Raw genomic sequence first — 144,179 nt, 5'->3', positions numbered from 1 at the left:
TAAATACATGTGTATATCGGTTTTAAAACATGCATGAACGGATAAAGTTATAAGCCCCAAACCTTGAACCCATTGCTCACCCCATAAAAAAGCAAGAGGTGGAATGCACGCCAAATAAAGGACAAATATGGACATTTCACGTTATGCAATTTTATTTTATTTGATGTCTTACGTCGTAATCAAAGATATTTCACTTACATGATGGTGGCTAGCATTAAAGCGGGAGGAAACTGGGTAGAGCCCGGAGGAAAACCCCGACCATCCGCAGGTTGCTGGAGGACCTTGTCACGTAGGAGCATGCATTTTGATTGGATGAGGCCAAAAAGTGACGTAAGCTTACCTCGCATGATGTAATCCACCACAACAGCTTCTTCCTCCTTGCACGCAATAGCGTCCAACGTCAGCGACGTCATATGTAGTTCCGGCATAGTAAGTCCTACAAGTAACGGGGAAAAATATGTAACTGACTGATTGACAGATTGACCCACTTGATTGATCGATTGATTGATTCATTGAATGTTTCTTTAATAGGCTGATTTAGCCAGTAGTCTTGAAGAACGCTACAAATTGAATCGAGCTTCCCCTTTAAAAGGTATCCAAGAGTCAACATAAAAGACTTTTCATTGTCATACACGTGTTGTCATACACGTGTTGTACGGAGTTATAAAATGACTTGATTTATGACATCAGTTTATTTATAATAGCATAGTTCATATCGACTTATACATAATCCTACACATGATAGCGCCTGATTGTTCCAGTTCACAGATATACTTTACGAACACAACTACATTCTCGTGCATTCATATATATCAAAAACACACGTAGCAAAAATCTCAAACAGAATACACACGAATGGGGATCGAACCAAAGAACGGGCATCTGACTTGCCCGTGAGTCATTCTGCACGTTCTGTATGCTTAGTATGCTTATCTAACACACACAGGTTTTACGCCAATGGAAATTACGCACAAAAGTTTCATGATTGCCTATACAAATATAAATGCTCCGGTATATACAGAGGTTTATATGAACTGTTTCAATTTCTGTGAATCAAGGCCCTAAGCTGGGGCACGTTGAATTAGCTTAACCTGCCTCATTGCTTGTTCTTGCAACTACTGCGTCATGATGTCATACAGCAGGGTTTACATTTACTGTTCAGTTATGTAACCGTCATCATATATCCGGTGACTGTGAATATTGATGGGCCTTTTGTCGGGATAAAATGACACAGGTTGTACAAATACCATTCTGATACATTTATTTATTTGATTGTTGCTTATAACACCATAAACTCAAGAGCCTCGTGTTTCCTATAGCGACTGAAAGGCTAGATTACACGTCTAACCGCCAGACCGTTTAAGATATCAGTGAAGTCGACCGCTTAGCTGGTCTAATGGTAAGGGCGTCCGCCTCGATATCGGGAGATAAACCTGGGCCAAAGATTTAAAAAATGGTACTTGCTGTTGCCTCGCTTTGCGCTCAGCACGGAGAGGTTATAGGAAACAGGGCTGGTTGGCCCGGTGTAGGTATAATGTGACTGGGTGGGGTGTCATGTCTAGTGTATTAATTTATTTATTTCATTTGATTAGTGTTTTATGCCGTACTCAACAATACTTCACTTATACGACGGCGGCCAGCATTATGGTGGGAGGAAACCGGGCACAGCCCACGACTATCCACAGGTTGCTGCCAGACCTTCCCACGTACGACCGGAGAGGAAGCCAGCGTGAGCTGGACTTGAAATCAAAGCGACTGCATTGGTGAGAGACTCCAGTTGCGCTATTATATCTGACGCTTCGACATGACACTTCATTGGCGGCAGCATTTTCGCGGCGATAATACGACCATTCACACCAACAGGGTAATATCACCCCCCCCCCCCCCCCACCTCCCATCCTTGCCTTGCTCCTGGTTGTTGCCATGTAAACTTTACAATAAAAATAAGAATTCTTGGGAGCGAGTTGTTACTACATTTAACAAACCTTTTTTGTTTAATTCTTCTTAAGCCATGGTGCAAGGGGCGTGTAAACTGTTACCACTTATGCATTTACATAAACAGAATAAAACCCTTACTGAGGTAAACTGACAGCCGTATTTCGCCGGTTACGTCTGACCATTTTCCAGCTATCACATTCGCTACTCATGTTTTACTATCTATGCTGTACGTGTTTAATTATATTCCAATCATTAAGTGGTGCCAATTCGGTCTCAGTGTTTATAGAGCCCTTGTGACAATAACGCTTCGACGAGACTCGTGTGCCCGCTTGAGCCCTTTAATTAACGTTCGTTGACCACTGGTCAGCCACCAGTTTGGTGTGCATATTTGTATGTCACAGAACGCAGTTAGTAACTTACCAAGGGTCCGTGGTATTACAAAATATGATGACTGTCAGTTCATCGGGAAAACCATTTGCATCCTATACCGGGACGAATTTCTCACAGGTCTGATATACAGTCGCCAGGGAGGTTCATGCACTAGCACAGTCGAAAGCGTACGTCGGAAAAAACTACAAATTCTCTATCCAGCACCGGAATTGAACTCACACCTCTTGTGCGCCTCGTGGTTGAAGTCTCGTATCTAACCTTTGGGCCACGACCAGCTCCCCAAATTATAATTATTTCACTGTACCTTCAATAACAAACACAGCTGTATCACCCACTTTTTTTAATAAGTTAATCGCAATTGACAATTAAGAACATCAATAAGCCTCATTTTACGGCCTATTATGATCTGTCGATAGTGTTTTATATATCTGGAATACGGTATTCGCCTATATACCCTATATATCAAACAATGATAATTCTTTGCTTTGTCGCGCTTATATGGACTGCACATGGTAAACAGATACAGAGAACCAGATGAAACTGCACACAAAGAGCGTACTTAAATACCACAACAACATCAACACTAAACTATACAGTGACTTAAAAAAAAATTAACAATACCGGATAAAGACAAAAATGAATTTACCGACGCCTGATGCATGGATGAGGTGTTTGCTGGTGTTCTCACAATATGTATACAGGTGTTAAAGTCTATCTAACCGCGCACCTGCTGTTCCAGGTGGATCATAAGTATCATCAACATCTTCTTCGTCGTCTTCATGGCGTTGAGTGCGTTTTTATGTATGCCGCATCTACCCGTGTTACATATATGTCTCCTACAGATGTATAATATCACCTACAAATCAGTGTCCACGACATATCTAAAATACATCCTCTATCATGCCTAATCGATCTAAAACACCGGCAGGCTGACCGAGTTTCTTTCTCTCCCCTTTCCATCTTCTTCAGAAATGTCTTGGATTGATTTCTTCCCAGTCCAGCGCCTACATTATTGGTAGCCCCATTCAGCTAATTCATTCGAAGATGTTGGCTGTAGGGCGATATCAAGAGCTTCACATCTCTGGTTTTTAGACGATCGTAAGTGATTGTCGTATATGTATGTAGATATATTTATATACTACATCTAATGCGCCTCGATAAAGCGAGACATATGGGTCTTATATACTGTGAAAATTTCAAAGCAAGACACAAAATACAAAAATATACGTTGAGTGATTTGCAGACACTACATCAACTATGTACTTTACCAAGCCACGCGCATGCGTGCTCGTACAAGCGATTAATAACGGCACAAAGCAGGCTCGTGTACGAGTGTCTCGAGTTATGCAAAACACAGAATAGACATATTAATTGATATCATACAATATAGTGCATACATAGCTTTGTGTGTTAAATTATTTATCCATTTTACTCATTAGCTAGAATAGATTCAATACTATAGATCGATACGCTTTATATAGAGGGGAGAAACAACTACATGTCTGACTAAGCTGCGACCCTGTGTCTGTTTGTTGGGCACCTGATGGAAGGCGGTACCTTACTCCTAGCAGCCAGAAGTCGAGAAATGTCAACAGTATTGTTTCAGATATGTTTCACTATGAAGCACTATGAATTTTTTTTTTAGTTCAAACTGTTTTACCGCTCAATATCCGAGGGAGTTTCGAATGAACTGACCTTACAGATTTACATTTGGCTGTAGAGCGACCTCACAGATTCACATTTGGCTGTAGAGCGACCCTACAGATTCACATTTGGCTGTAGAACGACCCTACAGATTCACATTTGGCTGTAGAGCGACCCTACAAATTCACATTTGGCTGTAGAGCGACCTTACAGATTCACATTTGGCTGTAGAGCGACTTTACAGGTTCACATTTGGCTGTAGAGTGACCTTATTGATTCACATTTGGCTGTAGAGCGACCTTACAGATTCACATTTGGCTGTAGAGCGACCTCACAGATTCACATTTGGCTGTAGAGCGACCCTACAGATTCACATTTGGCTGTAGAGCGACCTTACAGATTCACATTTGGGTGTAGAGCGACCTTACTGATTCACATTTGGCTGTAGAGCGACCTCACAGATTCACATTTGGCTGTAGAGCGACATTACTGATTCACATTTGGCTGTAGAGCAACCTTACAGATTCACATTTGGCTGTAGAGCGACCTCACAGATTCACATTTGGCTGTAGAGCGACCTTACAGATTCACATTTGGCTGTAGAGCGACCTTACAGATTCACATTTGGTGGTAGGGCTACCTTACAGATTCACATTTGGCTGTAGAGCGACCTTACAGATTCACATTTGGCTGTAGAGCGACCTTACAGATTCACTTTTCTAATCACCGAAGCTGATCTAATCAGCTGTTGCAGCCTGAAGAATAGTTGAATAGCTGGTAGACATGGTCGTAATACAATTGCTGTCAGCTTATCCATTTACCTTGCATAGCACCCTCAAAAAAGTGGCACACACTTGTGACATTGTCACACGCAGTATTAAGACTTTGATATGTATAGCGCGGTGGATTGCCTATACAAACACTCGGAAAAATAATTTGTCAATTTTAACAGAAAGTCTGTTTTAAGAGTGATGCTAGAAGGTATTCTGTTATCATAACACAATGTTGTGTCATATTCAACATAATATCCTGTTAGTTTAATAGAATCGTTGTGTTGAATGAATAGAATATGTGTGTCATATTGAGAATAATCTGCTGCAATAACAGTACGCGTTCTAGCATCACTCACACAACAGACTTTCTGTTAAATATAACATATCATCTTTTTAGAGAGTACTACCATGACTTAACCATATACAGCTCACACAACAAGAAATATTATTATACATCTGCCGACGAAAACTGTGAATTGCATTCGCTTTAAATGATAATTAAGACTTGAAAAACGAAGATCTGTATCAATAATTGACCGGTATCAGCAATATAGAAAGCTTGGGATGACGGTCAGGCATAAGGCCGTTATTTTATAAGAGATTTCTACAGTTATAGTGCATTTTCTTGTGATGCTTACATACACAATTTTATTTTTATGTTTTTTTCTTAATCCTAGCAATCTTTTCAACCAATTTAATCCAAACTTATTATTTTTTTATTACGGATTTCACGACGCACTCACAGCATTTATTTTACTTGTACAATAACATGCAATGGTGAGGTTTATGTGTGGAGAAACAACCGACCTTCGTCAGACACATAGAAAACCTCCTGACCTGAGGCCACAGCCGAATCAGAGAGAGCTGGATTTGAGCCTCAGACCTCCATGCATGACTGGTCGCCATTGGGTAGGCCAGAGCGTTACCCTATAATCAAAAGGACTCAGCGATTAAAGGGTTCCGATTTTGAACGTAGGATATACACGCATCTTTCATACTTTGTATATCTGTGCCCCCTTTCCCCACTGTCTTTTTTGTTTACCTATATAATGTCTGAATTAGTTTAGCTGACTCAATCGATTGTTACCATCTTGTAGCAGATGATCGTCCCCTGGTGGGAGGTTCGAATCCAGCCCACGGCATGCATGGACCTTTGGCCTTTGACGAAAGGCAGATCTTTACTCCCATTCTTATATCCCGGTTTCTTCCATCGGTAGATGAAAAATCCTTGAGCACGAGGATAAACGCGCAGATCAAATAAATAGGAGCATAAATAATGAATAAATAACTCACCTATGCATCAATATTTCAATCACTTAGCCATCGTAACGCGTCGCGGAGGTGTTCCCTATCTGATCCGGTAACATGATGGCACGTAACACTGTAAAACGTGACTCCGTGTGCATGGGGCTTAAGGTCGCTGTGACCAGAAATCAACTGCTCCTTACACAAAATGTCGTATAATAATAATGATTATAATAATTCTTTTATTTCAGACTCAAATCCATATATACCGTACACATTCAGAACAGTAATATACCTCTTCCCTTAACTATTTACTCTTCAGGCCATAAATCGCAAATAAACGGACTGTAAGTTAGACCAGCCATGCAACCGGCCCTAAAATGACGTCATCGCCTCGTTCTCGGTCATAATAAGCGGGCGCGGATGGCAAAAGGGAATGTCACATGCTAGAAGGAACAACCGTTAAACCTTTAAAGAAACCAAGGAATGACCTAGACGGAATCTGGATCTCACGGTTTCATGTACCTGTATATACATTTATATATAGCATTGGAAGGCGTGCACTATTTGCATGTAAAATGACACTGGCACGGTTTTTAGGGTATCAAAACATCATTATCTGATGAAAATAGAAGCTATACATAAGCACAGCGCATTTATATCGTTTTTGGTTTCTTGCTATAAATGGGTTTATTTCGGAAGCGAAATGCGACTTTCGCCACTCCATGAACAAGCAACGATCAGGCCTTATCAAATGTCATTTGACGTCACGTGACCAGCTGTAGTCAGATTGCGAACATAAAAAACACCGTACACTTATATATATTTTAAATCCTATATATTTTAAACTTCAAAAAGCAAATGTATAAACTGTGCTCTGTAAGTGATTCTTAATGCTATATACAACATAAATTTTCATCTTCAACTCTGCGTGCAGTGTAATGCGAAAACCCGCGTCTTCAGTGAGCATTGATATCACGCTCTGTCTGCTGATCAGTGTAGCCTTTCATGGACGAGGACACAAGTTCGAAACCTATGCCGATATATTTGTTTTCGACGTTTTGTCGGTAAGCTTGTATTGAGCATTTGGAGAGATGTGGCCGCAGCATCTACCACACCCAAATTTGCATATTTGTTTTAATTTAGATACGGTAATCTTAAGTACGGCGTGAATCAACAAGCGAATAGGACACAATGATAAAATAAAACAATCTCAAGATCGGAATATTATTTATCTGATTTATGTGATTGGAGGTTCACGCCGTACTCAAAGATATTTCACTTATACAACAGTGGATAGCATAGTGGTGGGGTGAAACCGGGCAGAGCCCGGGGGAAACCAATGACCATGCGCAGTTTGACGGCAGACCTTCCCATATACGACCAGAGAGTAAGCCAGCATAAACTTGACTTGAACTCACAGCGACCTCGGTCATTGTGCTGCATTAGCACGGAAACCACTGGGCCAGGGAGGCCCCTAATGAGAAAAGACAACAGGAAAACGTTAAATTTCATCCATCAAGTCATGGTCTACACGCTATCTATGTGTTAAAGGTCATTTTTATACATGTAAAGAATTCCACGGTATTGTGCTATTAGTTATTATGTAATAAAAACGGACTGGTCAAACCACATAAACATGGCAGTATACATGCACAACATCAACAATATTCAATTCACCCTGGAGTGACGTCATTAGAAATAAAATCATTTGGTAAACTTCAAGCCACGTCTGAAGCGAGAGCAGATCAATGTCGGAGATCTGTATGGAGTTCACCCCTTCCCCCCCCCCCCTTTCCCCTGCCCAAAACTCCTGTCGTGTCTTCTAAGCTGCCAACGTTAGTCTTAAGCTTTACAGCGTCTCATCTATCAGACTTATATGGCACCAATGCATACAGATGCTGTAAGTTTTAAACACAAACGTATTGCGGATTAGACAATATGCAAACTACACGCCATTAAAATAAGTAAATCGATAGTTCAGGTTGCATAAGCATACAGCAATGAGCAATGAGCACTTTAGTAATTCAAGCGGCATTATATCTTCAAGCAATGAGCACTTTAGTAATTCAAGCGGCATTATATCTTAAAGCAATGAGCACTTCGGTAATTCAAACGGCATCATAATGTAGGATGCTCTCAGTGCATCGATAATGCGAAAGGCATTATATTGTAGGATTGAGTACAGCGATAATTTAGACTTTACCATGTACAATGTATCACTAACATAGACAATGCCAAAGGGAAACCTACGCACACCCGCAAGCTGCTGACAGACCTTCTCACACTCACTGCATTGAGGTGAAAGGCCACTGAGTATAGTGCTGCGCTAGCAAGCCAACCACTCGGTCACAAAAGCTCCCAAACTGCCTTTTACTGCCCAGAGGTATAGTGTAAGCAACATTGCTTTTCACGATATATAGATGCATTGGTTACGCCGTATTATATAGCACTGTGTATGGATGTGAAAAAGTAGCCATGTGCTATAACAAGGCGGAGGGTGGGGTGGCGGGGGAGGTGGGATAACGAGCAAAACGTATGAAAAATCACAAAGCTAGTAGTCAGTATTAATTGTGCACACGCCATTATAGATATCACTTAAACAATGTGAGGCATGCAGATATGTGAACAACAATATCTATAAGATTATCTCCTATAATTATGCAAATTAGATAAGCGATAATCTGGTGCAAATCAATATCCGCACATTCTCTTAGTCTCAGACTAAATAGAAATAAAGCTGAGTTAAACTTCATTTAAACAAGATGGTTGAAACTGATATTGGAACAATGTACCTCACACTGTGAACTTTATACAGCCCTTTTTTCTGTTAACATGAACCGCTGGCGCCTCGCTAAAACTTTAAACTTCGTGGTAATGTTTTGAACTGCATGTTATGTGAACCGATGGCGTCTCACTAAAACGTTTTAACTTTCCAAGGTATACTGTTTTGAGCTACATGTTGTATAAACTGTTGGCGTCTCAATAAACTCTTTAAGTTTTATAAGGTATGAATTGCACGAGTCTCACTTAAACTTTTACACTTTGTGATATTTTTTTTTAGCTCTTACGTCTCACATAAACTTATCTTCTTTTGAATTCACTTATGTGCATGAATTGTGTGGGTCTCACTCAAACGTAAAGCTATACACATGATGGATGTTTTGAACTTTGTAAAAAAAAGTATTGGAAACTTTAAACACGTGAAACTGCAAATCAATGTCAAAAGCAGCTTACCTATTCGTGGTTTAGGAGACCTGAAACTATTGGGTCAGTGTATAAATCTGAATTAATTATTGTATCTTCTCACAGAACTGTATAAATATACATATTTATAGATATTAATACTCGGTATTTTGGGGAATTGTACGACTTAAGGTGAAAATATACCTGTGGCTAACTGTCCTGTAGAGAACAATGCATTCATTGGGACATGTCGTACAGATATAACTTGCAGTTACATGAAAAGAGTACTTGTAAACAAAGTTTATATGTACCTGAGCTATCATTATACCATCAAGCTTATATCGCGTACCTGTATTAAAACTGTTTCAAACTAATTGTCCTAGTGGTATATATGTTTGAACAAGTGTTACAACAATTAAATTTAATATTATTACCCAAATACATATGTATCAGTAATTATGCTAAAGATTAAAAGGTGATAAAAACTTACCTTGGTCGTTGCAACCCTATAAGCAGCAAAAGTATTTCCACAAGCACTCCAATATCAAAGCGAAATTCTCCGTAACCGTACTCAGTTATACATGTAGAACGACGATAAATAAATGTCCTACCGGTAGGTTAATTTGAGGTTCATTATTATAAAATCTCCAAACTTAATTGACAGGCAAGGCGATTCTTCCTCTTTTTTTTTTAAATATAGTGACGAACAGCTCCAAGGAAAACTTCCAGCTCCGTGCTGATCCGCAGGGTGAGCTTAACGTTTTTGGTATGACAGTTTACCCCTCTCGATCTTGGTTGGTGCTTTCACTCTCTCTCCTCTCTACACCCTTTTACTCTCCCTTTCTCTCTCTTTCTCCCTAACTCTCTTGTCCCCTCACCCTAAACAAGCTATCGACGTGCTCTGATAAGGGGTCGGTGTTTAACAAGCCCTGAACAACTCACCGAGTTCGAACTAGCCGCACTCAGCGTGCCCTGTGACGCGTAGCGAGCAAACAGTCGACTAATACTCGGTGATGCTTTCTCTCTCACCGATGACGGCGGGCTCTAGAGCTCAGTACAACTCGTCGCTTTCCGTTCAGTCGGTACGACGACGATCACATGACTAGAGAACAAGCACTCGCGGCAATCAGTATATAGCCGCGAGAAAGTACACACACAAAAAAAAAAGAAAAAAAAGAAGAAGATTGCGGAAATTATAATACGAGTACGGTATTTATTTATGTATCTATGTGGGCCTGTTATATAGCTTCCTACTTGTTTGTAAGAAAACATTTCTGATTTTTTTTGTGTGTGTGTTCCACTGTAATGTATATCAGCTCTGTAGGTTATATAATACGACGTAACAGGATTCACAGGCACCGCTATAGTAAAACACAATCATAGATATTATAAATAACCATAAATTTACAATAACCCACACACACACACACACTGCAGTAAGCATTATGATGAGAGACCCCCCGGCCTGGTTTTCTCTCATCATAATGCTTACTGCAGTCGTGTAAGTGAAATATTCTTGAGAACGGCATAAAACGGCAATCACATAAATTAATAACTATCATGCAATTTGTTATTTCCTGTAAATTTTTTTGTTTGTTGGTTTGAAGTTAACGTCGCTTTCTAAACTATATCAGTTATTTCATGACGTGTAAGTAATTAGTATTACATCCGTATAGTATTTCATCTTTATAGTTAGGACCTACATATCTACAGATACGTGCTATTGAAATACATATTGACATAATACATATTAATACAGACATGTCTATAGGCAGTTGCTCGTCTCATTACTGATCCTATGATATAAACTATGCTCAAACTTTTATATCGAGGTTTGTACTCTCGAACTATATTCCCCTGGTTGATCGTTAAACGTCATCTCAGAGTATGAATAAGTTTAAGGGCGGCATGGCAAAAATTTTGATATATTTATTATATAGGTTTTACGCATTCATGTCTTAGACCAATATTATAATCGGCATTTTATATGCCAATGAAATACATTATGAAATAGGTTCTGCTTGAGAAATAAACGGAAGAACAAGGTACAAGTAACACACAGCGATGTCATGCATACATTGATTGATTGGCTGATTAGGTGATAGATTTTGTCTATTAATTAGTACCTGCATGGGTTTAATTTCGCAAAGTATAATAAAAAAAAATAAAAGCAGCACAGATGCAAGTATAGACGGTGGAAGAAACACGCGTATAGGCCTTCACGTTTACATTGCTGGAGTATCCATGTGCCCTTATCGCGGCAAAGTGCAACGACAACGCGCAGGTGTCAAATATGATGCGGCTGACAAATTTACATCGGTAAATGTGGTAACCTACTGGCTAATACCTCCGTGTTAAGACAGGGCCGTGAAGTATGTAAAATGACATCGGCTAACAAGATGCCGTCTATCGGCGAAACCGACCTTGCTCTCACGCCAAACTCACGTCCGAGCGACGAAAAGTAAACATGATGGTTTGTGGTATAGGGTTTAACGCCACGTAGATACGGTCGTAGCGAGTGTGATGGGCGAAGATGCGTCCTGCCTCTATCCAGCCCAAATCGTGATCACTTTCCCAAATTTTTTGCCAAGCGGCCGAAACGCCGGTCTAGGCAGGGAGCCGAACTACGTGTCCATCCATTGCAACTGTGTTTCTTTCCCTTTTTTCCACGTCAACCGCAAGATACAGTTACAAATTTTCAACGTGGCAGTCCCTTTGATCTCGCTCAGGTGAACCAAACGGCTACCTAGAAAACATGCTAGATGAAAGGAGTTAACGACTCCTAGTTTGTTTGTTTTGGTTTTCATCATAAATATATAGCGCCACAAAAGATTTGATCCCAAAACCAGGGAAAACTATACAATATTCAATTCTATACAGAGTTACGTGTATATATAAATGTCTATACCTGTTGGATCGGAGAACGCTTTCATCGGCATCAAGTACGTCTCTAGATATGAACAACTCAAATGACATATGAAGCGGTTTTCATAAATGCCACGGTATATACATATACCACATATTTTCACTTATGCATATATTAAAGATAAATCTTTTGCACTCTATAATTGCTATTGCGCTCTATACATAAATATATAGGTAAAAAACGGAATATCACCTTATATTTTGTCCAAGGCCACAGTGTTTTTGCCAACAACATCAGCTCCGCCCCAACTCCAGGAGAAAAAAAAACACGTCACCCTCATCAAGTATCCATAAATATCCGTACCACGTTTGTCGTTATCGTAACGTGTGAGACATTTTCAATCAATCGGCCAATCATTTATATGTGACCTATTTATCTGCTACATATAAATTAACCTATATTTTTAATCTCAATGGGTATGAAATGGTTTTACAGATTGTATTGTAAATTGCACTATTATTCAGTGGAGTGAGGATTGTTATGGGTGATTGAGTGAGTGCTTGAGGTTTAACGTCGTACTTAACAAGCCGTATGACGATGAAAGAATCCTTAGAGTGCATGTAATGTGCCTCCTTGTTGCAGGGCGGATTACTACCGCTCTTTTATCTAGTGCTGCTTCACTGAGACTGCTGCTTACCGAACTAAAGTAAGTCGTTGCACTATCCCCTTCAGGCTAAACACCAAGCGAGGATGTTAAAGTCTTAAGTGTGACTCGACCTAGGATTGACCCTGGATCTATCGCTCCCGAAGAGGACGCTCTGCCAACTGTACTATCGGTGTTATCGAGTGAGGATATAGCCTAAGATGTGCAATCTGTTGGTCTTCTGGGTTTTACGATGGTGCTTTGTGCATGCGCAAAAGCATTACTGTGGTAATTACGCATAGCAATCCAAACCGTGGTCAATCCAGTTTAGACCCAATGAACACCTTTTTTTATCACATTTTATCATTGTATAGTAACGTACCAAAGCCGGACGAATAACCTCTGTCCATTACAGCGTGTACTGCCGACAAAATAGTGTTAAAAGTATTTTTTCAACTATTTAATTCCTTGTGGTTTCCACGATTTCACGCATGACATTCACAAGGAAACCTTGGAATACCAGTCATCAACTGGTGAAGTATGTTTCATATGACACAGTCAGACAGCACATGTTTATTCATTCTCATTCAAATTTATTGTAACTTTAAGCTCTTAAAACGTTTATAAAGTAGCTTCCAAATATCATCAGAAGATACATCAATGTATGTTGAATTGAATATATATATATATATATATATATATATATATATATATATATTAAGAAAGACAGACTTTATTATCAACCTGGCTGGCTTCCTCTTCGGCCGTACGTGGGAAGTTTCCCAGCAACCTGCGGATGGTTGTGGGTTTCCCCCGTGCTCTGCCCGGTTTCCTCCAACCATAATGCTGGCCGCCGTCGTATAAGTGAAATATTCTTGAGTACGGCATAAAACACCAGTCAAATAAATAAATAAATATGATCAACCAGTGGTCGTGGATTTGCCCCGTGCTCTGTCCTGAGTGAGTGAGGCGTAAAACACCAAATAAATAAATAAAAAAATAAATCAAAACCTTACTGTTTTGAGAAGACAGATGTCCATGAAACCGGTGAGAAAATTAACAATCAAATTAGCAATATTTCTCAAACAGATTTTCGAACACTTTCACCATTCAATGGAACAGACGTTATTTGTCAAAGACTATATCTCATCTACAGTCAGACACAGGCCAAACCTATTCTTGAAATAACAAAAATACCTTGCACTGAAGCGAGTATTGTTAATAAATAGTCCCGCTAGAAATATAGAGACATAAAGAGAGCGCGCGCTGTTGTGGGGAGAAGCTGACAGTAGTCATACCATGAAAAACTCGTCACGCGAGACTTGTTCCGACGTCTCGCAGTCCGCGTGACTTCGATTTAGACATCACGCTCGCTGTTAATACATATCCAGAAGTTAATGAATGCATGTAGAATATATGTCTAATCATGTATTTACATACCTGTGCTTTCTTTTCAATACATTACCAGTCTCTACCATAGTGTGAATGAAACATGGCGTGCCTGGAGTAAGAGGCCTCGTGCGAAACGCCATATTTCATGGCGGATGAGTCTCGTGTGCGAGAATTCTGGGATCTCGTGGATCTTATCTTCTCTGACTGCCGAAAAACTTTATATTAAACGGCTCGTTTTCCACTTCAAAAATGCTATTAATCTGAGGTATACTTACAACAAATTTATATTGCCGTGAGGGGAGACACACGTCAACATATGCTGTGTGCGAGTTTAATTCTCATAGGAAAACTAAATGAAATAAACAGGCCTAAAATTAGTAAAGCAGTCACCTTCACCTTATCATCTAATGTAATGCATTCACACGTGTGATGTCTAAAAACAGAGCTGCCACGATTAACACTGGATGGATTAATATGAAACAAACGTTATATACGTATTAACACAAATTCCTGAAAAGTTCAGCCTACATGGAGAGTACATGTAACTAAGAATGTTGGCAATTACAAATATCAGAGAAAAAGTTAAGACAACATGCAAACCTTGCAGTGATAACTTATGTTTCAGAGCTGGGGACGGACGGAATTGAATCTGACCACTGCCCTACTGTCAGTAATCGCGAAGCCAATTCCAAAAACGACGCATAGCACAAACCACCAAGGAACATAACGTACGAAAATATGGCGGATTCATACAAAGCGAAGTAGTCAGGAGAGTTCAATGATGTTGGAAGGGCGCAAATAATGTCCTAGGTGATTGAATGGAATCGATATTCAAATCGTGTATCATACTATAGTTATAAGTCGTCGATAGTCTAAATATCATCTACAGATTGCTACTGTTCATATATTTAGTGTGGGGATCTAACTCAAAGCAATGAAGATACGGCCACTAGCTCAAGGTTAAGCGGAATAAGAAACAGTTACGAAGCAGCGTGCATGACACAATCTGGCAAACCGGAAGTATATGTTTACGTGTGCGTTTGTGTGGACTGCGCATGGTTTACTCGAATATAATCACTTTCCGATAGAATGCACGTATGTAGGCCCCCGTATTTACAAACGCTAGTTGTACAGCTGTAATATAAGACCGGAAAGGAAACCGTTTGAAGCAAAACCGCAAGTCTATAAAATTTAAAACAAAACGTATACACCCTTAAACAGCAAGTGTTAAAATGCTACAAGATTTTTGTTATGTCCAATTTGGAACGCTTGCAACGCCTAAAAGTATTAATTTGACATAAGTTTTCAGTTTTTAAATAGTACGTTTTTGTGAAAAATTTTGATAATCAGTTCGTGTATACATTCATGAGAAAAGTCACAAACTCAACACCACTGTAATTCTAAAGCCCAACAAAGAGGCTCCAGATATTTATTAATTAATTTATTTATTTATTTGATTGGTGTTTTACGCCGTACTCTGGAATATTTCACTTATACGACGGCGGTCAGCATTATGGTGGGTGGAAACGGCTCCAGATATCAAAGCTAGCCTGCGGAAGACAGACAAGCCAATATGCCGCATTAGCTCGCCCTTCTATCACAATATATGGCTGGACAGTGAGGTCTCCTTCCATTATGTTTCGGGACTGACTGTTCTTATGTGCCCTTAGACGCTGACGCGTTAGTGCAGAGTAATGACCCAGGAGTCTCTCACCAATGCGGTCGCTGTGAGTTCAAGTCCACCTCAAGCTGGCTTCCTCTCCGGCCGTAAGTGGGAAGGTCTGTCAGAAACCTGCGGATGGTCGTGGGTTTCTCCCGGGCTTTGCCCGGTGTCCACCCACCATAATGCTGACCGCCGTCGTATAAGTGAAATATTCTTCAGTACCGCGTAAAACACCGATCAAATAAATAAATAAATAAGACGTTGAAAATCAAAGGAGAATGGTCAGAGCGGACTTCCATAGTTGGATTGTACGGAACTCCAATACTTCCCTCAGAATGAACCGTACATCACAGACCAGGAATTAAGGGGCTGTCACGCTGAGAGGGTTCAATCAACAATCGACTTCTTAATCCATAAATTTGGTTCCTTATAGCGGATTCTAAGACATCATTCCGCAAGAGCCATTCATTTTTTGCTGCATGCAGCGACTTAATGCACAGCTAGGGTGTCCGATTTTTACAACTACAATTATGCAGACCGAAATTACAGTTTTACGTCTTGTTTGATATGGAGAATTTTGGAGTTTTGTAATCATGCTACATATCGCTATGGTACTGCCATATGGCGTTTAAATCCACTCATTAATTCATTGGTTCTTTCGTTCATTTATTATTCATTTTAATCACACATGCAAGAAAAAGATGCCTCAGTTAATGAAATGTGGAGTAATTTGTAATTTGCAAAATTCAAACGTTATCTCAGAATGCCTTTGACTTCTCACATATTTTGCTCCACTCAAAAAAGATGTTTTTATCGTCAGATGTATTTATCGTGGTTATTCTGTCTGTTGTATGTGAAGAAAACAAAACTGACGAGGCCTTGGATCGAACTTGGAACCGAAAATCCGGATGACATCGTCCATATCCTGAGAAAAATGTTGACTGCTGCTATGATAAAACATACAGACGGAAGTAACAAAGAGGGTCAGTTTTTAACCACAGGAAGGAAAAACACGACAAACCACATACCTTTTCGATGTCTTCATCGGCAAGAGTGAAAAAATAATTCCTTCGTTTTTGACACCGAGCAAAAAAAGATTTTGGCGGAATTTTCAGAAATCGTCTTTTTATATGCTTGGAATCAATGTTGAAATGTTACCAAATTTTCGCACATTTTTTTTATTAACACTAGGTTCTGGAGGGTGAAATTTCAGCAATGTTGCTGCGAACGAAGCCCTGTTGCATTTTTTGGCGGCGAAACTTCAAAAGCGGATGACGAAAGCATTGTATTACGTGTTTTATATGGTGTTTCTGACGGCTTATATTGAATGTAAAGCCCTCTGTGTGTTCGTACTGCCTCTTTATACAGACCCCAGGTTAAATGTCCGTTTATTTAAAAAGAGTGTTCAACAAATGTCGATCGTCGACGTCAGAGAATCAGCAACCTTGCCCGTGAAATAAAAGAGAACTGTTTTCCTGTTTGCTTAGTCCGTCCCATTGTTTTATCCAGAGCGTCTTTGTGTGTTAGATTCGGATGTCAAGTGCAACCCGATGGGGGGCTTCGGATAGGGCCCAGAGTGCAAGACAACCACTGAGTGCAACCTGACATGACATTGCTGTGACAACCCATCACCCTCCCCCCGAATTACCAGTCTCTTTACTACCAAACCCTAGCTCAGATGCACGCATCCTTGGGTCCTTGCTTTGTTCACTGAGGCATCTCTGTTGAAATATATTTTTTTAATTTGGTGAGTAAAGCTATATGCTCAAGAATGTTTCACTTTGCCTGTGTATTCAGGTTTATGGGTGGAGGCAACTGGAGTGCATTTCTGAGTTCACCTGTACATGTAATAGCTAACTTGCACAGGTAAACCAGCATCAGTTTTCTAACCAGCTGACAAAGATAATATCTGACCAATACATGATCCGTCATGGGACACACCATGACACCCCACACAGTCACACTATATTGAATACGGGCCAACCAGTCCTGTTTCCTTGCTCTACCGCCTCAGTGTTAAGCCTCAAACAATAAGTACCATTTTCAAAGTCTCTGGGATGACCCGACCCATGTCATATGCAAACAACGCTAGTTCAAGGACAGTTTGGGGAAACTGGTCTATTAGGCCCATAGGTGGCATACAAATCAATCAATCAATCAATCAATCAATCAATCAATCAATCAATCAATCAATCAATCAATCAATCAATCAATCAATCAATCAATCAATCAATCAATCAATCAATCAATCAATCAATCAATCAATCAATCAATCAATCAATCAATCAATCAATCAATCAACCAATCAACCAATCAACCAAGAAAACAATCAGTCAATCAATCGATCTTTCAATCAATCAATCAAATTATCAATCAATCAAATTATCAATCAATCAATCAAATTGCCAATCAATCAATCAACCAACCAACCAACCAAGAAAACAATCAGTCATTCAGTCAACCAATCAATCAAATACTCAATCAGTCAGTCATGCAGTTCATCAATTAGTTAGGCAGCAGATCGGAATAAACCCATGCGATAATGCTTTACTGTAACACTCAGAGGTCTCTAAATCGAAACTGCTTGTCTTGAACCACGTGGCAAACCAAGACGCTGTTCCATGTCTAATGAACTTAGTTGCGTAGCACGACACTCGCTTTATTTATTTGTTCAGCTTATGCACTAGCGTATTGTTCTCAGAGTGGACCGTGGCCGAGTGGTCAATGCGATTGACTTCCCATTAAAAAGACACGCGAGGTTAATAAATCGGGTACTCAGCTTTCAAACGGTGAGCAACTAATGAGCTTCTTACTGATGCCTTACAATGCTCTTGCCGAAAAAAAACTCAAACGAATAAGTGGGAGATGGTTTTGAACTCATGACTTCAGGATGTGAGCTTTTAGTTTTTTCAGATAAAGAGAGTATATTACCTGCTCATTTATATGCTGGCCGTTCCTCTCCGGCCGTACGTGGGAAGGTCTGCCAGCAACCTGCGGATGGTTGTGGGTTTCCCCCGGGCTCTGCCCGGTTTCCACCCACCACAATGCTGGCCGCCGTCGTATATGTGAAATATTCTTGAGCACACCAATCAAATAAATAAATACATACTGGTTTATTGGTTGTTATATGACGGCGGTTTATGGGTGAAAAATATTGGAGTAAGCCACTGACCCTCGTCAGTTAGACGACATGCACTTTTAACTCTGAGACAGCAAGAGCAGACTAAAATTCTCGACCAGCGACTTGCACCACAAGAGGCAATGATATGATAGCAGTACGTCGGATCATCTTGTGTCCATATATAGGTCTATCTTGAACACAAAGGTTCCGATTCTAATATGCTATTCCAAACCATGACAAGTAGTTCTACAAGTCCGTCTGCCTGTCTGTCGGTCAGTGGAATAAATTTAGTGGAATAAATTTATTCCACTGGAATAGGTAATGTTGTTAAACTTGTGAAGTATATGAATGAAGGCAGACAATTTTAAATCAGGTTTTAGATTTTGAAGTTAGGTTAAACTAAAAAAAAACGCCTATGTGGAATATCGGTTAAAAGCGTATTTGCTTTATACGTCAAAACTGATTGGAATTGGCTGTGTCGTTAAACCTGTAAAGTATATATAGGCATGTATATCTTTATCTTACGTGTAGATAAACAGGAGCTGACAAATAAAGCGACGGCTGGTTCTCGTCTCATTGATTCATGAAGTATAACAATGACGCTTTGGGTGTGTATATTTCCCTCTATATAGAAAAGAACAGCCTGCAGCAAGAAGTGGTTGCTGATCTGTTGACAAACTTTGCCGAACGTGTTATGAGAAAGAATGAGAGGAGAGTGCGGGAGGAGGGAAGAGGGGTGGGTGAGGAATAGGCAATGAACTTGGGTTTCTGTGGCCAAAGAGAAGGGCCAAGCAAATCCAATGTTTGCTTTTTCCACTGAACTTAGAAACCGAGAAATGTTGTAGAACGGACTGGTTGACCCGAGTTTTGCTGCTGCAGCAGATGCTCGCCCAGGGTGACAAGATTTAATCTGCGATTTCGATCACACGTACAAGTTAAGATTTTTAGTGCGGATTGATCCGTCTGTGTGTGTGCTGGGATCAGTAGTGACGGTACAAGGGTTCCGAGGTGGACTCTAACGCTGCCTAACCTAAACATTGCACTCTGTGAAGAATGTCCTGGGGTATGATTGGAGGAAGAGGACACCGAGGATCGAGGGGGGAGTGTAAGGTTATTATGGGGGTGCCAATAGATAAAGGTGGGACAGACGAACAGGGAAAACGCTTAGTGTTGCCAAACCATAGCCTTCCCGAAAAGTTTCTTTTTCTTTTGCTACCGGTATCCCGACTTTTTATTGAATTACAACATTATTGTTGACAAAGGCTATGTTTTCGAAGGTTTTGCTGCTGAAGATAAAAGCAGACGCACCGTGCTGCCGTTAGTGTATAGTGACACATTCGAGGTGACATCCCGTGTAGCTCTGGTGCAAGATGTGCATGTGCGGATGCCATTTACCTCGTCGAGAGCAACAATAGGGCTGTTCGACAACCATAGGTGCCAATACCACCATTAGTAAATCGTAAAAACGAACTATCAAACATCAAATCAGAAGTGATGTACAATACATATCATTTGGAAATATAATTTTCAATGTAGCCACAAAATCATGTTTGTATTAGTCTTTAATAAAAAGATCTTTTCAAAAAAAAAAAAAAAAAGAAAAAGCTAGTCTCAATATGGGATTCCTCTGATTGAGTAACCCCACGGCTTTTGTGTAAATGGGCTAAAACTAACAACCATATGAAAAAGATTCCGTGGGGATTTATGTTATGCTTAAGGGCTCCAATGTACGAATATGTATGCACATCTAGTGTCTTCCACTTGGCACTTCAGAGGCGGCATGGACTCGCTCTGTCACAAAGACACAGTAGGACTATATGTACACAACCCAATGACATAAAACAACAAGCATGTCTACATACATACCTACAGACATACGAATAAATTCCCGCGGTGAGTAATTGCTATAAAATCCAATTCTCCAAGTCGAATTACTAAGCGAATTACTTTCATAACATTTTTAGTTAGTTAAAACAGCCATCGACCGTATACAACGGGGCCTAGCAGGACTCCAGAGATCACTGCAGCACTGTAGGATCGCGTAGGCAATTATTTCGGTCAAAGCTAAAAACTAAAGTTTAACACATAAGAAGTCAGGGATGCAATGGCTATCTTATGAATTTAATCAGCCATTGCAATTGTTACGAATATCTGGACATAGTAGAGAGCGAATAAAACTGCACGATAATATTGGTTACGTAACATTGTTAGACAGCTTTTCAATATCTCTACATCGTCTTCTATTTATATACAAAAGAGCCTTGAGTACAGAGCGCTTAAGTATGGATATTCTTTACCAAAGGATTTATTCGTGAAGGAATCTGGAGTGATAATCAATGATAACTGAAAGTGACAGCCTGGTAGAAAGTCCCCGGATGAGACAGATCTCGTTGCCATGGCGACAGGACCCGCTCCCATCCAGGGAGGTCTGACTGGAAGGATTTACTCCGTGTACCGAGTCACCTCAGACTTTGCACTGCGGCGAAAGGCCGAAAGCGCTTTGCTACAGGAACGACGGGCGATTACTTCCCAGTCAGGGAGAATTATCTGCTTTTGAAAGCAACTTTCGACCGCGTGAGAATAGACAAACGAGAATATCGCGAGATTACGTACAATCGGAAGATTACGAGAATATGGCGAGATTAAAAGTACTGGAACGTAGAATTTTTTCTCTTTTGAACCATGTGCAAAGGTAGCAACGACATGATTTTCGTAATACAAAATATACTGGTGTCGTAACACAGTGGTAAGAGTGCCATATAAATCACATTGGGAGTGGGTCGTGTCCGAGTTCAACCACTTGTCTTTCAAGTTTTCCAGTATGACGTTCATATCTGTAAAAGTCACGTATGGGAAAGTTCGTTTGTATATAAACATGTCTAAATACACCATTTGTATAAGCGAAAACTTCTTCATTATGGCGTTAAACATCAATCAAACAGTCAGAGAAAGTCACTCAGTCAATCATAAAGCATGACTCATCTTTAAAGATACCGGGTAACACATCAAAACAAAAACACGTCATCATCAGTGAATCCTTCAAGTATGCATTGACAGCCATCAAATGATCGGCCCGAGCGCGTAAATGAAACAGCTGTTCACACAGTTCATCACTTTAAAAAAAAATATTACAACAGGGACAGGAACTATTTTATGGCCGAACGTATTTCTAGTGATCAAGATGGTTCTTCCATAGTTGCACTAAAATCATATGCATTTGCATTAATAGTATTTCGGCAAAAAGATGGCGGGAACGTCGAGAGAAAAAATTCCTGTGTTTATAAGACTGCGTACATAGCGAAGCTCATTACAAACAAAGACTGATTTAGTTGTACAATTGAATAATCCACGCTTCAGCGAATGTGAAGAGACCGAGTCTGTAATCGTGTTCAGGCTGATCTTAATATAGCACCCCGATTTACCCGCCGCCATTGTTCACTGCAGTGTTATACCATCTGGTCTTTGTGACGGATTCCATGATATATCTGCACTCTTTTTTCCCCTCCTCTCTCTCTCGTCGTTTCTGGCTAGACTTCTGTTTTTCATGCGTTCAAATAAACAGATATTTCGTTTCTTTCTCTTGTTTCTTTTTGTTTGCCTTTTTCTTAATTGTTCTCCAGGGTAATTATGACGCATATCAAGACATCCCACTCTTCTAGAGTACAGACTGAACCAAGCTTTCCCACCTTTGTTTTCAGTTTAAAATTATCCCAGCATTATTGGTTGAAAAAGGGACTTGTGTGCAGAAAATTGAGGAGTAAAAATCAGCCCCGAACTTTTTAGTATAGATATCTCTGTATGTAGATATGGTTTGCTTGAGGTTTTATGTCGTACTCAACAATTTTTCAGAACTTTTTAATTAATGTTGTGGAACCTTCGTTCAGCAGATATGGAAAATGTCATAATTTCGATTCGATGTTATCTTAAAGAAAGAGCGCCATCAGCAAGGACTTCAGCGTAATAATCAAACTTGGTTTTTAATTTAGGTACGTGACAATTACGGTTTCTATCATGGAGTCGGACTAAATTAAAACTTAAAGTAGGTTTTTAGCGCTCAGTCCAAATGTTGCATGTTTCATGCAAAAAACCCCACAAAAATGTTAAATGATAATAAAACTATACAATGCCACAAATTCATTAACAAACGGTTTTCTATTCTTTACTTTTTAATTGAAAAACGATATTCTTTTATTAATTTTATACTTTTTACGATTCAGAGATTAATTGGGATTTGAGGTATTCATTTATTTGCTTTTGCTCCATGATTTCCTCAACACATTCTCACGGCAGATCACTACTGCCCTTTATCAGTGAGATCGCAGTTTCGAATCCAGCTCTCGCTTTTTCGACAGCGAAATCGAAGCCGTGGTTCCCGCGATAGCTCTGCCAGGTTTCCTCCACTGAAAATCCCGACTACTGTAGCATCAGTGATATAACACGGTAAATGATATGTTTATATTTATGATATAAACCTTAGGCAAAGTTACATATTTTGTCCGAATCTGAGAGTTCTCAGATCAAAGTTGATCTTGGAAAGGCGTTTAGATAGGTATGCTGATGTCTTAAACAAAAAATGTAAATTTCAACACTAGAAATAAAATTTTATGACATATATTTGCCTGTGAAAATGCTTTTTTCTTCGGGGCGAAATTTTGTCATTAATAGTTGTCTTCATTACGACCTAAAACACCGATCAGTGATTCAATAACCAAATAAACACTTAAAACGTCGCCTTATGATCACTTTTTCAGAAGGTGCGGTACAAAGCCGAGGCCTACTACCCCACTGGTCACGAGCTCGAGGATTTCCATTAGAGGTCATTATATGAGCCAGCCTGAAATTCATTCAACGTGGACACTGCATACTCGTCGTGTTGAATAATTTGTATAGCCAAAAGTATGGAATCTATGCGCCAAAACAGACATTCGTATACCAGCCGTCAACCATAAGGCCGTCCCAAGTCAATAATCGCAAGATTCCCAAAGCGACGTATACCACAAACCACCAAAGAACTAAAAAAGTATAGAAAGTACGAACATCTCACGAAATCATACAAAGTAGTCAACAGTTTTCAATGATGTTGGAAAGGCGCAAAGTATGTTCTAGGCCACTGAGTGAAATCAGTACTCAAATCGTGTACCATGCTAGAACATCAGTTGTCCATAACAAAATATGTATGTCAGTTGGGCTTTGACTGTAACTGTTCATATATCCAACGAGACGATCTTATTCAACATGGTGAATATACTCTCTCTAGCCCCGGGTTAAGCAGAATTTAGACACAAATTATGAGGCAGAACGCAAGAGATTCTGGACGCTCTGTCCATATTTACTCATTGTAAAATTTAAGAAACTTGAAATGAAGGTGTTTGATGGAATAAACCTGACAAACTACTTTTTGCTTTCTGCTTTTGACGTTTTTTATCAAATATTTGCTCGTTGGGTCGACAAAAGTTTTTGAGCAACAATTTCACGTCAAACATTTGTTTGTTGCGTTCGGAACAGTTTTTGATCAACATTTTCAAGTCAAATATTTGTTTGTTGCGTCGACAGCAATTTTGGAGAGACAATTTTACGCCAAATATTTGGCTGTTGTTTGTCGGCAACAATTTTTTGATCAACAATTTCAATCAATTTCACGTCAAATATTTGTTTGTTGCGTTGGGAACAGTTTTCGAACATCAGTTAGCACTTGTACAATGCCAACTGCAAAACTCTCACGCATGCCCATTGAGACGTGTTAGCGTTCACACGTCTAACACGTGATGGATTCATCAGCTTACACGTCATCAAGGAGACTAGTTGTGATCAGATCGGAAAAATTAGTCGGCGGTTCGCGGTAGGCGGTATTCGATTCAAAGTGAAAACTCTTATCCTTTGAAATATACAGTAACCATTTTACACTATGTACATCTGTTTTGATCCTCTTTCCTCTGACACCAAAGCTGACACCATCCGACTCCAGGGAGCGCTACAATCGAATCGGCGTGGAATTGCCTACTTGCCCGCACACACAATTCTGAATGGTCTAGAACAACCGAATTCACACAATATACCAAAACTTTGGTGAAAGACGGTCAAAATGTGTGTATATTATGTACGTTTGGTTGTTCTAGGCCGTTGACTATTGCCTGTGTCAGCCATTAGGCGATTCGACGGCGATTCGATTGCAGCGCCCTCTGTAGTCAGATAGTGTACACTTTGGTGTTGTGTGAAAGAGGATCAATAGTGATGTATATTTTGGTAATTAGTTGATTAGTGGTACCAACTTTGGTGTCAGGTGAAACAGGATGAGTAGAGATGTATCTTGTGTAAGTTTGGTTGCTTTAGGTTATATACTATTGCCTGTCTGACCCCAAAGGCGATTCGAAGGCGATTCTATTGTAGCACCCCCTAAGTTCAGATGATATCAACTTTCGCGTAATGTGAGAGAGAACCAGAAGTGCTGCATGTTGTGTGAATTTGGGTGCTCTAGACCGTTCAGTATTGCGTATGTAGGCCAGTAGGCGATTCGACTTCGATTCGATTGTAGCGCCCTCTGGAGTCAAATGGTGGCAACTTTGGTGTCATGGACAGGGGATCAAAAGAGATGTACATTGTGTAAATTTGGTTACTGTATATTTCAAAGGATAAGAGATATTTGAATGTTAAAGTTTGAAAAAGTACTGACACATCACATACCGCCTAGCGCAAGCTGCCGACAAACTTTTCTGATCCGATGTGGTCTGATTAGCTTAATTGTCCTGAAAAACACCCTGTATCTTGTAAGTAAGAGCTGCTCCACGTTCAAAAACGATCTCTATACGTTTGAACTTCCTCGTAAATAAAACAGTTATTGTGAGCTCAATCCTTGAAAAACGATCTTTATGACTTTTTGGGCAAACAGAAAAATGTGCATGTTGGTGTGTCTGGATTTTTGTCTGTATATAGTTTTAGGTTTACTTCAAGCGAGACGTTGTAACACGAATTTACTTTATAACGAAACCAGCCCATTAAATGTCCTTCGATCCGATTGGTGAAAAAAGCTATACTGTCTCCCTTTTGATTTTACTTAGGTTGTTTTCTTCACGATATGATCAATTATTTATTATACCACGTCTGTAATAACATTACTTTTATGATATAATGTCATGGTACTTTTTTTGTAACGTCGAATGGCGATGTATGTAACCTTGTTAAGGAATGAAGTATGTCCGCCTATTGCATTACAGTTCTGTAGCTCACAAAGGAATGGCTTCAAACAGTATTTCATCTGCGTTGCCGAATTTGGATAAATTTCGCTATAAACTCATTAATTCTCACGATATAGTTAGGCATTGTCTTTTTGTTCGACAAGGAGTACCCAGTTTTGTTGAAAAAAACTTCAGCATTCTACAAAAAGAGTTTTCTTTTCCTTATGGGATTGCATTTCAAGGATCTTCCCCAGAACACGGTCGTTTGTTCATATTTTATTTTCAGCCATTATTTTTTCTTCTCCAGAACAGAATGCACTGTGTTCACCCACACATTGTGTTTGATGTGGTTAAGTTAGACAGAGATTAGGATCATCTGAAATGGCCTTTTCGTATCTGCCTTTATTTCTGCTTAATTGTCTGCATATAACAATCATTGTTATCTACTGTCGTTAAAAGGTTTAGCTGAGGCTGCCTGACTAAAAGATAGGCAGGAATCTTCACTGCCGAATATGTGATGTAATTAACGACCGATAGATGGCGCTGGCAGATAACGCGCATAACGAGACAATGCGATATTGTGTTTTGAAAGGCGATAAAAAACACTGATATGTTCAGAATGTACCGTTTGCATCTAGTCACGCCCGAAAGGTGACACAAAACGCGTGTTTGGACAAATTTTCGTCTGCTCTCGCGGTAATCGAGCGCGTGCTGTTATCACATGACGTGATGTGCTGATACGATTCGTCTAGTTGTCTTCAGATGTGTGATGGTGAAGTGCAGATATAGGACCTATATACATTAATCAAAATTTGCATGTCACACACAACCTTTTTAAAAAAGAATTCGGGATATCACCGATATTTAGTACATACACGTGCATATACAGAAGTCGGCTGAATCAAATACATGGTTAAACAAACGCAATAATTCCCTGGGCACATACCTTAGCACAGATAAAAATCAGGCTGGTATGTTTTTACGTCATGAAGGTTACGCCTCGCACGTATTACAAATTTTTTCGTAACACTTAGAGAATTAATATTTGCATATATAACTGATTGGTTGATGAATTGATCAGGTTACCTTTACATGATGTACATTCCTATGTATAACGGGCTGCGAGAAACATGGCTTATTATCAATATTTGAAGAAAATGAAAAAAAAAAAACATACTGGCTAACTTGCCTTTAAAGACTATTGAACAAATTGATGGGGTTTTTTTTCTGCCATATAGTCTGGTTTCTATACTCATGAAAGGATGAGAAAGGACAGAGTGGTTGAGATGATTGCCTTACAATCTCTACGGAATAAATCAGGTACGGGTTCAATGCAGGCCTTGGATAGGGATTTTGTATATCACTGATCCGGTAACAATAAGAAGTGGACGACGCTGGTGTGGCAGTGTGCCAAGTTTTACATTCGTTCAAGACCACTTGTAAATTTCGTCAGTAAATTTATAACGGTCGGTTGTTCATACTTCAGGCACCGCAATTTTTTTCACCCACAAAACTGCCCGCATTCAGTGCAGTATGTATGATTTTATAAAGCGGTATCGTGTGTGGAATTCCTCCCCGGAAAAAAATTTTTTTTAAAATTTGCATGATGCCCGTGTGTTGCTTTCATCTACTGCACCGAGAAGGTCAATATACAACACTTTCTTGTCATAAAGAAGCAGTAAATCTCAAAATTAGAGTTTAGTTTTCTTAGTTTAAACTCTCACTTAGACTAAGTTAGTGAAATACCTGGATCACATCAATCACTAAATATTCAGTGGTTTTAATATTTTTGAATTGAATTTTTTGTAGGGATTACGCCATGCATGTTCTAAATAAATCTAAATATTTTGACTTGATATGACTTTCGTAGAAACAGATGGTTTGGACAGACGAATCTCATTAGTCAGATCCAGCTACTTCAGATCCTAACTAGATCTGAAATAGCTCCAGTAACACTCAGATTTAGCTGTCTCTCTATACTGACTTGTCACTAACTAGATCTGAAGTAGCTCCAGTAACACTCAGATTTAGCTGTCTCAATATACTGACTTGTCACTAACTAGATCTGAAGTAGCTCCAGTAACACTCAGATTTAGCTGTCTCTCTGTACTGACTTGTTACTAACTAGGCCTGGGTGACACCAATCTCACTGGTCAATTTTAGCTGTCTCTCTGTACTGATTTTTTACTAAAAAGGCCTGGGTGACACCAATCTCACTGGTCAGATTTAGCTGTCTCTCTGTACTGACTTGTTACTAACTAGGCCTGGGTGACACCAATCTCACTGGTCAGGTTTAGCTGTCTCTCTGTACTGACTTGTTACTAACTAGGCCTGGGTGACACCAATCTCACTAGTCAGATTTAGCTGTCTCTCTGTACTGACTTGTTACTAACTAGGCCTGGGTGACACCAATCCCACTAGTCAGATATTGCAACAAACCATTTTGGTAGGTGCTATTAATATAACCAAAGAAAAGGCATTTAACGTGCTGAGACTACCTGTTTTTTCAGATCTAGCGACAAGTCAGTACATCGAGCTGCCATTCTGACTTTACTGAGGTTGGGGAAAAATCCACAGAATTCACTTCATTCACTAATTGAATTTAATTATTGGGGTTAAACGTTGGTCTTGCCACAGCTCATCATCCCTTGACCAAGGAGGTCGCAAATTCGAATCCACTTCTCGCTAGCCACCAGAATTGTTTTAGCTTGGCGTTTAACATCTATGAAATAAACCAAATGAAGAGAATGTTCACTATAGTTTTTTTTAAATATTTATAATCATATATGTATTTTTATTTATTTCATCCATATTTTAGGTCAGACTGAAACATTTCACAAAACCGTAAATAGTGCCAAGTTTAGTTGTAGAAAGCAACGATATAGACGTGTAGTTGGTGGTGTGAGACTAAAAGTGGGGTTGGGGTTGGGGGTGGGGGGTACATGGTAACTTTTTTTCTTGCCCAAAAATATTGTTTACCATTCTCGTGATAGAATAGAAAGAAAACAAAGGATGACATTACAATGGGTGGAACTTTGATTACATAGACATCACAAAAACATGGGAATGAAAATTCCTCATCAGCTTTTCTCACGTTAAACAAAAACAACGTTCTTATTTTTTTTTATTTGTCCCTTTTGAGATTGCACACATACTTTTCATTATACATTTAAATGTGTTCTTTAATTCGTTGGTCCATCGGTCACCACTTTCACACCAGATTTGAGCATGGTTAAATTTTTGTCACGACCCGATACTGCAATAAAACGAGTTTTCGCCTCTCGCAACAATCTTCATTCTTTTGTTGATTTACGTCTACCTTTTATACTCCAGTTTTCACTTTTTCTGTGATTTTGACTCATTTGTTTTACGCTGTTCTTTTCATCGCCTGGGCTATATGTAAAGATATATATAGTAACAACTTCATTAGCAGTTATTAGTTAGATACACTTTCTTTGTCTTTAGAATGTTGTTTCACTTTTTCTTTTCTTTCAGCATGACTTGACAGTCTCGTCAGTCATGACAGCAACTGGTTACTTTTTTGCCATTTTAAAAAAACTTGATCTTATAATACGAGTTGAGCGACACGTGGAATAACAAGACTGTAATGACCCCGAGGGGTAGTCAAAGTGTTTAATGTTACAATACGGCGAACCCCTTTGATACATATCTCCCTGATAAACCAAAATAGACCTAAAACAATGGAATGCAAATTGAATAGGGTAATTACTGTTTGATGCATATAGGCCTACTGTGGATCTTTCTCTGTAAAACCAGTCCGCCCCGTAGCGGCTGTATTCTGTTGTTTTCTTAGGACTTTGACCCCCATCACCACCCTCTGGCCAACACGTGGTCCCTTCTACCCTACCCAAAATTTTAATACATTTTAAATAACCGAAGTTTGCGTAACGATGCATCTAACCACACGACGGTCACGTGACTAACGCAATCTTTTTGAAATCATGCATTAGCAATGAATCTAGCCTATTCTTTAATAATGTTTTGATAAATGTTTTCTTGAATATTGAAAGATGTCACCTGGTTTTACACCTGTAATGACAGTCATATATATGCATATGCAGACTATACTTGTTCCACGACAGGTAAAAATACTGCTCTTTTGTTTACAGTATCGAATGTCATCGAGTTACGGACGCTAAGTTTAGTTGTATACGTTATTTATCTACATATTTGATTGTGGTTTCGCGCTCTACACAGTAATATTGCATTGAGGTGAGAACCGGGAAGGCAGAGTCCGGGGGAAACACACGATCATCCGCAGGTTGCCGGAAGACCTTCCCACTTTGGCCTAGAGAGGGAGAGGAAGTCAACATGAGCTGGAGGCGTACACGATCAAATTGAAAACTGGCTTTTGGGTCATTGTGCCATGCTAGTACCACTACCCCACGGAGGCCTGTTAACTTATATATGATATACAGTTGGTCTACATTTGATTGGTACTTGGACTTTCACAGATATTAACAGGCTGTGATAAAACGTACGGTGAAACTTGTACATTTTCCAAATCACGTTAGTTACGTAACCACACAACTGGGACAGTAAATAAATGAACCAGTCAGAAGAGAGGTGTTCATTCACAGAATAAACGGGTCAGAGCCCGGGGGAAACCCACAACTATCCGCTGGCCGCTGCAGACCTTCCCACGTAAGGACTGAGGTTTCTTACAATACTTAACGTCTAACCACACCATATAACAATTCCGCATTCTGTGACTTTTCGGGACAGTCTTGCTGACGTCAGGGGTCCACAATAAATTTGCTATTCAATTTGTAAGAATTTATTTCCTTTCACACTGTGATCAACACTTCTAGTGAGCATTTTTTTCCAATTTCGTCTTATTCTCTATATCTTATAATTCTCTTGATAGATACCCTCTAAACACACGAGAGACAAACACAGTTCGTTTTTAACTCGCTGTGGGAACGCGGGAAACCGTTTTTCTCATAAACCGACAATATTAGCTTGTGTAGCTTAGTCAAATTTCTTTACGCTAAATGAATCTTAATCTTTTTCAAACGTTATCTTCTACATCAGTGATTATTTAAGACTATTCTAGCGATCTTCGCCCAACGGATAAAGCTAAAACAAAAGTGACACAAAGGAATGGGATGGTCTCCTCATAGGTACACAATACAAGGAGACGTACACGCTAATCTCTTTTAATGTGTTTTGCACACACACCTCGCCAAATTAACACTTGAAAATGCATTCCCGCGTATAGTTTATAGGCTATCTATCTTTTGCGTATTCAATTCAAACTTAATTTTTTCCTGTAAATTAAATTAAAACAGAGGGATGTTATTGATGATTAATCAGTATATATCAGATGTTAGATATCAACAAATTTGTTTTCGACATTATCTCGGTTTATACTAAACACAGCTAAACAATGAAAGGCTCAATATAAGCGTTATCAAACAGTTATTACATACAGTATATATAACACTACCGGGAATAAAGATTCATCTGGTTATCTTCAAAGACAAAATCTCTTTGTATTTCTCGTATACATGTATAAACCATAATGCAAAACAACTCTCATGTGTTAATGTAGGGCGCCCCACCTGTGCTTTTTAAAAATATCATTTTTTTAAACAGTGAACAAGTGAACAGCTAAAGAAATGTAACCGAAATAAATCGTGCACTTTGGCTGTTTAATTTGACACTGTTGTCGTCAGAAATTCACAAAAAGGTGAGCAGGGTGCCCTACAGGGATGCACATGGCTTGCTTTTTGTCATAGTTTGTGTCATTAAGTTTAAAGTTTACAAAGTTCTACATGTTCTCGTCCATGCCATCGTCTTACGAAAAAAGTGCCATATAATTAGAAAGGATTTAATTAGTGCATTGTCTTTATATAGTCTGTATACTCTATGTGTTCTGGGGAGAATTTTGATGGACTGGTTGCTGTGGGGCAAAGGGACAAGATACAGTCAGATACAAATATGAATATTTTCTGACAAACGCCACATCATGATACCCTTAAAAGAACACTGCGTTAACATTACGTATGTATATCTTCGTTTACAATTTCACTACTACAACTGACCGGCCCAGACAGCACAGTTGGTAGAGCGTCCGCTCCGGGAACGATAGATCGAGGGTCACAACTAAGACCTTAAAAGAGGAAGGTGTAACTTCCTCATTTGGAGTTACTTGCCTTCGGCAAGGCGTCTCAGTGAAGCAGCACTAGATAAAAGAGGGGTAGTAATCCGCCCTACAACAAGGAGGCACGTTACATGTACTTTAAGGATTCCTTCGTCGTCATATGACGATGTTAAGTACGACGTTAAACTCCAATCACTCACTTACTTACTCACTCACTGAATACTACAATAAAAAATTAAATACAACGACATTATATATCGCTTTTAGTGTCCATAAGGAGCTATTATCGTTGTGTCCATTTTTGTTGTAAGGCAGCCTCATACAGCCACCCCTAATTTATATTATTTCTGATCTGACTCACTTATACGATACCGGATATGTATGGATGACTGCTTGTACGGTATTGATGTATTTTCCCGCGCAATGGCGATATCCTGTCCAAGGGAAATGACCGTTGTTTGCTTGAAATGTAATATGTTGCCAGTTTGCTAAGAAAATGTCATGCAAAATGCAGGTATATACAAATGTATGCATGCTCGGCATCAGGTCGTTCTTAACAATTTTTCAGTCATATAACAAAGGGTAGTCATTAGGTGTGTGTACACATAATGTGCCTTCTTGAGGCAGGACGAGCCTGTGCATGCTGCCGCCATTGGAGTATCATGCCTAGGACACTAGACGTGACACTCCACCCAGTCACATTATTATGATACCGTGCCAACCAGTTATTCGTTCTGTTGTTTTGTCTCTGTGTCAGTACGATGGTAAAATTTTTGACACTATGTATCTCCTAACATGGGTTATTCAGGTAACGTGGGGTCTGTGTGCAAGGCAGCATCGATTTAATCTCTTAATTGTAACAGAAAGTTGTTAAGAATGTATTCTGTTATTATAACACGATATTGTTTTATATTCAACATCACATTTTGTTAAGCTAATAAGGTTGTTATGTTGAATTAATGCAATGTGTATGTTATATTTAACAGAATAATCTGTTGCAATAACAGAATACATTCTAGTGTCACTCAGACAACAGACTTTCTGTCAAAATTAACAGATTAATTTTTTTCCAGCGAGTCAAGTGTCGTAATGATTCACTTAAAATGTATGAAACTTGCCGAATGATGTGTGACTGCCATGAATTACAGCGCTTTCACATGAATACAGTCCGGTCATGTGCATGAACGTAAAATTCCGGTCATGCGCATCTGTATAGCAATCTCGCGTGTGACGAATCTGTGTGTTTTGGTTTACTGTCATCGTGATTTTCTTTCGTTCTGTAGTATGTTAAACCAAAAAATAGATTTAAAGGCATGAAAGCTCGTAAAAAGCATAGAAAACCTGTGCTAATTAAGCTGAAAATATGTTCTGTGGTAGCCTAATTAGGTTGACAAGTAAAACTTTTGTCACCTGTATTTGACCATATTTGACCATAAAATTCAACACCAAAACACCAACATTTTAGTGGCAGATGTAATAGAATACAGTAGGGCTGAAACTTACTTGTTCACCCAATCATGCTAATATATCGCCCAACACCTATAACGGATCGAATTAGGCAAAATGAGTAACATCTTGTCAGGGACGAAATTTGAGGTCAAAAACACTACTTGACCCCTATGTGGTATGAAAAAAACCCTTAAACAACGAAGGCATCAAAACGACTGAACCGAAAAATATACGCCACAATATATTACTGCCAACTGAATGCATATCGATGATTGCGTTCACAAAGACGTACTCTCTGCTTCTACTGAAAAAACAAAATGGTAACAACATCACGTGACCAAAAAATGGCGCCTCGTCTGGAAGATTTCGTGACATGATTTCCTGGAAGGGTGAAGTGAGTTTGCCGGGTCAAACCAATGGTTTATTCTTCGTATGTTTTTTTCTGGATATATAAGTCGCCACAATAAATATTCATAAGTAGGTCAAATCATGGCTTATAGTAATGTCTACCCAGACGGTATACCGATGTTCTGGCATATTTTATCTTGATTAATTACGATGGTCAACCCCCCCCCCCACCCATCCCCCACTCCAATCCCTCAAAAAATAAAAAAAATGTAAATGGAAAAGGGAACAATGTTTATTTGTCGAAGTCTATTAGCCCGTGAGCAGTGAGGTCGCAGGTTCGAATCCAGCTCTTCGATTTAAGTCAGAAGGCTTCTTAGGTACTTTATGAAGGGAGGTAGTATACGGCGTTTAACACTCACGAATTTAATAAATAAATAAATAAATCACCTGTATTTACAAGGGAAGCATAAATAAGCACAATCTTTCTTACAAAGATTACGGATGAGCTGATGAATAAAGAAACTGTTCTACAGCTATCTGTATGCATGGGCCTGAAGAACAAGAAACAAGAATTACCCGATTAACTATTTTGTGAAAACTCTTGTATCCATCCTACAACCTCCCTCTTCCCCAGCACACACACAAGCTCATCGGTGACTAATGGCATCATGTTCTTTGTGCTGTCTCACTGACACCAAAACTGACAGCCCGTGCACTCGGATAATTACGACCGCGCGCTGATGACTCAGTTGATAGAGCGTCCACTACGGGGGCGGAAGATTCAGGATCAACGCTGAGTCGGGTCACACCTAAGACTTTATAGCCATAAAGTATGGCTTTGGTGGGCTTACTTGCCTTCGGTAAGACGTCTCAGTGAGGCAGCACTAGATATAAAAGCGATGGAAGTCCATCCTGAAGGAAGTAGGCACATTACATGCAGACTCTTTGAAAAATCGTTCAGTGCGACGTTGAAACCCCAATCACGCACTCACCCTAATAATTTCGGGAGCGGATTTGTGTTTTATCTAGTGTTGCTTCAGTGAGACGACTTACCGAAAGCAAGTAAGTCTTTGATGGCCCCACCTGAGCCATCATAATGATACCGGTCAACCAGTCGTTGCACCATCCTTCTTTATGTTCCTTTTATCTTCCTTAACGCCAAGCGAGGAAACTACGACTTCCTCTTTTAAGGTTTTAGGTGTAGCCCGACCCAGGATTGAGCCTGGATCTACCGCCTCCCGAAGAGGACGCTCTACCAAATGAGAAAAGGATCTTTGGCTTCTCCTCTCTAAAAACAATTCATTTCATGAAACTTTTTTAAAAATATATTGTATAATATATTTATATTTTTGAATCCCTTTGTACATGTCTATACTGCAACTGGATCGAGGAAGGTACGCCGACACCGTTTTGGTTTTGTCCTGTACAGTTTACGAAAACGTTCTTAGAACTATTTTTTACCGCAAAGTCTCTTGTTTTACAGGAAGAATCACAATTTTATGCATAATTAGATAAACAATCCCTCTATACCTGTTATATACCTCCACTGAAGAAACATTTTATATTAGACCGTATTTTTATACTACAGTTAAACCGAGTTGATATGGTAATTTCAAAGAATCAAACAAAACAACACTTATTGACATTTGTTATGATTTATACAAGCTGATGTAGGGCTGTGTCTGTGTCCAACACCCCAGTTGTATTTCTTGTAATCTAGGCGTCAAAACACACATTCATCTACCAGCCGTCAACCCAAAATGGACGTTCCAGGTTCATAATCGCAATGCAAATTCCAAAAACGACGCACGGCTACAAACTATCCAAAAGCTTAGAAAGCATATGAAGTATGGAATTAAGATGGATTCATACAAAGGGAAACGGTCAACAGTTTTTACTGATGTTGGAAAGACGCAAATAACGTTTCTTGGCGAATGAATGAAAAAAGTATTGAAATTGTGTTCCCAGCCAGCTTATAAAGAAAATCATGTCATGCACATCATCATGATTAGTTTGGCCGAAAATATTAATACTGCTGCAGTTATCTTGTGTGTGTTTGTCAATTTTGTCAGATTTGCATCGGCCCTTCCTCCATTGTAAATTCTACTCGGTCCTTTTTAAGCGTCGTTTTTTCCGTGAAAAGAAATAGATTTAGGCACCGGATTAATTCATTACAGAATCTCCGAACTGCTAACCGTGAGTAAAAATAAATAAAACGCATAATATACATCGTAAATAACATTGCAAGTGTTTAGCTACATAGACGGTTTTACTGGTTATGCGTGAGACCGTTTGCCGACCATCGCACGGTCGTCGCTGCTCTGCTTTTACCTTACATGCTATAGTTTTTTACATTGTATTCCTGCATAAACTGATATTCTGCTGGATGACTTAGCATCCCCGACACCTGGTTCCTTTGCACTGTTTTTATTCTAATGTTTATTACATGCGATGGTAACGCAGTATTTTGAGTACTTCTAGGCCCGTGATGTCTAATAAATTTGCAATTAACAATGAGTTGCTATTAAGTACTTACACGAACATTTACAATAACAGCCTAACTCAGCTAAATTGACAAGAGGCCACATTTCACCAGTTACGTGTGACCATTAGCCACCTATCACATTGCCGTCGCTGCTCTGATGTTACTCTTCATGCCGTCACCTTTATATTTACCTGTAATAAAGAAGGGGACAGCAAGCAGATTCTACATGATCACGAAAAACGCCTCGCCTTAGACAACCATAGAAAAAGACTATTTGCTTCAAGACCTATTTTGAAACCAAGTCGTTTAAATCTGTGCAAGAGAAAGTTTGAAGATCGTTCATTTTTTAATCTTCAACAAAAGGGTGACATCAGGAACGTAAGAGGTCTTGGTTTTACTCCTATTACATGGAATATTCTTGAGTATATACGGCGTTAAACTAAAAGTAAGAAAAATACATGAAATAAACATGTCCAAGCTGGTGAGCAGTAACTCGATACGCAGGTTTAAGCAATGCGCAGTATAAAGGAACGGGTCGTGGCGGACAGATTAAGGTGCTTATCTCTTAATCCCTAGGACACACGAAATGTAGGTTCAGGCCAGATTTGTGGATTCCTCTGGTCGCACTGATATATTTTATTTATTTATTTATTTATTTGATTGGTGTTTTACGCCGTACTCAAGAATATTTCACTTATACAGCGGCCAGCATTATGGAAACCAGGTTGCTGGAAGACCTTCCCACGTGCGGCCGGAGAGGAAGCCAGCACGAGCTTCACTTGAACTCACGACGACCACACTGGGTCATTCCACGGAGGTCCCTAGCTCTGATATATACATGTATTGAGGCCTTGATGACAACGACGGTTGTGTGATCAACTGCGCAGTCCAGTGTTCTTTGAAGACCATTTGTCCTCGACCAGTATAGTGTACATGTCTGTACGCCACTCATGGAAAAGTTCGGTAATAACTTGCCAAAGGTTGATGGTTTACCACGTGTTCCCTAAGGTAGGCATAAATTTGATCCTCAGGGTAGACGTGAAAAAATTTGATTATCGCATTAAATAGCAATCAAATAAATAAGTAAATCTCACGAGCGCTAATCATTGTTGGCACTAGAGACAAATTCTAATGAGTTTATTTATTTATGAGGAAACCACTCAGATCCCGAACGTAAACCCGGAGAACGGTGCTTAGCCCAGGAGAAACCGTGCAAATCCAGACAGACAACATGCAGATCACAGTAGTACAGAAAAGGTTGCAATACTCAGAGGAAACAGTGAAGAGCCCAGTGGAAAATCTTGCACAGGCTGGTATAAAAATAACTCCCCGACGTATTTTGTTATTTAGTACGTACAAAATGATGATAGTAGATATTTTCATTTATTTATTTTTTATTTGAATGTTGTTTAACATCATACTCAAGAAGAATATTTCACTTAGACGATGGCTGTCAATTTTATGGACGGAGTACATCGGGATGCCCGGGCGTAAAACACGGGTCCTTTCTCAGCTTTTGTGTCAGGGTTTGAAACTCACTCAGGAAATGTTGCTACAAATCTCACCTTCACACATTTTTTGTCCAGAAAGATATGAACAAAGTGTAGAAGGTGTAAAAACTGTGATGTTTGCCAGGAGTGTAAATGATACACGTTTATACCGGAATATACGTGTTAATTTGATGCCTCCCCCCACTTTATATTGAGCAAGATGGAATGTCCGCACCTCCGACTTATCATCCATATCACAAATAAAAGTATTTATTTATTTATTTATTTATTTATTGGTGCCTTACGCCGTACTAAAGAATATTTCACATATACGACGACCGGCATTATGATGGGAGGAAACCTGGGGAAACTCACTGTCATCCAGAGGTTGCTGTCAGACCTCACATACGTGTCAGAAAGGAAGCCAACATTAGCGGGATTTGAATTCACAGCGACCACACTAGTGAGAGGCTTCTGTGTTTATTATAGTAAATGTGACATGTTAACATAGTAAAGACTTTCGTCGCTTTGCGTGCGACGCGTGTATCTAACAGATATGTACTTACACGTATTCACTGGAAGGCTACGATTTATTTATTTTATTTATTTATTTGATTGGTGTTTTACGCCGTGCTCAAGAATATTTCACTTATACGACGGTGGCCAGCATTATGGTGGGTGGAAACCGGGCACAGCCCAAGGGAAACCCACGACCATCCGCAGGTTGCTGTAAGACCTACCCACGTACGACCGGAGAGGAAGCCAGCATGAGCTGGACTTGAACTCACAGCGACCGCACTGGTGAGAGGCTCCTGGGTCATTACGCTGCGCTAGCGCGCTAACCAACTGGAAATCTACGAGCACATTTCATTGCTTATATTGTCAGAAAGGCTATATAAGGGTAATTTTAATATACTAAAAATAGACAAAAAAGTGTTTTAAATTCATACAAATATATTATGAATAAAGTCATTTTTTGTATATGCAAACCGACATTGCAACCAATTGTCTCGTGCGAAAAATTTATTATTCTATATTTTATTGCCTTTACAGGGTTGCCTGTTTTTTTTTTTCATGTTCACTAATATATACTGCAGTTCGCCATTTTGCTTTGACGGTGGGGGAAGACTCGGATACTTGTGTTTGTCATTTGCAGATGGGCAAATACTTATGGTTTCCTTTGACAATGCTTTGTCTGCGACATCTTCAGTCAATATTATGCCGAGTGGTTGGCTAATTCATCACAGTACAATTGCAGTGTGTCTGTTTTCTCACACCCTCCCCATCAATTGATCTGGCTGACCGAGATTCCGTTTTTGAGGTCACATCACACAGGTGACTGACCGCATTAAGATAAAAGAGAAAAAACAAAATGGCGGGGCCTTCTTCCAGATAAACCCGTGACCACGTGTCCAACATCTTTGGCACATGAAAGTTTCTTGTGCTGAATGAATTTATTTATTATGTACTCATTTATATAAATTGGTAACTCGACCTTCGCTGTGCTAGTATTGGTAACAAATTGGAGAACGGCCAATAACTTTATAGTCAGGGATTCTACTGACGTTTGATTATTATTTATTTTAATGATTACTATTTTTTCTACCAACAAATATACTTTAAAATCATCTGGTGTTTTGTAGAGACTTTGGAAAGAACAAAATTTTAGTGTTAAAATAACTCTAAAGTTTGCAAAAGTTATAATGCGGGCAACTTTATAATTTTTAGAGCTTTACCGCCAATTTTGAACGTAACGCGTTCTGTGACCAGGCAGTTATTTTGTGAAAGGTAATTAAAGGTTATTCTAAACTAATAAAATCTTGACAAAGGGAAATCCAGCTATTAAGTGACAAGAATTTTCCAAATCTGTTACTTTTTCTAGCAAAGTCCTATAGTTCTCGAGAGATTTCCTCAGAAGACAAATACGGTATCGCTTATTGTTTTGTAAAGTTATAAATGAAAAACACAAATTTGACACTTTAATTTACTATAACTTTACACACACTATAGTAGACGAAAAAATATGAATGTACAATACAATTTCCATAGAAATGCAGTTAGCGCCACCTGATGATGGACGTCATTTGCAGCAGAGTTTATAACTAGTAGAATTGATTCCGTCGCGGGTGATTGGAGGTAGAATAATTGCTGTTTCAGTGTTCCACGTTGTACTTCGCTTGTAATCTGCTTGTCTGTTAAGTTCGCTAAAGTACAATCAGCGACTATATCTGTATAGATTTTACTTCAGTCCTATAAAGCAACACCTGTCTAAGACATACCTTAGGGAAATGTCCATGAACCTCAAATGGATTCACAACTAGATGCTTTTATCTATCCTCCTGTCATTAAGATGACACCAAGAAAGGAAGGAATGTTTATCTGTCCTTCGATTTATCGCCACGAAAGTTCATCCATAATATCCGATATGGATATTATGCGAAGTATAGGCATCTACATGTGTCGAAACAGACATTCACCAATATGGACGTTCGAGGTCAATTGTCGCAAGGCCAATTCCCAAAACAGCGTTTAACACAAACCAAATTAGTACGAAATTATGCTGGAATCATGTAAATAGAAGCAGTCAACAGTTTTCAGTGATGTTGGAAAGACGCACGAAATGTTCTAGGTAAATGAATGAAGTTAATATCCAACGCGTGTACCATTCTATGTTATATAACTTGTCGATAATAAAATATGTAGCTCAGTTGTGCTTTGCTTGCAATAATATGGTATTTACCCTGTGTGACAAATATGCGTTATTTTTGTCGAAGACATATGGTATTCAACGTACGCTATGCTGCTACACAGGCGTCGTCACCGGCCTATTGCCACCAATGCCCACCAGCAAAATTCTCTGTCCAAGGCCGGGCTCGAACCACCATCTCGTGTGTCCAGGCGATTGAAAGGCAAGCACTTCCTAGAGTTATTATCTTAAATATCATGTACGAATTTCACGCACTGAAAACACAGCAAGCCATCTTTGACCCATCTGAAAATATCATCACGAAACGGTTTATAAGGCCTAACTGACCCTAAGCTGATTCCAACTGACCCTAAGCTGATTCCAACTGACCCTTAGCTGATTCCAACTGGCCCTAAGCTGATTCCAACTGGCCCTAAGCTGATTCCAACTGGCCCTAAGCTGATTCCAACTGGCCCTAAGCTGATTCCAACTGGCCCTAAGCTGATTCCAACTGACCCTAAGCTGATTCCAACTGACCCTAAGCTGATTCCAACTGGCCCTAAGCTGATTCCAACTGACCTAAGCTGATTCCAACTGACCCTAAGCTGATTCCAACTGGCCCTAAGCTGATTCCAACTGACCTTAAGCTGATTCCAACTGACCCTAAGCTGATTCCAACTGACCCTAAGCTGATTAAAACTGACCCTAAGCTGATTCCAACTGGCCCTAAGCTGATTAAAACTGACCCTAAGCTGATTCCAACTGGCCCTAAGCTGATTCCAACTGACCCTAAGCTGATTCCAACTGACCCTAAGCTGATTCCAACTGACCCTAAGCTGATTAAAACTGACCCTAAGCTGATTAAAACTGACCTTAAGCTGATTCCAACTAGCCCTAGGCTGAATAAAACTGACCCTTAAGCTGGCCCTAAGCTAACCTTAACCTAACTTTAAGCTAACCTTAGCCTAACCCTAAGATAACCATACCCTAACCATAGCCTAACCTTAACCTAGCCCTAAGCTAACATTAACCTAACCATAACCTCACCTTAACCTAGACCTAAGCTGACCTTAAACTAACACTAAGCTAACCTTAAGCTAGCTCTAAGCTAACCTTAACCTAACCATAAGCTAACCTTAACCTAACCCTAAGCTAACCATAACCTAACCCTAAGCTAATCTTAACCTAACCCTAAGGTGACCTTAACCTAACATTAAGCTAACCCTAAGCTAACCAAAACCTAACCATAACCTAACCTTAACCTAGCCCTAAGCTAACCTTAACCTAGCCCTAAGCTGACCGTAACCTAGCCCTAAGCTCACCTTAACCTAACCCTAAGCTAACCATAACCATAACCTAAACTTAACCTAGCCCTAAGCTGACCTTAACCTAACCCCAAGCTAACCTTAACCTAACCCTAAGCTAACCTTAACCTAGTCCTAAGCTGACCGTAACCTAGCCCTAAGCTAACCTTAACCTAACCATAAGCTAACCATAACCTAACCTTAACCTAGCCCTAAGCTGACCGTAACCTAGCCCTAAGCTAACCTTAACCTAACCCTAAGCTAACCATAACCATAACCTAACCTTAACCTAACCCTAAGCTATCCTTAACCTAACCCTAAGCTAACCATAACCATAACCTAAACTTAACCTAGCCCTAAGCTGACCTTAACCTAATCCTAAGCTAACCTTAACCTAACCCTAAGCTATCCTTAAGCTAGCCCTAAGCTAACCTTAACCTAGTCCTAGGCTAACCTTAGCTTAGCCCTAAGCTAACCCAGCTAATCGTAAGCTCTCAGCTAACACTTACCTAACCACAGGCAATCGTAAGCTAACAATAAGCTAACCTAACTAGCTAATCCTAAAGCAACGCTAAGCTAATATAGCTAACTGTAAGTTAACCTAAGTCAATCTAGTTAACCTCAAGTTAAATCTAAGCTAACCCTAAGCCAGTCCAAATCAAACCTAATCTTCAGGCAACCCTGACACTAAGCTAACCATAAGCCAGCCCTAAGCCAGCCCTAAATAAACCCAGTCTTCAGCTAACCCCTTAACGCTAAACTAACCCTAGCTAACTCCAAGATAACACTATCTAATCCTAAACTCTCCGTAAACTAACCCTAGGTAACCATATGGTAAACTTTAGCTAACTCTAGGCTAACCTAATTAATCTTAAGCTAATCCTAACTAAACATAAACTAACCTAGCTAACCCTAAGCTATCCCTAACTAACCCTTAGTGAACACAGGCCTAACTAATCTTAAAGAAAAGGACTAAAAATCAAAGTACATGTGGGCGTCACTAAATAGACCACTTAAAATTGTGCAAAGATATATATTCATTTATCAGAGTTTAGAAACTCTGACATCACAGGAAGTTGTTCCTACTCCAATCACGCCACTGAATGTTGAAATAACTCTTTTTACCCATGAGTTAAAGATTACTGATAAAGATTCCCCAAAATCCCTTCCTTCTGGTGAACATCAGGGAAAAATGTGATATGACGTCAGAGTTTCTAGATACCGTCAGATAAAAAAATCTGAATAAATAAATAAAAATATTTTTACGAATATTTTCAGTTTTCAGTTATTTGAACGATGAGCCTTACTTAACATTTTAGTTTTAAATTACGTAAAGTAATCCAAAGTTAACCCTAAAGTAACATAAAGCTATCTCTAACCAGTCCTGAGCTAACCTTATCTAACCATAAGCTAACAGCTTTTTCTAATGTAATCCTAAGCTAATGGAATGCAGCTTTCGACCATGAAAAATCTAGGTCCATTGCAATGCGTCAAACATTACGTTTTAGGATTCCTTGTGTAATCTTAAAGGTATCTCTCCACGATTTTGGTTAATGAAGATAGAGCTAAAACCACAGTTTTGTATATACAAAACACGATAAGTTAAAGTTTATTTATTTATTTAATTGGTTTCATTTAATTTTACGCCGTACTCAAGAATATTTGACTTCGATAAATTAAAGAGATAAGTTAAAACCATAAAGTGGGACGCAAATATACATATGTTCCTCCCGGGCTTACGTGTGAAAAAAAGGTAATTAAATAACTTTACTTGATAAGTTTTAAAGTGAATTAATTAAAGCCGTTTAATTATAACTGAAGTGAAAAATTGTTTAAAATACTTTCAATAGTTCACTGAAAAATAGTGCACAACGCCTTTTCCTGAGTGGCGAATCAACGGGCTGTTAAAAATAACACTGAAAACGATCTCGAATAAGATTAAAGAGAATTTGCACTGAGAGCATTCTGCTTTCTGGTGTTCTCTATACAGGTTAAAGCACCTAATAATTACAATTAAGATGTGGTGAGCGATACCCAGATTCGCGGTCAAAATTTGAAAAAAGATAAAACAGGGTGACACATTGATATGTCTCTCACACATATTGCCTCACGCGGTTTCCATGATAACACGGGATTGTTCGAGATCGCCGCTAGATGGCGAGATAATGCTAAGCGACGATAACGAAATAAACTGTGTGATTAACAGGAAGAATGCAGCCAAACTAAAAATATATGTTGTATTGGATGTACACACATATAGACCGCCTTCGTAACCCGGACAATTATGTATGCATCGTTGATTTCGTGCTATTTTCGGCAATAATTAAACAAACTGGGGGCTATTTTTAATCACACACAAGAGCATATTAAGAATTGTTGTTGTTTGACATGAAACGATATGTTTCGTGTACCTATAGCTATATTCAGAAAATGATCTTAATACATGCATATTCAGTACCATGCGTATACATTTATAAATGTCTTATTAATGCTTAATATAAAAGACAACAGTAAAGAAAGCTAAACCAGAGCAGTGACGAAAGTTTGAAAGTTGGCAAAAACTCACACATAATCGGTGAAAGATCGCCTCTTGTCAATTTACTAGACGGTTTTGACATTTTTTGGCCTTTTTGTATCAGTACAAGTTGTTTCACCTATGAACTGTTTTGGTGAATATTGTAATATTGTTTCACTTCATGGGTTATGTTTTCAAATTTCATTGCGCACTTCTCATAGTACTTTTAAACTTTATTGTGCACTATTACCTACATAATTTTTCAACAACGTGTGGCGATAGGAAATGCTTTTCGAAAGGAAAAAGCATTCTGGTATTAAAGAATATTCCCTGTGTTCGCATTTCTTTTAATGGAAATCATGCAACCATAGACACGGTACATTAAAAGGAGCACAAAATTTACAGATAATTGTTTTCTTTATATTTACTTTTCAAAAACAACAATTGCCAAAATCCTCGGACACGTCCCACTCCTCTACTCAGCCACCGGCCGCTCTATCACTCGGCCACGGCCCCCTCCACCAGGCCACGGCCCTCTCCACCAGGCCACGGCCCGCTCCACCGCTCGACCATGGCCCGCTCCATCATTCGGCCACGGCTCGCTCCACCACTCGCTCACGGTTTGCTCCACAACTCGGCCACAGCCCTCTCCCAGCGCACACTCTGCTACGAGGCCTATATGGCCTCAAATATGTTTCGTGATTGTCATTACATGCAAGCCTGATTTTAGCATTTAAATCATTTCGTGTAAGAATTTTACACCTAGTCAAGCGAATATATACCTGGGATTAATAAATGCCGAGCTTAATATGATTTTGATTGGTGTTTTACGAGCTTAATATGAAGGTGTGTGGTTTCTGAGGAAACTCACAATGAGCCCTGTATAGCTAATCTATAAGAAAAGATACAATGTTGACTAAAGGATGAAGAGAGCCCATCAAGGGCGATAACCACGAAACTTCCATTTATTTGATTCTAAGTTGAGGCCATATTCAATTATATTTAGTTTAAACGATTATCTTGTAAATTTAGAGTCGAACAGCCAAAAAGTTTTAATGGGAAATCGAACATGAGACTCTGAAGTTGCAAGGTCAAGTCAAGCTAATGGCAACTGTTATAGTAGCAAAGTACTTTTGGGAGTTGGCCTTACCACTATTGACCTGGAACGTACATCTTGGTTGACGACTGGTCTGTTTCCCAGGCATATATACTCATGATATACTTTAAAGAATTTTTTTTCTTTTGATTGGTGTTTTACGCCGTGCTCAAGAATATTTTACTTATATGACGGCGGTCAGAATTATAGTGGGTGGAAACCAGGCAGAGCCCGGGGGAAACTCACGACCATCCGCAGGTTGCTGGAAAATCTTCCCACCTACGGACGGAGAGGAAGCCACCACGAACTGGACTTGAACTCACAGCGACTGCATTGGTGAGAGATTCAAAAATGAGGATTGCTTGCAAGATACATAGAAAGTGGGCGAACTGTATGTACTTGTATATCACTAGTGAAGCACATGTACCTAAATATTCGAGAATATCGTTGGAAATAAATATCAGCGAAAATGATCAGAATTATCAAAGGAAGAAAGGCTTCCCTTGTATGACTGCCAAATACAGCTTATAAATGAAATTTAGCCCGAATAAAATAACAACAAATATCTATTGTAAAATATATATTACATGTACATATATATGAGCAGAGTGAAAAGTTTATATAGAAAGGGAGCTTGAAGAGGTCGCGGGTTCAAATCCAACTCCCACTAGTTCGGCTTTGTTGGCTACTTGGCGAAAGCAGGAGGTTTATCCACCGTCGCATACGCTAAGGAAAAAAAATCCCAGCGAAAAAATCCCATTCGAAAGGAGCCAAATGGACGAGTTCACGCCAATCAGAATGGTACAGGGGAAGTAACTCTCTAAGGTTTGTTCCAGTTTCAGAATGTACTGCTGCGGTGTGTTTCAGCATCTCCGTAGGATTTTCTTCGATGTGGGCATATAAAAACAAATCGTTATTATGAAGCACAATGCTTAGTTCATCAAATACCGGTCAATTCTGTTTTCCCTTTTTTTTTACGATAAAATTTTAGTGCTGTCTGTTTGCTCTCTATAGTTGCATGGTCGGGTCCGTGTTATGATCGGGGTATATGGGGTTCAATCCCGAGTGGTGCGCCATATCTAAGACTTCAAAACTGGCAAATATAGGTTGTTTAGTTGATTTGCACTGAGAATAAGACATTATTATTGATGGGCTCTATATAAGCTGACTCTCTAAGTCAACAACCTAACTATTTCATAGGTCTAAAAAATGGATGGATTTCCGGTAGTGGAAACAAAATATAAAATGGAAGAACATGTCTTGCATTTCTCAAAATGTCCACATCCGTACACATTAAGGCCTACCGTGCTAGTTGTCGATAATTAAAAATGTCCATCTCAGTTGCTCTTTGATTGAAGAAGCTTATATGGGTAGTGGGGAAGAGAAGGGGTAAAATTTGTAATTTGTGAGAACACCTTTATACACAAAGTTGATAAATTTTCTCTCCAAATTCTACACAGTTGTTACTGAAAAGAAATGAACAACGAGGCATAGCATGAGCCGTAACCCCTATATGAAATGGATCCGAAGAAGGCTGTTTTGCCTTTGATGTTAATGTAGCGATGACCAGTTTTAGTAAAAGAGCGAAACAATTAATGATGTAATTATATAATTATGTAAAAAATAGTAGTACAGAGAGAAGGGAAAGCCCAAGGGGATATGTCCTTTTTTCGTACAAGTTTGTTTGAGCCTCTAGTTCCTTAGTGAGAAGTCTTAAATTCCTAAGAATCCGCACTCAGTTGACACCTGAATTGACACCTGCCCCCTTGAACGAATATTAAGTCAAAATTTCAAATCACTTTAGAGGTGTTATTTTTTATGTAACAATGTCCAACTATACCTTGAAAATGTAAATTCTTGGTAAGCTGTTATAAAACAAATTTCAGGTAAAATATCGAAAAGGAAAATACCAAATTTAATTGAAATGTTGATTTAAGTCTGAGATCGCTTCGTGATCAAGGGGCCAGTACTTTTCAAAGACAATATACTTTTTGTAACGCCTCCAATGAGATAGTTCATACAAGCTTGGGGGTGCATTGTGTTGACCCTGCATATAACTTCCCTTCCCTATAACTTCGCACAAAGCGAGGGATTTATGCGTTTTTGGAATCCAGTAAAGTTTAGGAGTCTCTTCTACAGGCATTTTTTTACTTCGAAAGGTCGCATAAATATGCTGTTAAACCTTTCTCACATCAAACGTTAAATAAGCCATCATAACATAAAAACGTTCCATTATATTAGTTATAATGACTTTACAACTGACAAAAGTGAAGGCTGATATATCTGTTCTGGCTATTTCTTATACAAGACCTAAAGCAGGCGTCTCTTTGTTCAAATTGTCTTTTCTGTAGCCGTCTTTTCATTGGACGGTGCTAGAGACACAGGTGTCACGGCTGAAATCAACATCTGATTCCCAGGTAAATACTATCCGCTGAGCAAGAGAGATACAGACTAAACCAACTTAATGAAGACGTATCGGTTCTTGTATAAGGCGCCGCTTATCATGCTGACGTGTTACTTTTGATGAACTTATAAGACACTGGTTCAGCTTGAATTATTGCTGAATATTTCCTCACTACATTGCTTATTATTCGCGTGTTACAAAGATGCCCTAGTGTATCGTGTGACTCGTTATGGTAAGCGACGTTTTCTGACGCCTCACCTGCTTCACCGTGTTTTGGAGGAACGTATGACACTTCTCGAATTTCTTAATGTCATAAACGTTCTGCTCCCAAAATCTCCAACGTTTGTGCACTGGTATTCCAAACAACAAAAATAGTTGTCTAGCATTTTTGACGGTACAACAGGTTACATTTTTCACAGATAAGATGGTACAACAGGTAGCATGTTTGACAGATCCGACGGTACAACAGGTAACATTTTTGACAGATCAGATGGTACAACAGGTAACATTTGTGACGAGTTGAGGGCAGGTGTATGTTTCGAGAAGGTTATGTGCTTAGATGTTTTTTGGTGTGAAAGGCGAATGTCAGTAGTATTCTTGCTGGTAAACCAATAGATACTTGTTTAAATACTTGTTTCATTATTTATTCTTGAGTACGGCGTACTCAAGAATATTTCACTTATACGACGGCAGGCAGCATTATGGTGGTAGGAAACTGGGCAGAGCCCGGAGGAAACCCACGACCATCCGCAGGTTGCTGGAGACCTTCCTATTTGTTTCATTATTGCCCAGGGAACTCTATCGCCCGTACTATGCAATCCACGACTTACTTGGTAAGCTACTGACTTCACGAACGGCCACCATCATGGTGGCAATAAACACCGTCAAATGGGTATTCGGACAACTAGGAGTTCAGAAAACAGGGTATTCGGTATATTAAATATGCATATTCGTACAACTAGGTATTCGAACAACTGGAGATTCGTTCAACTGGATATTCGTACAACTAGGTATTCGAACAACTAGAGATTCGTTCAACTGGATATTCGGACAACTAGGTATTTAATCAACTGGATACTCGGGCATCTAGGTATTCGGACAACTGAATATTCGGGAAACTTAGTATCGGATAACTGAGTATTTAAATGACAGGGTATTTGGTACATTAAATAACTGGGAATTTGAATATCTGTATTTGCACAAAGGGGTACTCGTTCTTCTGGTTATTCCCTCGACTGAATATTCAGACAACTGGGAATTTGGACAAGAAGATATTTGGTCGTATAGGTGTTTGGGCAACGAGAGCGTAAAACACCAATCCAAAAATGGGACAAATGGGTGTTCGGACGATAGAACATTCGAACAAATGAGCAATTGGGTATTTGGGCGATTGAATATTCTTGCAATTGGGTATTCGGTGTTTGGGTGTTCTGGCTATTGAGTATTTAGGAATTTGGGTGTTCGGACCATTGTGTTTTCGGGTAAAGGGGTATTCGGGCAATTCAGTATTCGGGCTTAAATTTTCTGGCTTAAATGAATGCACAACAAGGGATTATTTGTGAAAGTCATCGTACGTAAAAGATGACGGAAAATGAAAAGAAACCACACAGAAAGTCTTACAGCAACAGATAATGTCGATCGCCACAGCTGAATGCGACCAAGAATAACGGTAATACGTCAACGTCACAAGACACCTGTCTGAAAGGTATGGCATGAAATCGACGTCTGTCGGAGATAGACTGCTACGTACACCGTCCGAGAGGTGTCGGAAAATGTGAAACGATCACGCACCTGTGTAATGGATGGAGGTGATGCGGTCGATAATGAGACACCGTGGCACGCACATGCAATGAAGAAAACTGATACCAGCGGCATGATCAAACAAAAGAAATGTTAAATGGTGGTTTGTGCCTGAGATTTGATTCTACTCACGCCACCATACACGAAATGTGTTATTCAACTGATTGACTTAACACGCATTTCTGCTCGAGGATGTCCCACTGATGTGAATCAGGTGTTGACATAAAAGACACCGTCAACGAAGTGTGCCAGTTCACATTCCGCAATTTAAAGCTTGCATACTTTTTCGAGAACTTCTTCCTTTTTTTTTCTACATACGTTTTCTTCTCTGTTTTCCAGGAATGTTGTGTGAGGAACTGTCAATCGAAAAGATTAGGTTCTAGTTTGGCTGCAATATTACCGAAGTGGCGGTCAGCCAAATCATTCAATCATTCGTTCTCATGGACAAATATAGAAAATCTTGTGAAGGCGATGTACTTATTTTATTCTATTTTCAATTTTTTTAAAACATTTTGTTTAACGACCTATTCAAGAATGTTTTACTTATGCGATGGCAGTCAGCTTTATGGATGGAGGGAATATGCGTGGGGTGGGGTGGGGGGCGTCCGTGGCTCAGTTGTTTAGCCCAGCGTAATGATCCAGGAGTCTCTCACCACTGCGGTCGCAATGAGTTTAAGTCCAGCTCATGCTGGCTTCCTCTCCGGCCGTACGTTGGAAGGTCTGACAGCAACCCGCGGATGGTCGCGGCCATGCCCTGTTTCCTCCCTCCATAATGTTGGCAGCCGTCGTATAAGTGAAATTTTCTTGAGTACGGCGTAAGATACCAATCAAATAAATAAATAAATATGAGTGGCCGGGATGAGCTACAGACTGGACATTAAAATATGCCTGGTGCTGACTGAATTTTAAGGTTTAAAGGAAATCTAAATGCTGACAAAAATTTACCCGAAATACAAATGTTGTGCCTAGAAATCATTTAAAAAAACTCCGCCCTGAACATTTGTTTGGGACCTGAACATTCAGGTTAAAATCAAGTTTGAAAATTCAGTTCAAGAAAAACAAATCCTCAAAGGTTTTGTGCAGTCAGGCGAAATCGTTATATAATATCGTTATATTGTTCAGGAATTTTCAACCTTATTCACACATTTTTACCTGGGTCCATCATGGGCATCCACAAATTACAAATGTTCACATTTCATCGGGAATATCATCGATAAAATTCTTCTAAATCTTTGGTATAGGCATGGTTTAAGAATCGAGGCAGATGAACATGCCGATCATTGGAACGTCTTCATGGCGTTGGTGAATATCACCACCAGCTGAATGGCTATGCGAATGATTGGTGTCTTTTGCTATTTGTGAAAGAACTGATGTTTCCTTAAATAGTTCCTCCAGAGTACATGTCATTGTAGAATACCTTGATGTTGCGGCGAAAATTGTATTGATACCAAAGCTCCTCCACAAGAACCTGATATTAATAATTCTTGTAGACAAATATAGTATTATTGGGAACTTTGTCGGCTGGAACAATAACGTATTTTCTCTGAAGGTCATCAATGGGGTCTACTTTCCGAACGGTATAGGATCCTTCAGAACTTGTTTGGCTGTCCCATTATAATTATGTACAATATTAAGGTTACCAGCTATGACGTGTTTACATAGGTGGTAAGTATAGTTCGACTATGAGTCCAACAGAAATTTTTAATTTGTTTGACAAATTTTGCATTTCTAATGTCGAACTAATCGTTCTGTGACTTCAGTCAGTCCATTTTATATAGTGTCAAAAGAACCGAAATAACCTGTCAGTAATACAGTCAACAGTTTATGTATTCATTTGACCCTTGCTTAACGCCATAGCCAAGAATTGTTTCACTTATACAATGAGCGTCGGTTTAATAAGTGGAGGAAACTGGAATGCTCGGTATAAACCACCGACTTCTGCCAAGTTCATGACGAGCTTCTCCAAATGTGGCGTATACAGATATGCAGAATTAAGAAATCGGTGGAAGCTTTTTCTACTGGACTTCATTTAAGACAGCACAAATAAGTGAGAGGAATGTGCCGTTTATTGTAATCAAGGCCCCGAGATCAATGGAGCCAGAGAAATTTATTTACTTATTTATTTATTTATTTATTTATTTATTTATTTGATTGGTGTTTTACGCCGTACAGTAGAATATTTCACTAATACCACATGGTGGGACGAAACCGGGGACGAAACCGGGCCATCCGTAGTTTGCTGACAGACCTTCTCACGTACGGCCGGAGAGGAAGCCAGCATGAGCTGGACGTGAACTCACAGTCGCCGCATTAGTGAGAGGCTTTTGATCATTGCGCCGCACTGGGACGTTAACCACCTCGGCCACGGAGACCCAAAGGCAGGGATATGTTGCAAATTTACCAGTGGAAGTGGAATTGAATGCAGATTGTCTTCGCACAAGATTTACGAATAATAATAGTTTAAACTGCATGATTTAAACTGATTTATCAACACGGATAAATGATCCATCGATATTTTTTTCCTTTTAGAATGAATGTATGTAGGCCTGTTATGTATCTGTTCATTTTGGTTCCTTGATGAAGTCGAGTTCACAGTTTACACATGAGGATGAAATAAAATTACGGTAAGTAGAAGATAACTTACGAACGTATATTGATATATGTGCTGTAGACAAAAGTCGTTTTAATACATGCTGCAAAAACATACAGGACGAAACAAAGGCAAGAATTCATTTCATTTTACATACATATGTTTTTTTTCAAATTAAAACACGCCCGTATACAATAAAACTTACCTTGACCGTTGATAGGATCCCAAGGCCTTGGTCCCAGTAATTGTTGTAGTACCTTCATGTTGCAACGATTGGAACGTCACTGCAAACAACCCCCTAGAGCACGTCAAACAATGTTACACATTCGTGCAAACTATTACTCTCACAGCACGCGGATTTATTCCAACTGCAAATTAATTTTACACCAATCGACTAACAGGGCCTGTTTCAAATCGTGGATCATGACGGCTCCCTCTCAGGTCGCACGTGGAAAGTTCTGACAGCAACCTCCGGATGGTCGTTCGTTTCCCCTGAGCTCTGCCCGCCGTCGTATTAGTGAAATATTCTTGAGTACGGTGTAAAAAACCATTGAAATAAATACTTCAGCACCTGGTCAACATACACACCGTTAAAGCTGTGTGGTGTCTCGCACAGGGTATTTAACTGTTAGACGTAAGAAGCGCCGCCTATCCAGCAATTGGAGAAAGTAAAAGTTATTGTCCTTTACTGAACGGTCAGCTAATCAGGTTTCACATAACAAAGCAACATTTGTCACATACTTAATCGACTTACCATCTAGAATACGCCAAAAGTTTCAAAAATCAGCCGCCTACTCCTTGGTCGCAACTAATCTACACGAAGATGGCAAAACGGCTGTCGTGAACTAGAAAGTGCATACCGTGTTAAAATTAGCGAAATTAACAAAATCCTTTCGTGGTATAAGCATTGCCTTCTTGAGTTTTTGTTTTGCCATTGACAAGCCTCAGGGGAGTGGACGTATTGGTATGACGAGCAAATTTTTTGGGCGCCGAGATGTGATCGCCTTATCACCAGACTTGTTATCAATGCATTGTATACAGACCTGTGAACTTTAATGGCAGACTTCGCATGCCTTTCATTAGGTTTTTCAATGAAACAAATTATCCAACTCATCTACTGAAAGATTGTGCCGAATTCGGCGTGTACCGGTGAATATATGCGAAAGAAAAATATGCAGGCCTACACCAAGTCCATGAAATCCAGAATCAGAGACATGCATTTTGCATCGCCAATATTCGTCATTCAACGCTGATGCAAAAAGAAATTATCCAGAGCGAAGCCTAACCACGTATTCTTCAGATCCACATATACAGACTTTACAGTTTCAAAACAATGTACACTGTTGTAACTTAATCGTTGTGAAATAAACCATAGGCCGTAAGTTTGCTTAACAAGACTTGGTTCGAATGTACTACTAAAAGCCGATTCTCGATTAAAGACATTAATGACTATTGCCTATCTATCGTCGATTAAGTCGATTTTAGGATAGGTAATATTCTGATCTCGTGGCATACTGCCACTCCTTCAAGTTTACGTGCATGATTGCAATCAAGTTCTTCGGTCCCATACAAACCTGTTTACAAATCAACGAATCTTTTAGCACTGAGGCCACCTTTCAATGAAAGTCATTCACCCTATAAACTTATTTGAACAACCGAACTCAAATTCCAACTACAACATTTCGCCGTAGTTTCATTAGACCTCTATCACGTGAAAACAGCCTCTGTTGTAACGTTGTTGACATTTTGAACAAATTGTGTGTTCTGCCATCTGTATACACGATGACTTGTATCCTGTTGTAAACTTGGCTTCAACACGAATATAGTTAAAGACAGCAACGCTCGGGCAGAAATGAGTGACAACGCCTGATTTGTGGGCGTTTAGACTTCTAGTACGGAGCAATTTCCCTAATTTTGCACCATATCTTTCTTACAACATGCAGTTTTTGGAAGGACTTCACCAGCTGCTAAGATATCTTTAGCACAAGAAAAGGCAGTCTCATTTCTCCACGTAAGACTCTGTTAGAAATGGGGCAGAATTAAAGCCGACGCACTACCTTTCGCGTATGAAGTCTGCATTGAGCACAACACAAGGAAAGTATCCGTCACAAGAGCATCCGTCACAGGCTGCTAGACAGATAACGGCAGCAGCAATACTTTGCGTGGCTGACATCGAGTCTGAAACGCACTCAAGTCACACCTGAGCCGATCAAAGGTAACCGATCACACGTAACTGGAGACTGAAAGGTACAGGTGGGCATGCTGAAACCTTCCCACTGAATAATGTGATTGATCTGGTGAGCGAGTGATGGATTGGTCACCTGAACGTGGTGGAATTCGAGCGGCAAAGTCAGAGCTATAGGACACGGTTCGGATTCAACATTCATAAAGGTGATTCTAACATCGTGACAACGGAATGGAGAACTCGTAAACATTTCTTCCCGTCTGTAGCAAAGGATTGTTTTGCTCTGTCCTCTCGCAGCTGGTTGAACACTGGCGGTTAGATCTAGAGACGCTTACCATTCAACGACACACGTGTGGCTGTTCGTTGAAGACTACATGTCTTCCACCAATATAGTATGCATATCTGTACGGCGCACGTGACAAAGCTCGTCAATAACTTGCCAATCGTCAGTAGTGTACCCCGGGCACTCCTGTTTTCTCCGCCCATGAAAGTGAGCGCCATCGAAAAAGTGAAAAGTACTTTAACCCGCTGTTATAAGCAACAATGAGATAAATGAATTAGTACGTCATAATTTTAATAGTAATTATATAGACCAGTGTCTAATAAATCACAATTAGTATCACTGTAATTTGTTTGACCTAATTCTGATTAAACCATGGTGGCTGGAGGGGTATAAGTTGCTACTATTTAAGCATTTACATGAACAGTTAGAATAAAACCCTTAACGGAATTTTTCATAAATAAATTTTTACTCCTTACATACTATCTCCCAGCAGCTACGAGCCATTGGCGCATCAATGCTCGACGCAGGTATGGGGCAGCATTTTTGAAAATCATTAATAAAGAATTCACCATCCTTTCTTCAATGTACCCTTAGAAATGCACGTGCGGCAAAAATGAACGATATATCAGTGAAGGTGAGTGTTATTTACACGAAGTAGTTCAAACATGGCGCTGACAAGTAGTTTGAGGACGGCATAGCCGATCGTTTCTTGCACGTGATAGAGTGACCTTACCGGTTGACCTCTGAAAGAAATCCACCAATTACAAAATGGATCCTTTGTATTTTAAAACCGATATCTCGACGGTGGAGTGACGAAGGAAGCTGGAACATTTGTATTTTGGAATGCATGTAACACTCATTAAAACAACAATTAATACAACAACAGCATGCCATTGACAAGAGTGAACTTGGATGGCCTGTTCGATGTTTGACTTGCACGTGAAATGGCTCCTCAGTGTTGAACAGCTGACTGTTGTTCGCTTTTTAACGATTTCTCTATCAGACTTTCCGCTTTCCCCATATGCCAAGAAAAGCGAGCAAAACTATCAGTAACAGACGTGATTTTCTCACAAGTGATAAGGTATTGTGATGTTATCAAAAGTAAACCACATACTTCATATCGTCCACCACACTCCGCTCAGCGCAAGTGCCACAATATCTACACTCGAATTACATCACTGCCTCCATTAGACAATTTTATACAGAAATCTTAAACCTCAAGATCGCTGGGGTCAAGGTCGGAAAATAACAGCAACAACAACAAAAATCGTTCTAAACCAGTGTATGTACTAATTCGTGATATATATATATATATATATATATATATATATATATATATATATATATATATATATATATATATATATATATATATAGGTATGTATTCTTTTCTCTTTAAAATGTGCACAAAACAAGATTAAGGCGGACATCTGAAACGTTTTTATGTGTATGTGTTGATTATACAGCCTGAATGAAGACATTGTCACACGCGGTCAATAGGTCAAACTTTTGTCGCTGTGAGGAGTACGATTTTCTGGTGAGAGGTTGATTTTTTTTTTCCCTTTGTGTGGAGTATTAATTCAGGCTTACAGACGTGATTATGAGGTTCAAGTTGTTGGCGGTGATTGCCATCTGGCAAACTGGTAAGTATACTCACGATCAAAATAATAATAAAATAGTAATAATAAGTCTTTATTTCAGACTGTGTAGTCCAGATCACAAATTAATCGAAGAAATGAATAAAATAAAATAAAAAAGACACTAACAAACATAAAGAGATTAAGGTTTAATTATTTGCTTATTTGATTGGTGTTTTACGCCAAACTCAAGAATATTTCACTTATACGACGACATTATGGCTGGAGGAAATCAGGAAGAGCTCGGGGGAAACCCACGACCATTCGCAGTTTGCTGCCAGACTTTCGCATGCACAGCATGAGCTGGACTTCAGAGGTTGACATATATTACATGTACAAATGCACAGTATGGAATTGCCAAGGAACTGTACGTCTTAAATTTGGTCACTTTATCTTAAATGAGCATTTTACCTATATACTTGATAATGATAATGCTCACCTAAACTTACAGGCCTATTTCTGGGGATATGAATTCTGTTAATTTGCTAATTACCTTTTGATATGATAACTGCAGTCAGCACTGAAAATACACGGAAGGTTTGAACAGTCGAATTTACGATGTATAATTTCTTTTGCTCGTCAAAAGGGATAAGATAAAATAATGAATTAATTGGGTACAGGCGCCAAGTTAAGGCCGGTATTTTTCTAGCAGAATTTACCGTGTATATACAGTTTGTTTTGACTGAGTCGTCTACAGTTTCACGTTATTTGAGACCCATTTTATATGACAGTCGTAACTTCCCTCTGGTGTGACGTCACAACGTCAACACACAATGAATGCATTTGTCAACGTGGTGACATGCGCTTCACGCAACGTTACGGAGCAGCTTTTAAATCGGGACCCTGCTGTCTGGTGAACAGTATGGTAGCGACACCGTGTTCTTGGGACGTGGGTGACAATATGTGATAAATAGCGCTCCGTTTGTCTTTTGGCACAGTCTAGCGTTGATTCTTGACCACATCCAGCAAACCTCTTCCACCAATATGGCGTGCAAGTCTGTGGGAAAGTTCGTCAGTAACTTGCCGAAGGTGCAAAGGTTTTCTTCGGAAAGTCAGGTTACTTCGATCAATAAATGTGACCGCCATCGTATAAGTGAAAAAGTTTTGAGTACTGCGTTAAAAAGCTATCCCGAAAATAAATAAAATGTAAACCTCGTGAAACACTCTTGGTCATGGGAACATTTTACTGCATCCTTACTTTTCAAAATGGCTTGGGCTTCCAATTATGGGGTTGCAAAAATCATTTATTTTTACATTATTGCATATATTAAACGGAATGCAAAACAAACTAAACTCTTGTAGAGTAACTATAGCATAAAACGTTCTTGTTCATTTTGCATTTTTATATATGTTTCCAGGGTTTTCACTGGCTCAGTTATACTGCCCGGATTGTAAGACGCACGAGGGTTTGCTGGAATGTCACCCGGGTCCTCATTCAATCTGCAATGCAAACGAGGTATGCGTTGTAATACAATCAAGAGTGTATTATTCTCACGAAAGCCAGATAAAGGTACCGCACTTTCTTTCTATTGTGACAGTCGTATGTGTGAAAAGTATTGAGTATGGCGTTAAACAACAATCAAATAAATAAAAACACTTACGATGCGCATGTGCACAACGGTAGTTACGCCGGGCAAAAAGTTCAATCCAAAACAGACAAAATTCTGACAAATGTTAACTAGTGGCAAAACACTAGCGTAGAAAATTATAGTGTATCAAAAAACCGATAACATCTTTGTGGCAGTATTATCCAATCATTGCCCCTTCACTTGTAATAGTTACAATAATTTGTAATAAGCTGTAAAAAAAAGTTAGAATACCTTATTCCACTTCCATTTTCTTTTTTTCTGTGGCTTTAAGGTTTGCCAGATACACGCACACGAAGATCCGCATGGCATTGCCATGGAAACCGCTTGCCGACCAGCAGAGGTAAGGTTCATTTTGTGCACAAGGCCAAATATGACTTGAAGTATTGATGAAACAAACGGATTTCTTTATTTGGTTTATGACAAACTCTAACGTGTAAGTTATACAAGTTGGATTTTCAGTTTTCATCTTAGAGGGATAATAAACCGAACACTTTTTAGCAGCCAACTAAGCAGTCATTGAACTTGTCCAATGAAATAGGCTGCGTGATTTCGTCTAACATGAGTTTGACCCTAAAATATTGGGTGGAAAAGCACACTATTCCTTTGTGTGGTGTTTCATAACCCACGCAGTAAACAGCTTTCAACTTGAAATAATCGAAAGCGCGGTCATGTTATTATTTTTAACCAATCAGTGGTGAGTGATTTCTGTAACCCATCGTGTTTATGGTTTCTTTAATATGGCGGATCCCATGGCCTCGTAGGAATTTCAGGTTAAAGGTTGATTTGTAGAGTTACCAGTGCACGTCAGAACAAAATGGCTTTGAAAATTACTGTTGTGTTATTTGTTGTCTTTTCTTTAAATATTTCGCACATGACAATGTTGCACATTTAACCTGATTCTGAAAGTTCAGTTCCAATGATCTTTGATATATGTTTTGTGGCGTGTTTGGAAAGTAGGATGACATTCTACTGCAAAAATACTAACATCAAATGTAATATGTTATTCCATTTACTTGTCTGTAAAAATACGCTTCACTGGGCGACGTTTTGCTCATTTGCTTTCCACAGTCTCTGTTTTATTTTCATTTAAACTGTTCTCAGCATTGTCACCGTGACGAGCTCCACGATCCTATTCGCTGTGCCCTGGGCCTTCCTGGTCCAGGACCTGGTTGCGTCTGGTGCTGTGATGACGTCACCTGTGTCGACAAATACCACTACCTCCTATTCCCAGGTAATTTGTATGACGTCATCAAATTTCCGAGAATACCTTGCGCAAAAACGTGATGCCATCCTCCTCGCCCCTTCATTTTTCGTCCAGCACAGTAACAGTAGTTTATATTCACCAGTATTTATTTATATGACATGTGCTTAACACCATGCCGAAGACCTTTTCACATATGCCTTTTGCGTGTGGCCTTTTCTCTTCCTTTGGGAATGACCGCCTCGAAGTCGGGCGACATGAGATCAAACCCCAGCCGAGTCATACCATAGACTTTAAAAATGGTACTTCTTGCTGCCTTAATTGGCGTCCATCACATACAAGATTGTGCAAAGAAACAAGACTGACTGGCTGGTGTCAGTTTAATGTGACTCGGTGGGGTGTCATGTCTGGTGTCTGTTGTGTTATACTTCAGTGGCAGTATCACGTCGGCAGCATGGGCTCGCCCTGCCATAAGAATACACAATATGCAAACACACGATGAATTCTCGTACCTCGTCGTCAAATGACTGAAAAACTGTTAAATACGATGTAAAACTCCAAGCATACTACCCCCCCCCCCCTTCCCGCCCCTCCCCCCTCCACACACACATACATAGATGCATACATACATTCCTTCGGAAATGGTTCTGGTGATTAATGAATTAGAACCGGTTGTTGGAACATTGTCTTATGATCACCGCAGTTAATATCAAAGTTAAACTGACGCTTAACGCTTTCTGAAGGGAGGTAAATCTTACGGCGCAATGCGACAATGGATGAAGGTAATTTGTCCATGTAAGGGGTCAAGCAAAGGAAGCCTTAAGTAGTTCAAGCCCAAGCTCTTGTCATTTTATGAGCTAATTAGTAAGGTAATGTAATGTATTGGGAGAGAATATATTAGACACGATTAGCTTATGTCTGTAATAGGTACCTCGGTAATATCTAATTTTACGTAACTACGCAAGACTATAAAGGCCCAGTACTACTCAGTGCTTGGCATCCTTGAACGTTCTATAATGCACAGGTGGATGGTTCGTTTGCTCGTTTTAGCATTAGGTTCAGCTCGGAATTCAGTGTTTTCTTCCACTTTTCATCAGAATCACTAGAATCTGCGACACACATGAGCTGCTTGATAACTTGAATCACTTAGGGAGGCCACACTTCTTTGATGTCTAATTTGCTTCCCACAAGAAATAAGTATGTAGCACTTACCGTTATCGTGGTTCAGACCAAAAGGTTAGACGCAGTTAACATCCCTGCATTTGTTTTTAGTTTGTCCTGGTGCTAGGGGTCGTATAAGTTGCTACTTTTTAAAAAATTTACATAAATATGTGTAGTAAAACCCAAACTGACGCCCATGGACAAGAGACCCGATTTCACTGGCAACGTGTGATCATTTCTTGCCTTTCACACTGGAGTCACTGTTTTTGTACATAAGGTGTTCTCTATTAGTGACGCCGCAGTCACAATTTAGTGTAAAGAAGATCATCTTCAATTTGGAGCGCAAACCATCCTACTATCATCGCCATTAATTATCAGCAAGCACTGATACACTAACATCAGTCATCATCGTCGTCGTCGTCATCGTCATCGTCATCATCATCATCATCATCATTTTTATTAGGAGCTAGAAACACTTGTCTTTCACTCGTCTTTTAACACCGGCTTTGGACAGGGAATTTGTAGGCTTCTCTGCTCATCTTTACTGATGACGCACGTGTGGCCGTTTGCTGGTCAAACCATCGTCATACGTGGGAAAGCTCATGGGTAACTTGCCAAAGATCGGTGGTTTCCCCCAGGCACTCCAGTTTCCTCCAAACATAAGTGAAAACGTCATGATTACGGTGATAAACACTAATCAAATAAATGGTCGCAGTCATATGAGTCAAAAAAGCTTGATTTTGGCAGTGTACAATAATGAAATTAAATAGATAATTTTTTAAGTTTATCTATTTGTCGTCATCATTATTATTATCATCATCACTTTCATCGTCATTTATCTCTCACTTCAGGCCAGTTCACCACCCAAAAGCCAACAACAGCTGCGTCATTGACGACGCACGCTTCCATGTCAACGGTGGCACCGGTGATCGAGTCCAACTGCTATCTGTGTGAGGGGGCCACAGCTGTGGCCGAATGCCTGGCTCACCCCCATGACTGTGAACTGACACAGGAGGTGCGTACGCTAAATGCTATAGTTTCTTATATAAACTAAATGATACTACAAATGTCACGGTGGACTGTGTCATAAAGTGTTGATAATGATTTAAAGGAAAACAGAAGAAGAAGAAGAAAACGATGGATTATACGTAAAGGTCAAAAATGCGCCGGAGCATCAGAAACAAAACACAATCGGCAACAACAAAGTCTTTCTGTCATATAGCCCTTCGTCAATGCTAAAGAAAAATGTTTCCAAATCTGATGACATGTATGTAAAATAAAATAAATAGGGAAGGTCTAACAGCAACCTAAGTTGTACCTTGTGTTTTCCCTGAGATCTGTCCGGTTTCCACCCACAAAAATGCCAATCGCCGCCGTATGAGTGAAATATTCTTGAGTAACGGCTAAAACACCAACCAAATGATTAAATAAGTACATGCCCTTGAACTGTATCTAATACCGCTTAATCTGGGGCTAGGGTCCGTAAAGGCAGCCATGCTTATTGTATCTGCATGATGCCTTTATGAACAGTTGCAATCAAAGCACGACTGAGATACTTGTTTAATTGCTATTTGACCTGGAACTCATTCATGGACTACGAATTTGAGCTTTGATATGAAATTCTTGCCTGGAATATCCACTGTCTGCCGGGCATTATTGCAAACTGATGACCGCTTCTCTCTTGTGTGTTACCGGCTTTATTTCTTATTTGTATGATTTCTTACATACCTCTGTCTTTGCGAGCTAGTGTTAAACGTTGTTTTGGAAATGGATCTTGAGATTATCGACTTGGAACGCCCTTTACGGACTACGAATGGTATATGAATGTCGGACATGACGCTTATATTTGGTCCTCCATGTATAAGTGTTAAGCCATATGACCTTCCTTCCATATAAGGTCATGTCTAAGTCTTTTCTAAATAATGGAAAAAATTAAACTCTCAAAACATATTGACTCTTCTGCAAAGAATGACAAACTAAACATGTATACGACACTGAGGAAATATTTTACAGCCCATGTTTTAACATTCTATATTCACTATTAGAAGGTGCTAACATACCTCAAATCTTAATCATAACCTCACAATATGGCGACCTCGAGAATTCTTTTTTCTGTCTTTGGAGACTTGTAATTTCTTAACAAATAAAAATCAAAAAATCTAATATTGTTTCTGTTCATTACACTACAAGCAGTAGATTTTCATTTGAAATATAACTGATCGGTGATCATTCTTTTCCTCTGAGCATTGGTTTCTCAGCATCTTGGGGTAGGGCAATGATAAAATTTTGCCTTGTGATCTCTCCTCAATGGTGCACAAGGAAGGAAATTGATCTTCATTTTTTTTATAACTTTGAATGTCGGCAGGTGTGCATGGTTTTCTATAATAAAGGGCGGATAACCTCGTTTTGCAGATCCGATGAGGTAAGAACTGAAAAGCGCGGTCACTAACGAAGAGAACTGCCGAGGAAAAACGACAAATCAGTGAAATATTAACTCTGTTCACTTTGTGATTCTATGGCATGGCTGGAAGAATACTTATCCATATGTGGAGTTTTGTGCTTCTTCAAAAAGTTAGTTTGTTTGGTGTGAAAATCATATTTGTTAATGAGGTAGATTCACTCTTTGTAGACTTGTATTTACATGTCCGTTCCATCAGTATGGAGAGAATTCTGCTATTTTTTTTTACTACTTTTTAAGTATTTACATGAACAGTTAGAATAAAACCCAAACTGAGGTGAAATCTCAGGAGGCAGGTAATACGTGTGACCATTTGCCAGCTATCGTATTATATTCACGTTGTGAAGCGGGATTTTAATTTAATTTGACGATGCGATTTGTCTGATCAACAGATCGATCTCGATTAATCAAACAAAAAAAAACGATGTGAATACAAAAATAAAATGTATGAATGGGGCCTAATATAGAGAGTAGCGCTTTTCCTACATTTTAATTCGACTAATCTAATTCGACGACTAGATATTACAAATCAAACCGTATGAACTGTATCAGTTTTGTTTTCTCGGTGTCGTCAGTTCTGCAGGTCCGTGGTCCATGATAACAACACGATGGACTGCTACGAAGGGACCCTTTTGAACTCTGACGTGTGTGCTTTCTGCTGTGAGGCCCCGGGGTGCATGGAGAAAGTGGTCATTCCCAAACTGCCCAGTGAGTAAAACTATACATCTTAAATGAATTTGGGGACGGTGCTATTTAATCAGGACAGGGTTTCGTTAAAGGAGAAGAAAATTTAAATATCAATCAATATGTACCTCAAGTTGATAAATTATAAATAAAGTCAGCGCCAACATCCGCTGTAGGCGAGTCCATATTGCCTAAGAACTAGTCCTAAAGTCTTCTGTGTTAGGAGAAGAATTGCCGTGGGAAACCGCCGAAGTGCAGTTCGCACATTTCCGGTAGAACTCTTCTTCCCAGAAGGTAGCGAACAGCACAGTTCGTTTTCCGCTTGACGATCGGAAAACCGGAATGTTGGACGTATGTTCCGAGTTTGCACGAACAAGCCGGCAGTTTTAACGACTCTCATTGGCGGAGAAGCAACACACTCCCGGCATAAATTATAGGGTGTTAAAGATAGGGATTTAGCGATTTATGCCAGCTTTGCCGTTTTCAGGCTTTACGTGTATGGCGAGGAAAATTCGCAAATTATGAGTTTTCTTCCCCTTTAAAGGCGAAAAATCAAAACAAAGTACGAAGTATATTTTAGATGAAAGGCCATCAAGAAGCGTCTACGAAAATTGTTTCTATTTGTTCTATTTATTTATTCCTGATCAGTGGTATAACATCAGATAGGTTTCCGCCACATAATACACAAACTGCTTTCAAAATTTATACACAAATAGTGCTATAAATGCATTCGCCAAAAAAAAAGCTTTGAACAAAGTTTGTGAAGTAAAAAATACAGATGTGGCGTCATTGATATACTATCCAAAAAAAGAAACGCATAGGTGTTTTGTTTTATTTTAAAATGAAATAAATACATTTTGTCTTAATTTCATGGGCAAAATGTGTTTTAATATTGTTAATAGTCACAGTTAGCACACATTTTATTCCTCAAAACATTTCTTGGTTGAAAATGTTGAGTTTGGAGGCCGTTTTTGGAAGAAGTAAAAAATACAGCACCACACTGCATCACGTGCAGTCTTACACGCCGAACTTACGCATGGAAAGCATGCAATGTGTGAATATAAAACCACAACTTCGGGCCGGAAATCGGCGTCTTCCAAGTGGTGTTTTCAAGCTGATTCAACATGCCACGTCTTGACACTGTCACAAGAAATATTGCCATTGGAAGATTTCAAGCTGGAGAGTCCCAATCGTCCATTTCTAGGCGTCTACACGTCAGCCAGAGCACGATTTCACGGCTTGCTGCCCGCTACAACAATACTGGGACAACAAATGACCGTCGGCGTTCAAGTCGACCACGTGTCACTACAGCAGCCCAAGATCGCTACATAAGTGTCCTCCATTTGCGTGACCGTTGTGCTACAGCTGAAAGCACAGCAGCCAGCATACCGGGACTGAGGAGGATATCAGGTCAGACAGTGCGGAACAGGCTGAGGGAACATGGACTGAGAGCCAGGAGGCCCTATGTTGGGATCGTGCTGCGTCCTCACCATCGCGCCAATCGCCTCCGATGGTGTAACAACGTGACTGCATGGAATCTACGCAACTGGCGACGCATTTGGTTCAGTGATGAGTCCAGATTCCTATTCCAGAGACGTGATGGTAGAAACCGGGTTTACAGACGTGCTCACGAACGTTATGCCCCTAACTGCGTACGCCAAGTGGACAGATTTGGTGGAGGGAGTGTCATGATGTGGGCAGCAATATCGTATACTGGTCGTACAAATCTTGTCCACGTTCAGGGAAATCTTACGGCCGTACGCTACCGAGACACCATCCTGCAGCCACACCTCTTACCTGTCATTGACGTTCAGCGGGAGTTGTTCCAGCAGGACAACGCCAGACCGCACACGGCACGTGTCACAAGGGACTTCCTCGCCGAAAACAATATAAATGTGCTACCCTGGCCGTCCCGTTCCCCGGATCTTAACCCAATTGAGCATCTGTGGGATGAACTTGATCGACGTCTACGCCAAAGTCAACCTCAACCTCAAACGCTTCAAGAGCAAGTTGCATGTTTGCAGGAGGAGTGGCAGAACATTCCCCAGGCCTCTATCCAGCGTCTCATCCAGTCCATGACAAGGCGTGTCAGAACTGTTATTCGTGCCCGTGGTGGTCACTACAGATACTGACATTCCACTCAAGTGGGAGACTCATTGTGAGTGTCTTACCTCAAGTTGATGGCCTTGTTGTCTAGATATGGACCCTTCCTTAATCTGTGAAAAAACATATGTGCAGAATAGCAATTCTTATTTAGTTATGCATAATTGAAAAGACTGCATCACCTCCCACAAAAAATCGGGTTATGCGTTTCTTTTTTTGGATAGTATATATACAGGGTCTCAACTGACCATCGAACAACTTGGTGCTTTAAAAGCGCTTTATTTGGTTGGGAAAACTCCCCCAAAATAAATTCAACAATCTTTCAAGAGCATGTTTTAATGGTTTTCTATCTGACATATGGCTGATTGTGGTGTTTTATTTTCGTTTAAAGCTGACATAAACAATGTAACAAAGTTAGCGCCCCTGAGAGCGCTGTGCAAACTTCTGCACAAAACTATTTTCACTTACTTTTTAAAAATGCTGATGCGCAATAAAATTTAAAAAAGAATATAATGGAGTGTCCTTCTCGAACCTCAACTAAGTGTTTTTGTTTTTTGTCACATAAGAATTTCCCCTGTTTTGTTTAGGGAATATTTTGAAAATACTTTTAGGCTTTCAAGCTGTTCATTTCAGCTAAAAAGAAAACAATTTCAACAAGCCGGTGGATTTGCTTTAACAGGTAACATGCTTGATATGACGACCCCAACCTCTATGCCCCTAACTACCCTACCAGCACTTCCGGTGTCCACTACCCCACATCCTCTGGGGCCGGGCGGGGAGATCAATTGTCACGTGTGCGAAGACGCTCATCACATAGATGACTGTCTGAGACATCCGACATATTGCCATCTGGACAGGAATGAGGTGAGTTTTCATACAAATCTGGGTCGCGTTTCAAGCGTGAGTCTGCAAAGTTGATAATCTTGGCATTTGTCACGTGTTATACTTGGTACCCTGACCTCACGCCCTCTGGAAACGTGGATTGATCCAAGACCTGGTGGGCTTGGTGTATAGGCCATGGTGCTGGCGAGCGTGTACGTTACTATTCTCAGAATTTACAAATTTCATAAACATTTAGAACAAAAACCCTATTAAACTGAGGTAAATTGAGTACAGACCGGATTTCACCGGTTACATGGGACTTTTCCCAAAGTATCACACTGTCCCTTGTTGCTCTGGATTTACTCTCCAAGCTAGGGTCTTTTGTATGGTACATAAATAGGAATTCTCTTGGTGGAACTCGTTGAGTCCATTTGCATTGTTTTCATGTGAATTTCATGTGAACAACATACGATGACAACACGTCAATGTGAGTAATTCTGGACCAGCGACGTCTAACAAATTACGAGTCCTGCGGGGCTTGCAGAGTACGGGGGAAAGGGGAGGGGGCGTCTGCGTGGTCTGAGGGACCTGCTTGAGCAGCAGTGACCCAGGAAATGTACGTATGTCCTGATCATAGACGTGTATAGACGTACAGCATAGAGAGTAAAACCAGAGCAGCGACGACAGCGTGATAGACGCACAGCATAGAGAGTAAGACCAGAGCAGCAACGACAGTGTGGTAGACGTACAGCATAGAGAGTAAAGCCCGAGCAGCGACGACAGTGTGATAGACGTACAGCATAGGGAGTAAAATCTAGAGCAGAGACGACAGTGTGATAGTTGGAAAATGGTCACAAGTAACCGGTGAAATACGTCCTCTTGTCAATTTACCTTATTTAGGGTTTCGTTTTAACTGTACATGTAAAGGTATAAATACTAGCACTTTGCACGCCCCCCTAGCACCATGGCTCCAGCAGAATTAGGTAAAAAAAAATATTCAGTGATGATACTTGCAATTCATTAGTCATCATTTGTCTTGAATTATTCAAATTGCTGTGTTGTCATCACATTTAACATACAATCACTTCAAGACACTAGCCGAAACTATGACTTCAATATCCGGAATTACTTTTAGCCAGTGTTAGATTTGCTTTTAAAATACAATATTTAAACATTTGGTTGCTTATTAAATTGTCAACTGTTGTTTTTCCGAGAATCTGAGAGTATTTGCTGTGAAGTTGTCTATCCGGGTTGTAGACAAATGATTGTCTAACATATTGTCTACAATACAATAGTCTACATGAACACTGAGTCATCTCCCTTGTAGATTTGCATGGTAGAGTACGATCCGCATGGTCACGTGCACTCGAGATGTGAGCGAGATCGACGCGTAAGTTAAATTATTACACAAAAAGTAGCTACCCTCAGATTTATCTAGCTTTATTCTTCGATCCATTGAGTTAAAGCTGCATTTTCTGGTCCCCTTTGGTTCGTGTTGGACACCTCTGTGATAAAGATGTCGTCATGAACAACTGTGACTTCATGTAGTTTTCATTAGACAAGTTTTACTGGATATGGAATTAAGATAGGCTGGCTGGATACAGGTCTGAACATATGTCAATCAATGTCTACAGCGAGTTCGTCGACTGACGTGCTCTCACTGCACGTGAAGCCTTGGTTACAATAAATGGTGATTGTACGTCACATGTGGGAGAAGTCCCTCAGTAACTTAAAGCTTCAGTCGACTGCACCGGGCACTCCGGTTTCCTTTATCTATAAATCTGAAAATGAAAAATTTTTTAGTACGGCATTAAGCAGTAATCAGTCAATTGATAGAACAATAAATAGATCGTTCAGTCAGTCATCATAAAATATTGACTAAGCACGTTAATGACATGGTATGACTCAATAGATCGGTAAATGTGCAAGTTCTGTAAAAAAGACGTTGCTACCAAGAACAGAAAGTTATGTCCTGACGACCATCCACCATTTGTTGAAAAGGGAACATTCCAGGTTCTACAGCTTGCAGTGTCATCCAGGCTTTAGTGAGGAGTTTTGAGTTAGAACTCTTTTATAGTTACTGGTAAGAAAGTTGTACTGGTCTATGTGACCTCTTAGTAATGTCAGGCAACTATTTTGATTTCATATTACTATAAAATCGATTCACAAAAACATATTTAGGGTAGACGAACGATGGAGTAATTGAGCAGCTGAATGTTTGTGTAATTAACAAAGGACATGGTACAGAAAGGCGGGGAATCGGCCCCAGTGCAAGAAACTGTGTAAAATAAAGAAGCGAACTAACTATATCGGTGAGTGACAGTCACTGGTGCACTCGTAAGGCTACTTCTTTTTTCAGTTCTGTTTTACTCTTCTTTCATTACTAAGTAACCATTTCATTTATGGCCACATGACTTTTATGGGTGCTTCAGCCAAGATTTACACTTGGATATGGAATTTACAGAATGGTCCTCCCTTTTTAGAATTCGCTTTCTTCTCGATTCTCCGCCTTACTGTGCCAGGTCCTTTATGAAACAAACAGGTGTCATTTATACCTCTGGAACACGGTAAGACAGCTGACTGGTAAATTATAATCCCCAAAAAGCCTGCCCAACATTTTTGACAAGTCACATGATACAGGAGGGCTCTTTTTTACCTTTAGTCTTAAAAGAGTTCGAACTCAAAACTCCCATATTCCACCTTTGGACATGCTCTGCAGGCATGTTATGGTGAAAGGGAAGAGAGTCGTAATATTTGATGCTCTCATATCCAGACCTGGAGTCAGTAGTGCTGCTCTGATATCCAGACCTGGAATCAGTAGTGCTGCTCTGCTATTCAGACCTGGAGTCAGTAGTGCTGCTCTGATATCCAGACCCGGAATCAGTAGTGCTGCTCTGATATCCAGGCCCGGAGTCAGTAGTGCTGCTCTGATATCCAGCCCCGGAATCAGTAGTGCTGCTCTGCTATCCATACCTGGAGTCAGTAGTGGTGGTCTGCTATCCAGATCCGGAGTCAGTAGTACTGCTCTGATATCCAGACCTGGAGTCAGTAGTGCTGCTCTGATATCCAGACCTGGAGTCAATAGTGCTGCTCTGATATCCAGACCTGGAGGCAGTAGTGCTGCTCTGATATCCAAAACCTGAGTCAGTAGTGCTGCTCTGATATCCAGACCTTGGAGTCAGTAGTGTTCCTCTGATATCCAGAACTGGAATCAGTAGTGCTGGAATGATCATGGTCATGTGTTACTCAGTTACAGGATCGAAAATTCCTCTTTTTAACTTTTTGACATTTTGATTAGCCGAAATATTAGGGGAACTGAGACTGAGGAAACCAACATTGCCAGTAATAAAATATGTATCTCAGTTGCTCTTTGATTGGCGATGAATTGGCGATGAATTGGCCACCCATAGCCCTGGTAAGCGGAATTAGACACAATCATGAAGCAGAATGCCAGTTTCCACATTAACTTACAAGAGAATTATACTCATTGTAAAACTTGAGAAACTAGAGTTTTTGCAGTAATAACTTGTGACTAGTCACTCATTCGCATTCAGGCTTGATCAATCAATCAATCAAACCGTTAATCAGTCAATCTGTATTTGTAGGTATGTTTAGACCGAGAACTGAACAACCATCTGTCGTGTTTGTTTGTTACGGAGCACCCAGAAGGTCCGCATCAAGGACCCCCGGGCCCCCCTGGCCCCGAAGGCGCATGCGTTTTTTGCTGTGAAACAACTGACTGTTTCCATCAATCCTTAGCGCCTGTGATCATTGGACGTTGAGAGTAATCTCCCTTGTATCTATACGCGTTATACTAATAGTATGAGAATGCTGGGCTGGATTCCAATACACGTGAATGAAAACGTGCACATTTTTTTATAAATATATGAGCCAACCGTGTTGTACTTCTAACGATTTCTGTACTAGAGATATTTAAAAGACTCTGGTTTAACACTGGATAAAGGAACTTCAAAAAAAAAAGAAAATAAAGCAAATCATTTAAAATATTGTTTGTTTGTTTTATTATTTTCAAATTTTGTATTTAGCTTTTAAGATGCGCTTATTGGCAAGTTGTAGGTTCATTCCGTAAAACGAATTCTCGTTCCAGTCACAAATTGGATTACATAATTTTATAGCGTTCGGAACCTATGCGTCAAAACAGGCATTCGTATATCAGCCTTCAACCAAGATGGACCTTCCAGGTCAATAATCGCAAGGTCAATTCCGAAAAAGACGTATAACACAAACCACCAAAGAACTAAGAAAGTATATAACGTATGAAAACATGACGGAATTATGCCAAGAGAAGCAGTCAACATTTTTCAATCATTTTGGAAAGACACAAGTAATGTTCTAGGCGACTGAGTGAAATCAGCATTCAAATCGTGTACCATGCTAGATTATCAATTGTCGATACCAAAATATGTATCTCAGTTGCGCTTTGATTGCAACTGTTCATATACCCGAGGCGGCGGGCTAATTCAACACGATGAACATACGACCCCTAGCTCGGGTTAAGCGGAATTAGAAACAATCATGAAGCTAAGCCCCAGAATCCTGTACTTGAAACTTAGTTTATGCCTTGGTTAATTCTGCCAAGTGTGTAGGGTTTTTTCACTGATAAAGAAAACTTGATTTTAATCATTAAAAAGCTTGACAAGTGTGAAAACCTCTGCGTCTTAAAAGCTGGGTTAAATGATAAAGATCGAAATTAGCTGAATTGATTTCCCAAAAAGTTAAAATAAAAAGTTTAATATACAAATCAGTAAAACTGTCAAAGCTTAATTATATACAATTTCAACCTTTTATACAGAGATCATGTAACTGTAGCAAATTAATTAACCCTGTGCCAGCAGGCATGCTGACTGAAGACATATGATCCTGAATCTGAAGTCTCCTTCATTCCTGTTCTTGACAGCGCCTGAAAATTCTTCACAAGAATGGTATAACCTGGATGCCATTATAGTGCATAGTAATGCTCTCGCAGTATCGCGCGAGATCTGAACCGGCTACCTGATATATATGATTCAATCGTTATATACTGGTTGTGACAAATTTAAGACTTAACCCCACCCCAGGGGTGCAGATTTATGGATAGATAGCCAAAGGGTTGCGGGTGGAAATGATCAGGTACTGTATGCGAAAAGGTGACGGGCTTGATTGAAAAAAGCAGCCGCTTGTTTCGTGTCTGGTGTAATCTCGAAACGCCGTCATGTGAGGTGAGATTTACTGAGATCTTAATGTGATAAAGCATGTCGATCTCAAATCACAGACTCGTATTATGGAAATCTGGGATCGGTTTTATTGCCAATGCTAAAACGATTAACTTTGTATACTTTTGACAGTCATTCGTTTTAGGATTTCCAAACACCTAAAATTTCACTTTGTAAGGCCATCGTTTGACAGAAAATACTGAAAGAATTAAAATTGAAAATTCGTTTATAAGTTTACTGAAAATAATAACGATGACCAGGAGATTTATTGGGATTCTTGACGATTTGTTTTGATAATCACAATGAGGACGTTGTCTTCCAGCCGATGACAACCTAGTAGCCGACAAATAGATTGTCATTGTAAAAAAATCGGATAATGTTTCTGATAAATGATAAATTTCTGTGAAAAGACTAATTAGAATGAAGTAGGCCTACTTTTCAGCAGAAAGACCATTAAACACTGTCCGGGAGAAATTGCTCGATTTTGTTTTTGACTATTTGTAGATATGATTAAAATAAGTGAGAAACTTGGGAAAAGTTCGTCTGATGTATACCTCATTCTACTATTTTCTTCGCCTACATGAGGGAAATTGTTCAACAGTACACTCGATGAAAAAAAAACCTTTAACATCTGGCACATGTGTCTATTAATTCATTCACCCCAACGCGTGTGCCTGGAAAGCCCTGGTCAGGGGGAGATAAGCATGTAGCGCCCGTATCACTGGCACATGTTGCGTCAATCTTGTATCACGGCGGACTGTATCTCTTTTCAATCTCAGTTCTGTTGATATCTTTGAGCACACGTGTGTGTCTGGGAAAGGTTTTGCAGCATCTGTTTTTCTCAAGATGTCTAGATTTTTTGAAGGTGGTTATCGAGAGTTATTTATAGCGCTAATCTTCGTTAGTTTGCATTTCAAAGTGTTTATATATACAGTGCATATATGCAGACCTAAAAGTATGCATGATAATTAGATGAGAAACATGTTTGTTTTTACCACACAGTTTTCCTAAAATTTTCGGTAAATGATTCCATTTAGTGATTTGGCTGATAGACTGATTGGCTCAATTACTAGTTGATTGACTGACTAACTGACTGACTGACTGACTGACTGTCTGTCTGACTTACTGGATGGCTGGCCCACTGACCGACTGATTAACTCACTGACTGACTAAATGGCTCACTGACTGACTGACTGTGTGGCTGGCTGGCTCACTGACTCACTGACTTAGTGATTGGCCCGCTTTCTGGCTGACTGTCTTTCTGACTGACTAATGGGCTGATTTAATGTGATCGATGGCCCAATCGTGTTTGTGTCTAATACATGTATTAGGTAAGATCCCAGCGCGACAGTCTTTGTTTTAAGTTCCCCTTGTGATCTTGAACCGGATCGTGTACAACATATCAAAAATGTAACTATTTCATTATAGTTATTTTCATTTATCCACAAACATTGTGATTTAATGATTCAACAGCATTGAAACTGAAGAACTTTGGTCTTCAGAGAATCAGAGTGTGCATGTTTACGTCCTGTTGATTAATTAAGCCTACGGTAATCTGAAGGACATTATACTTACAGCCATATTACTGTACATTTGTATATGTCCTCTTAGTTAAACTTATATTATAAACCGTCTGGTATTATACTCAATGCTACTTAGATTTCAGTCAGATTGTATAGGGTTCTCGGGTGTTACTGTCACAAGCCAAGCAATGTCACTCTGACAAAGGGGGATTTTTATACCGGTACAGGAGTCGTCTGGGATATATGCACAACGTAGTGTTTATTTCCCCACATACTTTCTATCACGCTAAAAAAATGGCTTGTTTACTTATTCACGACAGGCCGTCATCGGGCTACTAATTTAACAACTGGGCTGTCGACACCGAACTCAATGGAGAGAGAGTCTAAAAGTTTTCACCATAAACCTAATGTTAAGTTGTAATTTAACGATATTTTAAGAAGCTGGGATTTGTACGCAGCTGGTAATGTCGTGATGAGGTTATCAGAAGAGATCCTTGAGGTTTCCGTGGTATAGGGTTGTTGTAAAGGCGTTCCAGGCAGGGAGAAAAAGGATATATGGGAGTGCTGCTCATGTTATAGATGCCAACTAGTGTAAGATTGATTCTAGATTATTTACATGCCAAAAACCTTGATCAGACGTTGGCTGCCCAGTCGCCGTAAAGCTAGATATAGTTCTCAGAATTTACATGCTATATTCTTGAGTGCGGTGTAAAACATCAAATAAATAAATAAATGAATATTTTATATACTTTTTCATATTTATATATAAATTTTATATTTATTTTAAAGTTTGGACACATTGGGCTGATCCAACCCGTTCAAAAACGAAGCAATATGGCGTGTTCCATGTGGAGAAAACGTTAGGTCTTGTCATTTTCTTCTGTTTTGATTTATTTATTTATTTATTTATTTATTTATTTATTTGATTGATATTTTATGCCGTACTCAAGAATACGACGGCGACACCTTGGGTGGGATCTTCTATTTTGAAATAATGTTGTATTGTATATTGCGGTAAATGAGAAAACAATCTTGTGACTATGTCCAGTTAGTTGAATAGGGAGTTATTCCAAAGACAACGGTGGATGTGTAAAGATTGCCCAGGTGCCAATTCAAAGATGGGCGGTGTAAATTTTGTTTCTATTTCTTTATGCGGTTTCCATAAAATATTGAGATCTGCATTGAGAGTAATGCCAGAACAACGACAACAACGTCATAGCTGGTAACTGGTCACACGTAACCGATGAAATACGGTTACAGCATAGAGAGTAAAACCAGAGGAGCGACGACAGTGTAACAGCTGGTAGTCGGTGACACGTAACCAGTAAAATCCGACCTCTTGTCAATTTGCCTCAGCTGTAAGGTTTTATTCCAACTGTTGAGGGGATTGTTTAAATAATAGCATTTTACACACCCTCCTTAGCAACCATGTCTTCAGCAGAATTGGTTAAAACAAATACTGTGATGAGAATGTCAGTATTCCTTTCTATCCACATTTGTCTCAGTTGGTCGTAACAGGAATCCATCGCTTGTTCATAACGTGTTCCACCACAATCCCTTAAAATCCTGGGCCTGATTAAAACCAGAACCGCACCCCTTATCTCCGAGACCCAGGGAGGTCATAAACCGCCAGTGACACGGATCAAACCCCGGAAGTTTCCTTTCCGTCAGCGCGTAACGGGACACTTGTAATGTTATTCCGCCTTGGACATTTCAACTATAAATGTAATCTAGCGTTACGCGTGCGCAGTGGCTGGTATGTCGCCGAGGTACAATACCTTCCAAGCTTATTAATATGCTGTAATTATTAGTATCCAATTTCGCATAGGATAACAATGGCTTTACCACCAAAATCGCTCAACTGACGTGAACTCTTTTGATTAGTAGTGTGAGGCGTATGTAGAAATTTGTGTTAGTTCTACAGCAGTCACGTCAGTAATAAGTTTGCAATTAACATCACTGCATTTGTTTGTTCTTTTTAACTAACTGTGCTTAGGAATAAGCCATGGTGCTAGGTGGCGTGTTATTTGCTAATATTTAAGCATTTACATGAACAGTTAGAATAAAACCCTAACTCACGGAATGCAACAGGCCGTATTTCACCCGCTACGTGTGATCATTTGTCAGCTATCACATTGTTGTCGCTGCTCTGATTTTACTCTATATACTGTTTTTCTTTAATTATATTAACGTACATATTAGGAATAGTTCTTTCAAGAACCATTTGCCAATCATCACACCGTCGTCGCTTCTCCGGTTTTACTCTTTAGGTTATAACTCTTTTATTTCGGTGTATATGACGTTTCTGCATGTAGTTGCATTACTTTATAATATGTCACTCAGGATGCCCTCATCCAACTGAAATTCAAAGTGCTTTTTAATGCTGTCATCCGAATGCCTGCTGTCTGACTGACTGGGATCTGGACGAAGTGACCCAATGATTACAGCGGTTCACTGGGTGCCGCCGGAAATGCTTTACATTAAGGTCTATGCACGTGTTACCCTTTAGGGCCCATGGCCTCTATTCCGAGCATTCGCTAGTCGCATTTTGAAGCTTATCATCCGCACCATATGATAATCACTGTACCCGAGTAATTACGTGATGATGAAAGACGTCTAATCTGGACTGGAAGTTCGTTCGTCTTTGTTACGAAATGTTAACAACCAATCAACGACAAAATCAGACGTTGGACCGGAAGATGAAAGCTTTATGGTCCTGAAACGTTACGCCATTCCCACGGTTACAGATATCATAGTTCTGCCTGGATTCGGCTCAGAAGACATTAACAACGTTTGTTCAAGCTTGTATCCAATGGCTTTGTATGGTAACCGTACACTGGATGAAGAAAATGCTGCACTTCATCGAAATAGTCAGAGTTATCTAACAAATATATGTTCTGTGTAGTACATTGTGACGTGAAAGTATGGTATCGTTACCATCTCGGCTATTGTAGAAAACGCAACCCCTTATCAAATGAATCAAGGCAATTTGCTGAGTTTTTTTCTGCTCATTTTTTTAAAGACTCTAAAGAGTCTTTTGGTCCTGTCTAGTAGGAGAATCTACAGACCTCATGCATTTAAACACATCATTAAGTACATGATGGTACATGTACTATTTGGGTCATACATCTCAGCAGGCTCCCCGACCCGGTCTCACTCACTATTATCACACTCGCTCTCACGTTTATTAAAGGCCACTTGTTGTCCACCAATATGGTATGAAAGTACCTATGTCTCATGTGGGATGGTTTACGCTGGACGCTCCAGTTTCCACCATAAAAAAACCTCTGTCGTATAAAACTACTAAGTATGGCGTTAAACAGCTACCGTTAATTAATAAACAGGTAAATAAATCAATGCACACAGTCATATTTTTCACTAAACACATCCAGCCGTTTATTTGAGTTTTGTTTTACATATGCATGTATATACGTAACACTGTGAAAAACCATTCAATGATCTAAGGTTAGAGAGAGGTGCAATGTACAAAACGTACAATGTATACGGACGTGCCGTTGTGTGAAACCCTTACTTGTGGGCGTTAAGCAGGTTCCGTGTTCCTAATATGTTCATCGACCAGATCGATAGCAAATATGCATAAAACAGAGGGGCTATTAAATATAAATGCCTTAAAAATGAAATTCTGTCTTCTTTTTCTTTTCACGTACCCTTTAAGCTCGGAGATGTTCAAATGTACGTAATCGATGCCCATTTTTTAAAGCGGTAAAATTACTTTCTGAAATTGATTTGGATACAAAACAATTAAGATGTAAAAAGCCTGAAATGTACTGAATGTTGCAGAAAAGATGGAAAATAATTCAACTTTTAGTAAAGTATCCGCCATTGCTGTTCAAGAGAAATACCGACATTTTTCTTTGACAGTTTCCCATTTAAGAAAATTCTAATCAATAAAAGTTTTGCGTTAACACATGCCACCATGTTTGCTATATTGACAGAGAGTTAAGATTTGACGTACCAACAAGCCTATTAGACAAGCTTTTGAAATGAGAATTACGTGCGCGATTAAAATTATTAAAATTCGTATAACAAACGAGTTTGACGTTTTATATCATGCACATTTTGTCTTGTTATTCCAAATACTGAAGTCATTTTGGGGCAAAAGTGAAAATATTTCAGCCGACTATGTATAGCCATCATCAAGACTGACAAACAGAATGAACTCTAATAAGGCTATATAAACAAAAGTGACAACGTGGGAAAATTCGTGTAAAACATAGTTAAACAAAACGCATGCATTATTAGTTATAGGCAGAGAAACATGGTAAAATACTTAGACAAGCCGAGGTCACAACACCGGTTAATGAAAGATGGCTATGTTAAGCTTGCTAATAATTTGGAGGTCCATTCCTAGTTATCACGTGATTTATCGGTCGTGATAATTAATGTTGGTCTTTTAACAATATAAAAGCTTTTCTAAATAAAGTGTGGATTTGGTAAAGGGTCAGGAATTTACATTGACGTGCGTGACAGTTCATTCCACGGGGTGCCAGGAATAATGTATTGGTCTTTTCCATTCGAGTGAACTCGTAAAAACACTTTGCTGAACATAAACTTTTGGGTGTTGTTTACAACGTGATACTGAATCCAACTTTAAACGACAGCAAATAGGCTTATCTATGTTTATCTCGCGAGAGCGATGACGTTTCCGATGTATCGCAGGACACCGCGAGATAAGCAGGTCACTATGGGGACACGCGGCCCAAGAAAGTCACATCTATTGCCGTATATCACTGCCAAATTTTGCATTAAATAATTACCTCTGAGGGCTTGGCTTTTTCTTCAAATTGGTTTCTCGAGCGCTCAATTTAGCCTGACTAGTTAGTTCGAGGGATTGGCAGTGCTCGCAACGAGGCGACTAATGGGTCATGTGACCTCGAGACCTTCGACTTTTTGGTCCGGCTTCCCCTGGCGTATGTACTTGATGAACTCAAGATGTGTTAGAATGGAAGTTAATCATCCAAGACAAGTAGAATCCAAACAGGGCGGTCTTATCTTAAGAGAAGAAGTTTGTCGGAAAGTTGTGTGGAATTAACAGGTAGGTTTATTATCGTGGGTTTCACCCGGGCTCTGTCTGGTTTCCTTCCACCATAATGCTGGCCACCGTCGTATTAGTGAAAGATTCTTGAGTACGGCGTAAAATACCTAGCAAATAAATCAAATAAATAAATATTTCAAGGTCTCTGTGCTGAATAATACCCGAAGTCCATTGCCTTAAAGTATGCAACTTCTCTATAGTTAGTCTCCACGGCACAGTGCACATGCTACGTCATCTGTAAAGGCTCGCGCCACCTTGTGGAGAAATATGCCAACATCTCGGGTGGAAATTGTGACTTGAATCAAAGGAAATCTAACTGTAAACGGCTGCTACAAGAACTGGCCACACCTTGAACCCGAAACTCCGTATTTAAAAACTATGATTTCCCTGATCATTGTTGCTATGCAGCTAAGAGCACATTTACTATTTTTATATTTCCAAGCAACTATAAAACAGTGACTGTCAAAGACATTGATGTCCTTTTGCAAAACTTTCCGTTCTTTAAGTCTGTTTCAACAAAACCACGTTTGAAATCCATCATCCATCACAGAGAGAAAGAAAAATAGAAGGCTGCGTAGATACGTCACATCATCAGACGTAGAGATCGATGAAAAGTGTTGTGGAGACTAGCTTTAGCGAAGTTGCAAACTTCTAGGCAATGGATTTCTGGTAATACGTTTATAACATCCAAATTTTCCATGGCGGCTTTACGTTCGGAAATTTGTCAGGCATATACCAAACAAGCATTTATCATTGGACGCGTGTACTTGTAACAATATGCTTAGACATGAAGTCACACAAACATTTATATTCATTTTTCCTCGTGTTTCCCAACTTAATATGTCAGCCAATGAGATTCTGTATTCATTCTCATGATTGACTAAGAATTTCCTAAAGATATTGTCTCCAGTTTCAAATATATTCTCCACCAAAAAAGAAACGCAAAGACAGCTCATGGTGGTGACACGCGATGCTAAGATGAACATCCACAAAGACAATTTTGACTGAAGTCACAATTTTAAATACGTTCTTAAAGCTCATTTTTCGGTTTTATAAAGTAAAATTTTGTCCACCTCATCAGTGTTGTCTTGAGCCAAATCTATTCGAATTTCAACTTTCAGCACCAAAAACTGGGCGTTTTGGAAAGATTTAAATTTTGATTTAAGTCAAATATGGCTTTGTAGAATCAGCCACTGGGCCTTAATGAGCTCTGTTTCTTATTTTATTGTCGCTGGCATTCTGACTTTCTCTTTGTGTATGTTATTCAACTTTAATTCAAAGCAGAATCGTCACTGGAAAATTGACCTACAAATGCGTTTCACTTTTGGCATCCTATACATGCCAGATGTCACCTCATGTATATGACAAATATGTTTGGGAAATCTCATTAATCCGATAGTATTTTTGTTGTGGCTTTTTAATCATGCAAGGATATAAAAGGATTTTTTCGGCAACAACAAACGTTTCCGAATTTATTTGAAGATAGGTATAATCCGAGTTTAGCCCTAATGAGTCTATGACCCGCTTTCCCACGCGAAAACCTGCAATACGGTCTACATCAGTATTCAATCAGGTTTACACGTGCGTCTTATTACGCAAACAAATTAATCTTAATTTTCTGTAATTAAGTAGTAGTCCCTGACAGAAACAGGTAATGATTAATGACAATGTCTGTGTTTTAAAAAGATTTCGTAACATTTGGTGTAGTTTCAATCAAGATCTCGATCCTTCAGATGTAACTGTGACTTTGCGTCAGTTTGGAATTTGCTAATTTGTTTAACATGTACAAGCTGGTTTTACTAAACCGCCAAGAGTATCGCCAAGTCAACGCGCTTTCTGTATATTTGTGACCAGAGGAGGATAAAATACCGACCTTTGAAGTCAAGGATTCGAATCCAGTTTTCATGAACAAATAAGCAAAGCGAATAAACGAATGCTATATGTTTTAATTTTTAGTGTTTCGTCGTTTCTTAACTGGAGTGGCCTCAAATCCAAAATCGTCACCAGGACCCGGGATCACGAGGTAATCTTAGACTTAAGTCATAATGTCAATTAAATTATTATCTTTAAATCTGACATCTTTCTTTCTGTAATTTATCTGAAAGTGGTTGTGCAGTAACTTACCCAGAATTTATGTTGTCAAGCAATATTTTGTCCTTCTCAGGTAAGAAATAACAATATTATTTTAAATCGATTTGAAATTTTGACTTGAAAAGATTGCTTCGTGATCCCGTGGGCAGAATCCCTATGACACTGAGCTGGTGTGACGAATGGATGACGTACACGTATGCTTTCGGTTTTGCGTCGTACTTAACAATTTTTATCCATATGACGCAACAAAAATGATATAAGACTTTGGAATAGATCTCCAAAATGAGATAGGAAGAATCATTGGGCATGGAGGTGAAGCATTCATACAACTGCACTGCTACCCTCACGACCTAAGGCCTGAGTTCGAATCCAGCTCTTGCTTTATTGTCTGAGATTTTAAATGAGGAGGTTTATAAAGAACCTAATGATTTTACGGTGGATTATTGCAGGCACTCGTAAATGTGGCCGTCGGCATATGAGTGAAAACGTCAACAGTGTTAAACATCAATCAAACAAATAATTTAACAAATGTCATCCTGAATGCAGATACATATACAACGCCCTGTCACGTGATTTTGTCACAGTTTATACGGTTAGGACAAAACCAGGCACATAATTTAAGTGGTGTCACCTGCTCATACTGACCTTTATGCATGTCTATTAACACAATTTAATACCGTAGACATGGCATCTGTATAATCGAAAAAACACCTTTAGTAAATAAACTCTGAGGGTCACCAGAATGTCACATTCCAAAACGTAACCAGTTTTGCTTATTTTGATGGTGGAAGGTATCTTAAATATACAGTATTTCTCATCATGATTTTATAATGTACAGCCAGTTCCCAGTTCATGCCGCAGGTTCAAATCCATTTCTCGCTGATTTTTCGGCAGCAGCATGAGGTGACGGGGTTTACCGAATGTCTAGCGATGGGAGGTAGTTTCCGATCGGTTTCTCCACTTCCCTCCAGCAACAAACTTGGCCGCCGTGGTAAATATAAGGAAAAATTAATTAATCACCGGTATATTTGGCAAACAACTATATACATATCCACACGGATTGATTAAGTATTTTTAACCAACAAAAATACTAACAGTTATCAGAGTTATGTGGTGAGGTACATGTACCTGCCTGATACCTTTTTGAATTTGTATATTGCAGTCTGCTATGTTTTAGCGGTGACAAGCAGCTCTGTCTGTCGCTTTGTCGCTCTGTCGTTCTGTCGCTTTGTTGCTCGGTCGTTCTGTCGCCCTGTCGCGCTGTCTTTCTATCGCACTGTCGTTCTTTCGCTCGGTCGTTCTGTTGCCCTGTCGCGCTGTCTTTCTAAGACCAAATATGTTTTTTTGAATTGAAACTATTATCCCAGTGATGCCCATTTTGAGCTGGTGTGTATTACAGTCGTGTCACTTTGCTCGGATCAAGCTGTCAGATCTGTCAAATCGTATAATATACAACAGAATTACACTGCCCCAAGCAATGAACCTCATCAGCTGCGGAATCAACCTCTGATCCTGTGGTGATAAACTAACATATACCACAACAACGCTTGCGTTATCAACGGTGTTGCATACTGACCTCGGTGATAGGGATTTACTTGCGGGTTAAATAAATGACAAAATGCTTGAGATTTTTTAAAAAAAGATTGAATGTGGTTATTTTTTTGCGATCGGAAGCATGTACAGTATATTATAATACTGGATTTTGTTTTCAGAAGCCGCAGAATTCATGTCTTAATTCCATATGCAAAAAGCCTGTGAATATCCCTTCTTAGAAATCCTGGCTATAACATGATGCCTTTTAATTTAATCTCCTGTGTGGACTCAGGAAAACACGACTGATTGATGGGACGGACCTTTTGATCTTTACCCATTTGGCGTTAACGATGTTCCCGAATGAACTGAAGGAGAAAAAGGTGTGCCTATATTTTTCAGTTTCATTGTACGCATTTCCTACAAGCACTTTAAAAGATACTACATTCATTTAACTGTTTTTGTGAAATATAAAATACATCTTGAATATGGATTTAAAACATAATTTATGAGAATCTCTTTTCTACTTTATAAATATATGAATTAAGGAACAAAGAATCCGTCCGCGGGAATAACAAGAATTACTTAGGGGGATAAATAAAATTGTCGATAAGATAAAGAGGGATTATGTACTCTACCCTGGATATGAAATAAGGTACGAGTAAACAATGGAAGTTTTTTCAGGTTGATTACTAATTATCTTTGAATTATGAAATAAACACATTGATGAGACAACGGAGAGTTTATTAAGCTGCGGTTGGATTTCACAACAAGATAAACAAGGATAGCTCTGTTATCCATGAAACATGAAAAAGTCCAAAGTGAGACAACGAAGAGTTATCAAAAGATGTCAACAAGAAAGAGAAACATAACTTGATGGATGGAAGACTAATGATGAGACAATGAAAAGTTTATTGAAAGATGACTGAATGAGTTCTGTTATTATTTACCTATATGAGATGTAAAAGAATGCTGAGGTTAATCAAGATGTAATTAAGAGATGTCACAAATGACAACAGGTATCAAAAAAGATATGAATGAATGAAGACGCGCTACTTAAAACCATGCAGAACGTTGCAGCACTGTACAGTGTTGTACGATATTTTGTCAAAAAGAAAGAAGGGGTAACTCATTTATGTATGAGACAAGGAAACCTTATGACGATGCACCGCAGCGTTTGTTAATGGATGACTCGTTTGTCGGCAAGATAGATGGGTTTGTCAATAAGATAGAAGGGGATAACTGAGTCACGTACAGTACCAAGACCTGGAAAACATATGAATGAACGACTGTTTACAACTCGTCATATCGTGGTGCAAAAGCTATTCAGAGATGTCAGAATGGCTACAATGAACAGTGAAATGGCTACCAAGAGATGACTCACTCTGTCCATAAAGTAGAAACGGATATCTCAGTCATCAATGAGAGATGAAGATTTATGTACACTTTGTGATAAAGGCATTACTCCGTGATAGTTTAGCTTGTGCATATCATATATGGGAAAGAGACAATTTGTATTTTCACCCATGTTTTTTTTTTGAATATTTATGTTTTTAATTTAAATGAATAGTTTTCACTACTTTATCAATGAGACAATGAAGAGGATACACTTAGAAGGCCCAATTTCTTAAAAGGCATAAAAAATTCAGTGATGAGTGATTGTCATGGCAAATCATGCTGAGATAACTAAATTTGCCTCTTGGACATGCAGGGTTTATCAAGTTTTGTCGACGCCCCAAGAAGGGTAACTAGGTGTGTGAAGGAAACACAGGCATTCAACCGATTCACAAGACTGACATGCGCATTTCATGGACATTGGATCATTCCAGGACACGTGAGGAGAATTTGCTTTAAAAGAAACTGATAATTTTCTTGATTGGACTTTTCCATCGTATTCAAGAATATTTCACTTATACGACGGCGGCCACTATTATGGTGGAAGGAAACCGGGCCTTCCGCAGGAGACTGACAAAACTTCGGGTGGAGAGGGGGGCAGTATGAATTGGACTTGAACTCAAAGCAACCGCACTGGGCTCTAGCAGGCTAACTACTAGGCCTATCATCGACAAGAAATACTATATAGAGCAAAACACACAGATTTATTAGTGCTTATTTATTATTACCAAGAGATATACTTTCGAGATAACATCAAAAGGATGTTAGAAGCCAAACATAGAAAGGCGAGCTACTTTGTCGACCTCGCAGAAAGAAATTACCTCATTTAATTCAATTACTGGCGCTTCCTCTTTTTCGTATGCATTAGAAATAAAAATGCCAAATGTGACAAGTGTTGTTCATTCGCAGAACGGAAAAATTTAATTTATTTTTATCCGTAAACAACTTTATGTACTTCAAACTTAGTACACACTTACTGAGCTATCTGTTTTTGTTAAAGGAAGGGCTGAAGTACATGAGAACACGACCGACAGGTCCGGAAGGTTTTTACAACCCACGCTTCTCTATCTTCAGCCGGGGGACGCAGACACGGGGCGAGCGGATCTTTCTTAAACGGCTGGATTTTTGTGCCGGGCAATGTGTAACGGTTCTTGGCTGTTGGCCTATAGGGAACCAGACGAAGCAAGAGAGCTCATGACTGAATGTAAGCAGTCCTCAGTGGGTGTGCGTGTAAGCTGAAACGGTTCTTCGTGCGAGTGCAATTGACGGCGTTCAGACCACAGCTGAAAGTCGCTGCCATAGCCGGAGTTCTATACTAACAGACTGTGACGGTGCCATAGCTGACCAAGATACTCTTCAGCCGTGGAGGAGGGATTAACTACAAGATCGAACTTGTGGATTATTTGTACATAAGTTTTCCAAAATTTTCGAAAAGGTTGCAAGCTTTGTCAAGACTAGAGATCTTAATACTCCTATTCTCGTTGTTTCACTTCGTAATTTGTGAGTTAAACACGGTCATATTTAATATTGGGCCTTCAGAATACAGGGATTCTTAGGAAGCTCGAATTGCAAGAAGAATAGCCCTTTCATCGTCAAAATGCATTGATTCCGCTGGTGGACATTGGCATGAAAACTGATGTGGTAGAAACCGTTTTTTTTCCTTATTTAAGCAAGTAACAATTTATTTTAGCGAAAATATTTCCGTGGAGTCTGGATGCACTGAAGTAGTGCAACTTATTGCACTTTGGTTCCCCTTTCATCATAAATTCTTCGCGTTCAAAGGAAAAGGTGATCATTCTTCCAGGATAGTGTGTTATGTCCAGCGTACTCCTTCCTACACTTGCGAGCTCTGACTTTGCCAGCTTAGCTTTTTCCGATCGACCTCTAGTCGGGTGTGGATCTGTAAGTGGAAAAGCTTCCTAATTCATATTTTTATTATTCTGCGCTCTTAGGGCTTAATTTCGCCTTGCATAATTCTTGGAAACTTTGTCGAAGATTTCATATGCAGTGGAAACGGCATTGCAAACCAAATGTGTTGATCAGCGATTTGAAGTGCGTGTCTGGTTCATGTGTGATGTAACCACATACAACCTACATCCAAGCTTCCGGAAAAAGCTTAGATGATGCTATTTTAGGACATTGATCTCAGGTTTTGTAAACAAGCGGAAGGCTATTCAATATGGCGGACGTTATCATACGCGGATTGATCCTGTTGACGGTTGTGATGGGGGCGGAATTTGCCGAAAACAATGCTGGACTTGTACGACCAGGGTGAGTCAGCAAATTTTACATTTCTATTTACTGTGTCCTTGCATTACGCACTTGAATTACTTTACAAAGCTTTATTTGTAACATCCAGATGTCTCTTGAAGATGACAAATAAATAAAAGTTTTGCCGAAATACTGAAGCGTCAACAATATGTCTTGTCAGTGTATAAGGAGTGTATATACTTTTGTAGCGCTAACTCACTCTAAAACACATGTGGTAGACACCTGAGGTACTTTCTTGTCATGGCGGCCCAGCAAAAAGGTGTATAATCCTGATGGTGTATAATACTGATTCGTATGGTGCTGTAGATAAGTAATGTGTATCGATCAATCAGTCAACTGACTAAACAATTAATCAATCAATTTAGTGAGGCAGCACTGATCTGTCCGCAATGGAATCGGCCGGCTCTGACACTGACAAAGACACCGTTATGATATGACGGAAATAATGTTGAAAACGATATTCAACTATTTGTAAGCTGGGAAATAAATACTCAGAAGAACTATAATACCTGAACTTGTCGCATAACAATGTTTTTTTTCATTAAAAGTTAATTCCCTCAAAATTTGCTCTTAAAGAGTAGAAGGATTTTACGTTCCGTGGGTTACAATAACGGAAATTTTATTTACTGTGCAACGTAATTATCCCGTCAGGCGGAAAACATTTAATCTATTAATTTACCACGGATTTAACGGAAGAAAATATGAATATGTACAAAAAAAACTTGGAGTTAGCTTACCCTGCCATTGTATTGTTTAAACCTGGTGACTTAATTATATTTAAAGATTATGCTGTACAACCGGGTTGAGGAAGGAGGGGGGAAAATGAGGTTAACTGTAGACGTGAGAGGTGTCCTCCCTCGTGACCTTTACACAACTCACGCACTTCTCATTGTCTCAGCCCGTAGCTGGCTGATGAGGGTATAACGACTGTGACAAAATAACACTAAACGCCCCTCACTCAGTAGAAAGCTAGTATATAGGTACAGCCCACCCATGACATCATGACAGCACGCACGTCCTTAACCTGTTAGCAACTTGGACGACATAAATGTGATCAGCAAAATGTTTTTTTTTTAAGAATGCTGGTAAAATTGTTTTCTGGTAATTTGGTTACTGGTAAAATTGTTTAGTGGTAAAATTGTTAACAGGTAATTTGGTTATTGGTAATTTTGTTATCCGTAATTGGGTTACTGGCAAAATTGGTTCCTGGTATTTTTGGTTACTGATAATTTGGTTACTGGTAAAATTGCTTACTTGCAATTTGGCTACTGGTAATTTTGTTACTGGATATTTGGTTGCTGGTAATTTGGCTACGATTAGTTTTGTTATTCGTAATGTTGTTGCTAGCGAGTTTTAAAATATATGCACAAAATATATGCACAATTATTTTATGTATGTATGTGTTAGGTGTTTAATGAGATTTGCTGTACACAGTGTGTAGTAATATATGACGTCAGTCACGTTAAAGGGTTTGAAGAAACCCATCATCCTTCGGGGATAGCTACCGTGCCTTGCAAATCTTCTGACTTAAGAACCGTAATAGAACCAGCGAGAACTGGATTCGAACGCACGAGCTCTGTGGTCTCGAACTATCGTCTGCAGGGTGTAATCAGTTTGACAACTTGGCAAACGAGGGCTCTGCTGGGTTTTAAATTACCTCCGCAAGCGCGCCGGCGTTTATTTGTCTGTCTGTTTGTCTGTTTTGACTGTCTGTCTGTTTTGTCTGTCTCTCTGTCTGTCTCTCTGTATCTCTGTCTGGCTATCTGTTTGTCTCTATGTCTGTCTATCTGTATCTCTGTCTGTCTATCTGTCATTTAGCAACTTAACGGGAAAAACTAACGATGAGTTTTGTGCATCTCTTGGCTTTGGGCCAAACATCAATCCATTAAACTTTGTGACCCGGGAATGAATTCAGATTTCAGGTTTTTTGCAAACCGGACTTTAGGTTTTTTGCAAACCAGACTTCAGGTTTTTTGCAAACCAGACTTCAGTTTTTTGCAAACCAGACTTCACCACTGCTGCATGTCGCAAAGAACTTATGCACTGGTTCCGATGAAACACTATGTTCAACTTGTCCTTGACACAAGCATCAATCCACTACATTTTGGTGCTGATCCGTATATGTATCCCGATCTTAATGAATCTTTGTACACTGCTTGGCTTTGATACAAGCATCAATACACTACATTTTGGTGCTGATCCGTATATGTATCCCGATCTTGATGAATCTTTGTACACTGCTTGTCCTTGACACAAGCATCAATCCACTACATTTTGGTGCTGATCCGTATATGTATCCCGATCTTAATGAATCTTTGTACATTGCTTGTCCTTGACACAAGCATCAATCCACTACATTTTGTTGCTGATCCGTATATGTATCCCGATCTTGATGAATCTTTGTACACTGCTTGGTTTTGACACAAGCATCAATACACTACATTTTGGTGCTGATCCGTATATGTATCCCGATCTTGATGAATCTTTGTACACTGCTTGGTTTTGACACAAGCATCAATCCACTACATTTTGGTGCTGATCCGTATATGTATCCCGATCTTAATGAATCTTTGTACATTGCTTGTCCTTGACACAAGCATCAATCCACTACATTTTGGTGCTGATCCGTATATGTATCCCGATCTTGATGAATCTTTGTACACTGCTTGTCCTTGACACAAGCATCAATCCACTACATTTTGGTGCTGATCCGTATATGTATCCCAATCTTGGTGAATCTTTGTACACTGCTTGGCTTTGATACAAGCATCAATCCACTACATTTTGGTGCTGATCCGTATTTGTATCCCGATCTTGATGAATCTTTGCACACTGCCTGACTTTGATACAGCCACCAGTTGCAATACTCAGTCTGGTACCGGATCCGGGAATACTTTAAACAGTTGTTCAGCATTGCCTGCATGGTGTCGCAAAGGTGTTAAGCACGAATCAGGAGCACATTTTGTGCACATTCAATAGATTTTGGATCCAGGATTTTTAATGATTCTTCATAGCCAAGTACGACGTTGGCGTATCTTTGAGCTCTCGGTCTAGAGTGTCTTCTGTGTTATATTTAATTAGATCTGTAATCCATGATACGAAAACTTATTAATAATCAACTAATTGTTTTTTTCCTTTGGTGAAACTGTTAAGACAGCACAGCATTTTGGGAAATTTTAGATGAGTGACGTCTAATACATTGCAACTATAGAACACAACTGCGTGTTTTACCTAATTCTAATTGAAGTCATGGAGCTATGGGGCGATTTTTATACATATACTTGAACAATTGGAATAAAATACTAACTGGGGTAAATTGCCAAGAGGCCTGATTTCACCGGTAATACTTGTGACTATATGCCAATTATTCACACAGTTGTCACTGCTCTGGTTTTACTCTCTATGCTGTAGTCAATTATATTTAGGAACTTTGTTCCCAGACCTTGTTGTCACATTGTAATTTTCCTCTGTGTGTCTGTCCGTCTGTAAATATTCACTTGTCAGGAATGTACATATTCAAACTCATGGCTTTTTCATCGGGTGAAGAGAATTTGGTCATTTGGAACAGATGTAAAGATAAGCGGCCTTTGAAATTCACATTTCAGCCATAAAAATGATAATTTAATGGATAAAAACATCGACACCTCCCATGGCGACCCACATGCTACGTCCCATCCTCAAGTGGTCGTCGCAATTAATGTCACAGCGGGATAACCAATCAAATGGCGCCGTTTTGCAAAATTTTCGGTTCACATAAACTTCAGTAAAAGAAGAACCCTCCATCGTATACGCTTTAATCGCTTCAGATTCGAAACATTTAGACACGTACTCTGGCTCAAGGCTTTGAATGCACTTTGTAAAAAAGGCGTCGAGCAAATTAACATAAACAAGCCCTCGTCGGCTGATAGAGATATACAGGCTACATAAAAAAAACTTTATACGCCTTATCAAATGCCTTCCAGATTCTTCCACACAAAATCTCGTATGTAAGCATTGACACATGTGTTTTGACTAAACGATGGTAAACTGTTCAGGGCACTGGGGGAGCTTCCCCGGGATCCAGATGGTCAGTTTTGCTCACTGGTCGGCATTTAATACAGTGCCCTGTAAACAAAAGGGTGTTTTCTGTAGCCCCAGAAGTGGCGGCAACATACTGTTTCCACTATTGCCACATATGTGTTACCACAGACGAATGTAAACTATCCGGAATGATACTTGCTTCAACTTAGAGGTTAGCAATGTCACTAAGGTGCACTATTGGCTTTTCTCGGCCAGACAGACCACGTGACGCGCAAATTCTCTTTTACAGTCTATGCTCTAATATTACAAATCTCGCGTGATAATGCGTGAAAAGACAATAATGCACCTAGCTCAGCAAAGTACAGTTATAAGGCGTTTCCGATGAAGACCAATGACATGAGGTATTTGAATAAACAGATCATAAAAGAAAATAATTAGTGTACAATTAAAAGAGTGAACAACCAAGGAATACTGTCAGGCAACTGAGTACTTGTATTACCGATAATAGAGAGGTTTCTCATGTCTATACATAAAAGAATAAAGAGCTCCTACTTGGTCGAGGTTATTAGCGTACCAGCGAGAAGCAATGGCACAGGAACCTCTCCTCAATGCGGTCGCTGTGAGTTCAAATCCAGCTCATGCTAGCGTCCTCTCCGACCGTGCGTGGGAAGGTCTGCCGCAACCTGTGGAGGACCGTGTGTTTTCCCGAGCTCTCTCCGGTCCCCCACCCCAACTCACCCCTACCCCACCCCGCCCCAACCCAACCCACCCCACCTCACCCCCACCCTATAATGCAGCCTGCGGCCTAAAAATGAAATAAGGCGTAAAAAACTTAGTCAAATAAATGAACGAGTAAATATGAGGAAATGTGATGGTATGGTATTACTGTGAGGCAGCATAAATAAGTATATATAATTAAGTCTGCTACATTGTGACACCTAAATGCACGGCCAAAAGTGTGTTGAAAGCGAAGGCAAGTACGCATACACGCACACACAAATTAGCCGCTTATAGTAAACTGCACAAAACGAGAAAGAGTTCTGAGAGCAAGTCTCAAATGCACAACATTAAAAAATAAGATGAAAAAATAATATTGGTGCAAAGATGTTTCCTACTAGAATGAAATAATGAAATCAATGGTATAAAGACTCGTATTTGTTGCACGGCGACCATTTTTTTTAACATGGTCCCAGCCTTTTTGAAAACAAATTTTGGAATTAACTTCCAGTCTATTCCAACATCTCTTCGGTCGAAGTGACCAAGCTCTTTTTTTGTTTTTTGTTTTTTTAGTGGTACCGGATTTGACAACCAAATAAGCTGGAGTTTTATCAAGTGCGTATACTGATGTTTTAACCCAACTTTTGATTAATCAAAGGGCTTTCTTTATAAACCAGTATTTGACCCCCCCCCCCCCCTCACTATGGCACGTATTACGCAGGAAACAGTCTTGCTTTCTCAGTTACGTAACATCCACAAGCAATACGCCTATATGGCTAAAAGATTGTCAGATGATGAAATCAAACATTGCTTATCTCAGATCACCGCTGGTGTGGCTTCAAGAAATGAGCGATAAAACCCCAGGTGTTCAAAGGTTTTAACATGTTTCGTCTCACCCTAGACGTCTGCTGAGAACACGACGATTGTTTAAGTTCGTTGGACAAGTTTTCTTTTCAAATAGCCCACAAGAGGCCTGCCAAGACGGGTCGATTTCACGATAAAGACAAGCTAGACAGGGCTGATTTATACTACCAGGCTGAAAAAATAACCTATTTAGTGTTCACCAAACTGCAATATCATCAGATTTTTCAGGTTTTTATGTTTCTGCAGGCAACATGAAAGCTAAAAAATACAAGGTTATAAATGTCACCTTTTTGAAACGTGATTTTATTAACACTGGCATTTGAATTGCAATGGTTAAACAGTTGTTCGTGGAAGCAGTCACAGTGTAAACAATTACCACTCTAGGTATCACTTACAGATACGAGTGATACGACTACAACAAATTTTCAAATAATACAAAAAACAAAAATTTTCTCTTTTTGGATTCAACGCTAATGGTTGAGATTCCTCCCCCCCCCCAACCCCCGCCGTATTTCAAAACACAGTCTTCCGTAGCTAACCCGTATGCAACACTCAATGTAACAGTATACTCATGCCATCTGCGTGCCTTATGCTTTGTGTTGTGACATCTAATACACAATATCGAAAATAATACATGTAAATACATCTGGTTAAAAACTACCCCTTAATATGTAACGCCAGAGACTTGTTTCCATTATTTATAAACACCTTGCCCTCTTCATGTTGTCAGAAACGCACACACACACACGCACACACACACATATATGTTTAAGTCTACAATGAGTGTTACAAATTGTTAGATGACTACTCAGTCTGGCACCGGGTTATTGCAATGTAATTTCTCCGTGTAGAGGGCTTTTATAAGCACTCAAGTGCTACCATGTGTCAACTACATACCACACAAGCCTTTTCCCATAGAAATCAAGCCAATTATGAAGTGGTTTTAAGCACGTTGAAAAAGTTGACAGCGGAACCAGGCCGACTTGTTTAGGAAAACGCACTGGTGTGGGATGTATCAGGCAAGTATACCCGTATGCCTGTCTGGAAATTCTAACTCAAGACTCAAACCAAACAGATTATATAAACTATTCATTGAAAAAACACAGGCATCGTTTGGTGACCCGGGTCGTGAAATGGTTGACAGATAATTTAAAGGTGGTATAATGGGTATACAGGTCCCTCGTCTTACGACCACCGACAGGCGTGGGTTCAACCCCAGGTCAGGGTAAAGCATGTGCGCAATGCAGCTTTTTTGTTTTGAATAAAGAAATAAGACGATGCTTCAAAGACAAGCTGGTACAACGCTATGGCTGGTATATTTGGTTAGGGTTGGGCACAGTATCATGTCTTTGCGGGGTGTTGTAACGGGGTATGTGTATGCCCTCGTAGGAGTGGCACGATTAAACCCCCTGTTTAAAGTAAAATAGTTGTATGCGGCGAAACGCATCCAAGAACGCGGTGGGAGGGGACATGAAAGAGGTTGGGCAATCTTATTACCCAGTAACTAGGATTCAATACATCTCACGTATTTGGCGCGTTCTGTGACACGCCCGCATGAAAGAGAACAGAAGTGGATTTGAGGGAAAATATCCATTCAGAATGTTGTTTTTATCATAACATCACATTCGCAATCCGATGAAAAACATTAGTTTTATATTTATATATGCCTATATATATATTTCGAACTCTTGACTTCATAGGTCACAGGGTCCTCTCTCCTTTGATATGTAATGTTCAAGATATCAAGGTGAAATCTGCTTCCTATATACAATCGATTGTGAGTTAAACCTTTCAGGATGTAGGCTATAATCAAGTTCACCATATATACAATTTGGCTTCTTTCAGAGGCATTTAGGAACTGGGATGGTATAGATTGACAGAGGCATTACTTATGGATAACAACTTCTGGATTTATTTTGTTGGTGACGTTTCGATGTAGGTTCTTACGTCGTTATCAAACCATATGGACATACAGAGATACAAGACAACATATATACAGTAAGAGAGTGACTGGTGTCAAAACAGGCAACAATGTAAGAGAGTGAGTGGTGTCAAAACGGGCAACAATGTAACTATCATTATCTATAGTTACAATGTTGCCTGTTTTGACACCACTCACTGGTGACCATTTGCCATCGATGACAGCTATATAAATGCATGTTGAAAATACTGAGAGTCCCCATCGAACTATGAAGCATGTTTAAAACAGACTGTTTATGTAACGTATGAAAAGGAGGCATGTAAATGCCACTATTTAAACATTTACATGAACAGTTACAGTAAAACCCTGACTGAGATAACCTGACAAGAGCCCGTATTTTATCGGTGACTGGTGACCATTTGCCATCTATCACACTGTAGTCGCTGCTCTCTATGCTGTAGCCGTATTTTCCCCGGTTACTGGTTACCATTTGCCATCGATGACACTGTTCTCATTGCTCTGGTTTTACTCCCCGAAGTACGTCTTTAGCTATATAAATGCATGTTGAAAATACTGAGAGTCCCTATCGAACTATGAAGCATGTTAAAAACAAACTGTTTATGTAGCATATGAAATTGGAAAAATAAAATTCATAGCATCATTGTGGTAGTTATACAACTGATACAATAATACAGTTATATCTTAAACCACGTTCTCATTTACAATATAATAAAGACGCACAGCATAGCAGCAATAATATAGACATATCCGACCATATAGGGTTTTTGAATGTTGACGACCAAGCTTTGGTATCTGATTGTGTTTAAGACAATCGTGACACAGAACACATAACACTGGGTTAGTACTTCTTACTTTTTGGCTGTGAGGTCTTTTTTTTAATGTTCCAAACTAAACAGCTAACGCAAGTTCAGATGTTCAACATTACTTACGGAGTATAATTACTAAAAAGTGTGTTGTATACAGACACGTCGGCGACATGTAGGCCGTGTGCACATTTGTCAGACAAGTAGAGAAGACCCTGGAATTCACACAGTTATAGGCCACGTTACCCAGCGAATGTGACACCGCGTGGAAAATATGTACCGTTACTTCCGCTGTGGAGCCGTCCGTATGGAAGACAGGTCCGACCATCACTGCTTTTTTTATTGAGACGCATGGAATGTTTTAAATTTTCCTGCTTCTTTGTTTCTTGTTGATCAACCACCACTGATCGCCTTGGGCGCGGGGTGTGGATGTATAGTTAAGATGCTCGCCCTTCGATGGCTAGGTAACTGGAGACGTGGATTCAATACCAGTCTCTGACAAGGAATTTTCAAGATTCCGCAGTAATTCTTAACTGGGGCTATGGTGGCAAGAAGCAATGAAATTTGTTGAAGATCGATTGCCAATTCCACCAATGGGACGTGTGTTACAGATGACAAAGTTCGGACAAGTTCGTTGAGACTTGCCAGTGACTGGTTATTTATCACGGGCTCGCCGATTTTCTTCATGATACCATTAGTTGCTCCTATAATATTCAGCCTTCTAGTCAAAATTACTTAAATGATCATGAATGTACCTAAAATATGTTCCTTAATTCAAGAATCAGGAATCTAAATGCCTCGAAACTTTTTGTAATATTGTGTTATCCGAAATATTATGGAAGATAAGACTAAAAGTAAAACAAAAATAAAAAAGAAATGGCGAGAACCATCTTCCATAGTACATTTGGTGATGCGGCTATCCCCCTCCACCATATTTTTTCCGTTACGTTTTTTTTGCAGGCGAAGGCTACCTTAGGTTAGCTTTCCAAAGTAGGTGTGAAAACATATCAGATGTGTATACACAAACTCTCGACGTCCATAAACTGTATACATGATTCCCATCCGTTATTTGTTGACTACCATACCAATTGCTTCCTGTCACTAATAAATTCACTCATAGTCCACTCCGTTTCTTTTTCTTGACGGTGGATATTTTTAGCGCGCCTATGAAGCAGCTGTCAAGCACTCTCGCGGAGAGGGTGCTTCCGATCAGGTCCGCGATCAGAGTAATTCCGAAGGAAAGTCGTGTGTCAGCAAATCCTGTATAGGACAACGAGTTCGTGAACGTGTGACAAGAGAGAACGTCCCACAAAAACTGGTTTTGATTCAGTGCGTATAATCTAGAAAATCAGTAACCAGAGTAAATGCAGATTATTCTAGACTGTAGATGACCTCACCTTTGAAACTACCGGTCATATGTGCACTAAGAAATTACCGGTCATATGTGCACTAAGAAACTACCGGTCATATGTGCACTAAGACCATATTACACCAATCGTACGTGGGGAAGGGACCAATGTGACGACCTCACATAGTTTTCGCACATTTTGATCCATCTGTGCCACACACATTTTGACCCATCTATGCCAAACTTCTATATTTGATGCATCTTTGCCACACACATTTTGATCCATCTATGCCAAACTTCTATATCTGATGCATCTATGCCACACACATTTTGATCCATCTATGCCACACACATTTTGATCCATCTATGCCAAACTCGTATATTTGATCCATCTATGCCACACACATTTTGATCCATCTATGCCACACACATTTTAATCCATCTATGCCACACACATTTTGATCCATCTATACTAAACTCGTGTATTTGATCCATCTGTGTTAAACACATTTTAATTCATCTACGTCACACACATTTTGATCCATCTATGCCACACACATTTTGATCCATCTATGCCAAACTCGTATATTTGATCCATCTATGCCACACACATTTTGATCCATCTATGTCAAAGTCGTATATTTGATCCATCTATGCCACACACATTTTGATCCATCTATGCCACACACATTTTGATCCATCTAACATCTGTGCCACACTCCTATATTTGATCCATCTATGGCACACACATTTTGAACCATCTATGCCAAACTCCCATATTTGATCTATCTATGCCACACACATTCTGTACCCAGTGGTAAATCATCTGTTTATTTTAAGACAATGTCTTTTTTTGTCCTGAGCTTTATATAATAGAAACATCCGTTTTAAAAACTGTTTAAACATATTTTCTGTGTGTATCTAAATGTAAACATTGCACCAGCGTGGGAGTTTCTAATGCTTAATAGCTTATTAAAATCACTCAGCACTGATGTGTATATTGACGCACCTGGCAAAGCAATCAGGGAGAGCATCTAAGACATCCCCCTTCTTCCTGAGGGCTGGCCACCGACATGTAATCCTTTTCACAGGGTGCCACTGTGTTTATTTTAGTAGCAAATCAAATAATTTAAACTGTATCAGATCTGGGTAGGCCTATGTAACACCGTCACAGTTGCTGAGTCATGCAGGAAGTAGTTCTGAATATATACACGCAGGCTTTTACCAACAACCCCAGAGTGGAAACACAAAATGCTGCCTTTCTTGATGAAATTGTAATTTGAGACTAGCTGGCAAATAGGTTACGTGTGACCATTTGCTAGCTATCACAGTCGTCGCTTTTCTCTCTATGATGTACGTCTTTATTTATATGGAATAAAACCTCATTCTGACAAGGGAGGCTGCCGTTAAAAGCCTAACTTGTAGCATCCCTCATTCTGACAAGGGGGCTATTGTAGTACCTCTTATTCTGACAAAGGAGGCGTTTGTGACACCCTTTATTCTAACCAAGAATGCTGTCTTAACACCTTTTACTCATACAAGGAAGGCTCTCGCAGCGCCCTTTATTCTGACACGGAAGGCTGTCGTAGTGCCCCTTATTCTGATAAGGGAGGCTGTCGTAGTGCCCCTTATTCTGATAAGGGAGGCTGGCTCTGCATCCCTTATTTTGACAAGACAGAGTGTTGTAGCACCCCTTATTCTGACAAGGAAGTTGTCGTAGCACCAGCTATTCTGACAAGCGAGACTGTTGTACACCTCTTATTCTGACAAGGGAAGATCTCGTATCACCTCTTATTCTGACAAGTGAAGCTGTTCTAGCAACCCTTATTCTGACAGGGGAGGCTGTCGGAGCATCCCCTATGCCGCCAACTGAAGTTGTTCTAGTACGCCTTATTTTGACAAGGGAGACTATTTTAGCACCCCTTATGTTGACAAACGAGACTTGTTACAGCCCTTATTCTGACAGAAGAGGCTGTCGTAGCGCACTTTTTCCTATCAAGGAAAGCTGTTGTAGCACCCCTTATGCTGACAAAGGAGGTTGACATAACACCCCTTATTCTGACAGGGGATCAAGGCTGGCGTGAGACCTCGTATTCTGACAGGGGGAGGCTGCTATAGCATCCCTCATTGTGACATGAGAGGCTGTTATAGAATCCCTTATTCTACCAAGGGAGGCTGTTGTAGGACGCCTTATTCTGACAAGGGAGGCTGGCGTAGGACGCCTTATTCTGACAAGGGAGGCTGGCGTAGGACGCCTTATTCTGACAAGGGAGGCTGGCGCTGCATGCCTCATTCCAACAAGACAGGCTGGCATAACACCGACTATTCTCACCGAATGAGATGCCGTAATTCCCCTCTGAAGAACCCTACTTCTGATTTCTTTGAGTGTTATAAGATATTAATATAATTGTTATAGTTTAAAACTTACCTGTGGAGCCCTGGAATATTACAAATCTGCACTCCTGGCGTTAGCGTGAAAAAGAACAAGATTACACACTATATTATAAGCCAAAACTATAAAGTAGTATACCTGTATACTCTGTGTAAGTTGTAGCGAATTCTTTTTGCATCAAAGCGGGAGGGGCGGGGGAGGCATATTTTATAGGGGTTAATACATAGGGCATAGTTAGTATGCAAAAACTCCGATGTACAGATTAACTTGGCATCAGTAGATAGACATGAACACATATCTGGAAAACCTTTTTTTGAAAGCCATAAACCAGAAAAGTTTATTTTCATTGTAAAATTGTAAATCAGACCTGAAGGCGTGTTAGTCTTCTCTAAACCCCCGTAGGGTCACCAAATAGAAACTTACTTATATTTCCTAAACAAAAGCAACCTTGGCCTGGACGCGTTTTTGATAGGAGAATATAAAATGTCATATCAAACTGACTCGACATTTACGGACATTGTTTTCCATGTATGGCGTGACTTTAGCTCGAAGCCACGCTGGAGTCTACAGTCTGGGAATTCGGTGGGGAGTAAAAGCACGTCTTCTCAGACGTCGCATAAATAACAAAAAGTTATCAAAGTGCTTTTTCTAGAATGAGAGAGTTACTACCGGCTTTTTCTCCAGTTGAACTTTCCAGAGTTCAGGTAAATAAAAGCTCCAGGCAAAAAGGCAAACGCGCCGTTTTACTTGGAGCTGCGTGCAGGCAATAAAGTTTTTGGTAGATTAGTTACGTTACAAGTTGTCTAGCCCACTTAAGATGAGCTCAAGATTTTGAATGTTGCAAGTAGCGCTAGGTTATGGGAAAATATCTCGCTTCAATCTGGGAAGGCGATTCAGCAAATGTCAAAAGTGTGCAGAACATCGCTTACATTACTGTAACACTATATATGGCCTGTAGCCTGCACGAGTAGCAAATTTCCGTTCTGGGTAACGCAATGTAGTCAGCCAAGACACATACTGAAGCTTTAAAACCAAATTTTAAATTGCATCAGCATTTAGCAATTATACAATAATTTTTAGTATTATTGCTGTTTTTATTGTGTTTTTATTGTTGGTTTTGTACTACGTTGGGTATGGCAAATATGATACAAAAATGCTGCCCACCCTTCATTTTTGCTTGTAAATAAGACAACCGTTTCTGAGACTCGCCTCAAACCCCTAGGGGAACAGTACACAAAAGTAAAAGGGTGCGGGCATCATATTGCGGGACGTGCATGATTACGTTGCTGGCAGATTGCCGGCTGGGGCAGGGGTCGATCCGATGCGCCCGGTGGAGGGGTTGGTAGGTGTTGCCATACGCATGGGTAAAGAAAGCATCTTGCTTCAGATGTATTCCAGATTAAAGAAGGAAAAAAAAAAACTCTACTCACTTTGGAAGGAGTGAGATTAGGTAAATGTCAAAGGAAATAATCGTCGGGCTCTTCAGAATATGCGTCTATACACGAACATATATCTCTGATACACAAGGAGGCCAATAGCTGAGAAACAGTCGTTGATTCCGTCTGCCTTTAGTCACTTAAGGGAATCAACAAAATGTACTTATATTTGTACTTATCTGATTTGTACAGCTAGTCGAAAACCATACAATTCCGACCTTTTATGTAGTGGCAACTTCGGCTTTTAGAGAGCACGTAAAGCGTTTACATGAACAGTTAGAATAGAATTCTAACAGAGTAAACTGACAGGGGACCGTATTCCACCATTTATACATGTGGTCTCTGGTCTGGTTTTACTCTCTACGCTGTACGTCTATCAGACTGTCGTCGTTTCTCTGGCTTTACTCTCTATGCTGTACGTCTATCTCATTGTCGTCGATGCTCTATTTTTACTCTCTATGCTGTGCGTCTATCACACTGTCGTCGTTTCTCTGGCTTTACCCTCTATGCTGTACGCCTATCACATTGTCGTCGATGCTCTATTTTTATTCTCTATGCTGTACGTCTATCACACTGTCGTCGCTACTGTAGTTTTACTCTCTATGCTGTTCGTCTATCACACTGTCGTCGCTGCTCTAGTTTTACTATGCTGTACGTCTATCACAGTCTTCGCTGCGCTGGTTTCTACATCTATGCTGTACGTCTGTCACACTGTCATCGTTGCTCTGGTTTTACTCTCGATGCTGTAGTATTTTATATCTCAGTGAAACCATCGAGTTGATTTAGAGCATTTTACTATACCACTATTGGATTGTGAAAATGGTGTGAACATAGTTAAGACAAACGATATCATTAAGACATACAGCATTGAGAGAAACCCAGAGCAACGACGACAGTGTGATAGTGTTAAGATCCTTTTCATGATATTTTGTAAACATTTTCTTGATGTTTTTGTTTGTTAATTGTTAATGTATACATTCTGACACATATAGAAAATAGATTTAAACTTGAACGGTATATTGTATGCAAATTAACCAGAAACTAATATGATGACTTACAGCGTTGAAAGAAATCCAGAGCAGCGACGACGTACAGGTTCATGTTCAGCAAATGCTCAAACGTAACCGGTGAAACGTCCCCTGTTGTCAGTATAATAAAAGACTTACGGCATACAGAGTACAATACTTGACAAATAGTCACACGTAACAGGTTAATATATGTGTTGAAACCGACATTCGTATACCAGCCATATACAGCAGTTTTGACACATAGGGCAACAATTTACCTGAGGTTTTATTTTAACTGTTCATGTATATGCCTAAATATTAGTAACCTACAGGCCCCCCAGCACCAGAGCTCAGGTAGGTGCAAAAGGTACAAATTATGAGTGATAATAGTTGCAACTTATTTGACGTCACTAGTCTAGAATTACTCAAGATGCTGTGTTGGCATTGTATTTAATATACAATCGCATTAAAAACAATGCAAAAAGACCAGCCCTCGGGTCTGGTCAATTCGTTAAGTTTCAGAGTCAATCAACCTATACTTACGTACCAATCAAAATAACAGTCAGTCATACAGTCAGTGAGTCATTCATCCAGTCAGTCAGTCAACAAAACCACAAGCCATCAGTCCAGCAATTACTCACTCAACCTCTGTCAGTCAGTCAGTCAACCTTTGACCTTCATGGCTGTTCTGGGAGAACCATCAATCAAATCATCTAATAAATATGACCAAAGAGCTGAATTTATAGAAGCTTTGATATCAGTGAAGAAACGATTTATTTATTTATTTATTTATTTATTTATTTATTTGATTGGTGGTTTTTGCCGTACTAAGAATATTTCACTTATACGACGGCGGCCAGCATTGTGGTAGGACACCGGGCAGAGCCCGAGGGAAACCCACTCCTATCAGCAGGTTGCTGCAGGCCTTCCCACGTACGATCGGAGAAGAGGCCAGCATGAGGTGCAGAAACGACGATCTCTGTCTGTGCAAACAGTCTTCCTTTGAAAGTAACCTCAGACAGCATCATCCTAAGTTGACTACCCTTCCCCTACTCCACTGCACCCTTCCCCCATCAGATGGCCCTTATCTCACTCTGACAGCTTAATTTGTCCTTGACGTTTCTTGGTATTTTTTGCTCTGTCTGCCTTTTTATCTGAGTTTGTAATAGTACGGTCAATTTGTCCCCATATGCAGCTGTACACCTGGGGGCAAATGTCAAGGCAAGCCACGGATGCTAGGACTCTATGAAGCTTAATTTCTCTTCAAAGTGTAAATTACACACGGTTAGCTAAACACATCTGCACATGTTACTTACAGCAACAGTTTGACATGCGTACCGGTACAGAGTTGCGTTCTGACGCAGTGTATGGAAGCTTGTTTCGGCCATGTATTTTTTCGCCATTTGGTTCGCAGCACTCTGACATGGGTAACAGTACCGATGGTAACATGGCTTTATCCACCATCCGTTTGTACCGTTTGAAACACATGGAGGTTTCGAGTGTATCAGCTTCAACTTCATTGAATGGCGGTACCATACATGTGGTTTCAAATTCCGTAACACAAGGCTGTAATCGGTCGTACGGTCATGTGTAAAAAGTTACAAGGTCGCATATATATATATATATATATATATATATATATATATATATATATATATATATATATATATATATATATATATATATATATATATACACACATATATATTATATCTGGAAAAAGTTTCAAAAAGTCATTCGGAGTAGAGAAACGATGGGGATAATTGAGGAGCTGAGTGTTTGTGCATTTAAACAAGTTCTGAAGTGAAGGGGTGTCATCAGTCTACATGGCCCACCGAAACAGGTGATGAGTAAACCACTGTCAACACAAGTTGTCTAATATTTTTGACAAGTCACATACTGCAGTAAGAAATTTTTATCTATGGCGACAAAGTACTTCTATCTCACCCCATCCCCCTCCCCTCCTACTGACATCATAGAACAATGAGCTGCGGCCTGACAAAAATAAACACAGCACCAAAATGCAACCGTACGGTACTAAACTGGTGTCACACAGTTCTGTACCACTGCCGAATGGCATACTTTCCTAACCTTTTTATTTATTTATTTGATTGGTGTTTTACGCCCGAACCTTTTTATAACCATTATATGCAAAAGAAATGCTGTGTAATTTGCCATGAGGAAACCTTACAGGCCTTCTTACAATCATGTGTTGGAGAAACATATTAGTTGCATGCAGTCATTTATCGGATAAAGAAAGATTAAATAAATTTAGTGACTGTTGACTCTTTTGTTTTCGCCCAGGCGTCACGTGTGCAGTACAGAAGAGTCTTATCAAGCCTCTGTCCCACGGACCACGCCCTTCTGCCGGCCCGTATACAAAAGTTATCTCAGGTTATGTGAGGGTTACAGGATCTGTAAGTCATTCAGGTAAGTCACGTGACTCAAGGAAAAGAAAATGAAATACAGAGGGCATATCGAGTTAGTTAATATCGCCCTTGAATTTCGCATGTAATTCGACACATATAGACAAAGACTGTTGGTAATAAAAAAAACAAATAAATAAATAAAAATATCGCTCTTGAAAAATAGAATTTCACTAAGAATGCGTAAAGAGAGACACCACTGTCTCAAAAAAGCCAGACTTTTGTAAAATTCAAAATACCACGCAGCTAACATTTATTTATTTATCTGATAGGTGTTTTACCCCGTAGTCAAGAATATTTCACTTAGACGACGGCGGCCAGCATTGTGGTGTGCGGAAACCGGGCAGAGCTCGGGGGAAACCCACGACCATGCGCAAGTTGCTGACACACCTTCCCGCCTACGGCCGGAGAGGAAGCCAGCATGAGGTGCAGAAACGACGTTCTCTGTCTGTGCATGCAGTCTTCCTTTGAAAGTAACCTCAGACAGTATTATCCTTAGTTGACTATCCTTCACCTACCCCACTGCACCTAATCAGATGGCAGCATGAGCTGGACTTGAACTCACAGCGACCGCACTGGCGAGAGGCTCCTGGGTCATTACTCTGCGTTTGCGCCAGCCAACTGAGCCACTTAGACCCCCCAGCTAACAGCTAAGAAAAGCATCTGAAAATGTTTTCAGAGCGAAAGTGCATGTATGGAGCAGTTCGATGACTCATATATTCTGACACATACATGTATAAAACACTACAGTCGTGTTTTCTAATCACTACATTGTAATGTGTGCAAGCTCTTGTTAATAAATCAATCAGATTTGAAAACCATGTGAGAAGCTACATCGAAACGTTACCAGCAATAACTGAAGGGAATTCTGTGTCCATATGTAGTGTGTCATCTAAGAATTTATAAATATTAATTATGAATAGATGAATTAAATAATTAATAATTTGTATTTGTAGAGTGGTATATGAACGAGCCTATCAGACAGTGTATCAAATGGAGACGAAGACAAGAAAAGTCCTAAAATGCTGCCCCGGTTGGGCCCAGGTCTCTCCTACGGACAACGGCTGCCTGAAACGTACGTAGACACATAACTTACGACTTAAAGCACTAACAGCATAGGAAGTAAAACCAGAGCAGTGACGACAGTGTGATGATTGGCAAATTGTCACACGTAACCGGTGCAATGAAGTTACTGCTGCTCTGCTCTGGTTTTACTCTGTATGTTGTACGTCTATCACAATGTCATCGCTGCTCTGGTTTTACTCTGTATGCTGTACGTCTATCACACTGTCATCGCTGCTCTGGTTTTACTCTGTATGCTGTACGTCTATCACAATGTCATCGCTGCTCTGGTTTTACTCTGTATGCTGTACGTCTACCACACTGTCATCGCTGCTCTGGTTTTACTCTGTATGCTGTACGTCTATCACACTGTCATCGCTGCTCTGGTTTTACTCTGTATGCTGTAAGTCTATCACAATGTCATCGCTGCTCTGGTTTTACTCTGTATGCTGTACGTCTATCACACTGTCATCGCTGCTCTGGTTTTACTCTGTATGCTGTACGTCTATCACACTGTCATCGCTGCTCTGGTGTTACTCTGTATGTTGTACGTCTATCACACTGTCATCGCTGCTCTGGTTTTACTCTGTATGCTGTACGTCTATCACACTGTCATCGCTGCTCTGGTTTTACTCTGTATGCTGTACGTCTATCACACTGTCATCGTTGCTCTGGTTTTACTCTGTATGCTGTACGTCTATCACACTGTCATCGCTGCTCTGGTTTTACTCTGTATGCTGTACGTCTATCACACTGCCATCGCTGCTCTGGTTTTACTCGCTGTGCTGTACGTCTATCACACTGTCGTCGCCCCTCTGGACTTACTCTCTATGCTGTACGTCTATCACACTGTCGTCGCTGCTCTGGTTTTACTCTGTATACTGTACGTCTATCACACTGTCATCGCTGCTCTGGTTGTACCCTGTATGCTGTACGTCTAACACGCTGTCATCGCTGCTCTGGTTTTACTCTGTATACTGTACGTCTATCACGCTGTCGTCGCTGCTCTGGCCTTACTCTCTATGCTGTACGTCTATCACGCTGTCATCGCTGCTCTGGTTTTACTCTGTATACTGTACGTCTGGTAATCATATTCACTAGAATCCAGCCTTGCCTTTACAGGACATAAACTTCAAGTTTGAAAAAATAGGTTACTCGTGCGACTTTTATTTAGAACAATGTTTTGGAATTTTCTTTTCAGCAATATGTGACCAAGGCTGCACAAACAACGGCCAGTGTATCAAACCGAACAAATGTAAATGTCCCCGCGGATGGAACGGACCTACGTGTAAAGACGGTAAGGAAAGCCAACTCTGTACTTTCTGACATGAATGATGTATAACCGTGAAATTTACTTATTTTCTTATTTGATCGGTGTACTCGAGAATATTTCACTTATATGACGTCCGTCAATATTACAGCGAGAGGAAACACAACAGAACCCGGGGGAACATAAACATGAAATAATAATTCCTTTTTGTTTCTGAAAAAGTCACATGTACGTTATACAAGACTACTGTTCACATTCACGTATATATACGCCAGTTAGTATTTTAGCAATTTTAAATGTCGTAGGTTTTATTTTTATTCGCTTTAAGATTACTTCTATAACTGAAAGATACCTTTTTGAATTGAACTCTTCAGAATTCACTTACAAGAGATAATCATTGTAATTATTTATTTATTTATTTATTTATTTACTTTTCCAGATCTGAACGAATGTAAAAATGGCCGCCATGATTGTCAACAACTCTGCAAGAACACAAACGGAAGCTACACGTGCGCATGTCACGAGGGTTTTCAACTTGGCGAAGATAAGAAAACCTGTAAACGTGGGTATCGCTGAATATATACGTAATTTATATGAAAAGAAGTGTGGAAATGTAAAGTCGATTTTATAAATGCAAACAATTAAATCAGATTATAAATTAGATGAATATACAAGATGTATCAATAGCTTTATATAAAACCACTGAAGTCCCATACGTGTATATTAGAATGTCGCTATTGCTTTAGACTTGTTTCTAATTCTGCTTAACCCGTGGGGCTAGGGGCAATATATTCATCTTACAGAATTCGATCTCCGTGTTGGATATATGAACACTCAATCATGGCGCAACTGATACCCTGTGGTATGGTACACTATTTCAGTACTGATTTCAGCCATTCTCTTCTCTTTCCATGATTCCGTCAAATTTCGTACTTAACACACTTTCTCATTCCTTCGGTTGTTTGTGCTTAACATCATCATGGGAACTGACCATGCGATTATACACCCGGAGTGTTCGTTTTGCTTTGCGGCTGGTGTACGAATGTCTGTTACGCCTATATTGATTAACTCGCTACCTCCCAGTTTTCAAAGTTATGTCCCCTGATACACCAGAAGATGCAGAATTCAGCAAAAAGGTTTCTGATTCCAAAAAGCGGGTGCACAAAGTGTCGGTTCAATACCTACCTTGGGAAAGAAATTTGTAGATTCCTCTGCTCTCATCGTTCGCAGGATCTTGGTGATAATACGCAGCTGAAGCTTTCGGATAGTTGTTAAATCTGTAATCTGTACGTTAGACGCCGGGGAAATTTGTCAGTAACTGATTGATTTCCCCGGGCGTTCCGGCTCCTCTGAATAAAGAACTCACCTCCGTCGTAGATGAGAAGTAGGGAAACATTTCTGAGTACGGCTTCAAACATTTATCAAATAATAAAATACGACAAAAACTATTGTATGTGGCCTTTGAGCGGTTACAAAATTATAATCCTAATTCTAAAAAAATATATGGAACTATTTCCTTGGACAGTGTTTAATGATCTTTCACCTGATGTATACTTCATTTGAGTGTTTTCTAGCCTTGGAAGGCCTAAACCTGTTATCCATCTATTTTTATAAACGTGTATCTTCGGAAATATCAACACGAACTGGGTCACCACCTAATTTGGTCAAAGTAGTTGTTATAGTATTTATTTATTTTATTTGTATTTTACGCTGTACACAAAAATATTTCACTTATCCGACGACGACCAGCATTATAGTGGGGGGAAAACGGGCAGAGCCCGGGGGAAACAAACCATTATTCGCAGGTTGTCGGCAGGCCTTCCCACGTACGGCCGAAGATATTATTTTATTTAATATATATAATAGATATCACTTGCTTCCCTTTTTGCTTTTATTTTTCAGTATGTCTAACGTGCTTGCCAGAATATGATAATATGGCCAAGGGGTACAAAGAGCTGATGTACCGTGTGAATTCATTGGAGAAGGAGAAGGTAGGTTTAGCCAGATGTTGACAGATACATGATGGATTGTCAGATTCACAACAAACCAAAACAGCTTACTTGAACTATCCAGGGTTAGGCCTGGAATACTAATACACGTTTAAGTCTTCTGCACACCTCTAAAACTGTTGATTATCTCTGATAACATTTAGCCCGATTTGTTCCAGTGTTAGCCCTTTTAGTAAACCAGTCAAACATGGCAATTCTGACAGTTTGCTTAGTATATACAAAAGGTACGTCTTGCGTGAAATCGATATAAAATAATGATACCATTAAGTACTGATAGTGATTTCAAAATAGACAAACATGATTATGAAACTTTCAGTTGTATCTATCAATATATGGATTTCATGCAGATGAAAAAAAAACTGATCATAAAAAAACTGTAATGAAGATTAACGCTTTAATATAAGACTACGTACAGCACACAGGGCAAAACCATAGCAGTGGTGTCAGTGGTATTTGGCAACTGGTCGCACGTACAAGTATTACCGGTGATATCGGGCAATTTGTCAATTTACACCAGTTAGGGTTTTGTCAGAATTACTGAAATTAGTTTACAGAATTACAATGCAAGGAACCACATAGTACTTGATAAGGCAATGCGGAAAACACAAATGTATTGATATTGTCAGCGCTTATCATTTCTCAGTGCGTCAGTTTCAATGTGGGTTTAAAAGAAATAGTTGAAAGTGAAAGTTTTAGCATTCTTTGAGCCGTTTTGGTAAAATGGGGCGTTTGTAGTTCAGGCTATAACATAAATAGTGAGCTGCTGTTATACAAGGTTTCTGTTTTCTTAGACATCGCTTACTCCATCGCCAAAGTAAAATGCACGGAGGGAATCGAGCATACGAGGTAACAAATTTGAGTGGCATGAAGGTGTCATTTGTATACGTCATATCGAGTTATCGCTGAGATAAGATACTTTAGGATGTTCAGACCATTTTGCTCTGTTTCTCTGCATACATATGTATTTAATCCCCGCCCCCTGAGGCCGCCGCTCTCTTGGCCTTGGGGAAAATAAGAGGTCGACAATACCAAATCTATATGCATTATTTATTGAATTGTTTGGTGTCACCAGGCGTTATCCTTTAAAGGGGATCCCAACGACTTTATTTTCACACTAAATGTTCCCTAGATACAATATTCTTGCTATGTTAGTGTGTAAACTGCATATTAAAAAAAATCTTACGTCAACTAGTTCCATTTAAAACAAACCCACCACAGTTGAACCTTCTGCCAATCTTGTCGACCGGGGAGCCCTGGCCTGGTGACGTCATGCCCGTAAGACCTTCTGGAATTATTTATTGTCAAGCCCTGCAAAGTATTGCCGAATACATGCATTAGGTGTACCCACTGAGTGCTTTTCCAGAAGTTTTCGACGTTTTAGTTAATCGGAATCGATTTCAGGGGACATCAAATCGTCTATCTGCAGTTTAGAAGACGAAGCATTCGGGATCTACTTTTAATCCCGTGAATTTTAAAAGCGAATACATACATATTTGTCACATCCCTTGGTATATACGGGTTGTTTAAAGCTATCAAATCAGCAACGTATTGTGTGGCAAATCAGAAGAATCGAGCTTGATAAAAACAGGCCTACTCCTTATTAACGTCTCTCCATTTAGTCACGTATGTGCGAGGACAGGTCTGTCAAAAGGGGGCACCGGTCAGAATATCACGATTTATAAATGGTTTCTTCGAATTTCACGAAAATATTAACGATAAATAAAAGTGTAAACACCAATACATTTCTTGTTGTGTTTTATTTGCTCTTTAGGACGCTTTGATGGGAAATTTATCGACGCTACAAAACGACATGCACCACATGGATGAGCAGATACATACCTACATGAAGAGTAAACCAACTCCTGGCACCAAGAAACCAACAACGACCACTCAGCGACCAACAACAACAACGGAAGATTACTATCAGGACCCACAGTTCATTCCCTTTGACAGACTAGCCTCCCTTAGTGAGCAGATCTCCATTTTGGAGGAGAGGCTTGAAGACTGTAAGATAATATTTATGTCGAAAACAAAAACCAAAAAAAATTTTTTTTTTCTCAGTGGATTGTTAAGCATGTTTTAAAAGAATTACGTGTGACTATCCATTGAAAAAAAAGAATTACTTTTGGACTTAAAATTCAAATTCTTGAATTTTCCATGACTTTAGCCGGAAAAATGTTCTTTTCGGTGCATGGTCATTACAATGGAAGTTCCTATTTGTCCGATTGGATGCCACAAAATCAACGCTACTTGACCCCGGTGATGACTTAGTCTGAACCCCGTTGTGGCTTTGCTTTGACTGTCGAGGCGTTACCTGACCTTCGTCTTGGCTTTACCTGACCTTCGTTGTGGCTTTGCCTTGTTTGGCGTGGTTTTACCTGACCCTCGTTGTGGCTTTGCCTTGTTTGGCGTGGCTTTACCTGACCTTCGTTGTGTCTTGTTTGGCGTGGCTTTTCAACATCCCTTGTGACTTTATTTGACCTCCGCCATGGCTTTGTCTAGACTGTCATGGCTTTTTCTTACATGTTTCCCCCCCCCCCCCCCCCCCCCACCGTGACTTTCTCTGTTGTAGCTCTGTTTTAGCTGTACCTATACGGGCGGGGCTTTTTCTGACATGTACCTGAGTCTTGGTTTTCCCTGTTCTAACACTTTTGTACCTGTCTGTACCTATGCGGGCGTGGCTCACTCTCACCTCACTGGCGGCTTTTGTCTCACATGCCTTGTGGCTTGGTCTCACCTCACTAGTGGCTTTGTCTCACATGCCTAGTGGCTTTGTTTCACATGCGCTGTGGCTTTGTCACCTCACTATTTGCTTTGTTTCACATGTCATGTGGCTTTGTCTCACCTCACTAGTGGCTGTGTCTCACATGCCTTGTGACTTTGTCTCACATGCCTTGTTGCTTTTACATAATGAGTACAATTCTCGTAAGTAAATATGGACAAAGCCTTCGGAATTTTTGGCGCTCTGCTTCGTGTCTAATTTCGCTTAATTCGGGGATAGAGACCGTATATTCATCGTATTGAATTAAACCGCCACGCGATTTCCCCCTTTCGCCTAAAACATACTTAGCGTCTTTTAACCATCACTGAAAACTGTTAACCACTTCTCTTTGCGTGATTCTGGCCTAATTTCATACTTTATATATTTTCTTATTTCTTCTGTGGTTTGTGTTATGCGTCGTTTTGGGAACTGGCCGTGCGATTATTGATCTGTAACGTCCTTATTGGTTTACGGCTGGTATACGAATGTCTGTTTGGAGGCACTGATTTGCCTGAACTGAGTTTTGGTTTTTTCCCAAACTGTCGTCGGTGTATAGGCCTAATGTTAAAACGCTTAACGCCTGAATCAGTCAGTAAATAAACAAATGTATAAAATTTGTGTGTTTTTTTCTGTTTCTCTACCAGGTTCCTGCAAACAGGGTCAAGATAACGAAGACAGAGATCTCTGGTCAAACTTTTGAAACAATAATTTGGACAAGGACAATTAATTATTAACTACATACTTTTCCATACAAAAATATTTAATGGCGGTGGAATCTCGTTTGAGACGTTCATTCATGAGAGAACCAGTGAACGCATTGCTGCACTGACTTCCGGTAGTATCGCGCATGGCGTGTGGAACTTTCGGAGAAAATGTTTATTTGGGGTACTGTTTGTAGTACGTTGGAGAGCCTTACAGCGTGGCGTTACGGTTTTATGTTTTAACTGCCGACCTGTGTGATTCTGGTACTGGGCATCAGAATGATCCCAAAAGCAGCGCAGAACTATGCAACAGCTACTCCGACAACTGTGTCAATCCACACCACACAGCCTGCACAACACTGTGCAGTTGCGAACTGGGTTTAATACAATACAGTAACTATATACAGCATTGTGGAAGCCCCTGCCTCTGTGTACTTTATTTCGGATCGAATTGCCTGGATATTACAGAAAGACATATGTAAATTTTCCAGGAGAATGTATATGTATATTACAAGTTGATGATTACCCGTGTTTGTGGGGATTTAGAAGTGCCCTTGAAATTGACAGTTGTGTTATTGGAAATTCATGAAATGTCCGACAGAAAGGCAATACAACGGGGGCAAATGCTCCAGATATGTTACAGTCATGGAAGAACCAGTGGAAGGATAATATAAAGGGAAAATGTTTCTGATATGTTAAGAAAAGACGTTGTTTGAACACACGGTCCAGCGGAAGACCATTTCAAAGGATAAAAATCTCCTGATTTCTTTAAAAAAAAAACACACACACACGCAGTAGCGATTGGAGATACAGTACAGATTTGCAGTTGTTCTTTTTTCACTTGCTTTTCCTGGAAACGAGAACCAGTTTGATGAAATCTTCCAAGGAGGCGGTTACTAGTGTATAAACTTGTTGAAAGCACTGTTATTCATATTTGTATGTGTTTGTTACAGAGAGTATAGAGAGTTCGTGTATTTTATGGGGCAATGCGAACCGAATTAGATGGTTATGTCTTGAAAACTTTGGAATTCTTGTTTTGAAAGATGGGCTGTCTTTTTGGGGCACGGAGGGGTGCGGGGTACGCAACTGTTGATTGGTTAGGAAAGCAACATACGAACTATAAACGTTCTGGTATCACCAAAACGGTTTGTCTGCATTTCCGAAACATAAAGACAGTAACACGGACGACTGGGTGCATTTGGAAGTTATATTTTATTTTACTCCACAAACATTGTGGAAGTATAAAACTGACATCTTATTTGCTTGCATGAAATGTATGCATGAACTCACCACCAAATTGATGATGAGCTGACTAAGCCCTGGGAATGTATACTCGGGGCAATATAAGGCATAAGGTGCTCTAAATATACATGAGATATTTTCATTGGATAATGATGTACGCGTGAAATGCAAGACGACCAACCAGAGAACAGTGAACAACTTGTAATATTAATCCTTAAAGCTGTGTGACTTTGGCACTTCTGTTTTGTATGATTTCAAATAAACAACAAAAATTTAGACACAATGCCCAATAATGGCCTTGTGAAATTTATGGGTAACTGTCAAATGATGACTCGGAAAGTTTACATTGTATTCAATCTGTATGTATAGAGCCCTGTTAACCAGAAGTATCAGTCCAAATATAGTTGTGTGATCTAAGTTTCTGTGTACGTTAAACGAATTTATACGTTAATTCGGAACCGACAGGTATTTTTTTGCTGATCTCATATTTAGTCGACTAGATTTCTTAAGAAATTGTCAACTGAAGGCCAGAAAATCACTGACTGTGCAGTGGCAAAAAAAGAAAAGTTTTTACCCAGTCCCTCTTTCCATCTTGTTGCTCACTCTGGAATATCATTACAGGAATGAACAATGGTACTAAAAGCCGAAACTTTTCACTCTATATCTTAACCACTACTTTGATTCAATTATCTGGCATGTATGTGTGTAAAGTAAAGATTCAGATCTCTCACTATGTGGTCACTCGACTTCCGGTATGGTATATACAGGTGAAAATTGAGCTATCTTTTGATTGCAGCTGTCTGATGGTGGAAATCTTTCCGAAACTAGCATATAAAGCCGATAGTTTACTCCTCGCGCACCGGTTTCCGCATTTCTAATCGAAACTGACCACCATGGCATAACTAAGATACTGTTGAGTACATTCGGTGTTATACGCCACCCAATCAGCCAATCACGCAGTCCCTCCAAAATTCTGGCCAATCAAATAAATAAATAAATCACGCAGCCAAGGGATTTTTTTTGGTCTGGAATGACTGCAGGTGCGAACTGAAGCACATTGGACAACACATATGTACAATAAATCACTGCCATTTGATTATGACTGGAACGAGTATATTTGTCCCAGATTATAAGCATATAAAGATATCTACGTGCGATTTATATATATACAAATTTTTTTTTTTCTTGTTAGGTCAAGTATTGTGACCCCGCGCTCGAGACATTATACACCTGCATCACAAGGATCATCCATATAAGGACAATGGCTTTTTTTAAAAGCCGCTCGATAATACTCTATTCAGAGGCCGCTTTGATAAAAATATCGTCGTCAACATTTCTTTGAAGTACACGCATTTGAAGCCACTGCTTTGCAACAGATTCAAACTTCCACATGAAATTCTAGCTGGTGTAAAAGTTTTAGGCTATATACCTACTATATACAGGGGCTATTTGTCCAGTTTAGAATTTTCAGCACTTGAATTTAGAGTTTTCAGCTCTTGTACTTAGAGGTTTCCGCTCGTTTTTAGAATTTCCAGCTCTTGTTCCTTTTCAGTTCTCGTATTTAGAATTTTCGGCTCTTTTTCCTCTTCAGCTCTCGTATTTAGAGTTTTCAGGTCTTGTTCCTATTCAGCTCTTCGTATTTAGAGTTTTTATTTAGCTCTCAAATACGAGGTGAATTTTCTTCTAACGCACGCTCAGCCCTATTAAATGCACATGTATAAATGATAGGACTACATGTGGGTCTATCACATTGTTATTTCATACACGAATATGCATGTATGTTTTTGTTCTATGTGTGCATAAATGATACATGGTGCTGAGGTCTTTTGTACACCAAACCTTTGTTGTTTTTAGTGTATTTTATAGGAATACATGTAATAAAACAAAACCATATGTTGCTAATACGTTTTTTTTCTTTGTCTGATGCTCTTCTTGCTGTTTTGTAATTCCTTTACATATGTTTTATATTTAGAGATAGAAGAAATCGTGCTTGGGACTGTTTTCGTTCATTTAATCATGGTTTAACGGTATGCATACTTAAGCACTTTTCACCTATACATAATCGGCGACGGGCAGGTTATGGTTTTAGGAAACTGATCATACCCCAGAGATTCCCTACTCCCAACTCCCAGCCTCACTTCTTCGCCAAGTATGCTTGACAAACGCCCCAAATTAAAGCTACAGAACTCCAACACGCCATGCACATAAAGCCTGTTGTTTGGGTGACGCTAGACTGTATTCCGTTATTGTAGCAGATTATTCTGTTAAATATAGCACAACTATTCTATGAATTCAACATAATATAAGATTATATTAGACTAACAGGACATGCTGAACATGACAAAATTTTACGTTATCATGACACAATACATACTAGCATCATTCATACTTTCTGTTAAAATTAACAGATTGTTTTTTTTTTTGTTTTTTTTTTAGTGTACCTCACAATTTCTGGTCACTCTGTAGTCTTGTTGAGGTGTTGACGGTCTCTTGGTTTATAAGATACTTTAATACAACTTTATTTTTTAGGCCTATTCCATTCATCCATCGGTATGGAAAGATAACTCCCCCAAAGGCCTGTATGTCGCTACTTTTAAGTAGCTATATGTTCCATACATGGAGACGGCAATGGAGAGCGTTGAGAAGGATTTTCTCAAACCCAGCATTCCGATTACCGTCGTAAAAGTGACAATGTAGATACCGTGTTATAAATCAGTCAAATATACGAAATAAGGCTTTATGCAATTTGAACTTGTGAGTCCAAAAAAAAAATGAAATAAGAGAGCTACAGTTATGCATTATTTTATCCTACCACAGTTAACATTATAATGTACAAGACTGATACAGCTTAATTCTGTTCTGTTAAAAAGCAATTTTATTGTCGTCAACAGTTTAAATAGTGTTAAAATAATACATGTTATAAATGTGCCAAAATGGGAGTTTCAACATATTAAAATGTTGTACTCCGCACAAGGTGTATAACACAGTGTTACAACACAAGAATTTCAACATTCACTATGCGGAAGTGTTAATTTTTAACACAGAGTTGGAGAACAGCATTTGGTAAATAAATAACTATGAAGTCGAGGCATCACTACGTAAGTGTAAAAGGTTTCACAAGCTTCGATCAGCCGGGACCATTATCAATTGACAATAATAATTGTTAGTCCCTTGTTGATGATCCTGGCATATGGATCGAAAGCTTCTGTACCCTTTTACATTTACATGGTAATTCCTTGGTTTCATCATTATTATTGAACACACGCGCAAGTATGAGCCTTAATCATTCGGTATATTGTTAAATTTCTAGCACTTTACATTGTCATGAATGTTTTCCCACCTACACCATTGCAAAAAAAGGCTGCAGTCATTTAGATCATATCACGTCGGTGTTTCTTTGTATATTGCAAGTCGGTCACAGTATCAACATATTTATAGTGCTGTCTCACTGGAATGCCAGGCTGAAGACACCAGACACATGACCGGACAGACCCGTAAATATCGTAGGCCCCTACATGTATACGCCCTTAGGGGAAGCAGGAACTGGGAAGTAATGAAATTGCCGAATTTTTCATAGATTTATTTATTTATTGGTGTTTTACGCCGTAGTCAAGAATATTTCACTTATACCACAGTGGAGAGGAAGCCAGCATGAGCTGGACTTGAACTCATAGCGACCGCATTGGTGACTCTTGGGTCATTACGCTGCGCGTCTCCGTGGCCTAGTAGGTAGCGTGCCAGCGCGGTACAATCACCCAGGAACCTCTCACCAATGCAGTCGCTATGAGTTCAAGTGTAGCTTATGCTGGCTTACTCTCCGGTCGTACATAGGAAGGTGTTCCAGCAACCTGCAGATGGTCATGAATTTCCGTCTGTCTCTGCCCGGTATTCTCCCATCATATATGCTGTCCATTGTCGTATAAGTGAAATATTGTTGACTACGGCGTAAAACACCAGTTAAATAAATAAAGAAATATACACGTGCCATCTTCAGGCGGTACGTACGCCTACTTAAATGTTATGCGTGAAGCACCAATCGATTAAGTGAATGAATGCTTGGGATTTAACGTCGTACTTAACAATTTTTCAGTCATATGACGACTAAGGAGTTCTTAGAGTATATATAATGTGCCTTCTTGATGAAGGACGGATTTCCACCACTCTTTTATCTAGTGCAGCTTCACTGAGACCACTTACCGAAGGCAAGTAAGCTTCCCCACCCAAGCCATTATACCGATACGGGTCAACCAGCCGTTGCACTATCCCCTTAATGCTGAACACCAAGTGAGGAAGCTACAACTTCCGCATTTTTAAGGTCTAAGGTGTGACCCGACCCAGGATTGATCCTGGATCTACCACCTCCGAATCGGACGCTCTACCAAAAGCACTTATCAAGGAAGAAATTGCTTTCGCAATCAATATACATGCTACATGTTCATTGCCGATTTGAGCCGCCAGAACAAAAGCTCTACCTATAAGACGAAGTCTAATATCAGAGGAAAAACGGCCATCATTTTGTCAAAAATGGTCGAGATGTCCCGAAACTCAAACTTGTTACGTTCCATAATGAACACGTATCAAGTTTGAAACATTCAACACAATGAACCGTCGTGAAAATTTCGGGAAAGCTGTTTGTGACAGATTGAACCGAGAGACGGGATGTAAAAATTGGACAATATTTGATGCACTAACTGCACGGAAGCAAACGACCAATCAAAATCAAGGAAATCGTTAACTATGCAAAACGTATTCCGTTACACACCTAAACATATTTTGTTGGTTTTAAAACTAGATCTGGAGCTCACGTGCAGAATGAATTGACCTAGATGTAGATTTTTATGTATTTATCAAACCCAGGTAATATTTGGAACAATAACTTGTATGGAATCAATTATGCCAATGAGAATTACGTACGACCCTAAGTGATAAGGTCTTCAGCAACCTGCGGATGGTCGTGGGTTTCCCCCGGGCTCTGCCCAATTTCCACCCACCATAATGCTGGCCGCCGTCGTATAAGTGAAATATTCTTGACTACGGCGTAAAACACCAATCAAATAAATAAATAAATTACTTACGACATTCATTAAACAAGTAGAACAGAGTCTATCTGGACTGGAGTGGTTTCAAACTAAATCTGAGATTAATAAATGAACTGAACCTGGTCACAAAATTTTATTAAAATTAGACATGATTTGGAGGAGTTATTGCATGCACACCGAAGTGTGGCACGTGGGACAAACATGCAGGCCAACTGACAGACCCAAATTAGTACACTTAGGCCTATAGCTTGACAGCGTGGGAAAACAAACAGCCGTGGACTAGAAATTCTTCCAGGCGACCGTGAATATGATAACACCCCATATTGATTGATGTGACATATTTTTCTGTACGGCTTTGAACCCCAATAAATGAAATTTTGAAAATGAAAGTTTTCGCATAGGTTCTACAATTATGTTTAATATATCCGTTGTTTAACGAGAAACTTTGAATGAAGATGCCCAATAACAAGCGAAACGTTTCTGTTCAATAGAAAAGAAATACAGTTAATACATACGTTACGACATGTAACAATTTTTTTGGAAATTATAGAATACTCTGTTTTTCCTTTATACAAAAAAAGACCTTTAAAGTACCCAATTCAGTTGAATATTTAAATAGTAAGATTTTGTTCTTGTCTTAGTCTTGACATGACATCATCGAATCCTCGGTGGTTTTATTATTTATTTATTTATTTATTTATTCTCCTGCTTTTTTATTCAGTGTTTACGTACTGGTACATGTAGACTGGATTGGCATTAAGAGAACGCAAAAATATATGATTAAGATACTGAATACTGCAACATACCTGTATCAAACGTTACCAGGGAGAGTAGCTAGGCCCATATACAATATTCGTATTGATTATAGGCCTGTCTTACAGTAGGCCCTTGTCCCGTATGTAAACAACCGTTCTATAGCTGGGTCTACACAACGCTTAAACGCCTGGGCAAATGTGGTTTGGCCGTACCCGTGCTTTAATAGGCCTACAAGCCTATATGCATGAGATGATAAATGCAGGCATAGGCATATTGATTTCGAAAATAAAACAATAACATAAATTTTTGAAACAAAATAAATAAAAAAAACATATTGCATACAACTGACATAACTAAAATGTTATCTATGCGTACACGCTAGGCTTACATGAATCATGCAGGTATATATTCTTAAATATCGGCTAGTGCACATGTAGCATGTGTAGCATGCTTGCGTGATGCCAGTATTACGTCGTACAACTAATAAAAAAAAAGAAAAAAGAATGCGCCCGCTTAGCTCCCTTTATTTGAGGAAATAGTGCGCTTCAGAAAATAGAGTGTTGTTCAGCGATCCCTATTGACGGATCGTTTCAAGTATATCAAGGCATAGCTATCTTACAGCGTGGAAAACTTGGTTATTTTCGTTGGATCTTGTATAAAATAGCTTAAAATCCATTCTGGTCACTACCGGAAGTGAACGTATCCTTACGCCCAAGGATCGCAATATGGCGGGAGAAGGGCAAGTTTGAGTTGGAAAAGAAGCGGGTTTTCCACTCATATCGTCAAATATTAGGTAAGAACACCGGTATTGTTTTCACAAATAATATTTGCTCTCCGGAATTTCATTCGTCTGACTTGGATGCATACAGTGTATGCAGTGGCACCGTTTTTTGAGGTATAGGGCCCCTTGAAATCAGCAAAGCAAATCGAGAAGCCGGTTGCTGTTTTCCACTCCCCCCCCACCTCCCTCCAGTAGATCTCTGTCGCTTTTTATTCAGCTGAAAACCACACAGTGTGGATGCAGTTTATTCCCGGGGTCTTTGGCTTGCGAGCACTTACTATCAGTTGTTGTCTAAATGACTCTTTCTATCAGTTGTTGTCTAAATGGCCCTTTCTACTGTGTGACAAACAGACGATTTCGAAACCGCTGTCATTTTGTCACCTACTCCTAATTTTCTGACTAGAATTTACCAACTTAAGGTCCAGCCTCAGACCGAAATGACAATCCGAATAGGTATGAACACCAGATTTGAGAGAGGTCAGCTATGCACAAAGTGATAAACTGTAACGGGGCCTCCGTGGCTCAGTTGGTTAGCGCGCTAGCGCAGCGTACTGACCCAGGAGTCTCTCACCAATGCAGCCGCTGTGAGTTCAAGTCCAGCTCATGCTGGCTTCCTCTTTGCCAGCAACCTGCAGATGGTTGTGGGTTTCCCCCGGGCTCTGCCCGGTTTCCACCCACCATAATGCTGGACGCCGTCGTATAAGTGAAATATTCTTGAGTATGGCGTAAAACACCAATCAAATAAATAAAATAAACTGTAACACGGAAACTACTATGCGTGTATCTACAAAGCAACAGATAAGAAAAGAGCAAATTTCAAGTCAGAAAGATCTAATCGTGACAGCATGAAAAAATCAATTGATTCATCAAATAAATGAATATTTATATTTTCTGTGTTAAAGCCAGGTGATGTTCCTTTGTCCAAACTGGCATATATTGCATATATTGAGGTTTATTTTGCTAGAGCCTACCACACGATTTGTGGGGTTAGGGTGTCAAACTTTACACTGCCTTCTTACTGGCTGCAACTGCTCAGACTTTTACTAAACCAACGTACATACCATCGTCGCAAAAACCCGAAGTTCGCCCCCGTACCATTCAATTTAGGCCAGGCATCGCTACAACTGTGCTCCGCATGAAGGAGAAACACTGAGGAAGCCCGCCACCTAACCTTATTTTCCCAACATTGCCCTATACCTCAGCAGAAATGAAATGCCTCCCACTCGCTCACCTGAACAGGTCACAAAACAAAGAAAATCTTAACCGGACACTAACACTGACACTTTTACAATACCTCTCCTTACTTTGCACAGACGAGCTTTTTTTTTTTATTTTATTGAAACCCCACTCAGCAAAGTTAGTGGCATCCTGGAACCTCCCTGTTTGTCCTTCTGTCTCCATACTTACTATACGTGTTGCCTATCACCTGAACTTGTGCATGTTTAAGTTTAATATTAGAATCAGGTAATTATTTTTACAATTACTCCTGTTCACGCACTTAGTGCAATAGTGGATTTTCATGTTCACAGATTCTGTCCATGCAATTCCTGTTAATGTATAGCACCAATTTCACTGAAACTTTATGTATATCTTTCGTGTCATCTAAATCATCTTCATGCTTAATAATAATGACAGTCCAGTTATTTGATTTTCATAGTTACTCCCATTCAGGTAGGTAGTATAATAATGCTTTTATACATACAGCTAAATGGGAAGTTGAAGATAGATTCCATTGTCATGATGTTGTACTCAAAGCTCTGTATTTGACATGGATAAAATCTGTGAATACCTGAGAATAATATCTGACATATGTAAGACAGTGTCATTCTACTTTATTTCGGTTTAGAAGTCAGTATTTGAACGCATGACCTGACTTGAACATAATGCACTTTTACGAATTGCTTAATCAGGTGAGCTACCAGTTTTCCCTGAATGTCTTGTTTTTTAGTGTTTTCACTTTCTGCAGTGGTTTTACTTCAAGATAATGTGATAGGGAACATCATGTGCAAAGAAGAAGTTCAGTCAAACAGGTATTAATGTATTGAGAATGCGGCCGCTGGGTTAAGTCATAGGTAGTCAGTTGAAAGTCAAAGTTAAATACATGGTAATTTTGATACCCGTTATAGATGGCCAAGTTATTGCAAACTCTAAAAAAAATATTTCTGAATTATGGGGAATATTGCCTGATAAATGTAACTAAAATATTTGAAGAAAGCAAATTACTACGTTTGTATATGCAAGTCATGAGAACTCACTATACAAAGCGATGTTGATGAACATATTTAATTGAATTTTGAGGACAAAATAACATTGGTTGCATTGACCAATTTCAGGGCTTCACAAAAAGTATAATTTTATCAATGTACATAGAATAAGCCTTAGAATATGCCTTAGTACACACCTTTGCAAACATGCAAAATGTTTTGAAGAATTACAGTAAGTGGGATGTCTTAATCTTCTTGCAGTTGTCAGAAGATGAGTGGCCGTGAGAGAAAGCGAGGTGTGGCAAACAGGTCTTCTCGCCAAGCTGTTTGCCCCGTGTTTGCTGTCAGTCAAGATGTCCTCATCAGGTGGAATGACGGCCTTTTCTACCTGGGCAGTGTCATCCAGGTAATTTTTAAGAATGACAGTTGAACAAAATTTGAAGATTTACTCAACAAGGTAATGTCTGGCCCTAATTTAGGTTTGCAGAGCACAGGGTTGGATCCAGAAATTTTTGTAGCGTCCTTATTTGATTTTTTTTAGAAAAATTGTGAAAATCTGGTCAAAAATACCTGGAGGTCTGGTGGCCTGTGGCCCCCAACCGCTGCATTTTCTTGATGCCCCAAAATGCATTTAAGGCCACTGTAAGCCGTTTCTGTGCACATACTATGAAAGGAATATATAACTGACATCCTTACCATATAGCAGGAATGTTGTTAAAGTCTGATTGATCGACTAGTGTTTTACCTGGCAATAATTACTTGACACCTTGGGAGTGCCTATATACCATTTAATTATGCAAGTGGCTCTATGTGGGAAGGTCTGCCAGCAACTTGCGGACGGTCGTGTGTTTCCCCTGGGCTCTGCCTGGTTTTCACCCACCATAATGCTGGCTGCCGTCATATAAGTGAAATATTCTTGAGTATGGCGTAAAACACCTATAAAAAAAAATAAATAAATAATTATGCAAGTCATAATAATCCATAGACTGCAAAATGGTTAATGGGTTTCTTACCTTAGTTTAACAAAACAATTTTAAAGGCTTTGGAGGTGAACAGCTCAAGCCTTTGTAGTGTATAGTTTCCGAATAAATCTGAGACCATAAAAAGTGGGAAGGTCTGTCAGCAATATGCAGATGGTTGTGGGTTTCTGCCAGGCTGTGCTACGTAAATGTAGTTAGCCTAACAGTATTTGAAAACCACAAGTTCAAATCCACAAGCCATCGCAAGGGAGGTAACTCTTCGCCAACTTTTGAGATTTTTTTGGTGTAAAGTTCTTGCACATTAATGCAGTAAAAACTGTTTAAAAAGAGATTACAAACACCAGCTGACTTCATGACAAACGGTATTTGTGGTAGAAAAGCTAATAATTGGCAAGAACTAGTAGCTGGTTCCACATAACATAAGACAGTTGCCTTAAAGAGAAGCACATGTGCAAGACATGTTGCCAAGCAACACACTGGAACTGGTTGCACTGCGCATGTATAAACAAACACCTTGCTTGAACTTACCTTGATCAAGCCTGGAATGTGGGAAAGTGTTGCTTCCTGGTTTAAGAGGCTATACTGGAGATTTTTGGCAAAAAATCCACATTCACTTATCAAATTAAACTTATACATTTACCAAACAGAGCTCAAATGACAACCTTTCAGTAAATCTCAGACTAGCAGGTGTGCTATTCATTGTGTTCAAATGATTCTAAACTTTTAAACAGTTATGGTGTGACCTGCTGTAAAAACTTTGTTGCCAGTTTTGAATGGTAACGCATATACAAACATGGCTGATATTTTGTGAACGGTAATTCTGTGGGCTTTTCTAGAATAATAGGAAAAACTCGATTGAACTTGCACTGATGGAATTTTTTTTGCGCAAAATATCTGGTATAGCCTCTTTAAATTTATTTGGTAACCTTTTGTTGTTTGCGTATAATGTAAAGAAATTAAAAGTTAAAGTGTGTAAGCATACTTTATTGTAGTTTGTTTTATTCATGGTCAGAATTAATCAGTCACATTGTTACAGCTTGGGTACATTTTTCTCTTCATAACCTGAATAGGAGAGCTTGACTTTCTCACTTAACAGACACTATAAGTTTCTGACAACTATAACATGTGGATATTACCATTGTTTTGTGCTGTTTTGCCACCGTGATCATTACATGCGAGATTTAGTTTTTTGGGTCTTCTTTTTGTTTAAGGTTGATGATCAGAATAAACGATGTTTTGTGAAATTTGAAGACAATTCACAACATTGGGCTATGTTCAAAGATATATCTAAAGGTAAGTGAAGTGTTTCTTCGTCAGAATATTTTGTTGTTTTTTTTTTCTACAGAGGTATATAGTGTGAACTTGTCCAAGAGAAGCCATGTGTTAAAGAAGTCAGAAGAATTTTATTTATTTGATTGGTGTTTCTCGCTGTACTCAAGACTATGTCACTGATACAAGGGTGGCCATCTTGATGGTGGGAGGAAAATGGGCAGAGCTCGGGGGAAAACCCATGACCATCCGCAGGTTGCTTGCAGACTTTACCATGTTCATCCAGAGAGGAAGCCAGCACGAGCTGAGCTTGAACACACAGTTGGTGGGAGGCTCCTGAGGTCAGAAGAAATTGCCATTTATCATCTGCTTAGAATGATGACATGATGACAGCATTCTGACATTTCTTTGGCAACAGCACGACCAATTGATGAAAGACATGGAATTCCCTTATTTTCTGGGAAAATCTAGAATTCATCAGGGCGAGTCAACCCTCAAAGAACCCCTCATTTTCTGTAGCGGATATAGTCATTGTGTTCAGACCCATGAAACCAGACAGACAATTGTTAAAGGGGATGCATAATAATAATAATTATATCTTCATGTATTACTTTCTTCGGTAACCCATTTTGGACATTATTTTACCTGTATGAGTTAAAAGCATTGTTCTGTTGCAGCAGCTAATAATGGTGAAATTTGTTGCTGTCTGTGTCGAGACGATGTGTCAGATCGACCCAATGAGATAGTGCTGTGTGATAACTGTGGACTGGGTAAGTCTTCGGTGATTTTGTCGGGAGGGGTAAGTGGGAGGTAAGGGTGATAATTGTGCAAGGCAAGGGTGATAATTTTGTTGGGTGGGGGGATTTGTGTAGAGTATTAGTGATAATTGTGTCAGGGTCAGGTGATGGTGAGCAACAGAAGCACATGGCATGTTCACTCCATTTGGACCATTGTTTGAGGAGAATGGGGTTTTTTGTTTCAGGGTACCATCAGCGGTGTCACATCCCAAAGATCGAGCCAGATGTCCTCAGGCCTGATGTTGTCTGGCTGTGTAGACTGTGTGTATTTGCCACAACTGTGAAGGTAGGTAGTTACATTGATTTGAACTTTGCCATAACTATAAAGGTAGGTAGTTACATTGATTTGACAGAGTTCACACGGGTCCTTGAAAACCTTGAAAGTAGTTGAAGTCCGCCCTGGACTACTCGTGACTGACAGTGGCGCTGTTTACAAAAGCGTGTGTTGTGCGGGAATAATTTAAGCTGCGCTTTTTATTCTGATGGACAGTGGAAAATTTATAAGGATCCATGATGGCTTATCTGATTATCATTGGTGTCTGCACCAACTGACGGTTATGGCACCAACACAAGGCCGCATAGTGGTCGAATGCCACAGCATGGCTGTAGCATGCTTATGAAATGACCTAAACAAGTATTCAAGCCGCGCCTGTTGTCGCAGTTTGTATACAAAAGCAGAGATTGTGACTGTCGTTTGAGGTAGTTGAATTTGTATTTCAAGTACTTGAAAGTACTTGAAAAGTCTGATTTGAAAACCCTGATTTGAACTTTACCACAACTGTAAAGGTAGTTTGATACATAGATTTGAACCTTGCCACAACTGTAAAGGTAGGTTGATACATAGATTTAAACCTTGCCACAACTGTAAAGGTAGGTTGTTACATAGATTTAAACCTTGCCACAACTGTAAAGGTAGGTTGTTACATAGATTTAAACCTTGCCACAACTGTAAAGGTAGGTTGTTACATAGATTTAAACCTTGCCACAACTGTAAAGGTAGTTTGATACATAGATTTAAACCTTGCCACAACTGTAACAGTAGGTTGTTACATAGATTTAAACCTTGCCACAACTGTAAAGGTAGGTTGATACATAGATTTAAACTTTACCACAACTGTAACAGTAGGTTGTTACATAGATTTGAACTTTGCCACAACTGTAACAGTAGGTTGTTACATAGATTTAAACCTTGCCACAACTGTGAAGGTAGGTTGTTACATAGATTTAAACCTTGCCACAACTGTAAAGGTAGAATGTTACATAGATTTAAACCTTGCCACAACTGTGAAGTTAGGTTGTTACATAAATTGAATCTTGCCACAGCCTTGATGGTAAGTCTGTGTTTAAATTTGAACTCTGCCACGGCCATGAAGGTAGGTTCACGCAGAAATTTGAACCCAGAATATAGGTCAATACTGAAATTTGGTCTTTGCCACAAATGTTAAAGCTATGATTGGTCGTGCTGATATGTGTGAAAACAATTTTTATGGCTCTTGATGTGTCAATGGGAGAGCGGGATATGGCTCTCTGATAATTCAGATGCAGGTTCAATCCCAGTCGTGGTGAAGGAATTTTTAACATTTATGGTTTTTCAAGGTGGTTGGGGCCATTGAAACTCAATGATACCTCATGAAATTTGTAGCCAAAGATTACTAGACAGACAAAACATGTAAACCCAGGCATGTAGATATACCCTGTTAAATTTCAATGTTCCATGACCAGTCATTAGTCTGTCTTACCAGCTGTCTGATCCTCCTCTGGGTTATTCCTAACAAAACACCCAATCTCTTCAACAGCTGAACTTAAGTTCATCAAGCCTATACAAAGCCTATACATAAAAGCCCTTACAAATTGTCATGAGATAGAACCTTATTGATACTCAGTGACCTTTCCCTTTTCCTTGACTATGACGGTAAAGAAGAATTCAACAAATATATAATGTGTACCTGTCTTTTATTCTGCAGAGAGGTGGTGCAATCAAAAGTGGACCAAATGGTAAGAGCTATTCCCTTTGTGTTTTTCCTTGATTACAGTTATGACTTTATTCTCTTGAACTACATAATTAAGAACTTTTAATGAGATGTACATGTTATTAAAGTAAAATTTTTGGATCAACATTTTTGAGGACATTATTATTAGTCAATGTTTCAAATGTTTATTACAAAGTTCATGCATTTCAGTTTTATTACGTTATCAACCTTAACATTTTCAGATATTACAGTATTAACATTTCCAGGTGTTTATTCTAATGTCTACACATTCACATGTTACTTCAGTGTAAACAGGAACTTTTCAGCTGTGTATTATAATGTTCACATGTTACTTCAGTGTTTACATCAACTTTTCTTGTGTAAATTATGAAGTTTACACATCCACATGTTTAATTACATTTTTATTTTCGTGTAAACATTAACTTTTCATATGTTCTATAATAATGTTTACGCATTGACTTATTGCTTCAGTGTAAACATTAACATCGCTTTCACTTTCACATGCTATAACTGTTAAAATAACCTTGATTGAAGTCTTTAAATTTTGGATATTTCAGCCGAAGCTTTACAGAAGATAAAACAGACATTGCCATACAGGGTAAGTTTTAGATCTGGCTTAGTTCATCAGGAATCGGTTTTGGGGATTTTTTTTTTCAAAACTCCTGATTAAAACTTCACGCTGGCTTCACCAGCACGAGGTACAAATCATCTTTGAGTTATGTTTTTCACAAAATTATAGTAGCTTTTACCCATTTTCTTTGATTAATAAATATAAAGTAAGATAAAATTAATAAATACATTGAAACTCTAAGACTTATTCTGTGGCAGCAAACACTTTGAGTTCCTGTTTGATCTGGGAATCATACATTTATACCTATGGTCAAGTCATAAACACATTAGTTTAATAATAATTGTAAGTGGCCCCCATGGCTCAGTTGGTTAGCGCGCTTGCAGAGCGTAACGATCCAGGAGCCTCTTACCAATGCGATCGCTATGAGTTGAAGTCCAGCTCATGTGGGCCATAGGTGGGAAGGTCTCTCAGCAACCTGCGGATGGTTTTGGGTTTCCCTGGGGTCTGTCCGGTTTCCTCCCACCATAATTCTGGCCGCCGTCGTATAAATGAAATATTCTTTAGTATGGCATATAACATCAATCAGATAAATAAATAAATTATAAATGACTTATTTTTGGAGAAAACCATTATGCTTTTCTTCTTTATTTTCAGTGAATTGCATGAATTTTTAAATGGTCTGAATGTTTAAATGGTTATGACACTGAAACTTCTCTCCCAATGTAACACTCAGTTCACCACAAAAGATTAGTGTCACTGTTTACAATTAGTCGCTTTCTCTGGACGTATGTGGGAAGGTCTTGCAGCAACCTGCGAATGGTTGTGGGTTTCTCACGGGTTTTGCCCAGTTTCCTCCTACCATATGCTGGGCGCTGTCGCATAGGTGAAACATTCTTGGGCCCAGTGTGAAACACCACTCCGATAAATAAATATCAAGAGAAACAGTTTGGTATGTCAGTAATGGTCGGTGCATTGGAATTTTTGAATGATGGTCATGTTGTTTTTTGCTTTAAATCACCAAAAAACTACATTCGATGACGCCAGGTTTAGTTTTGTTTCACAACACTAAAGTGTCCAACAATACAATAAAATTGAAAATCCACCCTTTTATTTTGTCTGATCAAAGCTTCTTATCATGTAAATGTGTTTTCAAAAAAATGGCTTAGACATGAATTATTCATACCAATTAGAAGATTTTGCATTTTCATTTTTTATTTTGATACCTTCATTCTCCCTGTACAGCAAGTATTTAAGTTGGTGTGGCCTAACTAACAAATAGTTGGTCCTATAACTGAATATTGGTGCTTTTTGTTCCCCTAACCAGATAAGGGAGCTGACGTGGGACAGTCAGCACAAGACAAACCTGGAGAATTGTTACTGCTACTGTGGAGGACCTGGAGAGTGAGTTACCCACCCAGAGGTCTGACCCTGGGGTAGCTTGTTCAGTATTGTAGTAAGACTTCAGTGTAAGCTTGGCATGGGCTATCCTTGATTAAGACACCAAAATAAAAATTTTGAGATATGATAAAACAAAAAGAGTGAAGTCCTTTGGAGTTGTCGTTTTATGGCAAAGTAGGTTCAACCTGCCAACATAAGGTGGTACTGTGTGGTGCATGGAATATAGAAAACTAATTTAAGAAGATGAGATTAATCTTACGAACTATTTGTGGGTTTGCTTGTCATTTTTTTCCAAAAATAAGGATATTGTGTAGGCATTTTTGTCTTCGTGCAAAATAACAAATTGCTATCATGTTGAACACACATTAGGAGAATAGCCCAACCATGCGGTGAAGTTGTGACTTCATTTCGGATTGGGGTGTCATTTGTGTTTGGAACTAAGTTTTGAGACTGATATTAATATTTTGGTTAGTATTTTGAGTAGATCATTGATGGGCACAGGGTCTTACTCCATCGGGTGCCAAAAAAACAGACCACGGGATCATAAAGCAATAATGTTTAATGTGAAAGAAGACTTGTTAAAATTTCAGATAAAGTTAAAATTACTGTTTCTTGCACAACATTGTCAAAATATTGTTTGTCAACATAAGTTCTCAGTTATTGTAAAACAAATTTCAGCTGAAATAATGGAAAGGAACATACCAAGGTGTATTTAATAATTGCAGCATCAGATCAATAACATTTCATAATGAGACCAAAACGTCTTAAGATGGATGTCTTATTTTTCTGGTCTGTCATCAACCTGCGGATGGTCTTGTGTTTCCCTTGGGCCCTGCCCTTTATCCTCCCTTGGGCCCTGCTGTTTTTCCTACCACCCTAATACTGGCCGATGTCGTATAAGTGAAATATTTGTGAGTACGAAGTAAAACACCAATCGATTAAATAAATAAATGTTCTTCTCTTTCCAGATGGTATAGGAAGATGTTACAATGCTGTCGTTGTAATCAGTGGTTTCATGAAGGTAAAATTGAGCCTGAATTATTGTCCTGCCTGAATCCTCTTTTGGTGGAGGGATAAACAAGAATTTGCTTTATGTTAACTGGCAAGATTCTGTGCATTATTTTATCACGAGACATCTCAACATGGCTAAAAAAGGCAAGAAGACAGTTTGACATTCGATAATCCACTGGTTCATTGTTTTGATGAATGATTGTGTTTTTTGTGCACACTGTAAACTCTCAGAAAAGTATGAAGGGGATAGTGCAACGATTGGTTGACCCGTATCAGTATAATGGCTCCGGCGGGGCGCCTTACCGGTCTTCGGTATGGCGTCTCAGGAGGAAGCTCTAGATTAAAGAGCGGTGGAATTCCGCCCTGCAACAAGGAGACACATTACATACACACCTAAGGACTCTTTCGTCGTCATATGAGTGAAAAATTGTTAAGTTAAACCTCAAGCATGCACGCACTCACTCAAAAAAGTGGAATTTATGCATGCCATTGTTTACGAAAATGACACAATAAATGATTTGTGTCATAAAGCTTGATAAAACTGAGCAAATTATTTCTCTACACCCCATAGTTCTCTAAGAATGTTTCAAAATATTTTTTTGAAAAACTTAAGAATTAGGGTACCATTATTTCTGATTTGTTTATAGTCTTTTTGTAATCGAATGCTTCAGTTATGTGTATTTTCAGTGTGGTGAAAGTGAGTTTGTGTCTGTTGGTGTGTTTATAGGTTTGAATTAGGGAATGGATACTCCAACTGCGGGTATTTTCAGCGTGTATATAGTGTTTACAGTGCTTGAATGCTCTCCCTTTCCTGTATTTTTATCGTGTTTACAGTACTTGAATGCTCTTCCTTTTCCTGTATTTTCAGCACGTTTACAGTACTTGAATGCTCTCCCTTTTCCTGTATTTTCAGCGTGTTTACAGTACTTGAATGCTCTCCCTTTTCCTGTATTTTCAGCGTGTTTACAGAACTTGAATGCTCTCCCTTTTCTTGTATTTTCAGCCTGTTACAGAACTTGAACGCTCTCCCTTTTCCTATATTTTCAGCGTGTTTACAGTACTTGAATGCTCTCCCTTTTCCTGTATTTTCAGCCTGTTACAGAACTTGAACGCTCTCCCTTTTCCTGTATTTTCAGCATGTTTACAGTACTTGAACGCTCTCCCTTTTCCTGTATTTTCAGCGTGTTTACAGTACTTGAATGCTCTCCCTTTTCCTGTATTTTCAGCGTGTTTACAGTACTTGAATGCTCTCCCTTTTCCTGTATTTTCAGCGTGTTTACAGAACTTGAATGGTCTCTCTTTTCCTGTATTTTCAGCGTGTTTACAGTGCTTGAACGCTCTCCCTTTTCCTGTATTTTCAGCGTGTTTACAGAACCTTTCCTGAAACATAACCTTTTCCTGTATTTTCAGCATGTTTACAGAACCTTTTCTTGTATTTTCAGCGTGTTTACAGAACTTGAATGGTCTCTCTTTTCCTGTATTTTCAGCGTGTTTACAGAACTTGAATGATCTCCCTTTTTCTGTATTTTCAGCGTGTTTACAGTACTTGAACGATCTCCCTTTTCCTGTATTTTCAGCGTGTTTACAGAACCTTTCCTGAAACATAACCTCTGCCAGTATTTTCAGCATGTTTACAGAACCTTTTCTTGTATTTTCAGCGTGTTTACAGAACTTGAATGATCTCTCTTTTCCTGTATTTTCAGTGTGTTTACAGTGCTTGAACGCTCTCCCTTTTCCTGTATTTTCAGCGTGTTTACAGAACTTGAACACTCTCCCTTTTCCTGTATTTTCAGCATGTTTACAGAACTAGAATGATCTCCCTTATCCTGTATTTTCAGTGTGTTTTCAGTGCTTGAATGCTTTCCCTTTTCCTGTATTTTCAGCATGTTTACAGAACCTTTCCTGAAACATAACCTTTTCCTGTATTTTCAGCATGTTTACAGAACCTTTTCTTGTATTTTCAGCATGTTTACAGAACCTTTTCCCTGTATTTTCAGCATGTTTACAGAACCTTTCCTGAAACAAAACCTTTTCCTGTATTTTCAGCATGTTTACAGGACCTTTTCTTGTATTTTCAGCGTGTTTACAGAACTTGAATGCTCTCCCTTTTCCTGTATTTTCAGCGTGTTTACAGTACTTGAACGATCTCCCTTTTCCTGTATTTTCAGCGTGTTTACAGTGCTTGAACGATCTCCCTTTTCCTGTATTTTCAGCGTGTTTACAGTACTTGAATGCTCTCCCTTTTCCTGTATTTTCAGCGTGTTTACAATGTTTGGACTATCCTGTACTGTATGGAGATCGCTGGCATATATTCGTCTGTTCTCTCTGTAACTTTGGCGTGGAGTATGTTAAGCGACTTGAACTCAAGTGGTATGTATAAGATTAACTTTTCAGTTTTGAAATTCATGTTCAAGCTGAGTGTCAAGTGTCAAGAGAGTCCTCTTCAGTCAGTCTCTTAGTCTGCCTCATTGTCACTCTGCATCTCTCTTATTCCCTCACGAGGAAACACTTTTTCTGGTCTTTGTCAAAATGATTTGCTCAGTTGGTTAGCACGTTAGCGCAGCATACTGACCCTGGAGTCTCTCACCAATGCAGTCGCTGTGAGTTTCAAGTCAAGCTCATGCTGGCTTCCTCTCCTATGAGGGAAGGTCTGCAGCAACCTGCGGATGACCGTGGGTTTCCCCCGGGCTTTGCCTGGTTTCCTCCCACCATAATGCTGGCTGCTGTCGTATAAGTGAAATATTCTTGAGTACAGCGTAAAACAACAATGAAATAAATAAATCAAAATTATTTGTTCTGTTCAGTTGAAAATTTGTGAGTGACTTGTGAGGTTTGTGCAATTTTGTTCATTTTGTTCATTTTAGACGAAATTATGGTTGTTTTTTTGGACTGTGTCAGCTTTATGGATTCTAGTTCTTTTAAAAATATAAAGGATTCTATTAGAGTTCTACAAATTTTCCAGACTATAGGCCTACATACAAGTACCTATTTATGTTTTGTTGTATGCCAGACTAGTTGGCATGGAATGGTGTAGGTTTGTAACAGGTGGACTCTTTCTTTGCAAGTGTCGGGACCGGTAGATCCAGGATCAATCCTTGATTGAGTCACCCCTAAGACTTTAAAAGAGGAAGTTGTAACTTCCTCGCTTGGCGTTCAGCAAGAAGGGGATAGTGCAACGACTGGTTGACCCGTATCAGTATAATGGCTCGGGCGGGGCGGCTTACTTGCCTTCGGTAAGTCGTCTCAGTGAAGCAGCACTAAATAAAAGAGCGGTGGAAATCCGTCCTGCAACAAGGAGGCACATTATACGTACATGCACCCTAATGATTCCTTCATCGTCATATGACTGAAAAATTGTTGAGTACGACGTTAAACCCCAAGCACTCACTCACTCACTCACTCTTTGCAAGTGAAATGCTCTGTTACAGGTAGACTGTTTTTTGCAAGTGAAATGTTTTGTTACAAGTGATATGTTTTGTTTCAGGTTGACTGCTTTGTTACAAATTGACTGCTTTGTTACAAATTGACTGCTTTGTTACAGGTTGACTGCTTTGTTACAGGTGACTGTTTTGTTACATATTGACTGTTTTGTTGCAAGTGAAATGTTCTGCTACAGGTTGACTGTTCTGTTCACAAGTGAAATGTTTTGTTACAGGTTGACTGTTTTGTTTACAAGTGAAATGTTTTGTTACGGGTTGACTGTTTTGTTACAAGTGAAATGTTCTGTTACAGGTAGACTGTTTTGTTTACAAGTGAAATGTTTTGTTACAGGCTTGACGTGGCACAGCTAGCTCTCTTTAACCTGACTATCATCCATAACAGGAAGTATTTTGACCTTAGTGATATGATCATCCCCTGGGTGAAGGAGAACTGGGACTCACTTCAACTCTCACAGGTAAGCATGGTCTCAAAGGGGAAAGGAAACAGTAATCTGAAGTATATGTCAGATGAAGGACCACTAAACACCGTCCACAAAAATAGATGTTTTTTTTTTGTTTTTTGAAATTTTTTCAATCAAGTAAAATGCATTGAAACTTAGGATTCTGTGGTGGCCTTTTCTAACCATATTGAGACCAGTGACGTCACATCAGACTTAGTTATTCAAAATGCATATTGGTGTAGATCTAAGAGTACGCTTGCTGAATGGACCTTGAAATCAATTCTTTGGAGCAGCAAATATGGATGTCACTTTCACGTCTCTGATATGTCTCAACAGACCACAGTAGAATTTGACATTTCAGAGCTACTTTGCTCTGTTGGAAAATTGTAACAAAGACATAAATCAGATCATATTTGTGAACAATGTTTAGTTGTCTTTCCTCTGATTTATACAAGTCAGAGTTGTCTTTTCCTTTAAAGGGCATTTTTAAAGTTACTGTGCTGAAAGACTAGTATTATAAGGAATTTGTAGATTACCCACTCGGATTGCTCTTGGGGTCTTGGTGACAATATACTGTCATTGACATTTGCCAAGGACTCATTCTTACCTTTTGGTCAGTTCGTACCAAAGACTTGAAAACTGGTACTTGTTGCGGCCTGGCTTGATGCTAGGCATGGGGAAGTTAAGTCAAGGAATCCAGAGAGGTTGGCCCTGTGTTGGAATAATGTAGCTGGGTGGGGTGTCATGTCTGGTGTCTTAAGAAGGATACTTCAGTGACAGCAGCACTTTGGCGGCATGGACTTGCTATGCCACAAGAAGACACATGACTGGTTTGCCCAGCATCAGTATAATGTGACTGGGTGGGGTGTCATGTCTGGTGTCTTCAGAAGGATACTTCAGTGGTGGCATGGACTCGCCCTGATATTGGGAGATACAGTATATGTACACACATCTAATGACTCTTTGTCATCGTATGACTGAAGAATTGTGGTGTATATTCATAAAACCCTTAGCATACATACATATTCTTTGTAGTCATGTATTTACGTGGGAAGGTCCGCCAGCAACCTGCAGATGGCCCTCATCATCATGTGACTGAAAAATTGTTGTGTGTATACATAAAACCCCTAGCATGCATACATATTCTTTATAATCATGTATTTACGTTGGAAGGTCCGTCAGCAACCTGCGAATGGCCGTGCCCTCTCCCACATAATCGGAAGTATTCTCAAATACCACATAAAGCACCAGTGAAGTGAAGAAATATATAATATCTACATGTACAGTTGGTGTAACTGTGTCACAGCGGATGTTTTCTTATGTTTACAGTCCATGTTTAAGAATCAGATTTTCGAGGAAATATCATCAAGTCTGACGAAGAATAAATATAGGTTTGTATTTATCTGTACTCCGAAAGAAAAAAACTTGTCATAAAATCCTAGTAAAAACTGTAATGAGTATGTCCATGTTTTGGAGGTTTGGCCGCATAAGGCCTAATGACAGATAGTCAGTGATGAAGCCCTGTTTATGTTATTGAGCAGTTATCCTGTAGAGAAAATTGTGAGAAATGCTGAATGTGATCAACAGAAACCTTACAAATTCATATTTATTTGTCGACAAGTTTTGAAAGTGTTCTTTTTGAGAAATTACCTGAAAAATGATTAATGCACTTTCAGGTTCCAAAGTGGTAAAGAAATTAAGAAGAAGTTTACGCTGTTTGGTTTGCGAGTCCGCCTACCTCCCCCACCCCCAACTGTGATTGTGCCTGACAGACTGCTGATCAGTGACAATGTGATAGATAGTGTGAAGGTGAAAACTCAGAGTGGAGTGCAGAGGTGAGCCAAATCATTACCTCTAGTTTATGTCCCGGTGATTCTGATTGGCCCATCTCTTGATTTTTTGGTCTTTTGTTACATTTATTTTAGTGGTATTTCACACTGAATTATCATTCTATGGCACAAAAAGGTATGCACTTTTGACTTTGTACAGAATGCTGTGAAAGTGGCTATGTGGAAAACTGTCCTCTGATTTATTCTTTTATTGATGTTACATGTTCTTTCATACACACTGAATATGTTTCAGTATTTTTAATATTTCACCGAAGTTAGATCCTGACAGTTTAATTTTGTAGTTTCTTAACTGACTCTGGCACACAAAAAATCGGAGTGTTTTCCAGTTAATTGTAGTCAGCTACCTTAAATCACTGTGCTCAAGAGAAATTCTGAAGCATTTAGGAAATAAAAAGCAAATCATGTGACAACAGCCTAGAAAATGAAAGTGGTATGCTACAATTGCAACATTTTGTGGAACCTTTCAAACACGTGAACCTGGACAGGTAGTCTACTGTATTTCACCTAAAATTTAGCAGTTTTCATTTCTATCAGAAAAACGTAAGTGTTTGCATCAAGAGTAACATTTGTAGACCTCTGTGTGCTTCCAAACTTTACGTGAAATACAGTTGTATTTGATTTGTAAGCCCGAAATTTGTAAATACTTCAGAGAAATCCGTGATGAGGGAAACGAATGAGAGTGTCAGTTTGACTGGTTAAGCTGTCTGTAAATCCAAAGCTAACCAATCAAATGCAAGATCCTGCCGTTCAAATTTGAAATTATCACATCATAAATCGTGATTCTTCAACTTATTTGGGAGAACAAAATGCCATGTAAAATGATACCGTCAATGTCTCAGTGGGGCCTGTATAGTTGAGCTTACGTCACGGTGTAACCGTCAACTTGATCACGAAGGCTTTTGGATGAATTGGCTGCACTGAGCTGGCCTAGAGAGTACAGCATGTACCTCACTGAAATGAAGGATTATGGCTAAAAATCACTTGACAATATAGCGACACAACCAGAAGAGGTTTCTGGTTCAAATTTGGTTTTATTCCTCTTCAACCATAATATACAGGCCACTGTGGTATAAAGTGTGATGTAGTTGGTAGAGCATAAAACAACGAATCAGTCACTTACAAGAAAAAGACTTTGATTGAGTCCAGATGGGGTAAGTGAAGCACTGGATGTCCAGTAACATTGCAGCTTTGTGGGGTGTCATGTCTTGACATAACAATGCAGTGAGGAAGCACTCCATTAAGTATGCTGGCCTTGGAACTTCCTTGCTACTAGGGTGTACCATTGTGGTATGATCCCTCTACTAATTTTTAAGTTAAAATTTTGAAATTTAAAAAAAAAAATTAATCCATTTTCTGATTCTATTTTAAGTTTGTCACCTGTGCCACGGAAATATGGGAAGAGAAAACAGATGTTGGATCCTGTCAATTCTACGAGTGACAAAGCCAAGAAGTTCATGAAAACAGCCACTGTAACTGTGAGTCTGCTGGCCTCGTAAAATCAGACTGCCTCACATAACGTAGCATCCCCAGCACGTGGTTGCACTATCTGACATGTGGAAAGGTTCCTCAGTAACTGGTCACAGCCTAATGGTTTTAAGCATAGCTTCAAAAAAAAATGAAATAGGGTCGTCATTAAGGAATATGTGTGATGGGTGTATTAAACAGACATGCCTTGTGGAATATAAAGAGACCCACTCTTTAAGGTGTTACTGATAGAAGTTTTTTTTTCTTCTCTTTTCAATGGTTATTTCTTTCACGTCCATGTCTTCTTCATAAGACAGAATTTAAAAAAAAAAAGGTTGTTATAGAACTAGCCGTTTTAGCTCACCTGTACTGTCATACCCTGACATATGCCTGAGGCTTCCAGTAATAGGGAAAGCCATGTTAAACAAAATGTTAGGGGTGGTATCCTAAAAAGCATGGCATGTATTGAGCTCAGGGTTTGAAAACATGTAAAGCAGAATGTGTTCATATTAAATACCATTAACTAACAAATTCGTAACATTAAAACCAGTGTTAAGGGTGGTATCTCAAAAAGTACTGCATGTATTAGCCTGAAGTTTTACATGCATATATTAAAAGTAGAGTCACAGGAGAGAAATCTTTACATTGTCGATGCATAGCATGTGTATAAATTACTGTAAATTACCAATTTCATGGTGTCAGCACTTTTGTGTATTACCTGAATTTTTACATTCATGCGACTCGTACAGCCTTGCTACCACATTTCTGATAGTTTTTCTGATAGGGTCAGGCTTTGCCCAGGAAAACGTTTTTCAAGGATGGCCGACTTAAATGAATCAATCATACTGAGATGACCATATTTGTGTTGCAGTGTGAGAGTAAAGACAACGGTTATAGCCCTAACCAGCAGTACAAAGGTTATACCAACGACAGATCAGAGCCACTGAATGGTGCTGGCGGACGGAGCACCAGGAAGTCGCCCAGCAAGCAATCCGGATGTAGCCTCGACAGTATTATCCCGTTACTGCACAGCTACGCTGGTCACAACCACCCGTTCAAAACAGCGCTGGAGCAAACACAGGAATTAGAGAAGCAGAAGTTAAAGTCGGAGTGGCTGCGTTCCTACCAGAACGGCTACGACACAGATTCCACGTCGCAGAGTTCACAAGCCGAAGACATGGACAAAGAACTGACGGACGCAAACCAAAACTTGCCCATGAACGGCTGGTGTGTCCGTCGGAAGCATCGGCGTAAAGTCAGCCATCAGAATTCTGAGGTGACCGCGATAAAGGTGAAAACAGAGCCTTTAGACCCAGACGATTTGGACCAGTTGACATCTCCCGTCCACGCTTGCGCCATGACGCGATCTTTCAAGAACAATAACGTCGTGGATACAGCCACAATCGAAGCTGTGCGATCCAAAGAAGTCAGTGTTCAGCATCTGAGGTCTTCGGTCTGTCATTATTTTGGCAGATCAGAACGATTGGCTCAAGGCGAGCAGTTCCAAGTGATCGCCAAGAGGGTGACGCCTGACAACAAGGTCCAGTATTTACTGGAATGGGATGGTCTAGTTGGATAACACACATAACAAAATTGGAGCCAATAGGAGGAGGTAGACTGCTTTTCATCCCTTTATTTACAGTGGTTTCTTCCATGTCCTCTGTCAAGTATTGGTAATAACTAACATGAGACCATCTCACTTTTGGTTGCAGGGGGGAATTCCAAGTCCAGCTGTTTTACTTATTTTTCTATGCTTGAATTTCATTTTGCCCAGGTTTTTATGTTAAATATTTTCGCTCTCAGACTGAGAGTTGGAAAAGTTTTCAGTGTATTCCAGTTATATCATGGCATGCTCTATATGGAAATAATTAATTTGAAACCTGTTATCATTTGTAACACTTTGTATCAATTTATGTTATTTCAACAACCACTGAGAGTTTATTTTGTTGATTTAAGGTTATTCTTTTTTTCCTTTTTTTTTTTTTTTCTTTTTTTTTTTATGCTGCCTGTTTTTATGTTCCAAGAGAAGAAAGTTATATTCAGCAGTGCTAATTTTTTGTTTTAATACTTTTAAAAGAACAAGATACTTTTTAAAGTAATTATAAAATCACAACTGTAAAATAAATGTATTGTTTACCAAAATGCATATTGTGTGTGAGGAAAGTCTTAATCGTGTGAAGATGACATTTTAGTGGTAACGTATGTTAACATGGCCGGTCTACTCAGTGGAGCTTTGGTTCCTGGTTTTCTGTGTTTCACGTCCGACACTCCGACACTAGCCTTATGTAAGGTTGCTTCATCCAACATCCGACCGACCGATCCTACCTACGAATTAGCTGATGAATCTTAAGAAGTGCGGCAACCTGTGGATGGTCATGGGTTACCCTCATGCCCTGCAAGTTTCCTCCCACGATAGTCCTGTCCGCCGTCCTGTAAGTGAAGTATGTGTGAGTAAGTCGTTAAACACCAACCAATGTAGTAAATTCATAAAAACAGCATCTAGACAAATTGTACTTTCCTTAATGAGCAGATGAAACAACGGAATGCATAGGTTGTCAGCATGAACGGCCCACGTCGGGTAAAATCTGATTACTCAGCCACTTTTCCGATGCCTCTTTGAGTGAGTGTGAAAAAATCTCTGTGATGGACCATTAAGATCCATCAACCCAAAAGGCTCTGTCGAAAATACGCCTGGTTTAATGGTACAAGGGAAATTTGTCGGAATCCTGTTAGCCAATGAATGCTCTATACATGAAAAATACCATGACAGACGAGTACGAATTTTCATTGGTCAGAGTGGAGGTGTGCCTTTAACATAGTTTATTAATATTCACCAAAATTAGGTTGTCGAATACTGAGGCTCCCATTTCCAGTGAAATAAAAACTACTTCGGCAATGACTGGCGCCATAACGTGCCACCAACAGGACCCATTATTAGTCTCAGTACTTAAAAATGACGTCAGAAGCTCATGGGTTCCCCCCACCCCTCTGTTACCACCATTATGCTGGCTGCAGTAAAATATTCTCGAGTACGGCGTAAAACACCATTTAAATAAACACAAATAAAACCAAATGTGGTAAAATTTGTCGTGTATTCACCACCTTTGGTCATTCACAGCACCTTCAAAATAGGACCAATTCCATTGGTCATTCTGGATTATGTGAATAATTCATCTGCGTCAGATTTATTAGTAGACGGCAGGCTATGGGCCTCTGCGTGAGGGGAATAAGCAATGAACAGCGAACTGGAAGTTTTTAGTGCTTTCACTATACATTCATTTGATTAACACATCTGACTTTCCTTCTAGCCGTATGTACAAAGGTCTTCCATTAATCATCAAATCCCCTTTGATGAACACATCTGATGTTGACTTTCCTCTTAGCCGTATGTATAAAAGGTCTTCCATTAGTCATCAAATCCCCTTTGATAGACATCTGATGTTGACTTTTCTCTTAGCCGTATGTACAAAGGTCTTCCATTAGTCATCAAATCCCCTTTGATAGACATCTGATGTTGACTTTCCTCTTAGCCGTATGTATAAAAGGTCTTCCATTAGTCATCAAATCCCCTTTGATAGACATCTGATGTTGACTTTTCTCTTAGCCGTATGTACAAAGGTCTTCCATTAATCATCAAATCCCCTTTGATTAACACATCTGATGTTGACTTTCCTCTTAGCCGTATGTACAAAGGTCTTCCATTAATCATCAAATCCCCTTTGATTAACACATCTGATGTTGACTTTCCTCTTAGCCGTATGTACAAAGGTCTTCCATTAATCATCAAATCCCCTTTAACACATCTGATGTTGACTTTTCTCTTAGCCGTATGTACAAAGGTCTCCCATTAATCATCAAATCCCCTGTACACATGCAGCTGTTAAAAATGTACTTGTAGCTTCTACAGTCACGTCGGAAGCAGTCACACCACTTTTCATCCAAAAATAAATAAATACAATAAATCATACTTGAAGTCGAAGCAATTTAATGGTGACCAAAACAATGAAAGCCCATACACACACATGCACTGTAGACTTAAGCACATAACACTACAATGGATCTGTGTGAAGAATAAAACCCCTGTAAAACGATTTCAGGGCATCTCCAGCCGTCCAGCATCCCTCACCTTTTCTGCTGGGATAGCCAACCGATGACCACACCACTTTTAAAATTGATTAAGGCGTATGTATTGGGCTGGTTCAAACGTGTAGGGCTCCCCTGTCCTTGACGCTCTTGGTCATTTGCGCAGACTAACGTTTGTTGAAGGTCATGTCGTCTATCCAACAGTGTGAGAAAGTTTCTTGGTTTAAGGGCTGGGTGTTCCAGATTCCTCCGCCCAAAAAAGGGGAATGCCATGGGATGAGAGAAAAATTCTTGAGTACGACGTTCAGTCGAAATCAAATAAACAAACTATGGTCACTCATGGAAATGAGGTCCTTAAATCTCAAATTGGTTTATGGTACATTGCTCAAGATGAATTATTTCACTTTTACAAAAGGCAAAGAATACCAGATATTTTAACTCTTAGGCCATATTAAGTACTTAGCAACGTTTACAAACTCTTTAGTGATGTGGCAGGCATTTTTTTTTTTCCAAGCCTCACAAATTCATTGTTTGGCCAATCTCAACCCTATGAGAAATAACAGGATAAAAAGAATAAATCACTAAAGCCCGGAACGTGATAATTTGATTAGCGTCATATAACGAGAGGTCATATTGGGCATACCATGCCTTCTTCGGGGCAGGGCGAGCCGAAGTGCTGCCTCCACTGAAGTATCATGCCAACAACACCAGACATGACACCCCACCCATCGTCATTACACTGACATCTAGATAACTAGACCGGTTCCTCGCTCTAACATTTTTGTGCTGAGCACGATGCAAGGTCTTTACTTCTATAACTGAAGTCAGTTTCAATGCATGGAAGAAACATATGCCCACTGCCAGAGTTCCCCATTTATGACCGACATATGGATCATAAGTGTTCCACATGGGCCCAACATGTATGGCCTGACTGGTCAAAGTCTAGTCTTACGTCAGGACCTATTTTACTACTGGCCTCTAAAGACATAAGACATTTAGTCACGATGTACAAACAGTGAACTGTGTGAAGAAAGCATAACCAGAACATGGCTTAAAAAAGAAAGTGAAATTTATATGTGAATAAGAGCAAGAGGACCACACTGTACATAATTTACATCTTTTTACTGCCATCACTTGAACTGTATACTGCAATCCAAACACCATGGATCAAAATGGTGGGTGATTCACTCATTTCCAAAATAAATGGAATGACCTCACATTGAGCTAAGGTCATCAAAAGATTGACTTTCTAAGTTTGTATCATGAAAAAAACACATTAAGGATTGATTGATGTAATTTATCAACTTCTGTGCTGTTTTAGGATGTCAATAAATGAAATCTAGTGCATTTCACACCTTAGAATCCGAACTCTGAAGAGCTCGAAATACATTTTGACCCCTGAACCTATGAACTGATCAGTTTTGTACTTCCTTACCCACAATTCTGTAGAAAGATATATTTTCTGGATTGTTTTTTTGTTCATGGTAATTTGAACTTCCTTCATGCAAGCATTAATGAGATATCTGATTGGATGAATTCAAGAGGACAAATGACGGTACAGCATTACATTAGGCCATACTCTTGTGTGATGAACTGCTTTTTCATGTCTTGCTACATGCATTTCAACTCCTATCACCTCACTTCCATATTTACAGTTTAACTTCTGTAATTCTTCTGTTCCTTGCCAGAAGAATTTTGACAAGGTAATAGTTCGTGTCTGTTACATTCCGATGGCAATTTGAGCATCCTGCACGTACATCCTAATGGTGCTTGTGAAGTAACTTAATTATGCTATACATCAGTTTGTTAGTTCTATCAATGCCTCCACCACATTTCCTTTGTGTTCTCGCAGTTTCCGTTCTGCCTGACTCCTTCCAATCTCCATTTCATTCATCTGTGGAAGAACAGAAACCAGCAGGTTAAAAGTACAATATGCACCAAGGTTGGAGAATTGACATCTAGGCCAGACCAATTTTTACTGTTATTTCCAGGCAAAAACCATAAAAATTAAAACTTGACCATCTTATTTTTGAGAAATGTAGACCATCTTACCAATTTTTTCAGATGAAGATGTATTTACATAATCAGTAAGCCTATAAAAACAGGAAGATTATAAGAATATCAAGATTAAAAAAAAATGAAAAGGTGCTTTTTTAATTTTTTTAAATTCAATATGTGGATGTTTAGTGTCAGTTAAACACAAAATAAAATTGGTGTTGCCCTACGTAACAAGGGTTTTTTCAAAATTAACTTGGTTGTTTGTACAAATGTATATGTCAGGGTCTTCAATGAACAATAGATCGTACAAAATGCTACAAGTTTCCCCAACTGATTACTGTCAACCAAGGGCCTGGAGAGAAAGGGGAATATGCAAATTTCCGGGTCAAGTGTTCCACAGTGGTATTAAACCAACATCTCTGTTGACCTTGAGATTTAAAGTTATTCACATGTCTACAGGGGTAAATGGGCATTTGAGCCCAGGACGTAAAATTTTAACCCCAAGCCACAGGCAACGGTTTTGTCTCTACTGTATTTATCAAACAGAAAACCATTTTTGCTTACCCATGCACATATAAAGCTAAGAAAATTCCTGTCCACTGCAGACAGCAGTGATAGTCACTGTGTGATGTCACAAACATGACAAAATCAGCTGTCCTCATCATGCCTATTCCTCTGCAGTAAGTAATTCATCTGCACAGCTTATAAATTATTTACAACCACCACCCCCACTTCATCAACACCACCCCCCACCCACCCCTGCTTTTCCCCATCCCAATGATTTATAGACCCTGTGCGAGTGTGGTCTGCAGTTCTGCCATGAGTCGGAGTATGTTGATATTTTAACCCGTCTAATCAGCCAATGGCAATAGGGGAGTTTCTTGTTTGAACTCTTGCTGTTCAAAGTAAAACCAGTAAACCTGTGTCATCCCTTTGTAGACATTAATTTACCAACCACATGTCTCACGATGTTCCAGAAGAACCTCTTTCCTTTAGAAACTTCTCAAGTTTCTCCATCGTTTGTCTAGTCTGAATGACTTTTTGTGAAATGGTTTTCATACGCCCATGTTCTAGATAAGGTGATCCAGCAAATGCTGCATAACAGTTTTGACAGGTAACACGACACGGTAGGACTTGTTTTCACCTCTAGCCATAAAAACAAAAAGAAGTTTGGACTCGAAACTCCCCTATTAGGAGTCCTAGGTGATGTAGGGACACATAAAATCAGCAATGAAATTCCTTGGAGAGACTGATTCTATCTGTACAAGAGGAAATTATTATGACAGTTATGACTTACAATTAAATCCACATCTTCCTTAGTGATCTTGACCTTGGACAGTTCTTTCTCTTTCATTTGTCGCTCTGTGGCTTCTTTTGCTTTCCTGTCACTCACAACTCGCATAGCCTGGGGAACAAATATATGATTTCTTCACATAACGCAGTACCATTATGTTAAACATGGACACCCACACAGCTAAAAACAGAATTTGACATCAGCGTATCTCAGTCTCAATTTTTGTTTCATTTCTCCTATCTCCCCCATGTTAATTTTATCAGAATAGGTTGGCTCAAAGGCACAGAGAAGCCCTGGCTATACGCCTAAAATATTAAAACAAATTAAATTATCAATGAAATTGGCAATTAAACTTGAATTTCACTATTTACTCTGACCATTCAATTTCTGCCAACAAAGGTGAATGGTATAGAGTTAAAGTCCAAAAAGTTTTTCCATTTCACCTTTAATTAGTATTCAGAATCGAAAAGGTGACTGGCAGTTAATCCTTGGGGTCACTAAGGATCCTGTTGTTAATCGGTGAGCCCCTTCTCCGATGTTTACTGTGAAAAGCTGGTTCTTCGATGAACTGATGTCACTCTACCACGTTACAGCAACCTCAACTTCAAAATCACCCCTAGTTGGTGCAATCATGTTAAATCATGAATTGTGTTTTGGTGACGAATATTGGACCCTTACCTATGTGTAGTGTTGTAATATGAGCAAATGTCCACACTTACATCTCCAAAATTTTGTGACGATATTTCTGCTTCTTCCACAAAATCTGTAACTTTCTCGAGATCTGCCGCCCCGGAGTCATGCTTGGCGATCTTCTTTCCCTTATTTGACTTGTTGTCATCCCCATCATGCTCCACGCTGTCTTCTTCGTTGGCCATTTTGAGTTAGTGTTAAAACGAGGAAAAGAAGAATGGAAACGGACTCCAGTTGTCTTAATTCTACAAAAGGTTAAAAGTAAACATACGTTAAACGATTTCAAAAGTTTTTTTTTTTAAACGTGTACATCACAGCTTTGAACTGGTTTGATAAAAAGTAAAATGATATAACCGGAGCAGTCCAGAAATCGACTGAGGTGACGAGTTCGAACCTAGCGTGCGTCAATTCAGCAGTGATCAAAATGAAAGGGCGCTGCTGAACATTCTACACTCATTAAAACTTCATTTTATACAAAACTAACTTTTGCCTCATGAAAAAAACGCTTTTTATCAGGGACTTTACTGTGTTCTGATCACAACCTAAGTGTAAGTGCTTGTCCATACCTTAACTATGCACAAAATTCATCGAAAT

At 39.5% G+C, this 144,179-nt stretch overlaps 4 protein-coding genes across 5 annotated transcripts; 3 read left to right on the top strand and 1 right to left on the bottom strand.

Annotated features, from left to right (window-relative positions):
* The first annotated feature begins 56,395 nt into the window (after window positions 1-56,395).
* On the top strand, window positions 56,396-70,412 carry LOC135481007 (uncharacterized). The gene is made up of 10 exons (XM_064760938.1): window positions 56,396-56,438; window positions 57,791-57,888; window positions 58,293-58,361; window positions 59,123-59,252; window positions 61,235-61,398; window positions 62,749-62,805; window positions 63,417-63,549; window positions 66,308-66,492; window positions 67,778-67,840; window positions 70,056-70,412. Exons 1-10 carry the CDS (start codon window positions 56,396-56,398, stop codon window positions 70,230-70,232), a joined length of 1,119 nt encoding a protein of 372 aa, XP_064617008.1. The 3' UTR covers window positions 70,233-70,412.
* Window positions 70,413-84,764: 14,352 nt separating this feature from the next.
* Window positions 84,765-112,088, top strand: LOC135480597 (epidermal growth factor-like protein 7). Its single transcript, XM_064760469.1, has 8 exons — window positions 84,765-85,529; window positions 102,363-102,488; window positions 103,441-103,559; window positions 104,748-104,843; window positions 105,256-105,378; window positions 106,719-106,807; window positions 108,597-108,831; window positions 110,231-112,088. The coding sequence occupies exons 1-8, from the start codon at window positions 85,438-85,440 to the stop codon at window positions 110,284-110,286; spliced, it is 936 nt and encodes a 311-aa protein (XP_064616539.1). The 5' UTR covers window positions 84,765-85,437; the 3' UTR covers window positions 110,287-112,088.
* A 5,956-nt stretch (window positions 112,089-118,044) lies between these two features.
* Window positions 118,045-137,450, top strand: LOC135480328 (metal-response element-binding transcription factor 2-like). Of its 2 annotated transcripts, none has more exons than XM_064760150.1 (15): window positions 118,045-118,117; window positions 120,571-120,715; window positions 122,501-122,582; window positions 123,239-123,328; window positions 123,541-123,641; window positions 125,320-125,350; window positions 125,904-125,944; window positions 127,242-127,318; window positions 128,284-128,336; window positions 130,585-130,696; window positions 132,098-132,221; window positions 133,536-133,597; window positions 133,883-134,041; window positions 135,426-135,531; window positions 136,392-137,450. In XM_064760150.1, exons 2-15 carry the CDS (start codon window positions 120,581-120,583, stop codon window positions 137,097-137,099), a joined length of 1,881 nt encoding a protein of 626 aa, XP_064616220.1. In that variant the 5' UTR covers window positions 118,045-118,117; window positions 120,571-120,580; the 3' UTR covers window positions 137,100-137,450. The 2 variants fall into 2 exon arrangements, with proteins under 2 accessions (XP_064616220.1, XP_064616219.1); XM_064760149.1 differs by having other exon boundaries at window positions 123,236-123,328.
* Window positions 137,451-141,366: 3,916 nt separating this feature from the next.
* On the bottom strand, window positions 141,367-143,770 carry LOC135480538 (huntingtin-interacting protein K-like). The gene is made up of 3 exons (XM_064760391.1): window positions 143,615-143,770; window positions 142,899-143,006; window positions 141,367-141,497 (listed from the first exon to the last, which is right to left on the bottom strand). The coding sequence occupies exons 1-3, from the start codon at window positions 143,768-143,770 to the stop codon at window positions 141,402-141,404; spliced, it is 360 nt and encodes a 119-aa protein (XP_064616461.1). The 3' UTR covers window positions 141,367-141,401.
* Window positions 143,771-144,179: the final 409 nt, after the last annotated feature.

The sequence above is a fragment of the Liolophura sinensis genome, chromosome 13 (assembly GCF_032854445.1).
Source record: "Liolophura sinensis isolate JHLJ2023 chromosome 13, CUHK_Ljap_v2, whole genome shotgun sequence".
Lineage (NCBI taxonomy): Eukaryota > Metazoa > Mollusca > Polyplacophora > Chitonida > Chitonidae > Liolophura > Liolophura sinensis.
The sequence above is the reverse complement of the archived record's forward strand: the minus strand, read 5'-3'. Positions and strand labels throughout refer to the sequence as shown.

Coding starts and splice junctions, on each gene's coding strand:
- LOC135481007 (XM_064760938.1), top strand. CDS start 56,396: ATGAGGTTCAAGTTGTTGGCGGTGATTGCCATCTGGCAAACTG. Junction 58,362..59,122: donor CCGCTTGCCGACCAGCAGAG/GTAAGGTTCATT, acceptor AACTGTTCTCAG/CATTGTCACCGTGACGAGCT. Junction 67,841..70,055: donor GATGTGAGCGAGATCGACGC/GTAAGTTAAATT, acceptor CTGTATTTGTAG/GTATGTTTAGACCGAGAACT.
- LOC135480597 (XM_064760469.1), top strand. CDS start 85,438: ATGGCGGACGTTATCATACGCGGATTGATCCTGTTGACGGTTGTGATG. Junction 85,530..102,362: donor GCTGGACTTGTACGACCAGG/GTGAGTCAGCAA, acceptor GTTTTCGCCCAG/GCGTCACGTGTGCAGTACAG. Junction 103,560..104,747: donor GGACAACGGCTGCCTGAAAC/GTACGTAGACAC, acceptor TTTTCTTTTCAG/CAATATGTGACCAAGGCTGC.
- LOC135480328 (XM_064760149.1), top strand. CDS start 120,581: ATGAGTGGCCGTGAGAGAAAGCGAGGTGTGGCAAACAGGTCTTCTCGC. Junction 123,329..123,540: donor GTGTGATAACTGTGGACTGG/GTAAGTCTTCGG, acceptor TTTTTGTTTCAG/GGTACCATCAGCGGTGTCAC. Junction 134,042..135,425: donor ACTCAGAGTGGAGTGCAGAG/GTGAGCCAAATC, acceptor TTCTATTTTAAG/TTTGTCACCTGTGCCACGGA.
- LOC135480538 (XM_064760391.1), bottom strand. CDS start 143,770: ATGGCCAACGAAGAAGACAGCGTGGAGCATGATGGGGATGACAACAAG. Junction 143,007..143,614: donor CGTCACAAAATTTTGGAGAT/GTAAGTGTGGAC, acceptor TTTGTTCCCCAG/GCTATGCGAGTTGTGAGTGA. Junction 141,498..142,898: donor AGGAAGATGTGGATTTAATT/GTAAGTCATAAC, acceptor GTTCTTCCACAG/ATGAATGAAATGGAGATTGG.